Raw genomic sequence first — 142,679 nt, 5'->3', positions numbered from 1 at the left:
TGAATGCTCAATGGACCATGATGGGTGTATTTTTAATGTAGTTTTAAGTCCATGTAGTTTGTACACAGATCTTGAAGCATCTTGTGAACCTCTGGTCGCAATCTATGGAGAAGTGGTGTGTTTCGGATTGGAACATTACATTAAAATCTGTTAGCATACCAAGAACATAAGACATAAACTCCAAGTATAAGTAGATAAATTGGTTGTTCATAGCAGCTAACATGCTATCCACTGTGTTTGACGGGTCTTCGACAGAAGCGGTCAGCAGGTAGGCCTTCAAACGGTTGAAATTGTTCAATCACTCTGTCAACGCAAGATTTTAATGACAGCCAACTCTGTTACTGCTGGTGATAGTATATTTTGTGGATTTTCCTCTTGAAAAAACTCTTGGAACTGTACAAAGGCAGACTGTCTCCCAAAACTTCTGCTGAAGTGAGCCCCAAGATTTCGGAGCCAAATCCTCCACTGTCTTTGTAACTTCATTACATGCTTTACTTGCCGCCTGGTGGAATCATGTGGCAAGAACACTTGACACATGCAATGTGAGGGGATTTCTATTTTCAAAAGTGAAAAAAACCGAATGATGCTGCCCCACCATCACATTACATGTGTCAGAACTAAATCCCACTAAGTTTTCAATGGGTAATGGGTATTTTTTGATTTCAGCGGAGTTCATCATACCAGTGAATAATTCATCAGCAGTGCTAGATTTGACTTCAAACACATGTCAAATAAATTAGTTTTTGGCGTTCCAGTTACATCATCAATAGATAGACTGTGAGGGCACATTGATTAACCGATGCCTGATCCGTTTGTCTCATCCCTGATCAAGGAGAAAAACGATCCTGGTGCCCTTAGTTTTTGGTAAATCAATTCCATGAATGCGGGACCTAAGGCTTTTTTAATCACAGTTGTTGTTTTAGTGCGTTTCATACACAGTTTAGCAGCAATTTCTGAGTCCGGAAAGACCGATTTGCACAGGCGGAATCAATGTATCCATCAGCGAAAGGGCAGGTTGTTGGTTGCAATTAGGCCGGCTAATTTTAATTCTGCTCGTTTGACACTTTTATCTGTTGTAGTTCTTTGAACAATTTTTTTTTAAGTCTTTGTTAGTGGCTATCTCCTTGATTAATTTTAGGTGCTTGAGGGACTTTCCATGACGCACAATCTCTGTTTTATGCGCCCCCCATGACTGCATCACAGACACTACAATATGCCATGTCTTGTCCGGTTCTTTCTTTGACTTTTTTTTGTAGCCAGTTTTTGAACTGGGGGTCATTCAACCAGTTTGAATTGGAATTTTCTTTCTTTTTTACTAGGCCTAATGGTGGCAGTATGGGTAAAACCTAGACACAATTTTAGGCCTAGCAGCAGTTTTTGGTTTGGGTGGTATTTGAAGTTGAGTGTACGGCTAGGTCTGTATCAAAGCTCAGTTTCCTTGCTACTAGCAGCAATATTAACCTGGTCCTCCTCACTAGAAGCTTTGACCTAATGGTTCTGGATCATCTGGATCTATTCCTAAGTCTTCGTACTCCATTGGGATTGCAAGAGACATTGAACTAGGCCAAATAGATTTTTTGCTCGATTCACCATGTGAGCTTTCTACAAACGACTTGCTCTGTCTACTTTCATCATCTTTGTCTTTTTTCTCATCTTCATCTTTCTTAGGCTTAGGCCTACCCTTTAATAATAAACTTATCCATCTTAGTAAACTTAAGTTAGTCCAATTAGAGATTCATGTCAATAAAGCTAAGTTCAAAGTTAGATGGATTGTAAATGGAAAAATGTAAATTATTAGGCCAACACTAACTATAGTTAGGTGATGTTTAGTTAAGCTTAGGGAAAACAATTATGAAGCAGAGCAGATAGGCTAGTAGTAGGTATTACCAAAGCATAAATAGGACTAGGTCGTTACCTAGCTATAGGCCCCTAATCATATTTACAAAACAAATGATTTGTATGAACTTAAAGCAGCAAAGCTAGCTCTCAAAAGTGTCATCTACACTCTAAAAATAATAGTCCAAGAAGAAAAATAGCATTGCAAAAAAAAGAGATCTACGTTTCTTAAGTTATATGCACTATAAAATAATGGTCCAAGGGGAAAAGATTGGCCAAGCACTACTAACAGTTATGACATGAACACAATAAAAATAATGGGCTAGTCCGAGAGAAAAAATATTGCAACATTTTTTGTAGCCTATACCTTGGCCACAGTCTACACAATTTCACTACATACTTTACTATTTCTAGGTCCACGGATTAAAATGCCACGATAAAGAAAACTTGAAATCTTACGTATCTTGGAAAAACGTACTTAACTAAAGCCAACTCACACGGCTATGAAATCTTATCATCCATTAAACTGATCAACTTATCTCAACTGAATAACTTCACTAGAAGAAATAAGAAAATAGAAACCAAAATTCAAGAGAAGAAGAACACTAACACTATTACTAACAGCATAGACTAAATATCCCTGGTGTTGTTGTTATCATAGACTAACTATGCCAACCGTCAATTTCTATCTTAGCATAGAGTATTAAAAACAACAACAATCTGAATACATATTGTAATATTATATCGATTGAATGTGTTGAATGGGAAATCAATCAGGTTACCTGAAAAGCGGAATTCTCAGTGTTCGTTGTTTTCCCTAATTAATTTAAAGTTACCACCAATTTACCACCGGGGCAAAATTACCACCTGAAATACCACCGAGACCTTAAAATTACCACAAAATGTGGTAATTACCACCCGATTGGCAACGCAGCACAATAGTCTTTATTATTTATTTCACTTTCCACTGTTTTTATCGCACTTTGAATGTTTTGAAATATAACCCTTACTATTTATTTCACTTTTCACTGTATGTATTGCATTTAACTGATTTGTGGTGAGGGTGTTAATTTTTTTTTTTATTTCACTTTCACACTGTTTCTTTTCATGGGAAGGGGAAGTTAATTACAATTCCACATTAAATGTTAGTATTTGCCTATAACCTGACTTTGTTATCAATCAATTGTTCCTGTAGTGTTCAGTTATTTACACACAGAGGGGGACAAGCTATAGGAAAGGCTTTTAGGTACAGGGATCAATGAACTCAGAGACTACGTTACGTCATCTATTGTCAAAGACCAATGTAGACCAAACAACGATTAAGAGATACAACTAAAATTTAGGCGGTTTGAGTAAACTGTACTTTTGCAAAATAGGAGCTTTTTGCTCATGCACTCTTAAGTTGATTAGATTTTCTTGTGTGGAAAACTGGTCGTCCCATTCTGCGTGGTAAAGTTGAAAAGTAGGAAAAGAGTATATTTGAATCTTTACCATGTTGTGGCAAATGACAAACCCAAGTGGTCAAATAAAATTATTTGTAGAGCACCCAACGTGGGAGATGTTTAATTTGACGAACACTCAAGGCTATAACCTTTTGCAAGTTAGAGGCAATGTGTATATTTTGACAAATTGCCATTACAATGCAAAAGTGTTATTGATGATTAGTCATAATACAAAATTATTAAAACAATTTTAAAAAATTCTTCACATGCTAAGAATCCATCAAAATACGGTAGTTTAGTAGAATAATGGATAACATTATAATTTGTCTTGTGCAAAATTTTCAAAATTTCACAAATGCGAGTGTCGCACTAAAAAGTTTCTTGTTATTCGTTTAGATTACCATTAATATTTATATTCAACCAGATTTAAGTTAAGTTATTCATGTCGGCAAATGAATGGTCATAACATGTTAAATAATAGAAAACAGCCATTCTAACTGGAAAGCTAAACAAACGTCTACAAAATAAATATTTTACAGCTTAACTTTCAACTTGGAATATTTGTGCTGATACACAATTAATTTTAAATGAGTCATTTAAATTGCCCTGTCATTATGTCTACGTTAATAATATAGATAATTCCTTAACTGGCTGTGAAGTTCAAATTTGAGTAAAACTTATAATTTTGTGACATTTATTTTGCTACCCTAATTCCAATATTTTGGTATTAATTATTGGAAAGGGTTTATAAACGGATTTCACCATTTATACATTAATGACAACACGTAGCGATGTATAGTTAAATGACATACATTGTACTTAATAACATAGCATATGTTTTATTGGAAATAGTAGTACCATCTTATTTTATTAAATTAACTAATTATATAATAAATCATTTACACATATTTATCAGTATAACAACATTGTAAATAGGTACAGGAAATATAACAATGGTAACAGAAAATAATGTTCATAGCAATCATAAAAACAAACAAGCGGATGACTTCAGTGATGAGATTTTAACAAATAAATCAAAAGAAATCTGGACTAAAACGACAAACTCTTACACCTTGGGACCATCAGTTGATCACTACAAATGAACATTCTCTTATGAACTTACCAGCACAATCAGGAAACGAAGTCAGCCACTGCAGGTATGAAATTTCTCTATCCATAAAGTCTAACCAGAAAACTGTTTGGCATCGTAACTGGACGGTGGTGTAGTCTGGAGAGCAGTCTGTGGATCTGGTTCTTGAAGGAAGATGAAAGTTGATCCAAAACCGTAAGAGTGTAGCTCAAATTGTCAGTCAACTTATACATAATAATAAAATCTGTACTACGTCTTCTTTCTTCGAGAGATTTCAGATTGAGTAGTGCCATGAGGTCAGCGATCGGAACCTCCCGATAGGGTACCCTCTTTGCACACAAACAGTATGTAATGTACAGATACAAGAGGCTTATTCGTGAAATAGAGGGATCGATTAACTTTCTATGCAATTATCTACACTTGTAACTGCCTTTGTGAGGAAGTTCTCACATACACTTTAAAAATATAGGCCCTCCATCTTGCAATACTAGGGTGGCTACAGTACGCATTCTCAATTCCCTAAACTAATGGATAAGCTCACGGTTCTTACCCAAAATTTGGCGGATTAGATTCACGTGAGGTCACAAATTGCAAAACAGAGCATCTCGAAGTACAGCTTAAAGCTAAATAATAGAAAAATTGAAAATAAACAGATCATCTTGATAGTTAGAAGAGATATTTTTTTAGCTTCAGCAGCGTATTCATTATTATTTATTAATATACTTCTAATGCGGTCGTCAGATTTGTTATTTGCAAGATATTTCAATTAACATTATACGTTATTAATTTGTTCTTTCAAATGGAATTTCAAATAATTATATTATATGATAAATGACAAATAATTAACACACTAAGCGTAAAGTAAAATACAAAATAAAAACAAGGGGGAATATAATCAAGCGTAACAAAATGTATTGTCAAATACAATAATAACACATAATTCAGGCCTGCATTTTTGTTGACAGTCAACGCCTGTAAACATATGTGAGTTACATTGAAATTGTTAATATAAATGACTTTTTTATGAATTAGTCTTCATATAATATAATTAAAACCATGACTTTCACCTGCTAGTTTTAAGTAAGTATATTATTATAAAAATTTACTTTTCATATAGTACATATATGTGACAATTTTACTTCAAAGGCATGTGCATTTTCAGGCTTAGCATTTGGCAAACGTGGCCAAAACTCTGTGATAAGATTGATTCTGTCACTGTCATTTTCTTTGCTTTACATATAATAGTAATATTTAATTATAGTTAATTAGTGCTCTAAATTGTTACAAATGCTCTAAACGTTTCCATTTGGCAATATATTAAAAGAGTGTGTCAAGATGTCTTCTTCTGGGGATTTCGGAAATCCTCTCAGAAAATTCAAACTGGTGTTCTTAGGAGAACAAAGTGGTAAAATTTCTTATTTTCATTTCATTTTGTAGATTTTAATTTTCATTATGTTTTGTTTTATCTCAAATTACTATTAAATCATTTAGGATTAGGAAGGAAAACAGAATAATTATAGCAGAAATTCAATTTGATTTGGGATACCTTTAAAATCTATAACAAAGCCTATTTTGTTGAAACAGAGAAAGTTGGAGGACTAATTGGAAATTGTTATGGGACTATTTAATCACTATGTAATGGAAATAACATGTTAGCTGTAAAATATTTTATGTTGGAAAGGATATGTTACATTATTAATGTAAAAGCCAACATTATTGTAACTGCTATGATACAGAAATTCCACTTACAGACTGTGAGTGTAAGATAAACTTCAGATGGTTGAAGCTTGTATGGGCACCCAAAAAATCAGAATCTTGAATGTATTAAAATAAGTCTATTGGTATCCAACATAAAAACTAAAACATGAAACATCATTTTTATCATCTGTATACCAAAACTGGTAACTTAAAAAATAAAATTATTCAATGAGCTAGGCCTAGTATTTATGGCTGCGGTATAATAAGCGTCCAACATTTGAATGATCGATATTCATGATTATCAAATCATCAATATTCATGAGTAAAGAATCCTCGATAAAATTACGTTATAGGTATTTCAAATTAAAGTAGGTATAAAAATTAATGTTTTAGTGAATATACAAACTGTTTTACGTGTATTTATGAAATATAACAAACAAATTAGTACAATATAAACAGACTTTTAACTACTTTGAAAGACAAACATGTCTGATACCTTGTCACACAAATAAAGCATGTATTTAACTATTGTTCTTGCGATTATTACCTGTGGGCAGTATTAGTGTCAGTAACTGGTTTTTCTGTAGTAACCTATTACTGCGATACTGTTGTTTCAGAAACAGCTGGGTTGAATGATTTGATGTTCTCATAACAATTTTCTGGCTTTAGATTGCTAGGTAAACAGTAAAGGCCGAGGCCATTTCTTGCAAGCAATGGGGTTAGGAATGGAAATATTGAACTATGGAATATTATTATGCGATATAATTAGGTTAAGATTAGGTTATAGTAAATATTTTATTAGTAGTACCAAAGTTAAAGATTACCTGTACAAGTGATTACATGATCTGAGTTTGAATTTTGGTATTATCTCAAGGTATGTTTCTTTTTATGCCAGAAGTGGGGCGTGGCCCCAGGGGCTTTTCTGATCAGTACATTTTCGACCTCAGATCACGTTCTAGATTGTCCAATGTGATCTGAGGTCGGAAAAGTACTGATCGGAAATGCCCATGGCCATTAAAAACAGTTTTGGTGATGCCTTGCCAGCACTTCTGTCGTAAAAATAGATAGTACCCAAATTCAAGCTCAGATCATGTTACAAGCACTTGTATAGATTATCTTTAAATTTTTATATTTATAACATGTACATAATATATGTATAGCTTAATAACAAATAATAGATAAGGAGTGAGTAGTACCCAATAATTGGGTTGTATAATAAGAATTTTAATTAGCAAGTTTATTATTTTATTAGTTTATCAGTCTAAATGTTACATTTGTAGTGAGTTAGTTTAATTTTTGCAATCTCGTTAAATCGGACTTCTTAATGTCAGATCTCCACCTAACATGGATCAGTTCAGGAAAATTTTAAATTAGCTTTTTGTCATCCACCCTAGACTGCCTTAGTTTCATCGTTATAACTAATTTGTCAACATTTTATAATTATCAATTTCTCTTTTAATGGTTTATTATGGACTTATAATAAGGCTGTTTAATAAATCAATACTCATATTATATTTTTAATCAAATATTTAATTTTTTATGGTAAAAATTGTGGCTGGTATAAAAAGAAAGGTTAATTCATTAGGTTCTATCCCTATAAATTCTCGTTCATTGTGGGATAAATTCTCGTACAACACATTTCTTCAGTCGCCGTCGGACATCTGCCACTGAATCTTGCAGCATGTGTGCTGGAAGTATTGTTAACGCTTCTTGCACTCTGTTTTTTGAGATCTAGTAAAAAAGGTTTTTGACCTAGTTTTGTACAATTCTTCTTTGACTTAACCCCACAAAAAAATTCCATGGAGTCAGATCTGGGCTTTGGGCTGGCCATTCATAAGGTTCACCTCAGCGTAATGTAATTCAGTGAGACATTTTGGTTTCAGTAGTTTAGATAATTATAAGTATCAATGATTTGTTTGTGGTTGTGGCCTCTTATTATACTGCAGTCACTTCACTAGTGTGATCTTTGTGAAAATGACAACATCTATATTCCCATACATGGATCATCATCCTAAAAATGGTTTTGGCTCTTTTACCAGTTCAGATTTGGTGCATGATGGGTTGAGGGATATCTGCTAGTTTGGTGCAACAGATGTTGGTATCTCATGTCATTGTACGTTCGGGATTTTTTAATCATTGTGATTAATATAGATGTAAACTTAACAACATTAGCACAGAATTACTTTTTACAATGTCTACTAGTTTTGTATTTATTATTAGCCTACTTTATTATCTTTATTATTTTTATTATTATTATTCATTTATGTGCTGATGCTATTATATGGAATTGTTTATTGTTTATTAGCAATAAAGATTCATATGACTCCAGAATTTCTTATCACATCTCAACAATAAGACTGAAAAACATGTTGTCCGGACGCCATTATGAAATAGTTAGGATACAAGAAAACATTGAATGTAAAAAATATTGAATTGAATTGAATACAGAACTATCACAAGTGTAATAAATTTACAACAAACCATACATTAATTACACAAATCTCCTTTCAGATAGCACAATTTAAACTTTTCTCTGAATTTTTATTTAATTATAACTTTTTGTACTTATTTATCATTCTATTTTTTTACTTATTTATTGAAGCTAGATAGTAGTAATTAATTTTTAGTTTAAGCTTTTTTTAAGATTTTGGCTACCATTTTGAAATAGTTGGGGATACTGAAAACAAAAAATATTCTTGATTTTAAGTTAGCTTTAATTTGAGGTAAAACAGCTTATCATTGCATTTAAAATTTAGTAAATATAAATTTGGTTAGGGCTAACAATTTGGAACTTTGTTATTACTGTCTTATTGGGTATAATTTGAATGGTACTGTATGTAACATTATAGTGTGACATACTGCTCCTTCAATAGTTGTAACTCATCCTTAGTAGTCTACCAGTATTCAGCTGAGGGATGGGGCTGCATGGATGCAGGAGGGAAGTCCCATGATGCAACTATACAATGACTCACTGACTCATCACCGAGGCATCACACACTAACCTTCCCCTCTATTTCAGATGGCAGGAAATGAGCCCTTGTCGTCACAATAAATTAAACTGAAATGAACAATAGTCATAACAATGATTATTTGAGAGTAGAGTTGCGTACAATAATCTTTATTTTTGGTTATTTCCCATTAAAAAAACAAGTTTTAACATGGTGTATCACTTGAGAGATGTTACATCTGAACTTTTCTATATATTAACCTTGTTTTCAGGAATATAAATGTATTAAAATAGTTGAAAAAATATGTCATAGTCCTTTGGACAAATTTTAATATACGAAAACTGTTACAAAAAACTTTCTTCTATAGCAATTTGTCTGAAGCATTTGATTGCATGAACCGAAAAATCCTCTTACAAAAACTGGAAGTGTATAGCAATGGTGGGAAGGGTTGATTCTACAACAATGTGAAGTTCATCTCCAGTTCACCTTCCTCTTATTGCACTGTCTGAAGTCTAACACTGTGACAGATTTACCTCCTGGAATCTGGAATCAACATCCATCTGTTGAGATCCAAAATAATCGGCGATGAAGAAGCTAAAAAAGAAACTTTCTACATCATTTCGACATCAGAGACACCTGGATTACAAACAAATGTAATCAAGATGAAGTGGCATTCTCATTGTCTCATCAGGTACACTGATGTCGAAACGATGTAGATAGTTCGCAAAAATGACACAAAAAGTAATCCACACACTTAGCGACAATACACGTATAAAAAAAATAACAAACGCACTACTCAACTGAATTGAACGCCTGACAATCATAAAACAATAGCGAATAAACTCAAACCGGTTAAAGTGGCAGAAAGAGCAACACTGATCTATTTTTCATAATGCGTGAATCATCCGAGCAGTCAGTTGCTGTTGCCCACTGATCGTACTACTCAAAAATTCAATAAAGCACTAAACAACTCACAACCGACTCGTATACAGCATGCCATAAACAAATTTCAGGTGCTTCACCTCAGGATTGACATGGACTACTTTACTGATTAAATAAACAATCTACAATTTTTGTATACTCTAAGGTGCCTCGGATTACATGGAATCTTGGATTACCGGGGCTCGAATTATCAAGACTACTATATAATGTCCTATGGCTTCATTATTTTTCGTGGCTCAACATTGAATATTTTTAATAGGCTGACATTTCTGTACTTCAGAAAAGATCAATAAGAATTTAACATAATGAACTAGTTAATGAATACTACGTTAAGTCTGCAAATATTTTTATTTTGCCATGAAATTGTTTTAGAAATGTGCAAGTTTTATGTAAAGAGTAAGAATAGGTTTTCAACAAAGTTTGTTGACATACAAGAAGAAACGTGGTGGAAATTCTGTAAAATTATAAAATTTTTAATCAAATTTAAAAATATCAGAATTTTTTTAATAAACCAAGCATATTGTCTAGAATATTGAACCAGTATTAATGTACACAACCTATTGTTCTGTAAATGAATTTTTTGTAGATGATGTTTTAACTCTAATATCTGATTTTGGAATAGTTTAATTTACCTTTGTTTTACCCTACTTTTATTATTGTTGTATATGTATATTATAGTTTCCAATAAATGATGTAAGCTAAAATTAGCACTGATTGATCATTTATAACCCAGTTATTGTTAGAAAGTAATCTTAAGTATTACCACAGTGACAGTACTCAATGTACAGTTCTATATCAAATGAGATTAAAATTTGATTGATATAGGATAATCTATAAACATGTAGTAAGATAATAAATTTGATTTGCTGGTTATAGTTCATAAAATTCTTGTGATTAGTGGACAGTTCTCTCGGACAATGAAATATATATGAAAGCTGTAATCTCTATAGATAATTCTTGAATCATGGGATCTTCAGATTTTGCACATTTTATGTTAGACAAAAAAAGATCAAGTTTTTAATCAAATTTCTAACTTGACTAATATAATAAAAAAAAATGTAAATGTAATATAATACAGACTGTGTGTACAGTGTATAATACAGAATTAGTGAGAGTGGTTTAGAGCTCACTCTTTGTGGCAAGAGCCCACCAATTTGTGATAGGCATTTTTATTTATTTACTTATTTAATAAATTTCCATTATGGAAAACACTTTAGTTTTGGTTTTAGGAAGGTTGAAATTAAGTGTTTACAACGTAAATAATTATAAGTATGTTTAAAGAACAATTTTTAGTTTTTTTGATATGTTCAATTATATAAATGTAAGTTATCGTTTTAATCTTTTCAATCTAATAATAAAAAAGGCAAAAATTACATAAAAAACTTCACAGTAACAATATTACCTTTGTCATTTATCCCATAGTTTATGCTGGCAATAAAGAATTTTAATCCATGTATTTACCTTAAATGTTTTACTGAAGAAAATTAAAAAAAAACTAATTTGATTTTAAATTAATTATAAAGTTGAAAAATTTGGACTTACCAAAATGTCTTTAATTTGTTGAACATAATATTATATTACTTTGTAATTATTCGTAGTATTAGTCTAATTTAAAGAAAACAAAATGCTCAGTTAAATAGTTAAAAAAATTTGTTAATTCAAGCTATTATTGTAAATTTATTTGTAACATTTCATTAAAGTGTTTATTTGATTTTTCAGTGGGGAAAACTTCACTCATTACAAGGTTCATGTATGACAGTTTTGATAATACCTATCAGGTGAGTTGGCTTTACTTTTTACACTCTTTGACAGTGTAGGTTATATTATGTATATTTTTTATAATGTATAAGGGATACTTTGTAGGTATGACTATTGTAATAGCTAAAACCTTGTTGGTTGTGAATTAACTCTTTTGTATTATTTGTAGTTAAACAAGGTGACCATTCGTAGCCTACACTGTTTAGAGTATTCATCCATGATACTATTGTTGAAAATAGTTGTAGAAGGTTCTACCTTTGTTTGTATTGGTTACACAAGAGATAAATCATCCGTACGGACATGGTGTGTAAAATATAAGACATAGGTGAGCAGCTTCAGTACAGATGATGATGGGGTAGTCCCAGCTGTCTCTGGTAGCTGAGCAGTGGTTAATATTACAGCTTATTACCCCAGAGACCCGGGTTCGAACTCTAGCTGGGCACAGCATTGTTACTCACTGACTAATAGTCATCGGAGACAAGCCTGAAATGTGGCAAATGGACCAAAGCTACACTGTAGATAGATTATCCACAATAAAAAGAAAATTAAACTAAAGAACAACTTGTCAATGAACAACACCAAATGAAAGCTCATGTCTTATAATAGACGTAGGAGCCTGGTATATTATCAGAGTCTTCCATTTTGTGCAGTGTAAGAAAATTATGATTATTGTTTGTAGTTTTTTTTATTCTATCGTAATGGAACAAACACACATATAACATAATTTCAAAATTGAATTCTGCTCTAATAGCAGCTCTAATTGAATCGTGAATGTATATAGTGGATATATTTATAAAACTTCACTATTGAGTGAATCATTGAATCACTCATCAATATAATACAAAATATAATATAACATTGATGTAACCCAACATAATTTATTATTATTATGTAAAATACCAAAATATATGGGAGCATGATTTTATAATTTATTCCCAAATAGAAAAGTATTAAATGTTGAAAAATAAAAACTTAAAGATCATTTAATAAATTTATCATTGTATTCCTTCTCTGAATTTTATGAAAACAATTGGATTTAAAAATGAGTTTAAATTAGTTTTTCCCATCTATGAGTAAATGTTGAATTTTATACATAGACCGTCTCTCTGCAAGTCTAGGATCTATTGTATAGTTTAGTTTTCTTAAAAATAATAATAATAATAATATATAGTTCTGTTATTGTAATTTTATACCTAATGAACTTGTGTTTTGATGTCATGACACCAATTATGTTCACTGTGTAAAATAATAGAATAAAGATAATTCCAGTCCTGATAGATAGTACCTGTACACTCATAAGTAGTGTGTCAAGGATGTTGGAACCTATCTACTTCTGCTACGTGGTTTTCAGGCATGAGTACTAATCATCTAACAATGCTCTGTTTGTTTTCTTTGTGGTGCAAAACAAAAACGATTTAGCTGCATGAGAACTATATTTTGGTTGAATGGTCCAATGGGAGCACGTTAATAAATACTACAATTAATCGTCTTTAGTATTCTTAGTCTTACAGTCGGCAGTAACTTTTAGTAGCAGTCCCTTACTACATTTTTTAGTTTTTTAATGCCTTAGGGCTTTATTCACCTGAAGAAGGAGTTACATTTTAATCCTCAAAATGTAAGGTTATTCTCTTTTTGTATCATATAACGATGGCAATTATTCTAAATTTTTTATCCTTTCAAAAACCTTCTATTGTCAATAACAAACTTTAAACAACTTTTTATCTGATACCTATTCTTTTCGTGATGAAAAGGAGTAAATATTTTTAACTTTGTGAACCATACAGTGGCAATAATTATTATGGGTGGACTTGATTCATACCACAGAAAGCAAACTATAACGCACTGATTGGTTATACTGAACTAGATGCCAAATAGCTTTCCTCGCTTTGGCAAATCAGTGCCCTAAATATCCTTGAAGTGATATACCATTTTACGAAATAAATACAATTATTTCCTTATGAAATAAAAAGAATATCAGTAGATGTTACATCAGCAAAAAAATACATAGGAACACTTTTTACAGTGCTCTTTGTGTGGAATGAAAATGTACAATATTTATTTTTGAAGTTGATAAATTCATTTGTCGTTGTTGACAAGCATTCTCCTTCCTTTCTTCCTTATACTCTACACCACACTTTTTTTACCTCTCTTTTTAAACTTCACAACACTTTAAAATAAAATTAATAGTTTTAGATGAGGTAAAATAATATTATCCTGGTAATAAAACACAATTATTTATTTCTTGTGCAGTTACTCTGTCAATGGTTGAATCAATTTTTTTTATCTAATTTTGGAAAAAGTTTAACTACACAACATGATTTCGGCCTTTTAGATATAAGAAAAAGTGACGTTGTCCATTGCATTGTCAAGTGCTTAAAGACAATAAAGATTTCTTGATTTCTTTCTTGATTTGTTTTCTCACTACTTTTACTGCACGCCAGACATGGAATATGTATGCAATTGTTGAAGAGTTATAGTCTGTTTTAACTAGATTTCTAATCAGAATTTATGTGACAAGAGCTCAATATGGAACCCATAGTATGATTAAAAGGCTGTTTGACTTTTATATTTGCTGATAATCTAAAGAGATCTCAACCAATAATTTTACTACTAGTGTTATCGCAAGAAACTAATCTTCTTTATTCATGTAAAGTCCAACCAATATATCTCAGCCTTGAACGCATTAAGAAACAGTTTATTTGCCCCAGGCTTGCATTGATATATTTGTACTGTATAACTATTTTAGAGATTAAAATATTAGTAGAAAACTAGAAAAATAATTTGTTACAAAAATTAAACTAAGAGTTTATTTAAGAGATGTACAGAACTGTGAAAAATCCTATTTATGTTATGTTTCATTACAGCATTGCCTCTAACTTGACATCACTGTAAGTAAGGCACTACACCAGTGATCTAAATAATTCCTAATACTAACAAAAAATGTTTTTCGTTTTAGGCTACAATAGGAATAGATTTTCTGTCAAAAACCATGTATCTGGAAGATAGAACTGTAAGTAAATTATTCTCAACTTATTAAATAGTTAATTATTATCTTACTTATTTTAATTAGTTTATTATTATATCAAATTATGTTATTTAGTTCATTGTGTTTTACTGTGTACTGTTAGTTGAAATATTGTAACTGTTTATATTTGTTATATTAACCCATTGACTGCGGTGGATGCACATTACTATTATTCCGGCCCTCCTAAAGTAGGTACATGATTTATGTCACAGTGAAGGTTTTTATGTGAATTCTCCAAATAGTTTTGATTATTTATTATATGACTACTTGATTATGAAATGAGTTAAACAAACCCCATATCTGTCTCTATATGCGTACATGCTGTGAGACGGTATTGGGTAGGCCTACATGTGGTAATGAGAATCTTTTCCAATGACTACCACTGGCTCTACGTATAAGGCAAAACTATGTCTTTCTACAGAGTGAACCGGATTATGAGGGGTTATGAAATCGTAATTAAAAAAAAATTACAATTAAAAGTACCCTTTCGTAAACAATCTTATGATGTAAACACATATGCATACGCAAATACATGCATGCATGAAACAGGAATGTATTCAAATAATTGCTAAAAATAAACAGTAATACCCAAAACAAGTAGTTGCTCAACATTTCCTAGATCTCTATCCAACCACTGAGCGATTGCTTCATGAATCAATGTACTTTACCTCAAATTAAAAAACATTCTTAATCCTCCAATTGATGACCGACGGCACAGATGTTCATCAATACCGCTTGTGAACTGATAAAGACGGCACAGTCGTCGGTCAACTTTCCGCTATTATTACGTGAAAACCGTTTAAGTTATAAAGACATAACTTGCACCAGTTGAATCCTCTACTCATTAATATCAATTTATTTTATGTAATTTATATTCATAATATTACTCGTTATCAGCTGATATCGATAAAAATGCCTCACAGCATACAGCTGACGGACTATGCAGCTGGTGACGCGCTGCATGGCCTTGACGTTCTTTGTAGCTAAGTTATTATATAGACTAGTTTTTTATAATTGATTGTTATGTTGTGAAATGGGTGATCCTCGTTGTTCAAATGATATACATGAACTATTGGATGATGAAAATATTAGTTCTGATGACAAAAGTGACATATCGGCTAACAAAGTGCATGATGACATGTCGTGAGATGTGATGATTTGTTGTCAGGTAGTCTGGATGATTATAAACCAGTGGAATGTGAGTTGGTTTGCAAAAATTGATAGTAACTGTGAAAAAAATTCTTCATTATCTAATATTCTTCTTGCCTAAAGAATTCATCAAACACCAATATGGATACACACTGCCAAAAAAGTTGTAAATAAGTGTATATTTGCTATAAACTTTATGTTCACTTCAAAGCTGTGTACATGTTGTACATTTACAGTATCTTACTATCTCAGGTCATGTGAAAGTTACATGGAGTGAAACTTAGAAAACAAAAAATTTACAATACAAATTTCTCAATTTATGTACAAATAAAAAGTACATATTTTTATTATTTGCATTTTTCTCTAGTTTCTAACAAAAATTTTTTTATGTAATACTTATAACTTAGCATTTAGCATGTATTTTTAAAAAATATCTGAATAATGGTGCACAAAAACAAAAACCAGTGTATCATTCTGGGAGTTTCTTATTATCGTAAAGGAGGGTTGAACATAGTTGTTAAGTACAGTGCTTCGTAAGAGTTATTTACACACATCCTGTGACAGGTGAGACTGCAGTTGTGGGATACAGCCGGACAGGAGAGGTTCCGCAGTCTGATTCCCTCCTACATACGAGATTCCACGGTTGCTGTAGTTGTATACGATATTACCAGTAAGTATTACTTGTTGCTATTCAGGAAGTTCAGCAACAATATTCACTAAGTCGGTATAACTTTAGATCTTTTATTTTATAGAGTACAAGGTTTGTCCAGAAGGTAAATTAAGATTTGCAATTAAAAACACACCAATATGAGAAACTAAAAGGTTGTCAGAACATATACATCATGAAGGTGTACAAAATGTTATTTAATTCTACTGCACATGTTATAAATTTAAAATATAGTCCACTACTCTACCCCTTAGATGATATTGCAGCACCAGCTACCCTTCAGGATTGCAACAGTTACCGAAACTATTGATTGAGCAATCATTTAATAAAGTTAGTTTAAAAACTGTTTTAAGGGACTGAGGAAGCTTTTCGAAAAACTTTCAATCACCATTGGCTGTCTCCAGAAAAATAAGAAGATGGTTGCTAGTTTCAGATCTAAAACTTAAATCTGTTAATGAGTTTTAAGTTCTCCAAGAGCAAACTGTTAAGTGCAATCGAAGGCTTTAGTTAAGTAAGCAACATATCAAGCTGAATTTAGAACTTTATTTTCAAAGCTCAAAATTATTCTTTAACCATGTATTTACCACTATATTTTGCTATAACTAGGCATTAACCAAACTGTACTTTACATAATAGACTATGGTATTTAGTGAGGAATTATCATATAGTAAGTTTTTTTTAAATACAGTACTAAACATTGTATAATATTCAAGAAAAGTCAAAAGAAAGTTTTGTAATTTTGAAATGACGTATTTCACAGGTTTTCCCATTCGCTTTTCTCACCAGTCTGTCAAAATGCTCAGTCAGCCATTTTGGGTTTTATTATTTGAGAAAATCGTAAATGGTTTTTTGTAGGCTTTATAAATTTATTGTTTTACACTCTAAAATATAGTGGTTTCTCACAAGAAAAGTAAAAAAAAATTATGACCACAGTGTGACAAGTTTGAAAGGGTAGTAATTTGAAACTCCTTTCGTATCTTTACCCTAAATAAATAAACTTTCAGATTATCAACAAAAGAATTACCTATGTACTATTTTGGTAATATACAACAAAAATAATTAGTCTTTTGGAAAAACGTTGTATTACACTAAACCGTTTCCTGAAACAAACTCCAGGTCAATAAAAATTTGCAAGTGAGTTTGGACTGTTTTTCTGTAAAAACGTTTAGTTTAATAATTAAAAATGCCAATGACACAGAAGGGATCCCCTTAAAATATAAATAAAATGCCTTTTAACTTGTGTAAAGTGACTTAGGTTCCTATTTATGTTGCCTTTTGCAATACCTTCAGTTTTGGAGATCGGCAATAGTTTGTAGACAATAGACATGGACCAATTTGTTAATAACAAGGAGTTACACTTGTATTCAATGAAATTCGTTGATTCAGAATGTTTGTCCGGTCTCAGATGCAAATTCATTCCATCAAACCTCCAAGTGGATCGATGACGTGCGGACGGAGCGGGGCAGTGACGTGATAATCATGTTGGTCGGCAACAAGACTGATCTTTCTGACAAGAGACAGGTGTCCACTGAGGAGGGCGAGAGAAAGGCCAAGGAGCTTAATGTTATGTTTATAGAAACTAGTGCTAAGGCTGGATATAATGTTAAACAAGTAAGTGAAACTACTAAAAACATTTAGAACATTATTGCATGTAAAATAAGATAAGGCATTCTCTGTTATGTATTGTTGTTGAATGTGCTTATAATGCTGCATCCCTTATTACTTATTAAGCTTTGGTGACGATGTCAATACATTTTAATGATGTTATGATGACTAATAAAGATTCTTGATTCTCCCCACCATACCGAGTGGCCAGCTCGTACGGTAAAGTTTTTTTTTTTTTAGTAGTACAGCAAGGTTGAATAACACAGTTGTATTAAAAATCGCTGTTGGTGCACTTATGAAGTATTGTTTCTATTTTTCTATTCCGGTACCCTGTGGTTCCAAAATGCAGGAATATCAAGGTACGCCTGGATCAAATGTGAAACCTTTTTGTTAGACCACTCCTGCCTGGGTTCAGGACATGGCGGCACAAGCTGACTACGTGTCCATACTTGCACACCAGTAAAGCCGATCTATGCCGTTCGACATAGTGAGCATGCGGCTTTATAGTATATTTGTTTTTGAACTCAAATATTGATTGCTGATTCTATTTTCTCTAAGACTCTTGATATTGTAGTGTAAGGTTAACTTGTAGTGTAGTTTGATGTGTTTTTAATATGTTCTGTGCTTTTATCAAAGTTTGTAAAATGTATGTACTTTTTTGTTTTTATCAACAACTCATACACATCATGTGAATAAAAATAAATCGCTGTAATATTATTCCTCTTACAACAGGTTTGTTATGGTAAGGGTATATCATTTAAACAGCTCATTACAACTAAAGGTATAACCGGAGTGCCGATGGCCGAGTGGTCTAAGACGCTGGACTTTGAGTCTGAGTTAGAGATAGCACAGGTTCGAATCCTGTCTGTGACCGTTGCACTTTTTATCAGTACCATCGACCTTGTACGGTATCGACTCTCCCCCTTATTCTGTTTGATAAGATCCTCGCACAGGCCAGTGGCCCATGAGGACGGGCAGAATAAGGCAAAAAGGAGATCGGCTTCTCCTTTTTTTTTTAAAAAAAAAAAAAAACCATTTACAGGTTTTATATTCAATTTAATTGACAAATTTAAGTGAAAAAATATAATTAATTGTACAAGACTTCATGAACTAGTTTGGTAACAGTTTAATAGTCGGCTTATATTATATAATAGTCAGTCGGCTGACTCATGGGACTGCCCAATTCCAACCTTAGCTGAAGCCACACTACATAGTTTATAAAAAATAAAAATTATTTATTCAGGTCTTTTCCTAAACGTTCTTGCTGACACAATTGCTGGACCTAATGTTCATAAATTTTCTCATAGTACTTTCAATGTTTTGTAGTTTAGTAAGGTCTTGTTTATATATGTAAAAAACTAATTATTTTGATTAAACAATAAAGATTTTACTACCTAAAATCAGAAGTAATGAAGTAACGAGTATTTGTCGTTGCCAATTCAGATGGGCCTTTGGCTACGAAAGTTCTCTTCATACCAGCTGTAGAATAAAAATAAAAATCACTAAAATTTTTGCTGTATTAAAACTAAATCAGTTTTAACTTTGTGTTATGATTTCCAGTTATTTCGAAGAGTAGCAGCTGCTCTGCCTGGGATGGATTCAACAGAAAACAAACCTCCAGAAGACAGTATCCTTTTGATTAAAATAATTTTATTGTTAATATTTGTAGCTGAAAGTGGAAGATAGCCTTGTCTGCTTCATGTCTACTTGTTTTCTAGGCCTTAATTTCGGTTCCCAGAATGTATTTGTATATAGGTATAAACCTGGCACCATGTTTTCTTGTGGATCTTTTCTTGCTAACTGTGCTTGATTGTTTTCCCACCTTCACCCTTAGAAAATGTTTAATTCAAGCATGGCTATGCCACATATATTGGGCATGGAACAAATTTGAAGCTTATTCATATCCGGAAAGAGGCTTAATTTTGTTTCATACCTGTGTACATGTGTTTTATATTTAATTTGTCCAAAAGAGCATACATATATTTTGTGTGGTATGGACAATATATTTGGGCTTTTCTAAAAAAAAAAAAAACTTAAATTGTAATGATATTGATAAACATTATATGTTTAGTGTATTATCCTTTTTGAGTATGAATAGATAATGTATTTATCCGTTTAAAATTTCTCATCCAATTAAGTTTGGTTGTAAGTAATATTTTGAATTCTTTTTAACCCACACTTCTTAAAAAAATAATTTAAATTGTATACATCATTTGAATACGTTTTGAATTTATATCTTTAAAAAATTTATATTATTAAATATAAATTTCTCCTGTTTGGGCAGTAATTTAAAGGCGTATTCAAATTCAACAATTAATTTCTTTAAATTTAAACCCTAATTAACCATATTGGGCAAAATTCATTACACATTTTCTATTTTTTTATTTTGCATGTAATGTATCAAAATTATGAGTTGGGAAGTCCAAAATAAATTTCGAGGGTGACTTGGAAAGTAAGCTACTTTAATAAAAAATATGTAACTTTACAGCTTTATCATATACATTTGAAAGATTAGTTCTAAACTATTTTTCAACATATTTACTATTTACAGTTAAGCACTTGTCATATTTAGGTACAACCTTTTAATACTAATTAAGTAGAACTCTGCCGCATGTAAACGAAACAAATTGAGGTGGTTTCTGCAGGCAAGGTGTGAACCCACTTCAAAGATTGCCAAACCCATGTTTCTTCATCAGTGATTATTGGATAAAAACACTTGTCAACAGTCTTTATGACACCGGGTAAAAAACTTTAAAGTTGGTCCCACTGTCTGTTTTGAGTTCATCCAATCAAGAGTTTGGCTACCCATTGGGCACACAAACTCTACGATATCCAAAAGTTTCATCAACAATTTCTTACACTGTTGTTCTGGATATCTGCAGAAAATGATGTGAAAGATCTGCGATTGTGAACCTGCAATTTCTCTAAAATATTGATTGATTGGTACAACAAAGTAATCGGTGACCACAGACCACTTTGATTTTCGTTGTGAACATGTTCAACCTTCTTAAAACAATTGCACAATTTTTTAACTGTATTGTATGTAGCTCTCCATATACAGAAAAGATTCCATGGTAAATTTTCACCCGTTGCATTTTAATTGCCAAAAGAAATTTAATGGCACTGCTAACTTCATAGTCAGCCAGAGAGTTGATTAGGGCAGCCATTTTGAACAATAGTGCAGAGTGCCACTACTCCTACCAATGGGGGCATGGGGATGCCTCAACAATTTACTTTCCAAACAAACCTTTTGTGTAATGCTCATTTGTCACATTTTTCCTGCATGACAAATTTTTGGATGTAATTTTGAAGTAGGCAAGAAAATACTTGTCTCTTAAAAAAGAAATGGAAACAGTTTTGTTTAAAAACCTTTCTGAAGGAGGCTTCTCTCATGCATTGAAAGATCATTTCACTGTATTAAGCCCAAATAAATACAAGAAATATTAGATGAAAAAGAAATACTTAGATCTTTTCTTACTTTTTTTAACAGTGCTATCGGTATGGATTGTGATTTACCTGTAACAACTGATGTAGATTTGAGATTAATGTTATTTTTAGTTATTTGATTATTTTAAAATTTTCTTTTGTTTATTTTGTTTCCTTAACTTTGATTTCTTAGTGCAAGAAGTGGTATTGAAAGACACGCCCAATGAATCCGGCAACTCAGAAAGTAGCTGTGCATGTTGAAGCCTTGTGAAGCATTGCATCGTTCAAGAACGCTATATAACAAGCAATTTTTAATCACCATTACAAACTAAAAACATTCTACAAACCCATGCAGGAAGTGATTTTTTCTTATAATTTATTGATTACTATTATTTGTGAGGGTATTTATATACTACATTTAACATATTGAAATAAAATTATTTATTTTAATAAGTTTTCCTTTTTAATTTTCCTTTAATTTACATTTTTATACCTATACTTTCACATTCTGCCTGTATAATCTAATTACGACTATATGGTCTGGTGAGGAAAGTATCGTCGAAAGTAAAGTTCTGTAATTTCTTACACAAATCTTTGCCCTGGATAAAATCTTGTATTCATAACATAAAGCCGAGAACATTAATTTACCAGAATGGAAGGAAATTGTTTTCATCTTGGCAAAAGATTACAGTGGAGTGCCTCAGGGCTCAGTATTGTGACTGATGAAGATGACACCATTTCTATGGTAAAATTGGAGGCCAATTATTTGCTAACAAATGCAATAAAAATAACCTTGACCAATTATCATTATGGTTTTGGAATGAACAGTCCAAAAATATAAATTGTCAAGTTAAGTACTTTTCAAAATAAAAAAACTATTTAACTCTAAGATCATATCCTTGAACGAATAAACAGCAATAATAGAAACACAACTTTTTAGGTGTAATGTGGGATCAAAATCTATCTTGGAAACCTTATATTTCAAAATTATCTCAAATATTGAACATTTTTCGCTATCAAGTGTTGATTTTAAGAGGTAGTGTGTTGATCTTCAAACTCAAGAAATTGTTTATTATTCTTTATTTTATTCCGTAATCAACCATGATGTGGAGTTTTGGGGGAAATCAACTAATGTTAAGTGTATTTTTACAATCAAAGAAGTTTGTTAGGATTTCAACTTTCTCCAAGAAATTATCTTCATGCAAACTGATTTAAAAAAAAAACTAGATCTCAGTGCTATCTCCTCTGAATGTCAAAAATGCTTATTTAACGTAAAGTATAAGTATCATTTCTTGATAGATTAATAGAATCAGTAAAATTATAGTACTAAGGGGAAAAGTAACTTTTGTTTCCTGAGCATACATTGACTTTGGCTGAAACCTCTTTATATGGATATGAAGATTTTTAATAAGCTTCCCGAGAAACTAAAACTTATTGGAGACTTAAATAATTTTAAAATTAATTTTGAACAATTCTTGACCAACAAATTTTACTATGCAATAGATGAATATTTGGTGGACAATTTTAATATACATTGTAATTTATTTTTGCTGCAAAACAGAATAGTATAAGAACAATGTAACATTATTGTTACCTAGTATTGTAGCATATATTAATCCATGAGCTGAATTTAATTGTGTTGGGAATTCTTTGTTTCAAGTTTGTGTTTTTGTTGGAAATATTTTGACACAGTTTGAACTAGAAAACTCAGACGATTCTCTGAGCCTTAGCGAAGCCTGTCGCTCGAGGGACTAGCCATTGTAGCATATTATTATAAAATATGCTAATATATAATTCATTTTAAATCATATTATAATTTTATTTTTATTTAACCCTGAAATATAACAAAAAATATAACTTTCATTAATATTATAAACTAGCTTAAGTAATTATTGGAAAATTGCTGTAATAAAAACTGAAACAGTAACACACTTAGTATTAATCACATATTTCAAAGAAGGGACAAACAAATAGGTATATGGAACAAAAGCTATGTCCTGGATCTCTAGGCATTGTCTTCTGATGAAATTCTGATACCACGCAGTGATCTGTAACCATAATTAGCCATGGTATGCTAAGGCATTCCTTCTAACATCTAATCTAATCTAAAACTTCAGACCCCACAAGAGATATAGGGTATTGAAGACCTAATTTTATAATTTTTTGACAATAGAACAATATAAATTTAACTCTGATAAACAATTTTAAAAATTCTAATCGACCCACCCACTTAACCCTCTCTTTGGCGATCGCCATGGCAGGGAGCCTGGTGCTAACGTTCAATCACAACAGATCACCACCAACTGCTTTATCACTGCTTTCTGCTTTCTGCTATCGTGCGGCTACTTTTGGAACTGCTAATGGAAATATCTATTGACAGCACTGCTGTCCTCATTCATTGCATGTTGTCATGCCTAATGATGCTATCTGAGTAATATATGAAACATTTTATCATCCCTTCATTAACAGTGATTTAGCCATTTTTCATCAAAATTCCTTCCCACTTCTTTTGCTATTTTATAGAATTATTAAACCTATTGTAACTTCTACAGCTACTGTTTTACTGACGTATTGTTATGTTGTTTTTACAGTTATTTGTACAAGGCATGTAGTCTTATTCGAATGTAACAATACAAACAAAAATTTCTTTTACAACTGAATATTTAGATTTAGTGTACCTCATAGGCTTTATAATTTTTCAAGTGTCACTGTATTATACAGAATACAATGATGTTTAATATGTAACAGTTTTGTTTGAGCAGAGTTGTTTAAATAATAAAAACACGAGTGGGTTCTTCCACGATGGAGAGGCCCAATCAATTCAGCTCAGTAGCACCCGGAAATACGTTTCGGTAATTCGACTTGGAGAGGATTAAAGTTAACTATTTCAATCTTTTCCTAAAAAAAATAAATTCCTGGGAACGTCTGGGATATTTCCTCAAACTTTAACACTATCTAACTTTTGTTTTAGTCATTAAATTTAAAGTAAGAATGGATAGCTTTGGTTGTTCCTGAATCTACAGAATCACTAATTAAATTGATTAGAATTGTAATAATTTTATTGACAGATTAGTAAAGCTGAAAATCATTTGTTAGAAAAAGATTAGGCAGTTGAGAATTTGTACAAAAACAAAGTTACAGAAAATGTACCTGGAAGAGCTAGTCTACCCTTTCATACCAACATTCTTGGTAGTCAGTATAATAATCAAGGTGAGTACAACACATTGTACATTGTGTAACAGACCTCGTTGAAGCTGGATGCAAAACCAGCTATAGCTCATTTCATTCTTGAAATGTCCTACAGACAGACAGGTAGACAATCATACAGAAAAGACATTTTTACAACCCCTCAGCAGAAAAATGGGGAATTGTGTCAGCCTATTGAGTGATGAGCTTCAATGATGCTCAGCCAAATCCCTTTGATGAACATCTGCTATAATAGAACTTCTTCCTGTCTAAGTAGAAATGAAGTTTTGTACAAAATTTAAAGACTACCAAAGATGTATTTCTTGAGATATCTTGTTGACAATTAGGCTACACATGTTGCTATGGCACACGTCGTATCATTGTGCTCAGATTTTTCACAAATTTGTTTATTCTGTCATTTTTTGTTGCCATCAAGGCCATAAGACAACCACCACTGGGCACAGCAAAAACCGACGTGTCACCTAAATCTGGGCAACCTTATGGATGTCCAGGAGCGGCACATCACTGACCGCAAATGTCCAGATTCTGGGGTGCAAGGGCAATTCGATAGGTCTAGTCTACTGTGGTTTATAAGCTTCTTGTCCTCAGAGAACAAAAAAAGGGCCATAAGACCAATGTAAAGATGTCCACTAATGCTTGGTTACATCCCATGGAGTGACATGCACAATCATCAAACTCGATGTTGTGTATAGAGAAATGAATTAAGCTTCATGAAAAATTACAAGCCTATAATTCAGTTTACTCTCAAGGTACTGTGTGAATAGATAGACAGACAAAAATGAAATTTTTCAGTTCCTTGCTAATGCCCAGACAATCAAGACTATCATCTAAGTTTTCCAGTTCACACTGAGTCGGAACAGTTCCAAAAATTATCACAAACTTGAAACAAAGAATTTCCAACACAATTAAATTCTTGAAATCTTTTATCTTCACTGAAGAGAACTAACCATCTTTGGTGAAAAAAAAAAAAAAAAAAAAAAAAAAACAGTAACCAAGTGACGTGGCACTTCATTAATGAAACAGTGAGCTTGTTTGAGTTCTGTTGTTGATATACCTAAAAAGAAAACACAGCTTAATTTGCAGTATTTAAAGAATAATGCAATCTTTGGCTTAGGAAGTAGGTTGGGAGATACTTTTATAAAAGAGACCTGACTGATGCTGTATAAGTCACTTGTAAGATGTTTTCTTGAACATGCCTCCGTCATCTGCTGTTGAGAGTTCAGAGAAGGTTTCGTTCTTGGATAGCCTTCATGTTTTCTAGGGCCTATGCCAGCCTTGAGAAAGGTGTAAGGCAAGAACTTCAACTCTTGATCATGAAGATTGTCATCTGGTAGAGTTGTGTTTTCCACAAAGTACTCTATGGCAACTCAAATCTCAACGATGATGTCCTCAGGGTCCAGCACATCCTTTATGATCCAGGATAGTATTTTTTATCAGGCAGAGAGGGTTGACTTCTTTTATAATAAAAGTAAATTCTGTAAGGCAGTTAAAGTGGCATTGTGCAATTTATTTAGTTGGTGTACTTCGACTGAAAATCATTATTAATTTTTTTAGACTTCTTGTCCATTACCATTGACTACGTTCAATCTCAAAATTCCTCTGATCAACCAGGGTCAGTATATTAACCCTTTAAGTGCTGAGTTTTCAGCGTTGTTGCAGACTGCTGGGTTTATTTGGCACACACAGAGCTGCTCCCCAGTCAGTGCAATCAGTCTCGCCAACCTTGATCAACCTCAGCGATCAATCTTCATTTACCAAACTGCCTTCAGAACCTTCTGATTTATCATGTCAGATTGTGGTTGATAAATTGATTCCACAAAAAAAACGCCATTATTCTCAAAAAAAAAAAAAAAAAAAAAAAAAAAAAAAAAAAAAAAAAAAAAAAAAAAAAAAAAATACTGCTGAAGGCTTAACTTACAACGCATCCAAATAAATCTAAAATTGATAAAACATCCTTACTATTATTTGAACTAATTCCTGCCATACCAACTGAACCACATTCAAAATAGCAAACAACAAACTTGCAGTAGCAACTTCAAAAATGCAATGACAACAACGTTCTGTTTTTAACGTCCAGGTAAAACGTCACCACGTACTTTCATGACAGTTCCTTAGTTGACCGTTGATCTCTTAAATAAAGAGATCCTAGTTAAACACATATTATAAACAAACTACTGTTCGGTTATTCTTCTTTTACCCATTTATATTATTCTTTGACAGGTAAGCACTATTCCATTATGTCTTGCAAATTGATGAATATTGATGTTTTTACCCTTTTTCAGTTAATAGGAGTGTTTATTACGAGTAGAATGTAAGTATTTATATCAACAGAAGAACATTTTGAATTTTACATAAGAAAAGTCCTTAACCTGTGTTCAGCTGTTGACTTGCAGACTCAGCATTCTCCTCAGAACGATCAGCAAGATTCTGAGAGTGGTTGTATGTGCTAAGATAAACAATATGGTTTGTTATATTTTTGGATATTGCTACTGATGGATTGTGTCAACTTTGTAGTTTCGTACGGAGCAAGAAAGTGATGTTGTGGCAGCTATAATAACATCCCTTAAAGGTGCTTTAACGACAACAGCACATATTCTATTTGATAACAGTGTTATATTACTCCTTATTTTCTGCTTTTTGCTTTCAATGACGAATGCATTCATCTTTCAGCTTAGGTAATTGCATTGTCCACCTCTATAATAGAACTACAGCCTTTTTTACAGTATTACACTTAGTACTTGAACGTTTTTTTTTTATTTTAAAATGAATGAACTGTATTATTTGCAAATAAACTGTCTTTGTGTATGATTCAATTACTGACTATTTTTTACACCCTTAAAATCGTTACACTTTATTTGTTTAAATGTCTAGGAAGATTTTGTAGAAATCCATATTATTTCTTCTACAAGCACTTGTGCGAAATGCATTCATATGTCTTTTTAATTATCTTAGAAACCAAACGGTCTTGTATTCAAAAGTGTGACACGATAATACAGGGTGAGTTTTACATGTAAGTCAGTGTGTGGACAGGATATTATACTACTCTTAAGAGGTCGTAGACTACCATTTTGCTTAACTAAACAGGTAGTTATCCTCTCAGTTCGGCAGGCCATACCTAGTGGCTAGACAGGTTCTGACCAATGTCTTCACATGGCGATTGTGTAATCATGTACATTACTTCAACTCGTATTTAAATGGCAGTATTTGACCTTAAATCCTTTAAATTACTAGAATTTAAATACACTTACACAGTTTAGCTTTGAGCTTAAAACTTTGTTGTAAATATTCTAAACAGTTTTTAACTCAAGGTATAGATTTGACCTCATTCAAAAATAAAAATACAATTAAGAAAAAAGTCTCAAGCAGCTCTCTATTATGAACATAATATAAATTTATTTTCATATTTTGAAGTTTGGTACCAACAAATGTGCTAGTACTTTAATCAACCTATGGGATGTACTATTCAAAGTATTATTATATGAAGAAAATATGACAACAACGTATGTGATTAATTAATTTATTTTGAATCTGCTAACTAAATACAAACCATAACAAAATAGATACATTTTTAGTTTATAAAATATATAAATTAAAATATTTACAAATATACAGTGCATAAAATATATAACAATCAAAATTTGATTCCTTTAATCTTTTAAATACATTTTAAAATTACAAGTTTCAAGGCAACAATAAATTTGGCTTATGCAGGTAACAGCTATGACTATATACATTCAAAGATGGCTGTGAACAATGGCAGTCACCTGTAACTAATAATCACTGGTCGCTTAAATTGGGATCGATCAGTAACTGGGGAAATCTAACCTTTAAGGACATAATGTAGGTTAGATTGGATAGAAAAACTACGATCATAAACCCTGTAAATAGATTCTGCTTTAAAACCAGTAATGTAATAATTTCATTACTTTTACCACGCTATCAACTTGACATTATTTTTCTTTTAATGCAGCACCATCCACAAGAAAAACTGAATAAAACTTTAACGCTTATTATTGTAAATAGCACTAGTTGTTACATTTGGTAAAAAACATGAATAATGTAACTGCCGATATATTTTTCAAATGTAAACTAGTTGAAGCTTCATGCATGAAATTAGTGGATCAACCAATGAGTCAACCATAACCAAAGTTGAAACTTGAAAACATGTAACTTGAAAATAAAAATTATTAATTACATAGAAAACCTGGACAAACTGTTAACATTCAAAAAGACCTCGGCCAATAAAATTCAAACACACTATGACTTACAAGATCAAGAACATTAATTTAAGACTGAAGGCATTTGCTTTTTTATTTCAAATGATACCACATTTTTACAGGAAGCGCCCATATTGAATTTTCATCAGTCTCTCACATTTTCAGGTGTATGTGACGTGTTGTGCAGTGCAGTCTAACACATCTGTACCGCCACATACATTCTTTACTTTTTTTAAATACAAATTTTTCTGTTGTCAACTTTTTAAACTGACAAGTACATCATCATATACAGTTTAGTTTGTAGTTTTTTGTGTATACTTAATCTGGTTTTGGTTTTTTGATACCTGAAGAGAAGGCTAGATTCAAATCCTTGAAATGTAAAGTTCTATTTGTATAAGATATAGCGATGGTAATTGTCCAAAAACCCGGCATACTTTCATTTGGGGCAAGGACATCAAATATAGTAAAAAGTATTCTTCTAATATGAGGCGAGAATTTCTATTAGAAAAAGAAAAATTCTATAGAGATCACTCTTAATTTAACTGATGTGTTCTAAATCAGTATAATTATTCAGAGTTTACCACACACAGTGGAAATTAATTAAACACTAGCCTTAATTAACACGGTTTATCTATTAACCCTTTGAGTGCCAAGTATTTATTGAGTGGGTATACTGAAAAGTGCCAGGTATTTTTCTAGTGGGTGTACCTAAAAGTGCCAGCCCTTTTGCAGGCATTTTGCAAGGTTTTAGTAAAAAATTCACAGTTCGATTATTTAATAAGCTATCAACATGATTCTTTTTTTATTTTTCTCTGAAAACTCTGTTTAATTAACATAAAATAACAAAGTTACCATAACACTAAATTTAGGAATACCAAAAATGGACTTACCTAAAAAAAATTCAAAACTTTTTTAAATTTCATTTTTCAACCAAATTATTATGACCAAAAAAATTCATATCCTTTTCTTAGTCCATATCACTGGAAAGTGTATGCAATAAATTGTCTGTAAGTCTTGAAAAATTTATATTATTATCTTCAATAATGAGTAAGTTATACAACTTTTAAGAAACTATTGTCACATTGTTTCCGGTAGCTATGGCAACCAAAAATGTTTATATGTGAGTTTCATAATTTAAAGTTTGATCGGAAGTGTACTATAACAATTTATTTTGAAAAGAACTATTCTTCACAAACATTTCAATATGATATTATTTAAAAATATTAAAGATTACAATTTTTAGTGACTTTTTCCCGAACGTCCGGTAAAATCGGACGTTGGCACTCAAAGGGTTAATAGTTAATTCAAATGAGGATCATGCTAATGGCTTTTGAAAAATAATAATTTCACAAACTATATTTCCTCTTTAATTGAGATTGATAAATAAAGAATAAGGAGACCAGTGGTGAGTTTGCGAAGAGAAGCACTGCAGAGCAAAGTACTGTCTCTTCGTTCTTACTTCTAACAGGTTACTGCCATCAAACACAACCAGTATAACATATGAGTACATTAAAACAAAGGTGTAAATCTTCTCTTCAATGATAATGCTATTACTGTATAACAATATAACCAACCATATGAAAGAATAAATCAGCTGTGCAGATTCCCACACAAGTGCATAGAGGTAAAAAGCTTATGTGTAACAATCACAATATGCTTTTTTATTATTCTAAATTTAAGATAAAGATTGGCAAAGAATTCATGTAACCCAGGTTAAAAGTAACCTGGGCTGAAATTGATACAAACACAATTTTAAAAGGCTATTAAAACTATGTATAGACAATTTCACAAAACACTAGAAGTCTTTAAAGATATTTGATTATAATGTGTTATAAGGTAAATTGTTTCTCAAAAAGTTACATTTTACATTATCCTTTACAAAAAAATAAAGTCTTACATTTAAATTAATTGTAAGGTCCCAAAAACTAGATTTTTACCACTAAAAATTTTATTTGGAATACAAAATTTAGAGTTAATACTAAACATTTCCAAATACAATGTTCCAGTAAACTTAAATGATATAAAAAATTTATTTAATAACGGTTCAAAAATTTTAATTTGGTGCAAATCTTAAATTGCATACAAAAATAGAATAAGAATTTTATTTATCTTATCCAAAAGCGTTTGCATGATACAATTAACAGTTAATTGTCTAGCTTAATTGTAATATTTGGAATCGCAATTAAAATATTCCAATGTGATTATTAAGTTTTGAGCAAGTAATTTCGATTAATGACTAGTTACTAATAAACAACGGATTTTTAATACAACCTTTTATAAAAAAGCCCCTCTATGAGGTTGAATGTTACATAGATCACTATAAAAAATAAAATTGCATTTCATAATTTGAACAAAAATTTACAAACACCTATAGAATAATTTAACAATTTTTAAACACCCTGTTAATTTGGGAAGTACTATGATAAACTTCATTTCAATTCCAAAATTTTAACATAAATCTTATACAATTTAGGCTTATAAATTAAGGTTTGATGATAGAAAAGTCATTTATCATCATCATCATCATCATCATCATCATCATCATTTATAAACTTGTATATTAACTAATTACTTATTAACTATTGCAATAAAATTTATATATTAACTGATTGCGTATAAGACAACATAATAAATTATTGAGTAATAAAATACTTTCAATCAACAATAACACATAGCTCTGTTTAAATCTAAAATTTTAAAATATAATTTTTATGGTTCTAATTAGATATATATAAAATTCAACTACTTTTATATTCCAATTTTAAATTTATTGGACATAAATAATTAAAGCGTTTATTGATGAATATTTAAGTAAAATGTTTACTACCATGATACCATGCATTATACCACCAACATGGCTTTATTAAACACTAACACTGAGTTTGGTATCTTTGAGAAAGAGTTTTTAATCTATACATTATGTACATATTATTTATATACATGCATGAGTTTGGTTATGTACGAGGATGGATCAATTATAAATGACATCATTGTTTGAGTATTCTGAGTCGAAAAAGGGGGATGTAAAAGATGCAAGAAAGTGATCAGTTGATTTTGTTCTGCCTGACACATGAGAAACGGACATTGTCAAGAACACTTGTTTTGGTTTTGCATTTGGGATTGAATACGTAACGTTCTAGAGACTTGAAACTTGGTACAGATTTCTCTTTGTTTAAGAAAGAACTTTAATGATTGTAGCTATAAAAGAATGAAGGGGCAGTCTGACTGTCTGTCTTTATGCCTCTGCAATAACTCTTTCGTTGTGTTCTGCTGGGTCCTTTGTTGCCACTTTTTATTATTTGTTATTAAAAAATATTCCCAGCAATATCGAAAATTGGCTTTCCTGCAATTATTATTATAGAGCCTAACATTTTTTACAACACCACGGTCATCAGACAGCCAATTATTTATAAAACAAATAGGTTTCAAATAGCAACAGATACTATATAAAAAATTATAGTAAAAGAATTGGATGCTTTTATAATATATATGAATACAAGATTTTTTTATTTTCTCTCTATGAACATTATAATTTTAGAGCAAAGCCTTGTACATATCCACCCTTGTAATATATTGCCACAGTTACTTACATCTGTTTGTGACATGGACATATTTAACAAAATGCTATCAACAAAATCTAATCCCTTTGTTATAAATCTTCTTAACTGTTTGAAAACTTAATAATAGTTTACCTTGTCAAGCACATACTTTGATTTTTTTTTTACTTTTTAAAAGACACAAAAAAATACCAGTTAAATAAAAAATTCAGGATACATCACAATTAAGCCAAACTGTGAAAAAAATCTAAAACTGGCTTTGTACAGTAATTATGATAAAATCATTTAACATTAGGGTACAGGAAATATACATCAGATATAAAATCTGGAACAGGAGCAGTTTAAAATTTAATTTAATAATATAGTTTTTAAGGGTGCCAATTTATTTGAAAATTAGTTTAAAATCAATTAGGTAGAAGGGTACAATGCCAAGCTCAGATTGTCATATTTATTATTATTTGTGCGCCATAGTGAAGCTTGAGGGTCATTGTATATGAAATCAACACAATAAAATTTGAAAAAATTACTTGCCACCTCAGAATTTGATGAAACTTGGTAAGAAAGTAGTTTTCCAGACTATGAACCCATTAGCTTCCCAGTTTGAAATGTTGAGAACCAATTACCATTAAATTATAAGGTATATATAGGAATTTTTAATTTTCAAAAATGTACTTTTTTATCAAATAAAAATTTTTAATTTGATTTTTCAAAAAAACTGTTATGACAAAGTATGTTGTATTGCTCTTTGGTGATTTAAAAAATGTCGGTTGCTGTTTTTTGGTGGGTTTTAAGAAACTTTACATAGACGTAACTTTGAAACTGTTTAAAATAATTGGGGGGAAATTGGCAATTTTCCTAATTTACACGAGGACTACATTCATACTAAATTTCAACAAACTCTGAGGTGGTCAAAAACCATGTGTTGGTTTGATATGGAATGACCCTTGACTGAAATATAAGAACCTCTTTTCATGGGTGTTACAAATTTAAAAAAAAAAAAAACTGTTCTAAAAAAAGGATATTAAGTAATGGGGAACAGCCAACGTATTTAAGGCGGTTCATTATTTTAACAGCATGAATACAACTATTTACTTTGCACTTCAGCCCATTATTGTCTTATCCAATAATGTGTATCAAGTGATTACCAAGCACTATACAATATAGCGTAAACATATAAAGCATCCCGACTACTTGCTGCCTTCCCACACTGTACGAGGTATGAGATGTGAGTATGATAACAATTAATCCACTAGCAAAGATATGTATTTGTGTTGAACACGAGTTACAAGATAAAACTCACTGATAACATATCTACATTTTACAGACATAATTAACTATATTACACTTTACAATAATTTACAAACTAATTCAATGCCATTTCGAATTAACATTTTTACAAATCTAATCTAGGGTTAAGTAAGGTACTGATTACTAAGGCAAAGTTAAAACTTTCATTATCACAAGTACAATTTTTTATCACATTTTAAATTAGCTTGAGCCTTCCAAATTAAACACATAAACTTATGTAATGGTTGAGAAAATGTTAAATTTATAAAAAATAAAACCTTTTAAATTTACTAGAAATGTTCAGATCTGTTACTTAAACATTATGCAATTGAAAAATGTTATTACAATAATTAATTTCAGACAATGTTAATATTGTTACCTACAAAAAGTTTGTTTTAAATTGATTGTTTTTAGTTACACAGTATTCTTTATAACATTTAAACTTGGATTTGTATTTTCAATTCGTGTCCTGGCTTAAAAAATAATACTTCAATTAAAAAATTGGCATTAATTTCGGACTAAAACATGCTCTTATTTGACCAAATCGTTGTAGTTTAAATTTTGTTAATTTTACATAGCGAACATTCATTTAAAGTCATACTAGTTGTATGTAAATTTGTAATGCATCAACATAATACATAAATTAATTGAAAAATTTGAAATAATTCTATACTGTATTTTTTTAACAAGGCGGTTCGATAAATTTTTTGTTATGTTCTGTCGTATCTTTTGATATCTCATTGCATTGGTTTAATGTAATAACTGACAGAATCTCAACATTTTTTGCAAAGCAAACAATTTTTGTTAGCTACAAATAGTCTGATATTATTGACAAATTTTATTATTTAATAGTGGCTCAAGCACAATCTCTATGTGGATATGGTTTCCAGAAATAAACAGTGAAAGTATCTAATAAATACACATCAGCAACTGCAACTTGGTTGGATAAAACCAACATGATAAAATCAATCAATTACTATGGACTAGCACCATAATTATGTACTTCTAAAAAGTAAATTATGTTAGCAGAAATAAATGGCAAGGTCAAACTTTTAAGAGAATTAAACAAAGAAAGGTATATATAATTCAAAATCACATTCAAATCTAATAGTTTGTAAACTTAACACACCTATCTGACCTTTGAGTATCTGACATTCCGTTTCATCTGACATCGTACAGTGAAATGAACCTAGTTAAATAAATATTATAACAGACAAAAATTAATCAACTAGAGCTATATTACATATAATTTTATATACAGTGTCCAACGAAGAGGTTGAACGTTTGATTTTATATTACTTGCCCATTTATGCACCGAACATTTTCAAACTCAATTCATTAAAAATTCATTAAATAGGTCTTAAAAATATTCTGTGAAAACATCAGCTCCGTTACAATTGTGAAACAAAATGGTGGTATTTTGAAAAACTCTACTCTAAAAACAGTAAAAAAACAGAATTTTTTGTTTTGTAAAATTATTTATTGTCATATTCTGGATAAATAAAGACTTTCAATCAGAAAATTAGAACATAGCCTTTTAAAAAGTCTACAATTACAGTCCACAATTATTCGAACTGTAATCCATCCACAGCGACACACTGATAACAGCGCTTAACAAATGAATCGTAAGCTCTTACAAAGAAACTCTGCGGTATCCGAAGAAGTTCCTCTTCAATTGATTGTTTTAAATCCTCATCATTATTGAAGCTAAATGGGCAAGTAATATAAAATCAAACGTTTAAACCACTTTGTGGGACACCCGGTATATAATATACATGCAATTACAAGGGCTAACCAGAAAGTAAATTACGTTTCACTCTGTAGCCACTAGGGACGGGACTACTGCGGCCATTTTAATGATGGGGCTTTTCTCCGTTCAGTGGCTATCCAGCCATGCTAGTGGGAGGTTACTGTCGCTCCTTGTTGTTTTAAAGAGCAGTTCAAAACAAGTGACGCAATTGAAAATCCAGCGAGTTTTAAAGTGTGATTACTAATATAGTTTTTGTTGGCTAAGCACAGTAAACCAATTAAGATTTATTGCCTACTCTGTGAAGGTTATGGGAACGATGTGGTTACTGAAGGTGGAGTGCGCTAGTGCTGCATTAGTTTTAAAGATGGCCAAACTAATGTGCATGATGACGAACGAAGTAGACAGCCAAGTATTGTGACTGAGGAAATTGTCTTAACCTGTTGACGAGTGCAGCAAAACATACCCAAATGAGTGCGCATGGCATTTGCCGTTTGGTCCCATATGAGGGAGCACGGCATTTTCCGTTGCAGACTAATGACTCAGTTCGTTCTCACTGACTTACTGTGACGTCTAGCGGCGATTTTTGGAACTTTTCAGTTGTTCCTAATAGTGTCTCTGTACAGTGTTGCTAGTCCTGTATCGTGGTGGCACCTGGTGATAACTTTTAAAACTATTTTACGGAGGCGGGACACAAGACCCGCTACGCCTCCAAGGTCGCCATTTTATAAGGCCACTCCCCCAGAATGACACAAAGAAGCGTAAACTACTCAGGCAGTGCTATGTGTGCAAACACACCACTCGAACTGGACAAAGAAGAAAAGAAACCAGCTATGAATGTTCAACATGTGAGGTCGCCCTTTGTATATATCCTTGTTTTGAGCAGTATCACACACTAGCAGTTTTAAAACGAGATTATTGCTTTTAACAATCTAAAATGTATTTTTATATACATTTAAACTATAATAAACAAGTTTATTAACATTTAAAAGTTTTTTTTGTTTTACTCCCTAAAAGTCTGTCACTGGTCAATGAGGCACTCAGTATGGACCGTCATAGCGGCACGGCAAATGCCGTGCGCACTCGTCAACAGGTTAAAGTCAATGAGAAGATTAAAGATCGCCAATTAAAAAAAACAGAACTCTCACTAGTTTTCCTCAAATTTCAAGGAGTTGGTTACACAGAAATTACGTTACCATAACTTTTGTGCAAGATGGGTTACGAAAAGCTTAACAGAAACCCATAAAAATCAGTGTATGGCTGCTTCATTTAAATTTTTGGACACATACAAAGAAGATGGAGACTCGCTGCTCGATCAAATCGTTACAGGAGACGAGACTTGGGTAAAACACGTGAATTGTGAAACCAAATTACAGTCTAAATTTTTTTCTTGTATTTGTTTATATCAAAACGTAATCACTTTCTGGATAGCCCCCGTATAATATTATAATAAATGTGTACTGTTTATATTTTACAATAACAAGCATAACTTTAAACGAGCACACCTGTAACCATAATACAGTAGAAATCCAATTATCCAAGCTGGCCAGTGAACCAGACTGCTGTTTAAAAAAACTTAATAACATTTTACGAAGCGTGTAAAAGATTATGCTGAACATAAAAGACCTGTTACGTGAGGGTGCGCAACACTGAAGGGACAGCATGGTGTTTGCATGGCTCTACTGGCCATTTTTAGTTTGAGATATAACGGTACATAGTTTAGAACGTCCCTATTAGTTGCAGTTGGGCAGCAAGCCACATAAAATCACTTTTGTTAATCAATATTGAGTGTTTCTGTAAATTATGATGTTTTATTACAATCTTTAATCTCTGTATTATCCGAGTACTTCTGTAGCTGAGATAATCGCAGTTGTGTTTAGCTCGGTTAATCCGACTTCTACTGCAAAGAAAATTACTTTAAGAGAAGTAGGAAATGCTCAACATGATCGTCTGCGAAGGAGAGAAAGAGAGAGAGATAAGTTTGTACCCGACCTCAACTGCTTTTGGTTTCCCGAAGGACATTGCTCTCCCTACCTTGCTATCCTTACGAAGCTGTTTCCGTTACTGTAGTGGTCAGTTACGCAGTGAAACTCACATGATTACCAAAAAATTAATGTTAAATTTTTTGTGTTGTTTGTTCTTTACGATAAGGTAAATTTAATATTTTATTACATTTCTTTATTTTAATACCGTGTTCGGTTTTATAATGAGGTTTTCACTTGGCTGTACTTCTAAATCATAGCCAACTTAAACAGGGAATCAAATATGAATTTTTAGTGCATGAAATGTACGTTTACAAATGATCACTCTTAATCGTCCCTACTATCTGACATACAGTAATACCCCTGTGATACACGGCCCTGCTATATCCACGGATATTTGAAATCTGTCCTGGTGGCAAACAATAAAAGGTTTTAAATGTGAGCTTTGTGAAAAAGAAATGTCACATGGACGTGCTCGATCATATTCTCTTGTGTATTGGCTGAAGTGGGGTGAGGGGAGGGACGGCAGAGTGATGGAGTATTCATTTCCTCTCAGAATTATCTTATCTGCATTGTATTTTGGAAAAAATTACCTTAGTGAAAACTGTTATAACAGTGCTTTTGTGTCAGCTTTCTAATGTGCATTGGGAAATGTGAATGTTGTAATGGAGGGATTGTTACTTTTTCAATAAATTAAGGGCAAAACTTTTAATATTGTACATTTCTGAATGCTATTAGTAAAAAAAAAACAGGTTTGTACTTTACCCTTTTAAATTGTATTTAATCCAACATAAGCAACCACAAAAATGAAAAATGCCCAATGTATTAGTTTAGTTTTAAATAGAATAAACTTTTCTCGTATCACATGTTTATAAATTGAGAAACAGTTCCAGCACAGTATTCAATGTTTTCATAATTACATATTACCGTCAATTTGTAAACCGCAACATTGATTTGTATTGCTACAAACATATGAATTCCATATCCAACTTTAACTGTGTTTGGCCTATCCTGTCACCACATTTGGGTGAATACAAAAGATTTTACTGTAATCATTTATCCAACTTCATAGATGCCCGTTTAGGTCAAGGTAAACGGGACTGAACTATAATTTAAAAAGATTTTGATTTATTATTCATCATTAATTGTCAACTATTATTACTCTACTTGATTTGAAAAGTTTATAAGAAATAGTCTAAACATTGTTTTAATATTATGATATGTAGCAGTTTTCCTATTGGGGAACTTTGTAGTGATATTACAATATACAAAGGATACATATATGAAAGGGTAAACAATGATTCCATTCCATAATTCCCATAAACATTAACACATGAGAAACACAATTTTAATTGTGTTATAAATATTTCAATGCGGTGTAAAATGGAAAAATTACATAACAAATATCCAAGACCCTCTTCTACCACATTGAGATTGAGATTACTGATTTATAAATTAGTAATTCTGAAATTGAGATATACCTTGGTAGGAAATAGCCTGATTTCATAACATCATAGATCATAGATAAATAATTGTATACAGTTATCATCAAAATATCTAGGAGCCACTTGAAATATAAGTGTTTGATTTAAAACCACAGACTCATTAAATATGAAACAATTATGACATATACTGGAGTACCTTTTAATTTGATTTTGGTTACTTCTTGTGTTTAAGTCTACCGCTAAAAGCTTGAACCCTTAAATAGAAAATGTATTATTACAGCTCTTAAATTTCCATTAAGTGCACTAATTCAGTTATACTGATTTTTTTTTAGTAAATATCTATCTCTCGATGTGTAAAATTTATATAACAAATCTGTACTACCTAAATATAAGAAAGACTTTTACGATGAAATCTTAAAAATACTGTGCAAAGTGTAGAAAGGTCGCCTTAATTTACAGATGAACAATTATTACTTTTACTAAAACCACTCGTTGTACGTTGTTCATTACTTGATTTTCCTACACTGTCTTTGTTAAATGCATTCGTAACGTCAACACTTCTGCTGCTCGTTTTGTTGGCAACATCTCCATGACATGAAGATGGAACAATGGACAAACCGTTACTTAAAGGCACTGAACTTTTGCTTAAATGTCTTTGTAAAGGATCTAAACACTTACTAGGGGAAGTGACGGTGTTATTCTTTTTGTCATCGCTTCCAGAAATCGAAGAATTATGTCCTTCAGATTCTTTACTGACGATGTGCGACTTCATGTGCTTCTTCTGCAAGTGTTCTTGACTATTCGTAATCATGCCATTTGAATCTTCTAGACCACTTGCACTGTGGGAGCCTGGCGAAGGATGTTTCGATGCTGGACCAGACGGAGGAATCCTTTGTACTGATGGCGTGATAGGAGGAGGAGGAGGAGTGGTTTTGTGAAAGTCACTCGGAGTATATTTTAAGTTCAATTTGTCATTCTGAGTAGATCGGTGATGAGGGTGATGTGGATTCAAAAGCATGCTGATCGAAGGAGGTAGCGAAGGATGGAATGCTCCACTCGGTGAACAAAGCATGGACATTGCTCGAAAAATCTGGTTGTCAGTAGGTAATCTGCTGCCCGGCGAATCAAGGGGAGGGAAGGGTCGAGGGAAACCGCTGTACATCATGTGAGGTGAGTGTGGAGAGGGCAAAATAAATGGATTCGGAGTTAAACTCGACCGTATCTGGCCGGATGTCTTGGTTGTAAAGTGACCGCTTTTACTTACAGGGTTTCGGATGGAAGCTCTACAATTGAGTAAATAATTTTCAGCTGACTTTTGCTGATTGCAAACAAACGAGGAAGGAAGTTTATTTGCTGGAGACGATTTAGAAGACTTCCCTGAAGATGATACCGGTATCGGGTTGAGAGTTTTGGGATCAATTTTCATCACTGTTATCTCATTATTTTGTTTGGGGGTTTGTGCTGCACTAGTCTGGGGCGTTTGAGAACCCAATTCAGAGCCTGGCAAAACCTGATACATGGGCTTCACACCTGATGCAGGATTGCCTAAAAACCGAGGGACGTTGCGCATTTTAAAGAATTTAGGTGCCTTGTTCGATTGAGTTTTCCCTGATGGTTCACCCTTTTCTTGACTAGCCAATTGCGCTTGTTTCATCGCCATTATTGATGACCTTGATATTGTTGGACTCCAAGGCTTTACAGGAGATTTCAAATGCTTATATTTAAAGGTATTCGAGGACCGTATTTCCTGTTTTTCCGAGGACCGTTTCATAGTAGCTTCATACTCTTTCGTATCGGTTCTTAATTCTTTCACTTTGACCGGTTTAGAGACATTAGATATAGCTGTTGCCTCTTTGACAATGCCCGGGTATGCCTTCTGAATGCTAACAAAAGTGTTCGTATTCAGGTTCGGAACCTTGATGGGTGGAATGGCAGATTCCAGTGAATTATAATTCTTGTCATGACTGATACTGATTTTGTTTTTATCTTCAGTTATTTCTTCTTTAACCTCTTCCATCTTAGTGTTACAATCAACTGAGGGGCTGACATTTTCTGAAAGATTGCTTTTCTCAGTGTTATTGTTAACGTTACTACTGATAGGTAAAACAGTGCTACTTTCAGTAGTCCTGGTAGTAACTGAAGCATCAAAATCTAACGTTACAGCTTTTTCAAGAGACTTCATTAACTCCATAGTTTCTGGCTGGATGTCCTTCACCGGTAGAGAATTGTCGGAAACTACATTGTCTTTGTTCACCTCAGCAGTGACTAGAGCATCGTTCACTGAGCTCGTATTGAAGTCCAAACTTTGTACACTCATCACACCGTTCTCACTGATCTGCAGTTGCACTTCCCTGTCCGTCACTTTGTTCCTTACGTTCACTTCCTTGTCAACTACCTCATCTCTTACGCCCACTTCCGTGCCCTTCACCTTGTCTCTTGTGTCCACTTCCGTGCCCGTTCCCTTGTCTCTTGAGTTCATTTCCTTTGCAGGTTCAACAATGGTCTGTTCATTCCTTTGAGGAATTGACTTGCTTTCTTCATGGAAAAGTTTGATTTTCTTCTGTTGACACTCAAGCAACCGGTATTCCAGTTCCACAATACGTTTCTGAAACAGAAAACATTGATTTTGTGAGTAAAACTGTTCACACGAGAAGCTACAAACCACATAATATACAATAACTGAATGTATAAATTAAAAATAACATATATTTTATTAACTAAATTGTAGTTCAGGGTCATTCCATTTCAAATCAACCTATGAAAAAATAAGTTTGGACCTAGACCTTTCAGATTTTGGTGATTTTTTGTACAGAAATTGTACCTACTAAGACTACTTGAAATGCAAAATTTTACATTTTTCTGCCTTTGGGTTTTTGAGTTACAGGCTTTTAAAAACCCACAAAAGGCAGTTTTAAGTTATGTCTCAGTATTTTCTAAACACCGTAATTAAAAAAGTATTAAAGCTGAAGAGCTCGAATTTGTGGCATTCTTTTCCATTTTAAATGTCCTTTAATTTGACATATCACATAACTTATGTTTTTATAATTTGAATTTTTTCAATTCTACCAAAAACTATTTTTGAAAAACCAAAAATATGTCCCCTTTAATTTTTTTGAAAAAATATGTCCCTACTAAATAACTACCTACATATACGCCAAATTTCATAACTGGACATAAATGGATTCTTATTTTTTTAAATATTTTGTTACTGTAGTACATTCCGGTTTGGCTTTAATAGTTTTTTAGCTATGGTGACTAGAAAATACTCAGACATTACCAAAAACTGCATTTTTGTGGGTTTTAAAAAGCCTGTAACTCAAAAACCCAAAGGCAGAAAATGTAAAATTTAGCATTTTAACTGGTCTTGGTAGGTACAACTTCCGTACAAAAAAATTAACAAAATCTGAAATTGAAAATCCCATGAAGTGCGGTCGGTAATTTTGTTGGCTAAGCACAATAAACAAATTGAGATTTATCGCCAACTCTGTGAAGTTTATGGGAATGTTGTGATTACTGAAAATGGAGAACGTCAGTTTGCATTAGGCTTAAAAATGGCCGAACTAATGTGCATGATGACGAACGAAGTGAACGGCCAAGCATTGTGACCGATGAAATTGTCTCTAAACTTGAGAAGAAGATTAAAGAAGACCGCCACTTCACAATAACAGAACTCTCACTTAATTTTCCTCAAATTTCAAAGAGTCTGTTACATGACATTGATACGCAGAAGTTAGGTTACCATAAATTTTGTGCAAGATGGGTACCGACCACATACAGCAATTTGGACTCAGCAAGTCCTGGATGCTTTTAAGTGGAGTTGTTTCTATATCTGCCTTTTTCAGACCTGGCTTGTGATGCAGCGCTTTGATAACGACATGGAACTGTAGGAGGGTGTGACTACACGGTTGAACTCGCAGCAGAATTTTATAACGCTGGAATTTCAAACCTCCTGTATAGTAACTATGTTGAAAAGTAGTATTTTATTCTAACCTTTAAATGCATAAGATACAATTTTTTCTTGTACTTTGATTTTTGTTTATATCAAAACGTAAACTACTTTCTGGATAACCTTTGTACATTGCAACAAATCGCACACCACACAATAGACTGCTGGATACTCTGCGTCAACAACAGCTACTCAGTTTCCGGATGTAGTAAAACGAGAGACGTAAGTGTGGGGGAGGGGGTGTTGCTTTGGCAGAACCAAAGATCAATTCAGATAATAACCACAGTGATATTGTATATTCACTTCCCAAAAAAACTGTGCTTTGCAGCTGAATGAATATTGCATTGCTGCTGCCTACAGTAAATCAAGTTTTTGTTATTGCAATCACGATTAATGGAATTGGGGACGAGATGTCTTAATAAAAATTAGTCAAAATAAAACCTTTTATAATGTGAAACCCACCCAAACTGTTAACGTATTATTAGTTGGTCTTGAAAGGGTTAAACAACATTTTATTAGGCATTGTAAAGAACACAAGTGAAACAATAGTGAATGCAGTACTTGCATAGAAACATTTGTTAAAGTGCCTTACAGGTGTTTCTAAGCAGCCTAGTCCCACATTCATTTCAAAACGAGAAGCTACAAATGGCCGCACTCGGGTTGCAGCTCTGTCCACATTTCCACTGTGTGAAGGCATTAACCCATTGGGGAACTTGCCCGAGTGTCACTGGTTGCGGCCGAGCGGGACTGAATAATCTTGCCCGAGCAGCACTCGTGCTCTTTCTAGATGCTAACGATCACGTATTTGTTTGTTTTTCCGCTAGATCGCAGTTTTGTGCCCTCGTGCATCCTTATAAGCAATTATTCTGTTTCAATTCATTATGTTTGCACACTGGAACCACAACTAATAGCTTGTTTTGTTATTGTTTACATTTTGCAATATGCTCAATTTTCGTCACTTCTATGTTCTGCTTATTGTATTGTGTATTGTGTACTCTATGTATTGTGTTCTCAATGATTAGTGTTTATAGTTGTTGAATAAGTTTTTAGTTCCTCCGCTACCTCATGGAACAAGACATTTGCGTACTTCAGAAGTAGACAGATACTTGGACAGTGATACTGAAATATCAAAGATACTCAAAGACTGACACAAAAGTGAATTATACAAAGTCAATGGAAGTTCATTGTACGTAATGTAAATAGTTTATTTTAATTATCATTTTAATAATAACAATTGAATGTAACAAACAGTTTTATCTTGTAAGACTTATGTAATTATTAGTAATATAAAATTCATAGAATCAATGTACAGATAGTTGCTGGAAAGGAAGTCTTGTATTACAATTCGATACAAACATCCTCCGGATGTAACTGGATACGCACATCCGCCCAGACGCCGATGGTGAACAAACAGGAAATGCTTGCTTAAGCAGCGGAAATGCTTATTTGTAAAAACCGTGCGACAATGTAAGGGACAGCCTTGCTGATATGAAAAATTGTTACTCACCAATTATGATGGAGAGATTTGGCAGAGGCGTGGTCAATGAGCTGGCGGGAGAAGAACATCAAAACCGAAGAACAAGGAGGAGAGGTGGAAGTCGAGGCCGGGAATTCGAAAAGTGAAGTTCGGGAGTGTTTGTGTTCGTGTGCGGAAAAATATCTCTAGGCGTAATAAGTGTGAAGTGGAATAAAATGTAAGTAATTTTAAGAACTTAGTATATTTTAGGGTTCATTAATCATTTTCAATTCCATATCCATTTAGTTGTTCACAATTTCGAAAATGTAAATTCATGTAAATGTTTAGCTATTTAAAAGAAAGTTTCTCACGTTATTCCATGAACTCATAATTATTGCAACACTACAAAATTACTAGTAAATGTTATAATGAAATAATTTAAAATAAATTGTAATGAATAATTTAATATTAAATATGTCTTCAAAGTATTAAGACATTAAAATTTGTGCTTAATATATCAGTTGACCCAATCAATTGTTAATTAAAAATTTTAATCAATTTAAAGAGATGTTGTCAAAATAAAATATGTGTTGGCTCATTTGAGGGTATTTGTACTGCCAATCTAACCTATTATTAAATCCTCTCACAGCAACCCTTGCTCATAGTATGTCACAAGCTTAATCTTAAACTAAACCAAACTTAAAAACCTTACAATCTCATCTCCCAGACAACTAATTCAGGAGCTTGTAATAAAATCATAAAGTGAAAAAAATGTAAGTGAATTTTGATTGTGTTGTTATTATGCTTTATAATTAAGTAATCCAATAAAAGCTGGTTTTCCATGTAAAAAGCAATGTGCTGTTTTGAATTAAAAAATATTGAAACAAATAAACAAAAAAGTGATAAAATATTGACAGTTGCTTTTGATATTTTTTTTGTTTCTTTTAACTAAAAATATTTTTAAATATATACTAAAAAAATTTAATAAAATATTATTTGGAGAAAGCAACAAACACTATTGAATAGCAACTAAATAGACTAAAATGTCCTGAAACATTAACTAATGTATCTGTATCAAAACTCATTCTATTAATATTTTAGTACACACATACATTTTTGCCAAAATCAATTCAAACATTCAGTCCTAGACAGGCTAGGTTAATTGCTTCCTCAATGGGTTAAAATACACCACTCGCCAATGGCCTTTTTCCGGTTCAGAACTGATGTCATTCTCTTCCCATTTCTGCTGACACGCTTTGAAAAAGATCACCACCATTTAGCATATGGAATCCAGGACTCACACGACTACATACAAGCCACTTGCATGCATCTTGCTAACTACAGTCTACGGACCAAGGAATTCGTCAGATAGTTTTTCTGATGTCAACAACTATCACTATCCTCATTTTCTCCTTTTTTCATTCCACTTTCCTTGTAACTTTTCCTCTATTGAATAATAGAATAGTGTTATTTGTCACATTGAAATTAACTATAAATCTGGATTAGTTATAATCTAACATTATTTTAGAAAACTAAACTCATGAGTTAAGAGTTACATATAAGTATATATTTTATAACAATTTCTTATATGTACATACTCTTTTCCAATGGTACATGTAAGCCAAGTCCATGAGGGACAAGTAGTCTGGCAATAAGTCACCATCATGTAAGAATTCAACCTTCTGAGAGTCACTGAGGTTGAACTTTGCTCTCATCAGTTTCTGCAGGTGGTAAATTGTCAGTGCTGCAGGACATCTCAAGTAGCGTTTATTACGCACCTGCAACAACGGACACAACATACAATGGTACATGTAAGCCAAGTCCATAAGAGAATTCAACCTTCTGAGAGTCACTCAGGTTGAACTTTGCTCTCATCAGTTTCTGCAGGTGGTAAATTGTCAGTGCTGCAGGACATCTCAAGTAGCGTTTATTACGCACCTGCAACAACGGACACAACATACAATGGTACATGTAAGCCAAGTCCATAAGAGAATTCAACCTTCTGAGTGTCACTCAGGTTGAACTTTGCTCTCATCAGTTTCTGCAGGTGGTAAATTGTCAGTGCTGCAGGACATCTCAAGTAGCGTTTATTACGCACCTGCAACAACGGACACAACATACAATGGTACATGTAAGCCAAGTCCATAAGAGAATTCAACCTTCTGAGTGTCACTGAGGTTGAACAGAGAGCATTCATATGGCAAAAAAAGCGGTTAGGTCAATAAAAAATGTATCAGACAGAGAAACTTATGTTCCTCTATTTAGAGAGTATAAAATTATGACACTGCCAAATCTTTATATTTACTGTTGTTTAGTAAGTGTAAAAGAAATCCTCCGCAGCTTTACAATTAGGGAACAAGTACATGGGTATTATACGAGGAGGAAGTATTTTTTAGATCTTCCTCAAGTAAGATTAGAAAAAACTAGACGTAGCCATTTTTATGAAAATTAAACTAACAAATTACCACAAAATGCATGGATTGTACCTTTAAGCAATTTTAAGAGAGTATTAACTGGTTCAAGAATAATGTTTATTACTCAGTCTCAGATTTCTTAAGCAGAGTATTACATGTTTATGCTTTTAAAATTAATTTTCGTTGTGTGTCCTATTGATTTTTTATATTATAAACCGTAATTGTTACTTTGTTTTGTTTGTATTTGTTTTATTTATTCGTGATATAGTATGTGTTTTATTTATTAATTTATCTGTATGTACATAAATGAATAAGCTGACTTTGTCTATCGCTGTAATTAAGCTTAATGACAATAAAATATTTCTGATTTCTGAACTTTGCTCTCATCAGTTTCTGGAGATGGTAAATTGTCAGTGCTGCAGGACATCTCAAGAAGCGTTTATTACGCACCTGCAACAACGGACATAAGACACAATGCCAAACCAAATAAAATAAAAAGAATTTTTATGTGGTGAACAGTATCAGTAACGGACAGGTTCATCGAGACAAGTGGGTAGGCTAGAGACAGTTAAATGCAGAATACAAATTACTATATAAATTACCGTAATTGATATAACTCCTACCTACACAGGATTCTGGGTAAGAATTTTCTTTTCTGTCCTAGCGTAATACTAGTCATAGCTAAATTGCACACACATTAAGAGCATTTCAGAGTCTTTCAAAAGAAAATTATCCCAACCAGAGATTCGGGACGACAAACTACCCAATAAATTCAGATAGGGTAATCAGTCATATTGGGAGATGTATACAAATCTAAAAGATCAAAAGTCAATCAAAGATTTAGATTGTTGATTTAAGAAGATAATGAAAGTTCAAAATGTCAACTCATTTTCAGCATTTCCCAAGCCTTTATTAACAATAAACTCCTCAAACATTTAAATGACTTGCCCGTACGACATATCAAATTTATTTTGTCAAGGAATATAGGTTATTGTAACTATACAGAAAACAGCAAGAAAAGAATTTTATGAAATAAATAAATGCATAACATTTTGAACACATTTCTTACTTCCACACCCCTCCAGTTACAATATGTTAAATATATATTTTGATATCCCAATTACACAGAATGTTTAAAATCGCTTAAGAAACAAGAATAAGTATACTTAATTTTCTGATAATGGACACGATTCTGACTGGTCTACTGCTTAGAAAAAAAATTTCTATAATTGTTTAAAATTAAATTTCAGTAGAACAATGTTTAACACGAAAAAGAATGCCAACAATGTCTCTATAAACTTTAATCACTTTGAAACTGTCAGACAAAAACTAAGATGTTTTCGCTTCAAAGTAACTATTAACACTATTAAAGTATTATAAAAGAAATTCTGTACAAACCACAGACAATAATGTAGTACAGTATTAAATATTATCCAAATAGTAATCATTATTAACATTTTTACATCATCAACACAGCCAAGAACCAAATAAAAATATTGGACAGATGAGAACAGTCTCTTAAACTTATATTACATGAGCCTGGTTAACGAATTTATGTATGTGTAAGTACTATTTCCATGCCATCAAGTTTGGTTGAAGCTTTAAGTTAGAAATTACAGCAGTTTTTTCTTTCTTTTAAAACAAGAAGATTAGAAATTTCACCTAGTTCTAAAAGGGCCTTTGCTCTGCTTCCGGAGTGACAGGATATTCTGGTTGGGGATGGGGTCACTTCGTGTTGAGATCCATGAGGAAGAATTCAGGGCATTAATCTCAGTCATGTTCCCTCGGACGAAGGGGAAGCCAGCTCTGTACCAGCCTCTCCAGTCAGAGTAGGCAGGGGGTGACACGCCCTTTGTCTAGGCTAGCAAAAACCTTTTTGACTCTTAGGAAACCCCACCAACTCCAACAGCCATCTCCCGCAGTAGACTACACCTACTGAATTACTCTTGCGCCCCTGAATCTAGACATTTGCGGTTACTGATGTGCCGCTCCCGGACATCCATAAGGTGGCCCAGATTGAAGTGACACATCAGTTTTTGCTGTACCCAGTGTGGGTTCAACTGGAAGGTATAAACCAGCCAGAAGTGAAACATCCTGGGTAATCCATGCCCATACTAAATAGATTAATAATTTTAAGAATAACTTAGGTATTGTGAAATTCTTGAAAAATAAATGTTTATATAGACAAATGGAAATGAACATACCTTCATATCTGAGGTGTTAGGATTTAAATATTGAACCCCAATAAGAATTGATTCGTCCGCAGAATAAATGGGACTGTCATCTGAAGGCTGTCCTATCTCTCCTCCATCGTTGGGGTTTAAACCGGATTGCTTCTTGTAAAATTCTTTTCTGCAGTTCAGTTCCCCTGTAAAATATGTTAGTATATAAACCATAACTGACAATATGTACAAAAATAAATATTAGTACTTTTTATATGTAGCAACCACACAAACTGGAAATTAATACTTGGTTGTTTAAAAATTAATCACTTAGTGGTCCACTATACAACTAACTGCTTATGTTTCAGGAACTTTATAAAATTCACAGAATTTTTGTTTTTTTTTTTTAATTTCTGAGATACTATATTATAAAGAATGTATGATTATCGCAGAACATTTTATTAAGAATATTCCTTATTGTAAAAATATGATATTAAAATGACTTAACAATGTAAATTAAAATTTTTCACAAGGTAGAATATGACAAGTTTGTATTAAACAATTTTCATGCACTTTTATTTTAAAGTAAAAGTGGGACACTTTAGCAGTTAATCTTGTAGCAAACACTCTTAAAAAACTAAGTTAATAATTTTGTATTTACTTACAACTTTAAAATTTTTTAAATAAAACCTGTTAAACAATTGAATATTAGATTAAAAAACAACCTCTTTTGCTATTCACTCTTTTTTAAACATTTTTGAAAATGGTAACTTTACTGAATAAAATCCTTTTTTTACCTGCAATTTTGAAACAGAATACCAAAAATATATCTACAGCAATTATTGAAAATACAAATAAATTCCAAATTGTTTTGACACCTTATTGCTTAATAAAATGTTATAATATCATGCAGTAATTAGATGAACATGTGACTACACATCTTATCAATATTTAACTGTTTTATTCAAGAATAGTAGTTTCTTGCAGCTTCACACGATTTTCGTAAGCTTTGCCCGTGTATAAGCACTTCTGTTCAAGTGAATTATATTTCAAACGCTGATATAGAGCTTACCTTGTTGCCATGATCAAGAAAATCTGTCAAAGGTGTATGTTTGTAGCCATTGTACACGTAAATGTACTTTATTATAAAGTGGGACTTTATTATAAACACTCAAGCTTTAAGTTCAACCAGAAATTTATTTTGAAGACAAATATACATCAAAACTTAGCGCCTTCAAATAGCTATTTAAATACGTAACTGTCTCGTAATTGCAGTTTATAATGTGCAGGCGCTTTGATAACTTTTATATTTTGCAGCGCCACCTGGTGGTGAGTCCATCAATGGGCATAGCATAAAACCCTCGGTGGAAAAATACATATACATACAAATTTTCATGATGATCGGTCAAATAGTTTCTGAATCTATAAAGGACAGAGAGACAAACATACATTTTTATATTTATATACAGTATAGATGATAGATGATTGAAATAAAAGTCACTTACTTTGGAACAGACCAGGCACCAACTTGTACACAATTGCTTGAAGGGTTCGATCTGATCGAATATTCAGCAGTGGCTTTGTTTTGTGTACTTGAACATCACAAATTGGACAGTATTTGTTTGTTTCCAAGTACCTTACAATGCAACTTTTACAAACTGAAACGGAAGAAGATAACAGTATATATACAGTACTTTGAACATTCCCTGTACACAAAAGTATTATTCAAATGAATGTCATTTACTAACAAAATAGTATTTAAAAAAATTAATTTAAAATTGTAATGTATTGCTTTTTTATTTATGGCATAATTATGCATCTACTATATACCAACCAATGCTTGTCTCAGAACAGTTCTATGTATTTTTTAACAAAAGATGTAAAAAAAACCTGGAATGGCTTGGTATTTGGTATTAATGGTTTAAGTGTGAACAAATGAAACTGGCCATTAACCCTTTAAAGTCTTATTAAAAATCGCACCAACTGCCCCAGGTAGTATTTATGTTCTGCTATGTTACAGCTTTTTTACATTATATAAACCAAATGTTTTAAATACTTTTTTCTGTAAGTTTTTAAATTTTTTGTTTTCAAAAAGGAAACTTAATAATTCCAAAAGAGCCTATACTTCTTTCAAAATATTTTGTTAATGTTTATAGGTAATAATTTGTAAAATATACAAACACTTAATTGATAAAAAGTCATTTTTATTTCACACACATGAAACATAGACCAAAATTACACGGATAAAGGTACAGTAGCACTTAGTACTATAATACCATTAGGGACATGCTTTTTCCTCCGTTACAGGTTATTTGAAGTTTTTTTGGTGTGATCATTTTCCTTACATGAGATCCAACCTACATTGTAATTAGGTTTATTTGACCTGGATCCAAGTTTAAACCTGCTTTTTATTACCAAAAAGTTTAAAAAAATTATAAAAAAAACCCAGCGACATCTGGTTGACCTATAGTCGATGTGCGAGCATTCTGCGAAAATACCACGTTCAACAGTCGGTTACCACAAAGTTTTCAAAACAATATTTCATTCTGATTCAATTCAACATCACTATCCCAGACTTCTTCAATAATTTGTAATTAATTTTAAATACTAATATCACTGTAAACACTATCAAAATCGTTTAGTTCATTTGATATTTCAATCATCGACAAAACTTCTAGTAAGATCAGCCATGTTTACAAACAAAACGCGAATGCAGATAATATCTGAAATGGTGTATTTTTCATTTTCAGAGCCTCCTGTATCATAATTAAACATCAAAGTAGTATTCATTTAACACAAATAGTAGTCCAAAGTGTTGAATAACTCAAATGCCTAAATTTATGAATAAAATGATTTTGTAATTGTTGTTATTCCAAAGAATAAAAAAATAAAAAAATACATTGGCATTTTATTTATTTATTATTTGAATGATTTAGAATCGCTAATTAAGATAAGCAAAATCATTGCTCAGTGACAACTCATTGTAAAAATAAATTATTTATTTTCTTTTTAATAAAAAATTCACTTTTTTATTTCTTAATTTACAATGTGGTATGGTATTTATTAATTATAAACTATATCCTAGCTTGTAGATGCCACTGTTCATGATATAAGTGCTTGTGAGAAGGGGTTTTACTATCTCATCTCAGTTTACATTAGACTACCTCAGGACCAACAGGACCAAAATTTAAACTGTTTTCTATATCTAAATTTGTTTATTACTTCATTTCTGTTGTACCTATGTAAATTGGACAATCTGATATATTATCTAATATTTAATCAGCATAAAGTTAATAATTTGGGTACTTTGGGATTATACCGACCACACCCAGACATGAATCGTTATTTGACATTTTGCTTCTACTGATTACTAGATTAGCGTAGAACAATATTTCGTCAATATAAAACAGAAATTGTCTTATCGCAAACCCCTCCCCATCCTCAGACAGAGGTCAAAGTCGAGCGGTCTAGTAGATAACGTGATTGCAGAGTCTCGCCGCCCGTTCAGCTGGTTCGTCGCTTTGTTGTACTTCCGTGTTTTACCTCTACATTTGTCCAAACACAAAAATTCAACAAAAACAAACATTACCAAACTAAAACTAAACTCTTTATTGAAAAAACACTCAAAACTTGTTTTTATTCTTGATCACATTCCGCCACCCAAAATGCGAGTGCCTCCAGCCATCAGCGCGGGCCTCGGCAGCACCTTTGGTGCTGCCCCGCGCTGATGTCAAGGTAAGAAAAACAGCCCTCGAGATAGTACTTATCAGTAAAATATCAAATTCTAGAAGGGCTGATCAGAAATATAAATTGAATTGTAATAGAAAGGCAATTATGTACGGTGCAAATCATGTGATGCCGCGCGGCCTGCCGTAATCGGGATTCTCGAGAAAGATAAGATAACAGCGACAAAAAATACCGATCACAATACCTGGAAATGCTTGTAAGTTTGTAATTTTGCAATTAAAGAGTTGTTTTTTCGTTCTATCGTGTCTATTTCTATAAATTTATATTTTTGTGTTCTTCATACTGGTGTGGTCGGTATAATCCCAAAGTATCATAATTTGATTTATTAAGTATCGTTTACAAAATATATTATAATTATTATGTGTTTCACTGTAAATAGTATATAGAACAAACAGATTAACTCACATGAATGTAGACATTCAATGATTGTGGTAGCATCGACATAGTATCCTCCACATAGAACACATAATAAATGTGGGTTAACATCGGTTACTTTCACAGGTTTTGGTTGCGACGCCATCATTATTCATGGTATGGCCTGTCACAACGGAGAAAGTATACCTGAAACATTAATAACATAAGTTACTTTAACTAAAAGTTAGTACACATTCAATGATAGTGGTAGCATCGACACAGAGGCCTCCACAGTTTTTCAGTGCTTGAAAAACTACTAAGCTCCACTAATAAGGTTACTTGACAGTCTGGGATATTATTAATATGCATATAAAACTAGACTCATGCAAGGCATTAAAAATAATGATAGTAAATTGATAAGGGATCTAAAATCCATATAAAATTTTTGTACGACTTTTTCCTTAACATATCGAACCAAGAAGATATTACAAGTAATAGAAGCGTTTCCCAGGCCCCAATGCAATCAGTCTGTACACAAGTGACACAATAGCTGAGCCTGAACAGCATGTGATATTTCTGCGCATCACGATTGACAGTAACTTGAATACCACCGCCACATAGATAGCGTGGTTAAAAAATTGTGTTTGGGACTGATTTTTCTTCGTAGATTATCGTCACTTACATTTACAGATGTTTTGCTCACTGTTTGCAACACCCTATTTATTTATAGTTCTTATGCAGTGGCTATCTGAGGGTCTGAAAATACACAAACAAAACAAATTTTTATTTTACAGAAAAATGCAATCCGATTTTTAGTGCACATTAAAGCTATGGAATCATTCAAATTCTCTTTTTGTAAAAACAGAATTGCTTACTTTCCCATCTCTAAACAAATTTTTCACACTAATTTTTTTAAAGCAAAACATTGACCTATTTTTCTAAAGTCTTTAACGTTGCCCTGCATTTCCTTATTGCATTTTTATTGTTTGTTTGTCATAGTGGTTTATTAAATGTGATCCCGTGCTTAAAAAAATAAATACCTTAGACTATTGTAAACCCCCGGGACGTACTATTGCCTTATTTTGAAGGTAAATTAATTTTTTAGATACACCTTGGAGTACACAGAGAAACATTGAAATAATCTTTTCTTATGCTAAATTGCGAAGCCTACATATATTTTTTTATTATACTTAGACATTTAACGTAAAAAAGACAATTACGGTTTTTCCATTATTCGTGTAAAATTCAACGGTAAATATAAAAAGCCTGAAAATAAGTCATTGTCGTGAACATGTTAATAAAAACATTGCAAATTTTAGTTTTAAGCGTATTGATGCATGCTAATGTGGATTCACAAGTGACCACTATTTCATGTTCATTTAAAAACTTCTCTTCATCACATCACACTTGGAATGGTTGAACAGCAATACAAAATTATTTTATTTGACTCTGAGGATCATTTCACTGATAAGTATCCTAAGTTAAACCCATTTGTTTGGAGTGCAGTAAATCAGCAGCTATTTATTGTTAATTGCTGGCTATAACAAATTCTTAATTGCCAGATCTTTTTTTTATTCCGTTGTTTTTGTCTAAACAGCTAGGTTAGAAAGGATTTGTTTTGAATTAGAGATCAGTAGAATAAGTGGGTAAACTTAAATCAAGATCAGTTTTGACATATAAGTTATATCCTAGTAATAAGTTAAGCTGTATTAACCAATTAGTTTAGATGCAGCTAAATTAAATTTAAATGGGGTACATATATACTAGAATAATCAATGTTTTCTTACTATACTGCAACCTAATCAATCCTAGGCTGTAATAATGTAAAATACATAGCCTGTGTATGGAGACCATAATCCATAAACTTTTTTAGGCCTAGGTTTGACTGGAAGTGGGACTATCTAACCTTGTCATTAACCTAATTAGAGTTTAACAAGCATCAATAAGTTTGTCAACTTTAAATCCTTCTAAGAATAAAAAAGGACTTCCAAAATGATCCAAGGTCTTATTTACTTACCCTATGTAACACTTTAATTGTGTGTCAAACAGATAAAGGTGATTCAAAAGTTTATTTCACTGTTCTGATGTATTCTAAAAGTAAATAGTATTCCCTGTAAGCCCAATACACCATATTTACGAGATAAAGCTTGTATGTAATATTATGCTCTATGAACTACAATTATTTCAAAAATCAACTGAACACAAAATAACCCAGATATTTACTTGTGAAGGACACTTTTGACTATCTCAACAACAACATTTTGTAAATGAAAACGAAACTACTAATATGTTTTATGTTGGTAGCTTAGCTAAGTCATACGAGTTACGACGTAATGATTAAAAAAAGATTAGAGGAGATTATAAGAAATGATATTTTACATATAAATAACTCTCATTACTTCAACTAACAATATTATATGTTACAACATTATTCTTTTGTTGCTATAGGGCTTATTTCTCTTTTTTAAATATATAAAAGTATCACAATAATAATTCGTAGACTAAAAAAGTATTAAACTTAGTGTTAGTCTATATTTTAGCCTCTAAAGTGTCGAAGTAGTCTGGAGTTCGAATACTGCAGGAGCTCAAATATGCAATATCAGGAGCTCAAAATCTCCCGACAAATAGATAAATGTGAAAACTTCAAAATAAAAACAACAATTATAATATTTTAAAACTTCTAATTAGTTCTAAGTCCTACATTGACAATTCACATAATATATGACAATTTTAAAAGTTTACACTCCGTATAGGTTTATAGATACCTAGAGAACGTTCTTGCAGTGAAGTTTAAAACTAAAACAAAAATTACAGATGTTGCGAGTTCCATACAACAGTAAAGTCTACTGATTTTGAAATTTCAAATAAATAATGATTAACAAGTACTAAATGATGATATATCGATTATAATGTTGATTGAAAATTGTGAAGCGTTAGAGCCAATATTCTGTGGGATTAATGAATAAAAAATTACTTGTTTGTAATTTCTAATTTTAATTATATAATCAGTTTTCAAGAAGACTCCAGTTTGGAATGGTAGCGAACAGTCTTTAAAATTACTCAACACAAAAGAAAAATAACGAGTTTGGACAAAAGTAAATATTTCTCCCAAACAAGTGCACCCAGAAAAATATGATCCAAAGGACAACTTTTGACAGCAAGTAGGAGCACTGTGGGACCTGCAATAAGAAAAAAATGTAATCAAGGCAATATGTTATTAAATGTAAGAACTAGAAAGTGGTTTTGTGTCAACAACAAATTAACACGCGTTTGAGGATTACATAAAGTTTTGCTTTATCGATTTATGAACTAATAAATAAATAATAAAATAAAATAAACAAACAAATAAAAAAATGCCCTTTATTCAGTGAGCGTATTTCAACGATACATAATTGTATTGAAAATCTACTCTTGTCAAATCAAGATCTAGTTCTACAATAACAGTAAAATACACACACATGTATACACATTACAACAATACATGGATTAGTCTAGCCCTATCTAGAAAATGTTGTACATAAAAATGTCCTAAGCTTACTTTTAAAACTAGCACACGATTCAACAATCCTGGTGTGTTCAGGAAGGCAAATAAACAAATGGGGACCGAAATACGAGAAGCCCCTCCTCCCGACTTCCAGTCTCCCCTTAGTAAAATGAAGCTTTCCGTCCTGTCGGGTGCTTCGTTCAGATAACCTCTCGACTAGGTACTCTCCAATCATGCGTGCCTTGTGGATCATGTCAGCAATTTGCATACTTCTATAAGGAGCAATAGAAGCATTTGAAAAGCGTCACGAAAAGAAGAATCATGATCATGAATCTGGAGGTTGAAAATATACATGATTGCATAGTTCTGTAATTTCCGGATTCTATCCATGTCGCCTCCTGATATGCTGCTGTGCCTATGCAGGGTAAAAGTAGCCGAATAGTGACAAAACCTATGACTGCATGAGCTGCAGCTTTGCACATTCCGGTAGCAGTGTTCTGAACATGTGCAGGCCTCTCTGTCTACCAAGAGCACGCTGGTAGGTGTGAGAAACGTGGTCAGTGAAAGTGAGATTGCCGTCAGGCAAAACACCGAGTCTTAACCCTGCCTCGCGGTCAAACCCCCGCCGTCTAGCACGACCGCCATTATATTTCCACCAAAGACTTGCATCAGCTTATGTGGGGATGTATGAAGGACTGTACATTTGTCTGCGTTGAGCATAAGACCAATGTTAGCGCAAGGTTAAGTCGTGTTCTAGCTCCAGTATACCCCTATAATCTGACTCCACTGTTCAGATTCTATCGTACTCCCTTTTTCCAGTACATTTTTCTGGTATAGCAAAGATCTACATCTCCTAAACTTTGTGTTGTCTTAGGATGGCCTTCTTTTTAAGCCTTTACGAGTCTCGTCCTCAAATCATCGGCTTTTCCATCTCAGCCTATACCATACTCGACTAGCTCTCGCTGAACTTCAGATTCCGATAGGTTGTATATCTACAACACTCTGGAATGACAAATGTATCTTTCGCATTATTTGACGTATTCCTCCCAACTACAGCGCCTATATTGATTACTAGCTGTTACCCACGGCTTCGCACGCAAATCTTAAGAACCGAAGTCCTTATATTACTTAGTAAAAGCAATTATGCGCGATTGGCTGCAGGTAACAGCTAATTCGTCAATAAATTCGTAGTATTTTATAACGAAAACTCTTCATTTTCAATAAAATACCAATTACAACCAAATACCCACGGCTTCGCACACGATTTCCTACAGAAAAATTGGGACATAGGAGGCATATTTCTTTTGAACGTCGTTATTACCCTTCTGAGATAAATGATAGTCACTGAAAGATACTCCAAGCTCATGATCTATTTAAGATTAAAATTTTAAAAGTCTTAATATGTACCTGTGAAATAACTGGAATTTTTCTCCAATATTCCATGATTTTTGTATACAATTGAACTATATTAGACCATCGTGGACAGGAGTCAAAAAGTCGGAATTCATTAGCGCACATACAATGTAATAAATGAAGGCGCTCAATGTAATTTTGAAACGAAAATAGGCATATTTTAGGTACATATTATTACAGTCTAATGATTATGAGCTTCAGATGTTAAGCGAAATTGCGTATGGTTTTTATTTTAGGCTTTACGCGTGTATCACTTCTAGATCAAATTAGTTATATCTCCGATGCCATGATTGAGCTTGCTTTGTTGTCTCGATTGAGAGAATATGTACACACGGAGTTTTGAGAACCATACTTCTGTCAAAAAAAAAAAAAAAAAAAAAAAAAAAAAAAAAAAAAAAAAAAAAAAAAAAAAAAAAAAAAAAAAAACTAAGGTTGGTTTTATAACATTCTTTATATTTGTAGCCAACGTAAGATAGTAATTTTGATATCTGCATTGCTCTTCTGATCAAGCACGAGCATGGTTTATACTAGATAAATATTGCAGTTAAAGGTGAATTTTTACGTCAAATTTGAATTGTATTATCTGGATAGTAAAGGCTACGTTTAACAGTGATTGCAGAAACAGTTGAAACAAAATTTGCTGTTTCTCTTAAGCTTACTCTATGCTTTCAAACTATAAGTGTAAAGAAATTTAAAATAGTAATTAAATGATATAAACATATATTTCTTTTGTCGCATTATATATGTACACCAAAAAAATGGTGGAATGAGGAATGCTCTCTAGCTGTTGCCCTTAGACGGTTAGCTTTTAAAAAGTTTAAAAATAACATGACAGCAGTTAATTATCAATATTATCAAACCACACAATTGAAAGCCAGGGAAATTATCAGGAAAGCCAAAAAGGAAGGATGGGAAAAATTGTGTCAGGAAATAAGTAGTAAAAATAATTCCTCATTTGCTTGGAAAATATTTAAAAGACTAAAATCTTATACAAACGTAAGTACACCATCCATATTAGCAGACCAAAAACTTATGTGAAAAATTTATGTGTCACATAGTCCCAGATCATGTACCAATGGAACATGAAGTAAGAGGTAGCTCTAGCAATAACTCTTCCGAAAACTCTGAAAATTAGAAAATAGTTTTAGTATTAAGGAATTGAATGTAGCAATAGAATCTAAAAGGAAAGATACTGCACCAGGTTTGGACGAAATATCCTACAGTATGTTACGCCACCTACCAAATAATGCACGACTAATACTTACTGACAATATTCAACAATATTTGGAATGGAATCACTGATCTACCAAGTAAGTGGAAACAATTTAAAATTATAGCACTTCTCAAAAAAGATAAAGACAAACAATTGGAAACTTCATATAGGCCCTATAGCATTAATACCATGTGTTTTAAAACTGCTCAATACTATGATTAAAAATAGATTGGAATGGTACATTGAAAAGTCAAACATCTTACCTAGTACTCAATATGGGTTCAGAAAAAAAATAGGATGCAATGATTACTTAATAAATTTTGTAGCAGATATTCAAACTTCACTAACCTTCAATGAAACAACTATTGCAACCTCACTAGACTTATCCAATGCATATGATACAGTTTGTTATACCAGAGTTGATAAACAAGTTGAAGTACTACAACATTCCATCAAAGTTTGTGACTTATATTAACTCATGGCTCATAAACAGACAAATGACTCTCATTAGTCCTAAGTTTATCATAACTAGGGTATACTAATAGAGGATTGCCCCAAGGCAGTGTGCTCAGTCCTTTATTGTTTGCACTATATATAGCGCACATAAATGTTCATATACCAAACCTTGTAAAATCACTTCAATTTGCAGATGATATAATGATTTATTCATCTGGAAAAACTTGTAGAAACAGTACGATCAAATGTTTCAAAACGCACTAAGCAGAAATCCAAAGGAACTTCAACCAACTTCACTTGGAGTTTAAACGCTACTAAAAAGTAAGGTAATAATATTCTCACGCAAGCAAAACACTAACGTCGAAAGACAGTTAATAATTAATGACCAAGTGATTCCTACTGTAAAATTGCATTAAGCTCTTAGGTATACTTATAGATAATAAGTTAAAACTTTAAGAATCACATCAACAATACTTCCTTAAAATGCCCAGAAAGATATAGGAATTATAAAATCCATTGTATGTGGTTCAAAGTGCGCAACACCAGAGTTTGCAGTGAATATTTATAAAAGTTTGATAAGAAGTAAGTTAGACTATGGATCATTTTTTGTTTGGTCATGTCTGTAACAAAGAATTGAAGAAACTAGATGCAATACAAAACCAAGCTTTAAGAATATCATTAGGGGCATTTAAGACCACTCCAATCATTGCTCTACAAACTGAAGCTAACATACTACCATTAAATATCAGAAGATCAATACTTACAGATAAGTTAGTTTATAAAATATTATCAGAACAATGTCATCCTGCATACAGAAGTCTCATGTTTCTCAACATGCTAACTGAATGTAGACCATATTGGAGAAGGAAGACTAAACCATTGTATTTACACTCCCTTACAAAAATCAATTCTTTTGACCCAAACTTACCACTAAAAGAAAGCTGTAAAACCTTCTGGGACTTTAAACAACCTATATTAAACAATGGACAATGAAATAAAATTTGTCTTCACACTCGAATATCCAAAAAAAGGTAAGCAACAACACTATTGTAAAACAACGTTTTCTCGAAGTAACCTCAGAGAAAATATACAAACAATCGCTAAAAATATATACAGATTGGATCAAAAACCGAGAATGGTGCTGGTGCAGCGTTCTACATTCCAGAATTTGGATATCAGAGGTAAATTCTCCCTGCAAGAAGCAATATCCAGCTACTCAGCTGAGCTTATAGCCATATTGCAAGCAACCTTCACACTCGCCACCATCAGACAAAAAGACATCATAATATTCTCCGATTCACAAGCAGCCATAACAGCACTGAGTAACGTATACAACTACTCCAAAGGGGAAGGTATTCCGGTGAGTATCATCCATAATGTAATAGACAGTGGCAAGAACATCACTTTTCACTGGGTTTCCAGCACACGTAGGTATTTATCATAACGAATATATAGATAACCTAGCAAAACAAGCCATAGCAGACGGGACAAAATTGTTCAATATTTACATCCCAACATCTGACTTCAAAGCCTATCAACAAAGGCAGTATGCAGTAGCATATAAGCAGGTATGCCAACGTACACCAAAAGCGGCATGGTACAAAGAAATAGAAAGTACGACAGGCCATTAGCCCTTGGTTCATCATGACAAACTTCAAAAGGTGGGAGATAGTCAATGTAATTAGAATGAGATTTGGACATGCTCGGGTCAATACAAAGTTGTTTGACATCAAACAATATTTCACACCACTTTGTTTAAGTTGTACCCTCGCTGAACGAGAATCCCTTGACCACGTTATTCTACGATGCCCAGCCTACGATTTTGCGAGAGACCTGCGCTTTAAGATATTAAATAATCTACTTAGATCACATAATATGAATTTTGATTGATATATTAAAACTTCATAACATAGAAAATATACAAGGAACTCAACCAATTCTTAAAACAAATAAAAAAAACACATATAGCTTCAAAGACAGTACACCAACATATATGTCTTCCTGGATATATGTCTCCCTGGAAAAATAAATATTCAATGAAAATCCATAGTAAACACAAAATAAAATATGTATGGCAGAAGTTTAACCCCCAGAGAAACCACGAGGCGTCATGGGAATTCACCCCGAGCCTGTTTAATTAAACGAAGAGAAAAAAAAAACAAAAAAAAAAAAAAATATATATGTTTACAAAGAACAGCTGATTAAATTTGAAAAGGCTCTTTCACTTAATAACATATGTTTGCTGCAATGCATTTCTTACGGGTATTTCTGTAACTTTTAGAGACCAGTGGGGCGGAATCCTGAATCGGGAACGGGATAAAAAGTACCATATGTCCTTCTCCCAGTTCTTAGCTACCTCCCTACCAATTTTCAGCCAAATCGGATCAGCCGTTCTTGACTTATAAATAGTGTAACTAACACGACTTTCTTTTATATATATAGATGTGTTTATGGAGGATATATTTACTGTTTATAAAATTACGCAAATTATGATCACTGAAATTAGTAATAGTATTTTCTTTTATAGCCAAGTTGACGCCTACGCATAAACCCGTCAGACGCGTGCCGTTGTACAACCGTATACATATAAAAGACGAACTTTAAAGTTAAATGTTACTAAGTACGTACTTAAGTACGGTGAACCTGCAAAAAAATAAAACTTATATAGTTTTTAAGAAGAAACCTCAATAAATCTTTCCGAAAATATTGCAAACAAATAACTGAAATATTGCTTAGAATTAAATAAGATATGCTGAACATCATAATCAATAAAACACTATGATTTTTTTGATATTCAGAATTTTAATATATGTTTAAGTGAATCATAGAATGGAATTGCTGTTTCAGTGTTGTGTCCTTTATTTTAATTTTAAAATGTAGTTTTTTTTACCCAATTAGTGGTTAAAACTATATAAAACAGTTCTTAAAACATTTTTGTTCATAATTTACATAAAAATGTTTAGATTTTTTTTCGTAATCTTTTTTTTCCAGTACTTTTCCTACAACTAACCTTACCCGTTAACTTTAATTGTTTTCAGTGTTTGTTTACTATTAGTAGTTTTTCAAGTGAGAAGGTAATGGACAACTTAAATTTGCCCCTTCAAACAACTCAAACTGTTTGGATTTTGATACCATAACTAATGATCACAATTATTGTTCTAATAAGCAAAACAATGAACATCATTTCAGGAAAAAACCTATTTCTAATGACGATGTCAATAATCAAAAACGAGTGGCAAATCGAAACAACTAGAAACAAAAGACATTTGTCAACAGCCAACGTTTCAGATGTTAAGAAACCTTGTAGACCTACAGAGTACGTTGCAAAAACTGCTAGACCTATTGAATTGCCCAACAGATTTGAAATGCTGAGTAACGCCAACCTAGGCTCTGAAGAAGAAACGATGAATGACGACAAATGTAGGACGAAGGTGAGGCCTCCACCTATATTTGTCCCCAACATTGTCAAACATAAAGTAAAATGATGGTAAACATTGAACAAGTAATTAAAAAAGAGTCATATTCATTTAAATGCATAGCTAGAGATAAAGTAAAAATTAAACACTGATACTATTGAAGCCTACCGCGCATTAGTCAAAACATTTAACTAACATGAAAGTAAACTTCCATACATACCAAATAAAGGGTGACAGAGCTTATAGGAGTAGTGCTTAAGAATATGCACTTCTCTACGGAACCCCAGGAAATTAAAACAGCTATAGAAGCTTATAACCACAAAGTTAGGAATGTGTCGAACCTTAGAAGTAGCAAATCTAAAGATCCACTGTCAATTTTTTTTGTAGACTTAGAGCCAGCATCAAACAACAAAGACATTTTTAAAAATTGAATTCCTACTAAATGCCAAAATTGTGTTTGAGCCCCTTACAAACGTAATGATGTGGTTGCAGTGCAAAAAGTGTCAAAGATATGGGCACACAAAGGCTTACTGCTGGTACCAAAACCGCTGTGTAAAATGCGGCTCGATCATGATACTAGCAGCTGTAATAAATCTGTAAATGTTCCTCCCAAATGTGTATTATGTGGTGGTGAGCACCCAGCCAAACTATAAAGGTTGCTCTATTTACAAAGATATTAAGAAAAAGGCTTTTCCACCTCTAAGACCAGCGTTTAAAAAAAGACACTCCTCCTCCAGTGCAAGATCGAGAAGTAGATAGAACCTATATCTGTTCGTACTCTCAAAATTCAACAGGTAATCAGTCTCAACCAGTATCACCAACCTTATCTTATGCTAGAGTGGGCATCAGGTCAATCAAATGTAGAAGCAAATCACAATCTGAATCAAATAATTGATGGATTTTTAAATAAGTTCGAAATGATGATGTCTCAACAAGCCCAGCAAATTAGGTACATTGATTAACCTATTGACAACTACTGTCATATCAAAACTAAAATGAATAGATTTTATAGGATTGGACTCTGGAATGCCAATGGCTTCAAAATCCCAAATTTTACTTTTTATTCTACAAACCACCCTGACAATACGGCGCATGGAGGTAGCGCTGTGCTAATCAGAAAACAAATAAAACATTATGAATTACCTAGATTTCAAGAAGATCATATTCAAGCTACAAGCATAGTGGTTGAGGAATGGATGGGCCCACTTACATTTTCTGGTGTTTACTGTCCCCCGAGGCACAATATTACCAAACTTCAATTCAACGAATTTTTCGAAACTTTAGGGCCTCGTTTTGTAGCAGGTGGTGACTTTAATGCCAAACATGTCATGTGGGGTTCAAGGTTGATTAACCCTAGAGGTAGAAATTTGTTAAATTGCATGAATGACAATCACTTGAGTTACGTATCTACAGGGGGAACCAACCTATTGGCCTTCAGATCCCAACAAAATTCCAGATCTCTTGATTTCTTTGTTACGGGAGGTTATTTCTCCTAACTATATGGAGGCTGTTTCATCTCTTGATTTGTCGTCCGATCACTCTCCGGTCATCCTATCAATAAGTTCATCATTTGTATTGAAAGAAAAGGCACCGTCCTTATCGAATAAAGGCACAAACTGGGTGAAGTTTCGTGAAACGTTAAATGACAGTTTAAGTCCTAATATATCACTTAAAACAAGAGAGGAAATAGACAACGCTGTGGAAATTTTTTAATTATACTGTTTTAAAAGCACAAAGAAACCGCAAGTGCCCATTCCTCCAATATCTAAACCAGATGGTTCTTGGGCGAAAAGTAAACAGAGAGGAAAACTGATTTGTTTGCTGCATATTTTAGTAATGTTTTCAAACCATACCCTGTAGATAACAACTTTGATAATAGACATGTTGTAAGGGAGTTTCTTGATTCACCTAACCAACTCTCACTACCTATTGGCTCCTTTAAACCATCTGAAATATATGATGAGATTAAAAATCTTAATCCCAAAAAGGCCCCTGGTTATGAGTTCAATAACAGGTAAGATACTACAAGAGCTTCCTAGGAAAGCCATACTCTTTCTTACCTTCGTATTTAATGCTATTTTGAGGCTTGAATACTTCCCATCACAATGGAAGGTGGCTCAAGTTATTGTTGTGTTCCTAAGCCAGGAAAATCCTCAAAACGAAGTAATGTCGTACAGGCCAATCAGTCTACTACCTATACCTTCTAAATTATTCGAAAAGTTATTTTTTAAAACGACTTCAGGTTTTTATAACTGAATGCAATTTAATTCCCAATCATCAGTTTGGTTTCAGAGTGCACCACTCCACTATCGAACAAGTCCATAGAGTAGCTAATATTAATAAGGCAAGATTTGGAATCAAGAAAATTTTGTTCTGCAGCATTTCTCGATGTGAGTCAAGCCTTTGACAAAGTGTGGCATGAAGGGCTTCTATTTAAAATAAAAAAGTCATCTACCTCACACTGTTTACAACATTATAAAATCTTATTTAGAACGAAGGTATTTTCAAATCAAGTTTGATGATTGTCTTTCAGATCTGAAAGAAATAAACTACCTCAGGGAAGTGTACTAGGACCAGTGCTGTACTTAATTTTCACTGCAGACATTCCAATAATCAAAATTCTTTGACAGCAACATTCGCCGATGACACTGCCGTACTGGCATCCCACTCCAACCATGTTGTAGCGTCACAAATTCTACAAACTAACTTAAATTCTATCACAGTTTGGCTTAAAACTTGGAGAATTTAAAGTGAATGAAACTAAATCTGTTCACGTCACATTTACGTTGAAACATGACACCTGTCCACCAGTGTTTTTAAACAACATTCAAATTCCTCAAAGAAATGAAGCTAAGTATTCTGGGTGTACATCTCGATAGGAAGCTGAATTGGAAAAACCACACATATGGAACAAAAGGCTCCAATTAAATTCAAAATTCTCAAAAACTAAATTGGCTTTTTGGGAACAAATCCCATTTATCAATAGAAAGCAAACTGTTGTTGTACAAGACTGTTCTAAAGCCCCATCTGGGACGTACGGAATTCAACTGTGGGGAGTTGCTTCTACATCAAATATTGAAATTATACAGCGTTTCCAATCTAAAGTTCTCCGAAAGATATTACAGGCCCCATGGTATGTTCGTAATGAAGTCATTCACAGAGACACGAATATCCTTTTGTTACTGAAGAAATTCCAAAGTTTCTGCATCAAGTATCAAAACAAATTAAAACTCTCATTCCTAACTACTTGGCTATTAATCTGCTGGACAACAGTGACCATCAATTTCGGCTAAAAAGACATTGATTTCTTAAACTTAGCTGAATCGATTTTAAAGATGAACAATCTCTTAAATGTTTATGTTAATTAAGGTTAATGAACTTTGATTAACCATGTCCTTAAGATTTATCATCAAATTTACTTATTGTTTGTTGTGTATAAACAGATTGTAAATAAATTAAAGTAAAAAAAAAAGAAAAAAAAAAAAGAATTTTAATAGACGGTGCGGATCGTCGGGGTCTTGAAACGCAAGAGAATTGCAGAGAATACTTTTGATCAGATATCGTTTCTCCTCCTGATTTAGTTTTTAATAACCACATGTTCTATTAAATTACTGGCTATAGTTACAGCACTAAAAAAGGAAACCAGGTAAAATAGGGAAATTTAATTTTAAACCTTTAACCTATAACAATTACATTTTCTAATTTGCTATTAAATTATTCAACTCTACCTCTTGAAATACAAAACTTCGAATTCAAGCTTATTGTTATTTAGAACTACATTTAGACGTTATCTTGTCGGAAGGTGGACTTACGAATATGGACTTAAAACTTACTTGCATTTATGTGTAATTGACGTACACAAAAACTGTGTGACAGAGACAGAGCGATCTCACCACAATACGTAATGACTCCTACACTTAGACCAATATTGCTAATATGTTCAGGGAGTCAACGCCCTATGTGATACAAAAGTTAATACATAGTATACTATACAATGATCTGTCTAGCTACGAGTACAATTATACATGTCATCAAATAAACGACAATAATATATTATAAATTAATCTGTTTACGTTGAATTTGTACAAGATATTCATTGAACATTTAAAATTCACATATGTTACCTTATGAATTGAAAAAAAAAAACAAATACTTTTACATTAAGTAGCATTTTAACCTATAACTTACTTTAAAAAATTTAAATGAATTTGTTTGTTGCTTAGGAAACATTTATGTCGAAAAATTATCGAAAAGTTTGAACATTTAAATGAAAGGAATTAAATTGTAGAAAATATGAACATTCATTCATCCAAACTAAGTTTCAGTGCAGCAAGAGGCATATCATTATTGTTTAGAAACTTTTCTGTGGACAGTATAAATCTTGCATCGAAAACTTCGGACAAACCCGTTCAAAAAGGTTTGCTACTCGGAGCCTACAATGGATGTGAGAAAGTTGATATCACCTTGTCTCCAATCGCTCAGAGATTCAGTACAGAAAGTAACATTGACATAAAAGGTGTGCTGACAAGCCAACTAGGTTTAGTGGAAGGCGAAGTTCGTGTATTCGATAACATGACTGAAGATTTCCGTGCAGTAGCAATTGTTGGAATGGGGCCTGAACCACCTGAAGATGAAGACAAAGATAAGGAAAATTTGTTTCTTAAACGAGAATATATTAGAAATGCTGCAGGAGCAGGAGCCCGAGCTTTACAGGAAAGAGGAATTGATGAGATCTATGTCGATCACATGTTGGATGGCGAGGCTGCAGCAGAAGGTGCAACTCTGGGCGTTTGGCTTGAACAACAATTTAAAAATTACGAAGATCAGTTAACTGAGTCTAAAGTTTTCTTATATGAAAAGGGTGATGAAGGGAAACACAAGGAAATGTGGGAAATAGGTTTCGAAAAAGCCAAAGCTCAAAATTTATCAAGATATTTAACTGCTCTTCTTCCTGCTAACATCATGACACCTACGATATTTGGTCACCATTGTGCTGAAGAATTATGTCCTTGTGGTGTAACAGTTGAAGTACACGATCACAACTGGATAAAATCCAAAGGTATGGAAGCATTTTTAACTGTAGCTCAAGGATCATGTGAGCCACCCGTACTTGTAGAATTAAAATACACTGGAGGAGGGAGTGATGATCCAGTAGTCATGGTTGGCAAAGGTTGTACATTTGATACAGGCGGTATATGTTTGTCTCCATGTAAAACCATGATGTATCAGCATGCCGATATGGCTGGTGCTGCTGTTATTGCAGGTGTTTTCAAAGCTCTCTGCAAATTGAAAACCAGAATTAACGTCACGGCCTTGTTACCAATGTATGAAAACATGCCTAGTGAAAATGCAATGAAGACTGGTTCTGTTCTTAAAGCATTGAATGAGCGTACAATCCGAATATTACATCCAGCTCATGATGGTAGAGTCGTTTTATCTGACGTTTTGAGCTATGCCGCTTGCTTGAAACCTGGACAAGTTATAAGTGTAGCCACTTTGTCGAAAAGCATGATGACTTCAATGGGAACTGGAGCATCAGGAACATTTTCTACAAATAAAAAGTTGTACAAACTCCTACACAAAAGCGGTGAAGAGTCTGGAGACAGGGTTTGGCCTTTTCCATTTTATGATGATATAGTATTATCTAACGCAAAAGCTGCGGATTTTGGAAATTTCAATACTGTAAAATCAGGCTGTACACTTTTTGGTGCATCATTCTTAAAAGAATTCGTACCTCCTGCTCCAATAGACTTTACTCATATTGATATTTATGGCACTACTATCAGTAATCCTTTATTTCCGAGCTTATATCTTCGAAATGGACTAGCAACTGGCCGCCCCGTTAGAGCTTTGGTGGAATATTTCAAGAAACTGAGCAGTAAAGAAGATCAAGATTAATCTAACCATTTTGCGCTAAGTGTGAGTTTAATTTTTAAATTTGCCTTAAATATAAATATTTCATCTCACAAGTATCATAATTTTATTATTAGATTTTTATTAAATATTAATGTGTATCGAAAGCGTTTATAATATTATTAGTTACGTTTTACGTGTAGGTACCTTGGTTTACACTTTTAATGATTTGTAATTTCTATATATTTATAATTTATTAATTCCTAACGATGATTACTTTTAAATCATGATTTAAGTAAAAAGATAGTCCCACTATCTTCCAAAAACGACCAGTTTCAAAATTGTGAAATATGACTCGAAACAGTCGTATTCCTTTCTGCAGTGGTTTAAACTTGCTGTTCAGAACATGGATATGCTACGTAATTCATACATTGACTTTAAAATATTTAGGTTTGCCATCCTATCCTTCTTCCTAAATACATTTGTCTCAGTAGGTTATTAATAAACGTTATTGCAAGCCTTTCTCTAGTATCCATTTTGGACATAGTTATAAGATTTAAATGTTATCATCAGACAATACATAAACATAATAAGTACATGTAGTTAATACATATTAATTATAATTCCCTGTAATTAATGTTTAATAAAATTTTAAGTTATAATTTACATGGGCAAACAGTGTAATGCTCCTTTTATAAAAATGTCCAAGAGTTCATATCCTAATAATAAAATATAGTTCAAAATATAGGATCTCAGTTTTGTAATAATGTTACTTGCTTTTTATAAATAAAATTTGTAATGTAAATTTTGAATTTTAAACCTTTTGGCTTGTTTCCTACCCACTATTTCCTTGAAAAGAGAATTGGCAAATGAACTAAATCTATTAATTATATTCAAATGAATTGGACTAAATTATCGGGTTTTGTTTTCAATTTTACGACATTGTTAGTTCCACATAAGTACACTCATTATGTACATGACAATATATGTTAAAACATTGCATTAGTGTAGAGAGCTAGAGTTTGTATCAATTATTGAATAAGGTGAAATTGAGTGTAAACATGGCTTTTTCCAATAATTATATTATCTAACTACATATAATTCAATGGGAAAATGGACCACTTAATTGGTTAGAATTTATTAAATTTAAGATAACCGCATTTGTTTGTTATATATCGTGGAAAATTATAGAATAAATATTATTTGTTGACTAGTGATTTAAAATTCCAGTATGTATTTACGATCAATTCTCCTTTAGAGAATTAGTAAGATCAGATATTTGCTAACAGAGGACAGTTATAAAACAATACTGACTTTCTAACTTCGACATTAGCCGTGTATGATGAAACATTCATGTTACCGGATTTGCATAAATAACATAGATCGATAATGTCTTAACCTCAAAAAGAGATTTCCTGTTTTGTATTCTTCAGCTATCTGTACAAAGGGGAAAAAGTTTAATGCTAAAACTATAATTCTTTAAGGAAAGTATTAAAATACTGTAGTTTAAATACTCTTTGTTAATAGATTACACTTAATAGACACAAAAGATTAAACTGGAGATGTGGTTCAATAGCTAATGGCTTGATATTTACAGAAGTATTAATAAGATAAAAAACTAGATAAGGAACAGTGAACTATACGGAAAAATCATGCTTTTATGATAATAACACTTTCTAACTGAATTATGCGAATGAAAAAAAAAACATTAGGTATTAGAGTTACAAACTTGTTGATGACTATTTGAATTGGATACATGAAAAGAACTTTTGAGCAGAGATGTTTGGAGACTCATTTGTTAGTCCAAGTGCATTAAATGGAATTTGAATGGAAACATAAAATTTATTATATAAGTATATAAATCTGAAATCAGAGATTTGAAATTCAATCGGAGAAATGAGCAGAGCGAGAAGAAATACGAAGAAAACTTAGCTATTTATAATTATAATAGAACATCCTCGGATTGTCGTAGAAAACGTGGCAGACTGGCTAATAAGAATTCTCAGACTGATTGATCTAATGAAGGGTTACCATACCGTTTCACCAGACTTATTGCCAAATCTATCATAATAATTGGAAAATGTTTGTGGAGATTATGAAAAAAAACTGTAATTTTCAAGATACCATACAGTTGAAATATATTTCAACCTCAGAAATGACATTAGTGAGATAATATATCAATCAATTCCCAGAAAAACGTTTGAAAATGTCAAAAGGGTATAATTTATTATTGCTGGGAAAAAATTCCTTTTGGAAACATTATGTAAATCTTAGAAAACTGTAAGAACGGTGTTTAGTGTTGCACTACCTATTAATGTTAACTATCAACCATAACAATGTTTATCTATCAAGTAAACCTAGTTAACATTATTCACAATGTTAATAGCCTGTAGTATGTAATCTTATTTAAACGGCGTTCATGAGAAACCCTCTCTTCCCCTATCCGATGAAGACATTTCTACAGTGTTAAAATCCAGCAATTACCCAATGCTTAATATTACTCATTTATAGAACATAACATACAATAGACAAACTTATGTCTCTGTGCCCTAGAACTCAAGATTCAGATGCCAAGATTGTCAAGCGGCAGAGTTCTTTGATGATGGGATCGTAAAAATGGTGCTACAACTTTAAAAATGTTTAAGTGATCATGGTGGCTATGTAGAGAAATAAATAAATATTCATAATTTAGCTTGTGATACAATATAGGTTCATGCATAAAGTTTCGCATGATCCATTACAAAACGGCTCTTACTTAAAAGCATAAATAACCTCTCCTACGTTGAATACATATTTCGTGATGATATTTCAACTATTCTATATTGATGAAAGAAAACTGTATAGCTGTTACGGATCATCATATAACAAGTAGTTTCTGGTCCACATACTATTCATTTATTCCTAAAATTACACTACACATTTTATATACTGTATTGATACTTTTAAATTGTGTCTTACCCATTACGTATGACTTTCATAGTTGGCATTTATTTTATTTTTATTCCAACAGCATAACTATTTCAAATTATAATAATAAATTTACAACAATTAACAAATTAAATTGTAATTTAAGCTCACATCTGCTTTAAAATCGGAGAACTGGTGCTGGAAAAAGTTCAGTATAGGAATCCGAGAAACACAAACTGGATATCATACAAGGAAACCCTCAGGGTACAATTAGAATCTGATCCCACTAATGGGAAATCTGGACAAATCTGCCGACAGTCTGACCTCTGCGATTATGGGCTCTTTTGACCTCAGCTGTCCGGATATTAATAGGAGCAGATCCAAAGTAGCCTGGTGGAGCTCTGAACTGGCCTCGTTGAGGAAGAGGGTCAGGGCTTTATTCAGGAGAGCCAAAATTTGGGGTACTTGAGACCTACCACGAGGCTGTTGCATTGTACAACCGCAAGGTCCGTACGGCTAAGAGGCTAGCCTGGAAGAAACTCTGCACCGATATCGATAGTGTGCAGGGTTGTGCAAGGCTCCAGAAGCTACTAGCAAAAAATCCCATCTCACCGCTTGGTAGTCTCAAGGACGATCAAGGTGTTTACATTACTGAACCGGAAAGAGTTCTAAAAGTTATGATGGGGACACACTTTCCGGACTGTATTGTTTATGATAGTGATCAACCATTCGACAGTGAGGGGAGACCTACGGGGCGCGCCACTCATTTGCAGTGGAGTCTGGCGCACCGTGTCGTAACCTTCAGAAGAATCGAGTGGGTGATCAACTCTTTCAGTCCCTACAAAGCTCCTGGGGCAGACGGGGTGAGACCGGTTTGCTTGCAGCGGGGCTGGATATTCTGCTTCACCAGCTGTGCAGACTGTTCAGAGCCTCCGTGGCCGTCAGGTACATTCCACTATCCTGGAGAGTGTCCAGAGTAGTGTTTATACCGAAGCAGGGGAGGGCTGGCATGGATCGGCCGAAGTCTTTCAGGCAGATATGCCTGTCCTCCATTCTTCTTAAAACCATGGAGAAGATGGTTGCTAGGTTTGTTTGAGAGGGATCTCTTTTGGAGCGACCTCTACATCCTAATCAGCATGCATACACTCCAGGAAGGTCATGGAACTCGGCCCTGCATCAATTGGTATACATGATTGAGAAGACGCTGGCAGCAAAAGAGGTAGCAATAGTTGTCTTTCTGGACATCGAAGGAGCCTTTGACAACACAGCCACTCAGGCGATTATCAATGCGGTCTCAAGACGTCGTATTGATGGTCAAATATTTGACTGGATAAGGGCCTTGCTCACAGACAGGGTGGTTGTTACAACCCTCATGGGAGCAAGTGTTAGTGCGAGGACTATGAGGGGCTGTCCGCAGGGTGGCGTCCTTTCTCCTCTCTTGTGGAACCTAGTTGAGGACGACCTGCTAATTTCTTTGAATAGTAGCGGTGTCTTTGCACAAGGGTACGCAGATGATATTGTGATTCTTGTGATTGGCAAGTTCAACACAACAGTCACGAAACTGACCAATGCTGCTCTGAACATGGTGGGAAATTGGTGCGATGAGGTGGGCCTCACTGACAACCCCACCAAGGCTGCTGTGGTTGCCTTTACCAGGAGGCGACAGATGGATGCCTTTGTCCATTTCTATTCAGAGGCTCTTCCAATGAGTTGAAGTCTGAGGTCAAGTACCTAAGCGTGATCATAGATAGGGTTCTAACCTGGGGTCCTCATCTAGAAAGGGTCATCGCCAGGGGGAAATGGTCTTTAATGCAATGCAGACGCGTGATATGTGGGTCCTGGGGACTAAAGCTGAGGCTCTTGTACTGGCTTTATATTTTCGTAGTCAGACCTGCACTAATGTATAGAGCTGTTGTCTGGTGGCCACAAACGGAGGCCAAGATGGTGGTAGCTCGTCTGGCGGGTATCCAAAGGATGGCCTGCCTTGCTATCACTGGGGCTTTTCCTAGTGCGCCAGGTGCAGCTCTAGACCGTTGTCTCTACCTCGCCCCCCTGGACATTGTTATTCGGGCTATGGCCAGGAGGAGTGCTAACTGTCCAGCAGATGGGACTCTGGTCGGGCTGCAGTGGTAGGCACTGTAGAATTAGCATCCTGATTCAGGAGGATGCTCTGCATATGATCTCTGACCAGATGCCACAAAAGGATCCGTTGACAAACCCTTTAGGATTGCTATACCCTCTAGGGATGATTGGTCGGAGGGAAGGAAACCTCTTCCACCAGCGGAGCTTGAGTGGTTCAAAGACGGCTCTAAAACAAAAAGCGGCACAGGCGCTGGAATTGTGGGAGTGAGGCCATGTAGGGAGCTGGTGGTCCCTATCCGACAGTTTTTCAGGCGGAGGCCGCAGCCATTATGGAATGTGTTCGTGAGAATTTTCGTCTGCGATATAGGAGCAAGACGATTAATAGTTTCACGGACAGTCAGGCAGCACTGATGGCGCTGGACTCTTGTGTGATCAAATCCAAACTAGTTTGGGATTGCTATCAAGCCGTTTCCTCCCTTGTCACAATCAACAGTATGACCGTTTGTTGAGTTCCTGGTCATGGGGGATCCCTATGAACGAAAGAGCTGATGCGCTGGCCAACCGGGGCTCAGCGTCTATTATTACGGGCCCTCAACCGTTCTGGGGTGTTCCAAGGTGTGAACCCTTTAGGGCTGTCTCGAATGGGTTCGCGCGGAGCATGAGAGAAGGTGGAGGTTGCATCCGGGCTTGAGAATGAGCAGAATGGTACTACAGTCACCTTCCTACAGAGTGGCGTCGGACCTTCTCTCATTAAATAGATCAATGTCTTCTCTGGTTATTGGTCTTATCACGGGACATGGTCACCTGAGGAAGCATCTTCACAGAGTTGGCATCCTTCGGGAGAATCCGCTTTGTAGAATGTGTGATGAGCATGATGAAACTGCTGAGCACCTGCTCTTTGATTGCCCTTCAATAGCAAGGGAGCGGTATGCCATCTTTGGTAGTTTGGACAAGGGTGGTGAATTTCACCAGGAGGACCTGATATGTTGCTTTCTGCGGTTTGTGGAACTGCTGAAATCATAGACTGGTAGGTCTCGTGGCGTTTCCGGGGTGCACAAGAATCCCTTGAGGCTTAAGTGCATGGCAGTAGGCCGCCCCAAGGGAAGAAAAAAAATGTAATTGGATAAAATATTAATGAAAACATGGTAATAAGCTATGTAGAAGGTAACAATAATAAATATGTGAATACAAATCTTATAATAATGCGATGTAATAAGCTGATTAAAATGTAATAAAGAAATTGATAATACAATAAATAATACGGCGTGACAAAAATATTTGTAACATGAGAGTCATAATTCCACTTAAAGAAAAGAAACCCCCAAAAATAACGAACAAATCCTAAGGAAGCACCAGAAAAGCATTGTGTGTCCTTCTAAAGACACCAGACTGAACACCAGGCACTACAAGTGAAGATATGAGCCAAGTGAATGAAAATGAAGGCTACAGTGATGTGAGTCCACTCTTGAAATCAGTTACAGATGAATTAAAAATATTAAGAGTGACCTGAATGTTTTCCGTGTCGCTGAACCCTAAGCATGGGCCTTTTTGTCGCAAAAGTAGAGGAAGCTTGGTGAAAGTAGCCTGATATCAATCTGATCTGGTAGATAAAAGTAAAGATGTCTTATTTCACCAGGCGAAGTTAGGGCTAAAAAGCCCTCTCTAACACTTAACCTGGGGACTAACGGCTTAAAGGTGACATCCGAACCACCAGCAACGGCCGGGCAGGCGGGCTACTTGCATAGACAGGATCGCTCAGCGGTCACCCATCCAAGCAGCAGCCACGCTCGACGTTGCTTGATCCGGTGATATTGACTCTTTTAACAAGACACACGTAGTAAAGCTCAAACAAGTAAATTTAATAAAAGGAATCGTTGATCGGAAAAAAATTCTATAATAATTTCCACGAACACAGTAAACCCTTACTCATTCTTTGAAATAAATTTCATATTGATCAGGTAATTAATAAGTTTTTGAGATTCGTAGAAAAGAAGAAACTACTTTACGTCAATTTTCATTGAAAACGTCCCTTCGCACGACCCCACAGTAGATTTGTTCACGTATTAAAGAGAAGGACGAACAGAGAAGACCGTGGCAACGGAACAGGCCCCTAGATTTTGCAGAAGGTATATCCAATCAATAGGAGTTTTAAATAGGAATTAGTTAATCTTTCATTCGAATCATACGAGGTACAATAAATACTAAACAACATTATCACCGAACGATAACATCGTAACATTTGTAGCTGGTAACGAAGAGGATTCTTAGAAAAATGCTCGATTCTCTGTTTAACAAATAACGGACTTGTTTTGACGACAACAGAAAAAAAACGCGAATTAGCTGATTTCTCTCTATCTACTTTTCGTTCTAATGAGGAAATTAAAGACATGGAATTTTCATCTCACGTTTCATCAGTAATTTCTTCTTTGTGGCACACCGCTGCAAAATTAGTGAAGTTCATTTCTCAATCTGAAATATTATTCTTATATCGCATTAAATAATTAAAACAATATCTTGGTCACTACGGTATACATAACACTGTCTCTTAACTAACTATTGTATAAGTATCCCATTCATACTTTCCAATAAATTAGAAACATTTTCAAATTATTGTGGTCGTCCAACCAGCCTTTTGATGGTTTGATTATTATTAATTATAGTGATCAGCCCGACACTTTGGATTTGTTCAGAACATAAAAAAACATCTAGATATACAGGTGTTCACAAAATGGTATAAAAAATTTCTGTGGCTGATAGTACTTACGATTCCAAACAAAGAAAGTTTCTATAAATATAGGTAAAGAAATTTGTCGTTTACCCACCAGCTGCCATTTTGTATTTTTATAAAAATCTATTCTCTCTAGAACTAGTGCAGCTACAGATACCAAACTTTGAATATAGTTAATTACAAATAAAGAAAAACCAAATAAAATATTGTATGATTTGGTGTAATATTAACAAAATGGTGCCTGTTGAAAATATGAAGTTAAATAACAAAAAAGTCCGTATAGTTATAAAAGCTTTACAAAATACAGGATACCAACTATTTTGTAATTTTCAATTCCAACAGTAGGCTACATTTTTTAAACTAAGTTCGTAACGCATACGCGAGTACGTCACTCTACTCTACTGGTATGCTTGTGCACAATCTGGGAGCAAAATTGTGTCCATCTGACATCAAAGGGATCCTTCTCAAACCGAGATTACCTAACAATATGTTTTAATTACAAACTGTATTACAAATAATGTATGTTTATTAAACCTAAAATGTAGTTCCACTATTGTATTCGTGAAATGATCTCAAACTCTCAACTATTTAGATGTCTTTATTAAATCTATTTAATATATTTATGTAGTTTAATATGGGCGTCCACGTTATTATCGTAGTCTGTAAGCGACATTGCCGTGATGAATGGGCGTTATTGTAAATTATTTCTTGGTAGTTGCAGTCTAAATATAATACACACGCTGATCTTAATATACATGTACTTTCATGTGCTTATCTCTTTAAACATTATTCTGTATATCAATTTGTAAACATGGGGAACGGTCAATACACATTTTTGTTAAATAAGCATTGTTTCGTAATTTTACACAACTTATAAATTGTCAAAGCCGTATTCTTCGTCCGTAATGCTCGAAAATAGGATGAGTAGTAATAGAAGAAAAAGAATATATATTTCCATCGTCTTTGTTAATTGTCAATCTTCAATCCCCTCCCCCACCCAGTCTGTAGTGAATTGAATTCTATCGTACTTTGTTTGTTGTTTGGAGAGGTTATCACTACGTTTATGTGCCGGTTTTAAGTAAAACTTCTGTTTATTCTATAATGAAGCGTAAAGGAGACGAAATTGTTCTTGCAGAAAATCGAAGTATAAAGAAGTTCCATGAAGATGTAAGTACTATGTAGATTTAGGAACAATTAAAATTACGATTTTAACCCAAATCAATGACGCAGTAACTTTGAAGAGAAGCATTAAATTTGATTATTGCGTCGGAATTAATTTAATACTGTACACAGGTATTAATTTTCTATAACCATAATTTGACGTCCCAGTGAACTTTCAAAACGTTCTTCTAGTTTGCTAGCCTCTTTTTAATAGCCAAAGTTAAATCACGAAAATTACACGCCTTCACCAAATATGTTAACCTATTATTAAATTTGGTGCTTGTTATGACATGAAGATATTTTTGTCATGACACGTAAGATTGCAACTTTAATAATGTGTAATGCAATATACTTTATTGTACAAATTTATTTTCATGAAATCAAAATAGGGGTAGTCTAAATAATTTTTGTAAGTAGCCCATTGAATTTCTAATATCAATCCATCCTCTAGAATTAGCAACTTTTACAGTTTTGAAAATCCAATTTATACTAAATTAATATAATTAATCATGATAAAAAAAGGTTCTTGCCCTAATAAAATCAAATTAAAAATCCCCAGTAGGCTAGCTATAAACATTTGTATTTGTATAGGTGAAATTCATGAGCTTGTTTCAAATACTTCATAAGTAAAAGTGATACAATTTACTAAGAAAGTAAAATTTTATGATTTTTTACTTTGGCCATTTCACACACTTTATAAAACTTTGAATTTAAAATAAAAATATAGGAGAGCAGTACAATAGATATTAACAGGGAGGAAAGCATAAATAATAACAACAATTAGGACTTCGTAATAGTACTGATCCAAAATGCAAATGGCCATCAGTGTGGACTTTGGTGGTACCCCACACTTCTGGCAAATAAAAGAAAAACATGAAAAAACAGAAAAATCCTCGAGATGGTACCCAAATTTGAACCAGATCACATGAGCGCTCAGTTAATCCAATGTGATTTGACGTCGGAAAAGTGGCCTACTCTGGGGCCAACTGGCCTACACAAGAAACAATAACGTGTTTAAAATATAATTAAACTAAAAATTAACAAATATAACTGAAGAAAAGAAAGAAAAAGCTTATTTAAATAAAAAGAATAAGGAATTTAAAATAATGGCCAACTTAACAGATGTAATGAGGAGTTTAAAAGACAATGGACACCACTTTTGTAACACAAAGAAAAAATTGTAAATTCCGTGTCAACTGAAAATGAAACAACATCTGAAATTTTCATTCTAACACAACCAAACAGCAATCAATACATTGCTCAGGTAAAATGAATACACTTGTAAAAAGTAATTCCATTATTGTAACCAAACTCAAGGAAACTCGAATGCAAAATGGGTAATGGTAACGATAAAACTTAAGAACGTCTTTGTTTTGAAATTACTATGCAGCAAAATCTGACCAATCTAGAAGCAAGGAAAAATAATTTAATAACCAGATATGCTAATACGATGCCTAATGGCAAACAAGATTGAGAGCACAGAGGCAAAACTGGCAAACTACACTAATTATAATAATAGAATTCCAATTTAGCTTACCATCAAAATGACAAAAATGTGCAGTAACTAATATACACGGTTGTATAAGCTTCAAGTTTTTATAATGAAAAAAAAATATATATATATATATATATATATTATAAGGTAAACAGTTTTAGTGACGTTTGAGACTGATACAAGTGTTGGAAAGGCAATGTAAAATAAAAATAGTAATTCAAAAATATTGAATGGAGGAAACCAAGTAATCCACTATTTCTGTCCATTACAAGGTATTAAATGCTTAAATTCTTTTTCTCTGAGAAGTGCGGGATGGCATTTCTTCCTCATTTCTTTCCTCATTGAGATGGGGTCTGAGGACATGTAAGTACGCGATCACAAATGCTGCTTTCCATGAGTACAGGCTATGTTGGCACCATGTCTGCCAAAGAGCTAAAAACATCTCTTGAGGTAATATCGGAAAATCAAACTCAGATTATGTGAGTATCTCATCCCCTCTTCAGGTTTGATAAGAGAAAAAGTGAAGAGATGCATGGGCGGTGATCATTTTATCACTGTCTTCATCTAAATTTATCCTTCAGTCAAGTTTGCCTTTTGCTTTTATATCAGAAACAACTTGTTGAAGTTAGAGATGTAGCCTCGAAAAGTGTTTGATATAAATATACAATAATAAACCTTTCAAATTTTGATAGATTTTGTGTTGTACAATGTACATTTCGAATTCAACAAAATATACATTGTACAAAATAAAAAGTTTTAAAAGGTTTATTATTGTATATTTTGTGTTAAAGTTTATATTACAATCTAAACATGGTATAGTTTATGATCATTTACCGTAGTTGAAATATTAGACAATATTTGCTTATATTAAAACAATTTATTTTGTCTTTGCGGTACTTAAAATCACCTGAAATTTAGCCTTTATGTAATTTAGAAACCCTTCTTTTTGACAGAGGTGTTTTACATTACTGTAATAAATTTAATTTAACTACCACATCTTGATCAATTACCACATGTGAGGCACAGCTTGTAAAATGTAACGTGGACCAGTTATTTAATGAGCTTTTTTTTACTCTAACTTAGTTAAAAAGATGTATAAAAATAATAATTTGTCTAGAGAGGAGGCCAGGCGTCTGGCCTTTTGGCCCCAATCATGGTGTTGGAGGGGCATCAAGGAGAAATCTACTCTGTCAAGTTTCATCCCGAAGGACAGTACTTGGCATCTTCGGGATTTGACAGGCAGATATGTAAGTGGTCTTAACCAGATACACTATCAGTAAGTTGGTATAAGCATACTTTATTTCTGTGAAATGTCAGGTCAATAAAATAATGTGGGTATGTAAACCAAAACAAAATCAAACGGGCCCTTTTCAAATCTTATTTCCCTAGTGGTTTTGAATTGTTCAGCTGTATTATTTATTTAATTGTTACAATTATTTATTTTGTTGATTGTTACTCTTGTTGAGATTTTTATATTATTGAGACTTTAACAGCTTCACCTGATTATTTAATGTGTTTAACACTTTGCATGACACTAATGATTTTAATAATTTTGCTTAAATATCAAAATAACTAGAAAAAATATTTTTTTAAATAAATTTCAAAGCATAATTTTTTATAAGCTATGATTTAAAAGGTAATCATCCTAAAAAAGAAACAAGAAATACAAATTAAAATTAGCTTTTTTATTGACAAATTTAAATAACTATGAATACTGATCATTTGATCTAAATTCAAATGAATGTTACAATGTAATAAAACTGATAAAATTGTGTAAACTAAATGTTATCCTTTTGGTCATGCCATTATTATTTCTTACAATTAAAAATGAAATAGTATAATTTAATGTGATATTTTAGCTGGTACTAGTTTACAGCAATTGGTGTAATAGTTCAATTTCAATTCAACACAACTATAACACAAGATAAAACATTTAATACAAACAAAACACTATTGCACGAAGAACCGCAACAAAAAGATGCACTTGTGACAACAGATTTAGCAATGACATATGTCACAGGCTGATGACAGATATGTTTGGTTATGGCTCTGTAGAACACGCATGAAAGACAAGCAGGTGGGTACAGCTAGAAAAAAGGCCCCTATCCCACTACCGTGGAATGTAGGTCATCTATAAAAATATTTCCTAGCCAACCATGGTAAGCACAGAGCATGCCCCTGCCGTTATACAGGGTGTAAGTTAAGTCCTGATACGCCTGGATATATTCCAAATGGATTGCGATATCGATGTAAAAACTTCACCATAGCTTTTATGAAATTTTTCAAGGATAAAAATATTCTCCCCCCTTTTTCAAAGGGGAGTAGAGGGGGGTCACTTGAAATTTTCAAATTGCAACCCCTATCTTGTGACATATCATTTGAAAGGTAAATTCAAAAGAAACACAATGACATGAAAATAAATCTCTACGACGATCCTAGCAAAATCTATAGGCAAATAACCCCTTACATCTAAAGGTATAAATTAAGTCCTGATATGCCTGGATATATTCCAAACAGTTTGAGATAACAATGTACAATCTTCACCAGACTTTTAAAATAACTTTTTGGGATTTTTTGAGGGTAACAAAAATTGCAATCCCTATCTTGTGACATATCATATTAAAGGTCTATTCAATAGAAACACAATGACACTAAGAAAAACACCTGTAAGCCGTTTATAGCAAAAGTTATGGGCAAATAATGAAAAAAATCTAGGGAAAAATGATATGCCACAAGATAAGTGTTGCAATTTGAAAATTTCAAGAGACCCCTTCTACCCCACTTTGAAAAATGGGGGAAATTATTTTTTATAATTCAAAAAGTTCATAAATGCATTTTAGTAGGTATGGTGTAGTTTTTACATCAATATCGCAATTCATTTGGAATATATCAAGGCATATCAGGACTTAATTTTCACCCTGTATGGTTTTTAGTGAACTGCAAAACTCTTGAAGAACAATGTGTTATTATTACTAATGTGCTAAGATACAAGTGTACCTGGTGTTGATTGCGAGCCATGGCCTAAAACATGGATATTAATAAGTTGAATGTTTATAAATGTCCCAGCGATATTCATTCATTTGACCTGGTGTGGTGGTATTCAACTACACATAGACAATCATTGTCATGGAGCAAGTCCGTTCCACAATTCACCATAGCCAACCTTCAGTATGAGTTGCTTAATGTAAGTTTTTAACAACTCTGATCACTCATTGCTTTATCATCAATTTTTTCGTAAGAGTTTAAAATTAGTGTCACCTAGTTTCTTACGCTCTGAAATCTGATAACTGATTTTACTGTGGGAAGATGAATGGACTTGAACATTTTAAATGACAAAAACGAACAGTAAATCTTCTAATGCTATCATGAAACAATCAGAAGCGATGAATGCAGTGTTCATACAAAAAGTGGTGGTTGTCATGATATTGTGGCAGAAGAGCAAATTGCTACTAATTTATTTTTGAACAAGCCTCTTATTCAATGAAGATGACGTCCTTTGGCATACAAGATAGCCAGCCCTAAGCTATATGTGGCTGACACCTATATTTGGGACAGTGTCATACCCTGCCATTTTACAATATTAGTTATCACTCATTTAACAGTAATGTCTGTTTTGATTATCATACGAGTTGTACTTCCGTTCAGACCAGATCATAATCAGTTCCCATGAGTTTTAAGAACCGAAAATGAGTTTCAGCTTCTTCTTCTATATTGCCATGCATTCAAGCCTCAAGGGCCTTTTGCACATCCCGGAAGCACACCATGAGGCCTACCAGTCAATGATTTCAGCAGTTTCCACAAACCGCCGAAAGCAACCTATCAGGTCCTCCTGGTGAAATTCACCACCCTTGTCCAAACTACCAAAGATGGCACATCGCTCCCTTGCTATTGTAGGGCAATCAAAGAGCAAGAGTTCGGCAGTTTCATCCTGCTCATCACACATTCTACAGAGCGGATCCTCCTGAAGGATGCCGACTCTGTTAAGATGCTTCCTCAGGTGACCATGTCCCGTGATCAGACCTATAGCCCGAGAGGACATTGATCTATTTAGTGAGAGAAGGTCAGATGCCACTCTGGAGGAAGGCGACTGTAGTACCATTCGGCTCATTCTCATACCCGAATGCAACCTCCACCTTCTCTCATGTTCAACACGAACCCATTTCGAGACAGCCCAAAAGATTCACTTCTTGGAATACTGCAGAACGGTTGAGGGCGTGTCATAATTGATGCTGAGCCCCGGTTGGCCAGAGCATCAGCTCCTTCATTCCCAGGGACCCCCTCATGACCAGGAACCCACAAAACAGTCACATTGTTGATTCTTGACGATAGCAATCCCAGACAAGTTTGGCTTAGTATATAACTTTACATTTCTGAGTAGCATTGCAACATGTTATACAACAGCAACATAAACAGTATCATTAAATGTATGTCATAAACGATTGTTTATCGTTGTTGTAATGTTGCAGTCTTGTGGAACGTGTACGGTGAGTGTGAGAATATTGCGGTAATGACCGGCCACACAGGTGCTGTCATGGACCTTCACTTCTCCACGGACGGTGCCACCCTCTTCACCTGCAGCACAGACACCACTGTGGCACTCTGGGACCTACAGACCTGCCAGAGGATCAAGAAACTTAAAGGTTAACTCCTTGTGAAATTAATAAATCATTTTTGTTCAATGTCATATTATATTTCTAATTTAAATCATAACTTCAACATAAACTTTAAAAGCCTAAGTATGATTTTGGGCAGAATCAGCAGCAGGGTCTACTTAGTATAGAGTGTAGCAAGGTTAAATGCTGTCAATTAAATATTATATTTTATTATCATACCTTAAGATTCGTAGAAAATTAGTAAGCGTAGGACTATGTGATGTACAAAAATGAATATAGGTTTTTGACTTCTAAGATTCAAGATTTTTATTTGTTTTACTTTTTGAAGTTTGATAGAAAATAAATTAATTGGAAGTTTATTCCTTGTACTATAATTATTATGTATATCTTTCCTAGAAGTGTAACTTTGCAGCTCATCTTTCACATTTACTAAAAAAACACACAGGTAGGTACAACAAGGAAACATCATTATTTCAAGTCTTTTTAATAGTGGCGAACAGGTTTGTCTTTGAGTTATGTTTTCCATTATATGTAAATACTTTTTCTGTTTCACGAATATTTTGCTAGGGTTTCCATTATAAACGCACAGATAATACCATTTACAGTGTTTCAACCGTCATAATATTTATGCTACAATTTTACTGATTCATTTTTTGATTGTATTATTTTATGCTAGGAGAAAATAATACTTTTTGTTTTATTACTATTAACAACTAAAAAATTATTGGAAAACCATTCAGTAGATGGTTGCCTGTGATGGTAGATGGAAGGCAATCATATCAATGTTTGAATTTAATAAGCATTGTGCTATCAGCATCTACAATACTTTATAGCAATTGTAAATAAAAAAGGTTCCGGAACTGACCCTTGTGGGACACCTATTTTTGTAGCTTTTATTTCAGATTGGCCCTGTCCTTGAACAACGAATTGTCTTAACAACATAATCATGTGAAGTGCCCAATGGTAGCTTGAATGTTTATTCCATGTAAATTGGCTTCTAGATTATAAAACTTAATTGCTATGTTAAACTTTTACTATCTCGGAGGAACTGTACTGATCTTGTACAGGTCACTCGAGTTTTGTGAACTCGTGCCACCCGACGAGGCGCGGGCCACTGATGGTTGTGAGTGGCGCAGATGACTGCACCATCAAGATCTGGGACCCTCGCAAGAAGGGGCAGGCGGTCACGCTCAACAACACCTACCAAGTGACAGCTGTGTCCTTCAACGACACGTCAGAACAAGTCATCACTGGCGGTATCGACAACGATATCAAGGTGAGCTCGATTTTGTGCCGTTCATATTAATATTATTTTAATGTATCAGAATTATAATAATACAAATTTGTGAACTCTCTGAAATATCTTTTGATAGAGTTTTGTAAGAAAAAGAAATTCTTGTTTTTCGAGGCATATCCAGAAAGTATGTGTACTAAAGTTTTCACGGCTGGAAGGTTTTTTTTGACATGTTAGCTACACTGTTGTGTAGCCTGATTCCCCCCCTCTGCATTGAGATTGGTTCGAGGTCAGTACATTGAGAACTGTCGATGTGACAATACATTGTGTGAAAAATGTCAATCCAATATCCCACCAAGTGGAAAAACACGGCATCATTCATTATTTTGTGTGGAAGGTAAAAAGCTCTAGTTGAGGTTTATAATGAGGTAAAAACTGCATATAGTGATAAAGCTATGAATCATAAAAGTGTGTTCAAGTGGTGTCATGAGTTAAAAAATGGTCGTACATCTTTGCATAATGATAAGATGAGCAGAAGACCATCAGTTGTGACTGAAATTCTGGAAAAAAATTGAAAATGTGTTCAGTAACGATTACAGATTGACTGTAGATAAACTTTCTGCGATACTTCCACAAATCTCTAGATCTCTGCTTACACGAAAACATCACAGAAACTGTAGGATGTAGAAAAGTCTCCGCAAGGTGGGTTCCAAAATGGTTGACAGACCAACACAAATTGAATTGATAGTAGGCATGGCAAGAGTTTTTGAGGCGCAGTAGGCCTCCCCATAGAAGAAGAAGCTGAAACTCCATTGAGATGAATTTCTATGCTTGTTTGGAATTATGCAGTTTTTACCTCATTATAAACCTCAACCAGAGTTTTTCTCTTCCAAGCGAGATAACGGATGACGCTGAGTATTTCGTACTTGGCAGGAGATTGGATTGATATTTTTCACTAAACATATTGTCGCATCGACAGTTCTCAACGTACTAACCTCGACTCTGTCTTATTGCGGAAGGGAGGAATGAGGCTACACAACAGGGTAGCCCACATGTCAGAAAAAATTCCTTTAGCCATAACAGCCTCAGTACACTTACTTTCTAGATATGATGCCTCATAGTTCTTGATTTGATACTGGAGATACAAAGAATAGAAAATATTTATTTGTGAACTGTTGAGAACAAAAACAATTTACTGTTTCTTAGCTGCTAAGCTATAGTCTGGTCTGAATTAATATCGTAAACATTCAAGGAGTAAACTCAAGTCTTCCAGAACAAAATATATTTATATTTTAATTCTATTTTACATGATTTTATTCGAATACTGATCTTATCTAGTTGGTCTTCATAGTTCTTGAGTGATAGTATTTGAAGATAATTAAAAACTGTTTTTTATCAACTGTAAACATTACATATTTGCAGTGTTTCTAATTCTTTATTGTGAGTCCTATTGAAAATACTGATCTGACATGCAGAATTTATAATTTGACAAAGCTATAGTTATTTCTACATGTTACCTTTGTTAATTTGGTAAGCTCATGGATTCCATTTTGTCGGGTTATGAAAAGTCTGGTCTATCAAAGTTTTGTTAACCGATTTAAGGCTGAGTATAAATATTTGCAAGTATGTTCCCAGGTTTAGTTTTTTTTAAATCCAGCACCGATATACTCATATGTATGTATACTATTTATCTAAACTATTTCTTGGTGCTCATCGAAAGTACACTCTAATACGGTTGAAAGTTTGATGTCACCAGATCTGGGATGTGAGGAAGAACGGGCTGGTACAGAGGTTGCGCGGGCACACAGACACGGTGACAGGGCTCAGTCTGTCTCCTGATGGCTCGTACCTGCTCAGCAACGCCATGGACAACACGCTGCGCATCTGGGACATCAGGCCGTTTGCTCCCCAGGAACGCTGTGTGAAGATCCTCTCCGGCCACCAACACAATTTTGAAAAGGTGGGTAATTTCGCTATTAGAAGCTTGCTTTACTAAAATGATCTTGAGTTTTGGCCCATAAGAACAATGTTAAACTTCAAACACTTTACACCCTTACTTTTCACTGTAGAATTATGAGGTATGTCTCATTTAAAAGAAATGATTAATATGTATATTATCGCTTTTTAATTACTTTTTCTATATTTAAACAATTACTTTTCACCGTAGAATTATGAGGTATGTCTCATTTAAAAGAAATGATTAATATGTATATTATCGCTTTTTAATTACTTTTTCTATATTTAAACAATGAAGTGACGACCCACTGTTTGTGCACTAGTACACGCCCTGCACCCGTTTCATTTGTATAAACGATAAAAATTAAGAAAATCTTCCAAAACATTAGCAAGTTTCTCTGTTAGTTCATTATCTTTAAAACATACAAGTTTTAGATGGAAATAATTAAAAAAATTATATATTGTCTTCAACACTACAAGTGTAAAAGTTTCAAGTTGTACTGGGGCTATATACAACGTTAGCAATTTGTCGTTGACTTAAGTAATTAAACATGTTGACGGACAAACAGAATTGTAAGTAAAAACAATAAACATGCACCTGTTAGCAAATTGCTCACATCAGTCAAAAACAACATCGCGTGCAGTCCACCATCACATGCTTGTTAGCAAAATGTGTAAAGATTAACTTAAAGACCAATCAGTACCAGATCGAAGACTGCTGAAAACTGGTTTTGTCCAAAATTAGGTAGTGGAGGTAGAGGATGAGAATAACAAGATGCTTCATCCCTACTTTCCCCAAACGTAGAACATATTAATGAAAATCTATCATTGCGGCATTTTGCCACGGGGGATTTAATGATGTATTAAAGTAAGCAATACAAATACTGAAGAAATTAAAAGTGTTTAATTGCTGCCTATTAAACATATTTTTCAAATTAAACACCTCCCATAATCCTTCAACTACATTCAATTAAGGTCATAAAAGAGTTATAGAGTTTAACATTGTTCTTTTGGGGCTAAAGTAAAGTTGGTTGCTAGTTCAGCTGGCTTAGGGGGCAATTTAATTAACATAATAGTGTGGTATATTATGAAAATCGGTCAAATATGAAAGCGGAACTCAACAAAGTACCAAGAACTAATTATAAGTGTTAGAATTGTTTTCCTCATGAAAAATAATTGATAATACAAAGAATTTGTAACACAATGGCAGTGTCAATAATGTCCATCTTCTTCTTAAAGATAACAGTCGTTATTTTATGTGAATCTGTAACAGAACCTGCTGAGGTGTGCGTGGTCTCCTGATGGTTCCAAGGTCTCGGCTGGCTCAGCAGACCGCTTTGTCTACATCTGGGACACCACTTCACGCCGGATACTGTACAAGCTACCTGGCCACAATGGCAGTGTCAACGATGTCCATCTTCATCCCAAAGAACCCATCAGTGAGTACTACTGTTTATATTTCTGGTACTTTCCTATTTTGATGGCCAGGTCTTGATAATATAATTTTGAAATTATGGAATGAATTAACTCTTACTAACTTTATTAAATCTTTCTCCTATTTTATAGGCATTTCTTTCCATACCAAAAGTACTATATTATGTGATACATAATATAGTACTCATACATTATCAACAGTTACACACTGATATGCATCTAAAAAAAAGTGTAGAAGTTAATTGGTATCCCTGTTTCCTGCAAAGACTTATACACTTAGTTTTTTTTTTGCATAAGCCGTAATTTCATTAACATATTTTAGATCCCTCTAAAATAAAATTCATAGTAAACTAACAATTAGATTGTTTTTTTTACATGTGTGTGTTATTCTTTGTTCAGATTAAGAGGCATAACTAAAAGAGGGGTATGTGGGGGATACAATTCCCCAAGTTCTTACAAATAAAATTTAAAAAATATAACAGTCATCCAAATTGTATGATGTACAATACTTTAAAAGGCATAAATTTGAATTCAACTCCCCTGGCAAAATGTGCTTTTCAATCATTCATGCGCCCCAAAGCCAAATCATATTTTTGCCAGTGTTCAGCTTACAAGGTCAAACGGATTGATCAATTTAATCTTCGTTATTGATTTTATTTTGTAAAGACATATTCTCAGATTAAAAAAATTGGGCCGATAAGGAAATGAACATTGAGGAAAATCAAAACAATTTCATTTTATATAAATACTAGCTGTTACCAAAGGTCATTCAAATGTATTTCTATCTGTGGCTCCACTCTCTAATAATTGGATATTTAAATGTAAAGAACAATGTGTCCGAGCCTGACATCTCAGTTCCACAGTTTTTAGAACACTTTCACCAATGAGAGGACTCGAATTCCAAAATTTCGTGGTATTTTTTTTGCTAAATATCTTTTAAGATTTTAGTATTTGTTATTGAATTATAGAAGGCAAGTGAAGCAAAGCTCTGAAATGATTTGCTTCCATGATTTTTCTTTGTAAGCAGTGCACTTCAATGGTTCGGACACAATCTCTAAGCACGGTGGAGCAACCTAGTTTTCTACACATAATGCAGCTATGGTGGGAAGGGTTGATTCAATTGGTGCATCTGATAAGAAGTGAGACTACCACTTCATCTATTTATATATGTCTCTGTTGTTGAAGCGATAAAAAGGTTTGTTTCGAGCATCTTTGTCACCGATTGATTTTCTTTGGATCTCTTCAGATGAACATTGGAGTCCAGATTCCAGGAGTCAAATCTGACACAGCATCAGATACCAGACGCTGCAATAAAAGGAAGGTGAACTGGAGCTTAATTCAACATTCAAATTGAATCAACCCTTCCTATCATAGCTACGTTGTGTGTAGAAAGTCATGGTTTATTGTGTCAAATGCCTCTTTTATATCCAGAAACAAGCCTGCTGCTTTATTACATTGCAAATTATTTAAATTTAAATAAATTTCGAAAAGAAAATGTAGTGTCATTTCGGTTTTAAAATCGTCCCTAAAACTAATTTTAGGCAGGAAAGAAACATTTTATTCTACCAAAACATCTAATGAGTCTAGTCGTGGTAATATTTTTCAATTGCTTTGAAAAACTGACAGCAATGATATAGGTCTACAGTTTTCAATTGAACTAATAAAGTTTTCTTTGAACATGTCTTAGTTTTGAAGTTAAAATTATGATAACACACTTTGTTGCACACTGATTTTAATTTCAATACAAAGCGATTTGGTGTCTTCTGTTATAGTGTTAGAAAATCTCCAAAATATGTAACTGATATACTCTTAGGTATTTTTTAATTTGACAAAGTTAAGATAGAAAAGGAGCAGATGCTAATGAATTTCAATCATATTAACATAAAATTTAATTCTACTCTTTTAAATTTAAACATTATACACCAGATCTGGGACTTGACATTATCCGTATGTTTAAGTTTTTTCTGCTGTTATTTTATAAGAGTTTCTGTTCCAGTTATGTCCGGATCCAGTGACAAAGTGATCTACTTGGGCGAGCTGGAGTAACCCTGCCGCCGGATCTTCACACTACTAGGTTATTCAAGATTTGTTTATGGCAGATTTAGGGTTCAGTTATCAGCACATCCAAAGGCGTAAAATATAATCACTCAGCATTTAATTTAAACTCGTGATGTGACTTTGTTTACATTGGATTCTTCTTCAGAGGTGTACATTTTATTTTTATTTAAGGGGTTATTATTTTAGAATTAATAACTAAGTTAAAGGTTGTGCCAATCTTGTAAATCTAGAAATGTTCTAAAAAAATAATTTTCTTGAATGTATTCTTGAAGAATATGGACATTGTGTGAAAGGAAATTACAATAGTGTTTAATGTTTATCTTTAGTTCCTAGGCTTACACAGCTGGTATCGAGTCTCTCCTTTAAGTTTTCCAGTTCACATCACATCAAATCATTGCTGTAATTATGTTAGCATTGTTTTCACGTGGTATGGACAGAAAACCTAGAAGATAGACGTAGTTTCGTCAAATTCTTTTGGAGAACATAAAATGCGCACTGTGGAAACAGGTCATGCAGCTTGGCAGCTAGTGGCTGTGAATCATTCAACTGCAATGACTTCAAGCTGGATACTTTCCTCTTGTCTTTCGTTCATTCTGGATACTTGCCTCTTAGAGGCATCACATTTATGAACTGTGGCTGTATGATTCCGCAAAGAGTCAGACGTACATTTTGAAAACAAAATGCTGAATCTAGAGCTCTGTTTGGGCTTGGTATGAACAGGCTGATGATTTGAGGAACAGCATTGTATTCACAAATTGAGTGAGCTATAACAAGCAGGAAAAAGTACTCTTCTTTTATAATTCCCTGTTCCTTTTGCCAGAGATTGTTGTTGTCTTAACAGAATCAGTTCAAAGCAGAAAAACCTCTGGGTATTTTTTCTGTTCCTCCTTTTTGCTGGAATCAGTCTAATTTCAAGGTAGTATTGAAATTTCTCTCGCACTCCTTGTAGTTTTTAAATCCTGCTGCCACTTTTTCTTATGACCCATAGTAATCTTTGAATGACAGCACCTGTTCTTCTTGGGATTTATAAAATCCAATTCCATTTTTTTCTGGCACCGCCTAGTTTTATATTGAGGCTGTTGAGTTGGGCTTTGATGTCATCAAACTGTTCCAAAGCAGTCTTGTCGATGTCATTGGATTCTGGCACTTGCAACTTGCCCTCTGCAGCAACAACATCACCTCATGGAATTTCAGGGTGGTGTTGAGGGGTTACTGAATTGTCTTTGCTCTTCAGATCCTTCAGTTCGGACAATTCTCCAGGCTTAGCCGTCAGCCTGGCCCTCAGCATTTTACCTTATTCATGAATTCCCAGTGCCAGTATCATCCCCAGGACTGTCCTTAAGCCCTCAGAGTTGAATAGAAACTGACATGCAGACTTGATGTTTTTGGGTTGGCCTTTGATGACAGAAATGTCCATGAAGCAGGCGATGAGTTGGGTGCAGTGAGAGATGTCACCAAGCTCCAGAAGAAGTTGTTCCGGTTTGGCTACTGGTTTGCCCGAGCAGGAGACACACGTTTCCCCAGGAGTGCCACCTCCTTCTCATAAATTTGTTGCAACGCTTGTGCCTCTTTAGTCGGTTGTGTTCGTCTTTAACTTTTAGAGTTACGCAACCGTTGCCATAACTAACATCAAAGTCACCAGTTCACATCACGGCTTGCACAGTTAACTTCTTGAGATTCTTTGGCCTCACTGCAGTGAGCCGTCCTCTATCAACTAAAATGTTAAACTGAAACTCATCGTTGATAGAAGATGGCTTACCACAGTATGGCCGAAGTATCTCAAGAAGTAAATTGTGCAAGCCATGTATAGAAGCGGTGTGAACCGGAAGAGTTTGATGTTGGTTTTTTTTTTATATTTACTGTTTGCAGTTTACTGAAACAATTAATTGGAACAATTCATATTTACTTGCGGTTACCGTGAAATGTGGTTGACTTATCTTTTCCGGTTCTTTTCACAGACACCAGGGGTGGTAATCCATTTTACAATTTAAATGAATTCTACAGCCAAGTCATTAAGTACAAAAATTAAAATAGATACAATACAATAGATACAAATACATATTTGAAGGTATACGTATTTCGGAAGATGTGATACTTGAGTGGGACTGTTTTCATTAAAGTTTTCAACAATGGTAAATTTTGTTTGAATCCTGATTGCTTGTACTTAAAAATAGATACGATTTTTGTTTATCAATAAATCGTTAATAATTAAAAATCCAAAAAGAATTCATTTAAATTGGAAAATGGATTCTCCAATAACCAGGAATAGAACTTATTTAAAAAAAATATCAACGGAATATGATCATATATTTCTCTCCAAAAAGTTATAAACTCTTAAAGGCACAACGATATGACTTTTTAAAGTTTTACTTAAACGAAAGAGTCCAATTTCAGCATGTTTCTATTACGACTGTTGTGTTCATGAATTTTGTGTTTAAAATTTAGGAAATTTGGATTTTTATGTATATAAATTATCAAGTCGTTTATATTAATAAATTAATAACAGTTTGAAAACGAAAATCTTTGAAGTGAGGTTTACAATGGTCTCTGGTGTCAAACTTTTTAAGAGCCCCGATTATCTTCTTTTGTAATACTAATATTTCTGAAATTCTGGTACAGTCACCATATAAAATTTACCCATATCAAAGAACTGTTTGAAAAAAGGTAAAATATACGGCTCTTATGTAATTTAACGGTACAATATAGTTTAGTCTGTGGCTACTAAGGACGCAGTGTTCGGACAGGTTGTATGAAGGCGTTTGGTACTCATTATTTAATGTAACTTTAGTCACTATATCAGAGAAGATTCTTCTTGTTACCAAAGAAAAGTAAGTAGATTTGAAAACTTGGAAAATATACAATGTATTTATTATAAAAATTTGAAGAAGAGTTTTATGCCCAGAACTCATTGATCAATGTGGACATAGCCTATATGGATAATGAGTGATTATATTTTATGTTCTCTAGTTACTGTAGATTGGTTATTTTTTATCTGGTACTAACTGATGACGGTGATGAAAAATGTTTGTCAGACTTAAGTTGATTTTAAAAAGAGTGACAATATAAATTCCACAAATTATGCATTAGTAATGTACAATTTACACATAACTCATGTTTTGTTATCTTCATTTTGGACTAATGTAAATACTATAGTGGTTACTATCAACTTCCTAATTTCAGGTTTTACTTTAGTTATTTATTAAAAACTAAAAACACAATCACAAATTTTAATGTTAAAGTAAATAATTAGTGTTGTAGAAAAAGATTGTTTCTCTTTTGTGTATTTATCATTATAGTTTCTTAATTATATGCTATAAATTAAACTCTCATATAAACAATTATTTAGCAGTGTTTCTAATGGGACAAAAATCCAAAATATCTAATTTTGTTCATTATTCGTCTAAACCCTGGATCTGTCAAACGACTCACTAGTCGCTTTTGCAGTCATCCTTTTAAACAAGCTTTTGCCATCGAAAATCAGATTTAAGTACGACAAATTGTATATCAAATTAATTGGGATATTTCCACACTTAAATTTGATGTATTGTTTATTGAATAATACGCATAGTAAGTACACACTGAAATTGTAAAGTTCTAATATGAATTTTCGGTTTGTCGTTTCTGCTCGCCCTCTTCAACAGAGTGAAAAAAAAATGGGATTTTTCTTCTACTTTTGACACTGGAACTTTTGTTTGGAGAAAAGGTTGGCTACATCATTGCGTTCAGAATTTCTTCCTCAACAAAAACATCTGCTTCAAACGTCTCTTTATTATGCTCTGGTCCCGATAAAAGTCATCCATTGTAAACACAATTATTATCAGAATTTATATAATGTTTAATGACTAGTTTCTAGTATTTTTAAAATTATTATACAGTTGTGATTGTATCAAGTGACATCAAACTATCATCTTGAAATTTGCCATTAAGTGGTATAAATGTCTTGAAGAACTTTATGCATTGATGTATTTATTTAGTGAACAGTTCTAATAACATTTTGCCAGGACCACACTGCGATGCACTGGCAGTGAAAAACCACTTTCGGATTTTGCAACAAAAATCTTTACATGTATAATTATGAAAAAATATATTTCTTATGGAAATTTTACTCTCCACAACATAGTGAAGATTTTAAAATGTAATAAGCGTATTGAAAATGTCTAAAAATGTTAAAATGTAAATATGTGGTTTTATTTGATTTATACAAGAATTTTACTCATTGTTACAAAAATTTAAAAAAATCGTTTTAACCCTCTCCCGCTCGCAAGGCATGAATCGGCACGGCCACGACATAGCCACTGCAGCCTAAACGGCACAGATCGGCACGCACTGCTTTATCTACTAGAGCCGATAAGTGCTGCTCTCGAGTAGCAATAGTTTGTACTACTACGGGTTGTTTGCTATCAGGAGACCATTTACTTTACTTTTACAGTAGATTTATTCCATTATTTTGCTATTTATATTAGCTGTGCGGAAACAATGGCGGGTTGTAGTCGTACACTTCGTGACAGTGAAATCGATCTCGTTATTAGTAGTGATTGTGACGATTCAAGTGAGTGTAGTGATGTACCAGAGCCTTGTGAAGTGGTTGGTGGCATTGAGGATGTAGTTCGGAGTGATCACAGTGGCAGTGGCAGTGACGGCGAGCCAGACAATGACCTTCACCAAGTAACTGCGCAACAAACAACCCGGCGCCCAGCTGTCCGTGTGCCCCCTCCCTGGTCTCGTTCAATCAACTTCATTGAACCAATATATAGTAAAATAATTAATATATATAATTATAGTTAATTACAATGACAGAACGTATGTAAGTTGAGGCGCCGCGTATTTTGACAGAGCGCGACCGGCAGAGCGAATTAATTGAGGTTACAAACACCGTGAGCGCCTGGAAACAATGCGAGCGGGAGAGGGTTAAGTGACTTTTTGAAATAAAATAAAACTTTTTTAGGGACGTTTTGTATAAAAAAATTGTTTCTATTCTTATAAAGTTGTAGGCCTACTTTGGGTATATGTTTACTTTTCTTTTTCTCATTTTTAATGCCAAATAATCCTAGATGGAAATATAAAAGTAGATCCAACTGCGTGCGTAGTGAAAAAGAAAATGTATAATAATACTTTACTTCAAATGTTGTACATAGGTTTGAATGATGATGTTCACAACTAAAAAACTAGTGCCTGTCATTACAGGAATTTCAACTGCCAGATCCAGGGTTAAATTAAGATGTATGTAATATTAACTGAGTAGAGAATAGAACTGGGTGGGTCTCAACATTTCAGACAGCTGATCCGGATCAAAGTGAGAAGTGACTTCAGCTTGTGTGGATAATCCCAGTAGTGGAAGTCTATTTTTGGGTTTCACATAGGGATTTTTACTAAATCATAAAATAAAAATATACAATGGAAATTATGATGTGTTGTACAAAGTTTTTCAGCACAGCATAGGAAATAATACAGCAAAATTATTTTCATGTACATTATATAATATATTTATTTTATAATGGTGTAAATAATTCAATTATATGAACACTTTTTGAAATATGTACTAACAGAAAATGAGTGAGACAACGATTTGGAAAGGTTAGATATTGTCGTTTTTGAACAATATTAAAGGTTTATAGCAACGTAGGAAAATGAACTGAGCTTGTGGTTGAAAACTCATTCACAAAATATCAAGGCTGCCCATATTCAAGCACTATACCTACCATTAACTATTATAATTAGAAATTAGCTAGGACTAGTTATTTACTGTTTATAATAACAATTTTTACTACATATTTAGTAGCGTAGAACAATTATTATCCTTATGGCTTTCTCAGCTTAACAGAGTATACTACACTATGACACTTACAACATCAATTAATTATTGGTTGACACATAAGTAGGCATCTAGCAGACGTGGCAATTGTGTCGGACTAAAACGGCGAAGTTAAAAATAAATGTGAATTTATAAACAGCTGATTGAGTCATTGTTACATTTTGCGTATCGCACGAATAACGTCAGTACACAGTTCAGAAATTGATGTTTCCAATGGTGCCTTAATGATTGGATGATGTTTCGTACTGCAACAAATTAAATAGTTGAGTCTCAAAGTCAATAAAATGACTTTGCCAGATATAATCGATCCATTAGTTGCCGCAACGAGGATTAAATTGTTATAGAAAGACTATAATCACGTTCTGTTTGGACTGTCACAGATGGCATCATTGAGTTGTATGTGAGTGTTGAGTTAAGATGGGATCTGATCTCAGACGCTGCACTAAGAGGAAGGTGAATTGGAGCTAAACTCAACATTCACATGGAATCGACCCTTCCCACCACAGCTACTTTATATGTGCAGTAAACTTCCGTTAATCCGGCACAATCAGGACTTGAGGCATGCCAAATTGTCAAATATGCCGGATTTTTGGATATATATCAGAGAAATAATGTACAGTAGACATTATGAATAAAAAACGATCACAGTAAAACGGGTTTTTATTATTCAAATATAACCTTCAGATAGTCCTCGTTATATGTGGATCTATAAGAACTATTTTTTTAAATGGTCCATTTAAAGTGTGTAGTCTACGCATCCCAACAATTGGGCAGATCATGGTTAAGGTCGAGGACGCGTTCATCATATCCGCGTACCGTACTGCCACTGCCAGCCTCTCTAGTCACTGCTTGCCTATCTCAGATGGCACTGGTGAGAAGTCAGTCGTTTAAGAGTCGTCCTTCCATCACAAACCTGTGCTGAGCACATTAACTGTGAAATTGACCTACCTTTTCATTACTAGACTCAATTAAATTGATACCAAAATACAAAAGTGCAACTGGTCACAGCTGAAGGCCAAGGTCAGTCACGTGACTCGAGTCTTATCGATATCACCTGAAGTCGGCCGAATATGACACCTAGCCTCCTCGCCACACCCGCCTAAAAGGTATATCTACCACGAATGGAACGGAAAAAACATATTTGCGTATTAAATGATTGATGTTTTGAGTTGTTCAAAAAAATGTGAAAGACATGCTGGACTACCAAGCGTGCCGAACAATAGAATGCTGGATTAATGGAATTTTACTATATCGTTGAGTTATCAAAGTATTAATATTTAAATGCTAGTACAGTATGCTCACGTAATGGTGGAAGAACAATGAATAGCCTCTGTGACCAATCCAAGCCAATTCAAAATCCAATCTATGAAACTAGCAACCAATAGTATTGTGGTTTAATCTAAATCTGTTACCACCATGAAAATTGCACCATAGACATCGTTTCTGTCACAGTAACTTTTATGATTAAATGCACCTTTTGCCAGTGCAGATTTTTATATTCACTACTTGGATGGCCAAATCAGGATGTAGTTTTTCTACACTCCTAGGAAGATCCCCAGGCATCACCAATCAAGGATGTAACTCTTATCACTCTCTGAGTTAACTGTTAGTTAACATTGTCCTAGGCATACAAAGCATTGTACATTTGATTTAACCATTTACTTTATACACGACCCATTTCTGTATGTGTGTTACCCTCTTTGTTATGAAACAAAAAGTCCTGTAGATCTAACGAGCGTGCAGGTTAGTGGAGATCACCAAAACCTGAAATTATGTGAACAGGAAACATTTCTCTAACGACTTCCATAGATGCATTACTCATGTGGGCTGTGGCTCCATCCTGTTGAAACCATATTTGTGCGTGTTGATCCCAAAAGCATCAAGTTGTGGCTGTAAAAATGTGCGTAGTTACTAAAACTGGAACCTCTAACCTAAAAAATGGCGTTGCAGTTTCCGATCCCTCCCCTACACTGATATTACGCTACTCAAATGCCACTCTATAGTTAGTATAATTTGAACTCAACAAAACTATAATTTACCATAGCACAAGATAAAACACAGCGTGAACAAAACACTTCACTCAAAAAAGACCGAGAACACAGTAGACATAGTTATGGCTCTGTGGAACACACAAGGAAGATTAGTATGTGTGTGAGACATGATAAAAATCCACTTCCTTCTCCTTCTGTGTTCTGCATCTAAATATTCTTCCTGGCCAATCACAATAAAACACAGAGCGTGCCCCTGCCATTTAGTAGGACTTTGTGAACTGCAATCTCTCAAAAAACAATGCATTATTTCAGATAAAACCGTTTTTATGTTTACAAAGTTTGAATCACTATTGTTGTAAATAACATTTATTTTTACCATAATCCGAGTGGCTGAAGAATTTCTAGTAGCACTAAATTGAAGGTTATAAACTGCTAAAGCTCCTGTATTTGTTGTTTTGGAGTAGTGGATCATACTGATCAAGATTCAGCTAAGTACTCGAAACCAATTTGAAATTTAAAATACGCCAGGCCTTGTATCACCATAAATACTTCATGTATATTTATCACCATCATGTTGGCTGTCCTGCACATCCCAGTGCCAAACTGTCATAATCGACAAGCCTTATATTAATATCAATCAACTTTATTAAAACAGTACAAAAGTACAGAGTGGCGTCAACATTGCTAATACACATAACTAAATTATAACAAGAATAATTACAATGTATATATAATATGTAATGTGGTCAAATATAGTAACACACATTTTGAATACAAATCTATTTACTTATTAATTACATAACTTATGAAAAATTCATAAAAAGCTTTAATTTTCATACAAATGTTTAATTTTCGTTATTTAGTAAGCATTATAACTGATAGTTACTTTTCAAAAATTATTTTGATTACCATTGATTTACTGAAAAGAACACAACATTTTTACAATTTTCCATTCCAACGAATTGACATAAATCTTGTACCACTAAATTTGATTGCGCTGTACATATTTTATACTTTTTGAATATTTTTGGGTTGTATTTTCGAGTATTTTGGAAGCTAAACATAGTATGGCAATATGAGAGGCCTTCCAGTCTGTGTTTTAACTTCGTTGTAATAAATATTACGGCTATTTCATGTACATAAGGTTTTTGTATTTTAGTATAAATGATGTAGTTTTAAAATGGGCCTTTATCTATATAATTGCTTTTTTTACATGAAAACTGTTGTGTTCATGTAGTTTTGCAAATATTACTTTAAGAGTTTGGTTGGCTTTATTTAGCGCCATAACAAATTTTGATTGAATAATCCGACTAGGTAATATAAATTATTGTTATGTAGGTTAGTTAGTACGCATGACATTCATAATTTGTTAAATAAATTATTTATGAAAACGTGCAGATAGTACTTTATTACTCCTTTATCTACTTCTGTTAATAGTTGGTTATCTTAAGTTTTAACCCCAGGCGACGATACATGGTATTCTTTCTTGCCCAGGGAACGGTATGTCATCATGTGGTATATGTTTCCTAATCCAAATTAACCTACCCTAACTTTTTAAACACTAATTTTATTTAAATAGCGGTTTGTATACTTTAAATAATATACTGATCCCTTGTTTCCACTAAAGCTTAGTAAAATAACGACCATGTTCAAAAGAACAATATATTACTACTATTTGGTTCTACGTAGTTGCTGCTATTTGTACTTTATAATTTGTGTGTACTTTCTACTTGAATCCATAGATATTAGTCTTTTTTGTGTCATACGCATACAGGTTTTTTCAAGTCTCATACCTCTGGCCTTGACCACATTTAATTTATTTTTTCAATATTTGGGTTGTCGAATTCAGACAGTTCTGTAGAACCGTTTAATAGAATGTAGAAAGTCTTGAGACACGCAACGCTGAAGAGATTCTAGTAATTCTTTGTTTAAAGTTTGTTATCGATGATGGAGGGTTTGAAACGATGTAGAAATGTACATTGTCAGGTGAGTGACGAGTTGGGGGGAGCGCAATACAGAGATTGGTTGAACTTCACCAATTAGTGAATTATGTTACTTTTTTAAAAGGTGCTTTGTTATTTATTTATAATCAAAGGAGTTTTCATTAACAGAATAATGAACACAAACTTAACAAAAAAACAACAAAAAACGAGACATAGACCATGCTAAGAACCTTGTTCTGTAGACAGATATTAAAACAAACTGACAAGATTACAGTTTGAGTTGAGAGAAAAATACACATTTAGGAGAGCCCTCTAGAAATATGTTAAACTAAACTGACAGGACTATACTTGACTTAAACGGCATTATTACAAATTGTAATTATTGACATTATTACAAACAAACATAATGACGAATATTCATGTGAAATAATTCAGCCACATCTCTCCGATCATTTAGGATTAAAACTTAATATTAAATTGAAAATCAATACCGGAAATTATAAAAAATAATTGCAAGGACCAAACAACAGTAAGTACTTTTAGACCTTTGAATAATTATTCTGTAAATAGTTTTTATAAGTAGGTTAAGCAGATTAGATTGGCTTGTGAACTGTCAAAGTTTTGTTCTGTTGAACAGGCTTTTCAATTTTTCTTGGAGCTGTCTCTGATCTTTATAACCAATTCTGTCCTATAAAAAAAATAAAAAACAATCAAAACCTAGAGATTTTCGGTCTGTTAAAAACTGGTACACTCCAAAATTAAAACATATAAAAAATCTACTTTTACTTTATTTTGACAAATCTAAAACCAACACAGTGTACAAAGGAGCTTATGCTAGATTAAAAAAAATGTATAGGTATGAAATTAGAATAGCAAAGTTGAGAGCCAATGATAATTTTATAACTACTTCTGACAACAAGTGTAAGGCAGCTTGGAAGGTCATAAATTCAGAATGGGGAGGGAGAGCAGCAACAAAAATCATAGTTTTCCTTTCTCCGCTGAAAATTTTAACGATTACTTTGTAAATATTTGTAATGATATTATACCAAATTCAAACCCAGCCAATATTGTAAATGTAGACAAAATGCTAGAAACAACACATGTTAACATTGTAAATAATTTTAAATGGAATGAATGTAACTATACTTGATGTAGAAAGATGTATTAAAAAACTCAGTAGTTTCAAAGTCCGAAGATTTTTTATGGTTTATCAAACTATGTATTAAAGCAATGTTACAGTGTTTTGCTATGTCCTCTGGCCTATTTGATAAACTGGATGTTTTTTGAGGGTATCTATCCCTAAGTGTCTGAAAATTACCATTACAATACCTGTTTTTAAGAAAGGAGATATTTACTCTCAAAGTAATTATCGTCCAATATCACTAGTCCCAGTTATGTCAAAAGTTGTAGAAGCTATAATTAAGGAACAACTCAATAAGTACTTTGAAATAAATAGATTTCTATCATCAAGTCAATATGGTTTTAGGAAAGGTCTTTCTACCATCAATGCTATAGAAAATATAGTGTCGTATGTATTTCAAGGATTCGAAGAAAAAAATTATACTCATGCAACCTTGTTGGACCTAAGTAAAGCGTTTGACATTGTGTCTCACGATATTCTTATGACAAAACTTGAATTTTACGGTATTGTGCAAAATGAGCTAAATCTATTAAGGTCGTACTTGATGGATAGATATCAAATGGTTAAAACTGGTGAACAACAATCAAGCCTGCAAAAAGTATTAAACGGGGTTCCCCCAGGGCTCAGTACTTGGGCCATTTCTTTTTATTATTTTTACTAATGACCTCCCAAGTTTCTTATCCAGTAATTGTGCTTTATATGCTGATGACACAACATTGTTAAATGCAGGAAAAGATCTTAATATATTACTCGAAGACAGTGAAACCACATTTTAAAAAAGTCTTGCATATGGCTTGAAAAATAATAAATTATTACTTAATAAAAATAAGACTGAAAGAATTGTTTTTGGGCTTAAAAACACTGAAAATAGATCTGTTAAACTCCTAGGAATAAATCTAGACTGCAAGCTTAGTTGGAATGAACATACAAATCAATTGTGTAAAAAATTGGCTAAAGTTCTCTTCTTATTAAGGAAACTAAAAAACATGTACCAGTAGGGAACTTATTTTAAATGCTTACTACTCTTTTTTTCACTGTCACCTATTATAACGGTACAACTCTTTGGGGAAACTCCTCTGGGGCCCTCAACAGGTTTTTATATGGCAAAAGAAGGCGATTAGATGTATAGTGGGAATTGGGGACACTGAATCATGTAGACCGCATTTTTATTGATCTGAGTATTCTAACGTTACCCTGTGTGTTCATGTTTCAATCAATTATGTATGTTAAAGACCATTATGCAGAATTTAATTTACGAAGCAGTAAACATGTATATAACACCAGAAATAAAAACCTTATTGATGAAGAATTTGTACGTCTAAGTAAGACAAAAAGTAATTACATACATATTGGCATAAAGCTTTTTAACAAATTACCTCTAAATGTAAAGTCTTTGTCTGTAAATAGTTTTAAATTAGTTCTTAAGAAATGGTTTTTAAAAAAAAGCTTTTTATAGTTTAGACGAATTCTATAATGTTTCATTAGATGACATAATATTTTAGGTGTAATATTTATATATCATAATTTATTCTCATATTTTGTAATTTTGTATTATTTGTTGTATTTTATTGATTGTTAATTTTATTAATTGTTATGTTTGTTAATTGTTATAATTTGTTCATTGTTATATATTGTTAATTGTTATATATATTGTTAATTGTTTATATTTAGATTAAGACTTAAGACACATTGACAAACAACAAGCTATCTTACATCAAATTTTCACTGAAGTCAAATGTCTGCTATTTTATTTGTATCATTGTGCTACCATTTAATTGACTAATGTGACAAAGCCTATTGTAACATATGTTATTTAAACGGCAATAAACGAATTGAATTGAATTGAATTGAAACATCCACAGGTGAGTTAAGAGGGATGAGGAGTACTTTGATTGGGTAAAATTATGTGGAGGAGCACTATTGTGAGTGAGTGGAGTTTTGTGGAGGAGCAGTACTGTGATTGGGTGGAGTTTCATGGAGAAGCAGTACTATGATTGGGTGGAGTTTCAGGGGGAGCAGTACTGATTGGGTGGAGTTTCAGGAGGAGCAGTACTATGATTGGATGGAGTTTCAGGAGGAGCAGTACTGTGATTGGGTGGAGTTTCAGGAGGAGCAGTACTATGGTTAGGTGGAGTTTCAGGAGGAGCAGTACTATGGTTAGGTGGAGTTTCAGGAGGAGCAGTATTATGGTTAGGTGGAGTTTCAGGAGGAGCAGTACTATGGTTAGGTGGAGTTTCAGGAGGAGCAGTATTATGGTTAGGTGGAGTTTCAGGAGGAGCAGTACTATGGTTAGGTGGAGTTTCAGGAGGAGCAGTACTATGATTGGGTGGAGTTTCAGGAGGAGCAGTACTATGGTTAGGTGGAGTAGCAGTACTATAATTGGGTGGAGTTTCAGGAGGAGCAGTACTATGGTTAGGTGGAGTTTCATGCAACAGATACTGTAACGTGTGAAACTAATGCAATTGTAAAAACAGCTGATGAAAACAATAGATCAGTAGCGGTACATGAGGGAGAGTAAGTTCAACCGGTTTCAATTTTTTACATACAATGGCGACCTATAGAATATTTAAAAACGCATTTGTGAAAACTTAAGGTAAGGCAGTTTTTAAAAACACTCAATAGACTACAAATGATGCTCACACAGTCTACAAGACATTATCAAAACTATTAGGAGTAAAAAAGGCAAATCACTTTTGTAACCTGAGGTTGGCACTAGTGCTGCTACGCCCAGCTAAAGCGACGTACTTTGTTCAAATTTATAGCTACGAGGATATGCAATATATACAGTGAAAGACACAATAACAACAAAACAACTTTATTAAATACAATATGTGCTTAAGGAAAATTAAAAAGATTGCTTCTTATTTACATCCACTTAAAGTACAGTACTGTTGGGTCATGACCCAATACAACCCTTGAAGTAAGAACAAACTTAAAATTTAAATGTACAAAACAAAGACTTAAGAATACATATAGTATATATAAACAGTGGAAAGTAATTGTGTGGAAGCGAGTTGGTAAATTATTGTTCTTAATCTATGCTTCAAATGTATAAAAATACAGAGAAAGTATATAACAAATGCAATGAGAATAATACATTATAACACACGCACAACGCACAATTTGAAGGGCTCAAGTCTATATTATGACTCCAAGTCGTAAACAAATAGAACCTCCCCTTTCCGAAGTCCCCATTCACTTAAAGTTTGAGATTTCAAAGCACCTTTGCAGTCTAACGTTCGCTTTGGAAAGTTTGTTGTGATTTCAAATTCATCTGGTGATTCAGGATGGCAAAACACAAAATGGAATACATCCTGAAAACAAAGTAATAGCATATTAAATATATTTCTATACACATAAATTTTGAGACTACTTTTTATATTTAGCACTGTGGCAATATTGTGATAGCTTAACTGATAAAAATATTTTAAATTCCTTTAGAAATGGCCGATTCTGATTTACCAATTTTGTAATTTTCAATTTATAATGGAATTTATGATTTTAGCTTGATTTCGTGGCTCTTTCACTTGATTTTGATGATTCAATTTTTATCAAATGTATTAATAAAAATTGTTAATTTTTTTGGTCAGGTGTTTCTAACCAGTAATTATTGAGGACCGCAGACACTATAATTGTTTTCCAATAGAACAAAAAATCACTTTGCAGGATAGAATGAGTGAAAAGGGAACCAAACGATCAGTAACAGTAATTTTGTTAAAACCACGATTCAGGCCATAACTTGCATTTATTTAAATTGAAAAAGATGATAAATTTCTTCAGATTGCTTGCAAACTTAACAATTTAGTTAACTTATCAAATTTCAAACATCACAAGTTACAATTGGGACAAACTGTATTTATATTAAAATTTAAACCTCTGTAATTAAAAAATTGCAAAGTATACATACATTCTTTTTTTATAATTTGTCTACTTCTTTTTTCCTTTTAGTGCTAACAGTGTCACAATGAGCAATTGCATTATTTACTCTAACTACGCAGAGATCACTGAGAGGACATTGCATTTCTTATTAGTACGCTGTAGTTAAACAATGCGAGTTTAAAATATCCTGCCTTACTTTTTACCACATTTTTTCAGATACTGACTCCTGACTACAGCTGATCATTGTTGAGTAGTCAGTACTTCATTTTGTATAAGATTAAATTTTCTGCATCCACCTAGGATCTGCCATATAGGAATTGGATAAAAAAATTTGTAATGTAAAGGTGGTGTTGGGAAAAATGATTTTAATATATTTTCTCTTCACTGAATGCTATGCTGTAGTCAGATTGTTTCTTCATTTGTTCTTGATATATTTAGATATCTATTATAATTTGGTTCTACAACAGATTTTTACCAAGTCATGATATTATTCTGACAATGTATGTACTAAGCGTTTACAAATGTACTTTAAAGTTAACAAATGATAAATATTTAATAAATGTATTAAATATTTATTAAATATTAATAAATTTGTCAAATATTTATTAAATATTATAAATTTGTCAAATATTTATTAAATATTATATTCTTAAATATTTATTAAATATTATAAATCGGTTAGATATTGATTAAGTATTATAAATTTGTTAGATCTTTATTAAATATTAAAAATTTGTTAAATATTTAATATCTATGATTTCTGAGTTGAATTGAAAGTTAGATTACCTCCAATGTGTGAGTCTGAAGGAATCTGCGCTCAAGCCGACTACCGTTGGGCATCTTAAAGACGACACAAACCGCCTCTGGATCAGTGGGTGAGGGCTCAGTAGGCACTAAATTGACCAACTCTATCTTCTGACGTCTTAGATCCTGTTGACAAAGGAACAGTTTGTTTTAATTAAGACTCTCTTCAACTAACTTCCTTTAAGAAAAAAGGTTGCATAACATTACATAACCTGTTCAATCCACAAAAATGGCCAGTAAAAAACAACGATGTAAAGTAAAGGGTAAGGAAACAATCACCTTACTAGAAAGTAAGTTCAAGAGAGGAAATAAAAGGATAAGATATAACAGAGAGGACTGTAAAGAAAGCATGTCTGGCAAAATGCTTGAATATGAGCCAGTACACTTCAGTTATGAAATGCTATAATTGTAAGCCGGTTCACACAGCAGCATATGGACAAAAAAATCCCTTCCCGGCTTATCCAGCAAACCAACACAGTCATCCGACCACTCTATATGTGTCTCAAATCACATGTTTTGAAATCAGTGCAAATACAATTTCTAGAACGTCTGCAAGCAATTGCTTTGTCTTGTGCATGCACTAAACTCAATTTCTAAAACAGTTTACATAGTCTTTAATCAAAGGGTTATCTAATAAATTAATTTTGGTTCATATTACCAACTTTCTTTTTGTAATTCAATGTAAAAGGCTCATTATTATTTTCGGCATAATTCGATCTGACTTTTATACAGATTTTTGTAATTTTCAATTTTACATATTTACAGCAGCTTTCATTAATTATTACAGTTAAGTACACTAAGTTAGCAATTTCAAACAATTATCCTAGTGTTTCTGACGTTCTTGCATTTCTGTTTAATTCCATGGACGATGAGGTTTTACCTCTTTCCTCTGGCGCTCTGCCTCTTCAACTTGGCGCTGCTGCCGGGCCTCTGACTCCCTCCTCTCCATCTCCTGGGACTTCACTCGCTCCTTCTCCTGATCAGCCAGCAGAGACAACATGTAGGCCTCGTCCTGCTGCCTCCGTAGTGTCTGGTTGAAGCTGCGTTCCACCCTGTACAGGCACATACATACTCAATCATACTTCCAATATACCAGGAGTCCTAAAAGTTCCACCCCTCCTCCCATGAATGATTTATCTCTTGTGTAACAATGCAATCGAAGGCAACATTTACAACGTGAAAGGGGTTTAATTATTGTTTTCTTCCAAATGCACTGCAGGGTTTTAAAAGAAAGATAAACAGATATGTTTTACTGCTACTATATAACGAAGACTTCAGGGTATTTTGAGTAACTCACCGCTCAGCACGCGCCGCCACCAAGGAGGCTTCATTGGCAGAGATTATCATCTGCAGTCGTCTCACCAGCTCCTCTGCGTCCACATGGCCCTCTTGTCTGTTACACACACAACTTCAGTTACAACTGAACTTTTGAATTGAATTTCATTGCATTTATAGCAACAGAAATGAAGTAGACATAAAAAAGACAAATTGAAGTTTCTTGGATTAATATTCGACAATTCATTAAGTTGGAACAGGCACGTCATTTCCGTTTTAAATAAAATAAGCTCTGGGTTATATGCACTAAATAAAAAGTCAAACTTTGTAGTATTCCTGTGTTAAAACAAATCTATTTTGCTCATATACACTCCCATATTGCATATGGTATATCAGTTTATGAAGCAACTAAAAAAGAAAATTTTGATCAGATTTTTTAAGTTCTGAAAAAAGCAATTAGGTGTATTTTTAATCTAAAGCCAGGTGATTTTGCTAGAAATTATTCTAAAGAATTAAGAATTTTAACGGTCTATGATGCCATTTTAATTGTTAAAAATAATTCACTAGCTGATATGAATTGCACATGTTTAACACATAATTATAATAATAGGGAGAGAAAAAAAAACAATATTTTTTCTACACAGCTAGAATTTTAAAAAAAAGTTTATTATAATAGTCACATTTTTTTAATGTGTTCCCAATCATATTAAAAATTGTGCATCTCAGCATACATTTTCACAATTATTCAAAGATATTGTAAAGTTTGGAGAGGAATTACTTTTTGTCCGTCTATGATTTTGCACTCAGCAGTCTGCTAATTTAAATTTAAATAGTGACCACACAGTTAAGTAGGCTTTTTTTGTAAAAGGAAAAATGCCCATGAAAAAACTTTAATTTTCCGCTAACACTTTAACCTTTGCACACATCTAATGAATTCCATAATTTTCCTTTAAGGTCACAACATTTATAAAATATATTTTTATTCAAGTTCAAAGCTAATTTTGATTATAAATATACTATAAGAGGTAAATTCAAAAAATTATAATACTATATCGTTAATTTGATCTAAATTCAAATCCATGGTACAATCTAATAAAACTGGAAAATTATAAACTACTAATTATTAGAACATTTTCTTATCTAAGGTTTTGTAGATAAGGTCTACCATATTATCTTATCATCTGGACAGACACTGATATATTTGGTTATGGCTTTGTAGGGCGCAAGGTAGACAAACCTTTGGAAGGAGCTAGACAAAGGGTACCTCCTCTCCCACTGCCGTGGAATGTGGGTAATCATACTTCCTAGTCCACCACGATAAGTGTGCACCTGCCATTACAAAGGCTTATTGTAAACTAAAAACTCTTGTTTAATTTTGGATACAATCGTGTTTGGTGTTTAGGTCAATATCTATCATTCGAATATATCTGTCTACGGTTGGGACGGGATAATAGCCCAGAGTACCACAATATTTAAACATACTGTATGTACAACTGTGACCACACTAGGGTGTTACGGATTAATTATGTCTTTAATGAAAGTTGAAGTATGTTTTAGCATAAACACGTTTGTACAAATGGTTGGTTGAATGAATCACGTATAAGAATGTATAATACACACACGTCGTATCCTGTGTGGATTTAGCTTTATGTATTTGTAAGATTTACACCAAATCCATCACAGTAAATGAGATTAAACACTTTTTCTGGTAGTTTAATAGGCAAGGGCCAGAGAACCAATTTGTACTATATAAGTATATAAATTCTTGAAATCGATAGAAGATTTTTTCCTAACAAAGAAATCGATCTTCGGTTGCACTGATTTTGGTGGGTGTCGGAATGGAAAGGTATTAAAAGGGTAAAAAAATCAAACGATAATTCTCTTTCCCCTTCTTCCAGATTATATTTTCCCTAGCTAGCTTGATACACTTAAAAATGAGTGTTAGACACATAAAATAATAGTGATATCACTGTCAGACAACTAGATAAAGAAACGAAGACGCCACTTTAAGGGTCTGTATTTTGTTTGCTGATGCTGATTTAACCCTTCGCACGCCATTAATAAATCCATTAACTTATCTGTAATGCCAAGACAAGTAAACAAATTTTGTTTCTTCAAGTTCAAAGCTAACTTTTATTATAGCTAAATAATAAAAGGTAAAAGCAAAAAGTATAAAACAGGGCATTTCACTTAAAATTAGCGTATTTATTGATAAAAATAAATGAAGAACTATTTACAAAACAATTTATTTCAAATAAATTTCAATTTCATTGTAAAATGTAAATAAATTGAAAAATTAATTACATTTTACTATAAAACAAGATAAATATTTTAAACTAATCACAACAATACCACACGATGAAGAATAATAACGAGATACGTAGTAGAAGTGCACTTGTGACAACCGAGAAAGCAGTTTCACACACCACAGATATGTTTGGTTACGGCTCTGTAGGTGACACAGAACTGACAAGCAGGTCGTTGGAGTTCGACAAAGGGCGCTACCTTCCCCATACTGCAGAGTGAAGGTCGTTTATAAATACTTCCTTGGCAACCGCGATAAGCACAGAGCATGCACCGCGCATTTCGTAGGCTTTTTGTGAACTAAAAAACTCTCCAAGAGACATAATCTATAATATCGGATATAACTGTATTTAGCATTTTGGTCAAAGTCTACAATTCTAATATGTCCGTCTACGGCGTGGGAAGGGTTAACATTTATTCATGTGTCTGACATTTGGCGATTTAAAATGGTAAAAATATGATCTGAGAACTCGTACTTTTTAACCCTTTCGATATCTTCCCATTTTGACCTCCACAAAAAGTAGCGTGGCTAATGATCAATTTATTTCTTAAGGAAAATATCTCTATCGATTTCAAGAAGAAAACAAAAAGAACTTTGTATGCTTATACAGTGCAAGTTGTGCCCGGGGCCTGGACTGTGAACACTAACTGAGACGATTAGTGCATTACCTTCCCACTACGGTCATCCTGTTGTCCTTGAGCACTATGACAGCCATGAAGGGGTGGGAATGTTCCTGCAGAGACTGTGACACTCTGTAACCCTCCCCGGAGTTCACACTGCAGGCCCAGAACAGCATGTTGGTACTGTTTATGTACTGTACCAGGGTCTCGTTGCATAGAGTCAATCTGTACAAGTGTCAATTGTGCGTCTTTAGACACAAAAGTAATTTGATTAAGGCTCGATTTATAATTATTTTAAGTTAAATTTCAGATTTAAATGTAGAATTGATATACAGTTCTAATTCAAGGCAATCACAATTAAATGCACTTAGAAAAACGCCAACATCTAAGGTATGTTATTAATGAAGAATTATAGACACTTAATTTAAAGTACACTTTTTATTTCTACTTTGTCATTTAGTTATCATTGAAAATAAAAAAAATATAAAAATATAAATAGTAAATAATAAAAAAACCCAGAACTGTAATTTTTTTTTTTTTTTTTTTTTTTTTTTTGTTACACGTTACTGAACAACACCTCATTGTATTTTGTGATTTAACCAATGTAAGAAAACATCATTTTGATTTTCAATTAAATCTCAAGAAGAATAATTCCAGCACAAAAACTAAAGAATTCTTAAAAAAGTAAATAAAAAAATATCAAACATCTAACACTTGAATCTAAATGCTACAAATTATTTTTAAAACTAGATGCACCTAAAATGTACATCTGAACTTGCTTAGATGTTGTCACTGTACCTGCAGAAGTTGTTGCAATTTTTGTTATTGTCCTGGTGCAGATACACGATGAGAAAGCGCAGTTCCTGCTTGGCGTCAGTCAGAGCCTGGCCATAAGAGCCCTGGTAGAACACCGGGTGTACCAAACCGTAGCTCTCCTCAAATTGGTGCATGAACCGCAAAACGTCACCTACCGGGTCTGTCACCTCTGTGGAAAATGAAAAATAATCAAGTATAGGACATAAACCTTATTGTACCAACCATGGTAGAACACCGGGTGTACCAAACCGTAGCTCTCCTCAAATTGGTGCATGAACCGCAAAACGTCACCTACTGGATCTGTCACCTCTGTGGAAAATAAAAGAAATCATGTATAGAACATAAACCTTATTGTGCCAACCATGGTAGAACACCGGGTGTACCAAAACCATAGCTCTCCTCAAATTGGTGCATGAACCGCAAAACGTCACCTACTGGATCTGTCACCTCTGTGGAAAATGAAAATAATCAAGTATAGAACATAAACCTCCTTGTACCAACTATGGTAGAACACTGGGTGTACCAAACTGTAACTCTGAGCTGCATCATCAGTAAATCCTTCTCATCTACAAATTCTCTTTATATATCCCATATTCTGTATAGAAATATCTGTAACTACTTTCCTGACAACCAAATATTCAACTCACCGTCCAATATATACCTGTAAGAAACGCTCGAATGAATGGCTGTATCTTATCAGTGCAGGGAGGAGGCCGAGGCAATTATCACGGCTGACTACAGAAGGACCTGACTTTTGACCCTGCCACCCCCCTCTTAATGCCACTTCAACAGCACCGATGCCTCTGTAGTTTTTTCCTATTTTATACATTTATTTTTTATTTCATAACATTTCGGCAAGAAATCTGCTAGTAATAGGTTAGGTTGTTCTGCGTGTTGACCTTTTGATCTTTAAAATACACCATTCCCTTAACTTTTTTTCATCTCTTTAAATCTTTCCTTGAAACTACTGGTAGTATGTACGCTAATAAATTTCAATACCGTATTATGTAAATCCGGTTTTTTGGCGCACGCGTTTTGTGTGGTGTTGATGTTATATGATAATTAATCACCCGATTCAATTCGTACACAATCTCCAGGGAAGCAACTCGAACCTACGCACAGGCTTTCTGCCCATGTAGGCTCATTTCCTAGGCCACTTTAATTTGATGAGTGTAATATTTTCATGTGTAATGTTTTTAAGTACACATTTAACTATTATAGTAACAAGATAATATAGATTTGAAAGTAAATGTGCTCGCATGTAAATATTTTTGGGAAATAAATAAAAAAAAATCTGAGCTGCATCATATTACTTGCTGTCTGTTACCTCTGTGTAACAAAACGTGTTGTTAAGTGTAGGTCAGAACCTTGTCGTAGGAGCTCTGGTGGAACATAACATCTGTAAAAGTATCGATCCTCAAGTATAAGTCAACAAATGTGGGTCAAGAGCTCAGCAATAGGAGCTATGCCAGAAAACATAGAGAAACAAACCTTAGACTCAAACTGGTGTAAAAACCACATTACACCACTCATTGTATCAGATATCCCTTTGGGCATGTCATTACGGGTAGATTAGAAACTGGTCATATGAGGCAATCTCTAATGATCCTATTTTATGTGTATATTAAGTTTACTACAAAGTATTAGTTAATTTTAAACTAGTTACTTCTAAAACTAAAAGTTTGTCGATGGTTTACTTACGTCTCCTAGGATCTCTAAACAACAGTCGGTATGTCAGTCCCAGGATGCTGGAGAGGGTGTCGTAGCAGAAGTGAAAAAACACAGTCACGATGTATCTCAGCAAGCGCCAACTGCTGTAACCAAATATGAGCAAGATAACGGTGGTGCAGGAAAATTATTTATTGGATTTTTGTAACCATATTCTTTTAAAGATAGAAAAGGGTTTGTTACATAGATGAAGTTTTTATAACATTATTATTTTAAAAAAAATTAAAGTTGTAATAGTCTAGTTTGGAGAAATGAGGAAAATAATAGTGAAAATAGGATTGTGAAGTGAGGAAACATCTATAATAGATTAGTTATAACATAATATAATGAGTCCAAGGACCTGAGGGTGACAAATTTATTAACCCTTTTAGTGCAATACATTTTTCTAGGTTACTTTGCAAAAAGTGCAAAGGTATATATATATGCCCTATGCTGTATCAGGAAGAGGTTTTTAACAGCCGCCCACATTAAATGTTATAACTTATAAAAAAACCTTGATTCTTTCATAAAAATATACTTTAAGCTAATTATGAACCTATTTAATGTGCATTATTAAAAAAACTATATATTAGTAATAAACAATGACATGTTGAATTATTTTCTATTTTTCATTTTGCTTCAATAAATACACAGTTAAAATACTCCTCATACAAGTAGATGTTTTATCTAAACTGTGTATTATAACAAGTAATTCCAGTCAAATACATCGGTTTTTGTCAGCAAAATAACCATACCAACTTTATTTTGTACCATTGTTTCAAAGACACGACCTGGAGAAAAAACATTTCATTAACAAAGAAATTGCAATTTTAAACGGTTAAACTGGAGGAAATGGAGAGCTTCAATGTTATTGATGGGACTGAACTGAAGAGGACAGCATTTTACTCGCCATGGAATGGCATCTGAACAAGATGGGAAAAAAAAATAAAAAAAAAAAAAAAAATAAATAAATAACATAAATAAATTGCTTGGCAGCGAAGATAGTTCAGGCTATGGGTTAGTAGGTAGAACTTCAGCGACATCAAAGTCTGATCCTGACCTCTGCGGAGAAATACCTAACTCAAGATCAAACCACCAGCCCATCCTGTGATAGAGGTCAGCCAAGGGATAAGCTTGGAGTCAACTCTGGAGGAGCAGTCTCATCTCAGCAGTATGTCATCAGACATCCCCAGTGAAAGCTGACTACTGACCCCCCCCACTACCGTTGCTGAGTCCCTACAGACCACACCACCTGGACACTCCACCAGCCCTCACCTGTCGGGAGACAATGGGACTTGTCTACAGTCTCCAACTCTAGTGAAGCATAGCTCGTTTTTCTATTTCTTCACCTTTTCAGTGGTTTTGAAACGCCCAAAACGAGACAAAAGAGTGGTGTGTCTCAACAATTAGTGGATGAATGTAAAAGAAATATTACAGTAGAACCCAAGTAGTAAACAGAAACAGTTATTTTTTATAAGAAAAAAAGTACTAAATGTAAAAAAACCTTAGTTGAAAATAATGGGAAAAACCCCTTGTCTGTTTCAAAATTTAACAATCCTTTAACAATGAATCTAGTTCACTCATTGAATACACAACTATGCACATCGGGTCGTCTTAACATTTTACAAATTAATATCCAATGTCTCCGTAATAAATTGTTAGAATTATAACAACTTGTCTAAACTTAAGCATATAGATATTATAAGCATTTGTGAGCACTGGTTACTAGAAGAGCAGATATCTTTTGTTTACACCACAGGGCTACAAAGCTGCAAGTATGGTGTGTCGCAAAGCCTCAAAAAAATGGGGGGTGCTGGTATTTTTATAAGAGAATACGCTTGAATATAGTGAAACTAGACCTAAGCAAAAATTTAATTAGAGCAAAAAATTTAGAAATTTCAGGAATACAATTGAGCCAATTTAGAAGTAGCAATAGTTTTCTCTGTATAGATCACCTTGTGGGTAATATGGAATTATTTTTTTTTTTTGATTAACTTTGAAACAAGCTAATTAAAAAGGTTTTGCAACATACCTCTAAGTTAGTCATTGGAGGTGACTTCAACATACCATTCCATAAAACCCACTGACACAGTGACAACCACCTTTGTAAACATCTTACGCTCTCTTAATACTTGGTAGCTATTAAATAAGGCTCCTACAAGAAATGAATCGTGTCTCGATAACATCCTCGTAAATTTTTCAAGGGGATTGTTATGAATTAAAAGTTTTGAATGACTGCATTTCCGATCATAATCCTGCTTCTATTAAATCTAAAAACTTGATAGAACATGTACAGACCAAATGAGGACAGTCACATCCTCAAAAAAAAATGTATGCGTAAGCAAAATGAGACACAAATTAAATTGTTTGCAGAAAGTTTGTGAGAGTGAAAGTGTGGAAATAATTGATACCTATTAAAAGAAAAGAGATTGACATTGAAACTTTATTTAAACAGTTTTCTAAAAACATATAACAATATTTGGTATCTATCATCTCCATTAGTTAAAATTGGTGTTAAAAGCAAGCAGACAAAGAAACTTTTGTGGTACTATATGAAGATTTAAAAAGAGGCTTAGAGAAAATAATGCTAGGTCTGATTATGAATGTTTTTTAAGAATCTTAGAAAAAAAAACTGGTGTCTCAGCATATGGAAAGCCGCATATAACCTTTAATAAATTCTTCAAAAAAGAGTATAGAAAAAAAGCTCAACCTGCCCCCCCCTAGCAAAAAAGGGCTTGTTTTGAAAATCATATAGAGGGAGCTAGTAAAGCTAGTAAATAAATGTAAGGCTGCCCTGGGAGGTAATTTCCTCAGAAACACAAAACAACACAGGTGTGATCACCAACAAACACTTGATACCACACCTAACTAACCAGTATTTCATACAGTCGGTGGCAGACATTCAAAAAACTAACATTGATAACACTGAACATATTGGCTAACCAAACCTACTGGCTAAACACTTTTAACTAACTGTGTACCTCAATTTAACTTTGGTCATTAATCACCCCCAACTGATGTAAACTTAGGTAGCTGCTAAATTGTCAAAGTCTCTAAACTTCCGAGCTTTTATGGTATATCTAATTATATTGTCACAGAACACACTAAAACACATCAGTTCACCATTAGCTTTCATCTTCAATCAATGCTTATTACATGGAGATTTTCCTGATCTTCTAAAAATTTCCAAGGTATTGCCAGTCTACAAAAAAGGGGACAGATCTCTGCCCAAAGCTATCCGCCTCGCCCCAATTTCTATAGTCCCACCCATCTTATCAAAAAAGTTTTTGAATCTATAATGTTTTCATGTTTCAACTTAATCAACATTTTGAGTCAATAATATAATCAGTAATAACCAACATGGCTTTCGTAACGCTAATAAATCTACAAAAAAACTTTTTGCCGTTACAGAAACATAGTCGTTTAAAGCACTTCATGCTTTTGAACAAATAAGGAGTCAGTTGGCTTTAACACTCATTGATTTAAGTAAGGCGTTCGATTGCGTGAATCATGGCATCCTCCTCGACAAACTTAAGATCTATGGTATATCAGAAAATTCCATTAATATATTGCAGTCATATCTATCGAATAGAGTAACAATATGTTTCTGACGGTTCAAGGCTCAGCAGTCTACCACTCTTTCTGTGGCCACAGGTGTACCACAGGGTTCAGTTTTTGTAGGACCATTTCTTATTCATCACTTTTTATCAAATGATCTGCCTCTAATGTGTTGTCTAACATTGTTTATTTATGCTTGATGACACCACTCTTTTTTCATCTAATAAGCAGTTGAATACTCTGAAAGAAAAACATGGATGCATCTCACAGCTTGGCTTTAAATTGGTTCACTTCTAATAGACATGATATGTAATCAGAGAAAACGCAAAATCTGCTTCTCTCAGCTTTATCTGAAAATTATGAAGATCAATCTGTAAAATGTTGGGTTTTCATCATGACAGCAAGCTTATTGGAAATCACACATTGACCATGTATGTAGAAAAATACTCTAGGAGTCTTGTATCTTAATGTGGAAACTGAGGGATTTTGTTAGCTGTGTGAATATTTGAGAGTGGCATATTTTGCCTTTTTTCAATCACACATTTCCTATGGCATTGTTTTGTGGGGTCACTCCAATGCTGTGAATGATAATTCTTCTCGATTCAAAAAAAGTAGTTAGATAACCATCAGTAGAAGCATCTCTCTAGAACATCTGCAAACACACTTTTTATCAATCTCAAATTCGATGACAGTTATTAACCTTTACATTTTTCATATACTAGTCTATACAAAATTACAAATAACAGATTTCAATACCAGACAAGATTTTTCCATCAACACAATACAGGGTAAAAACAAATTAGATCTCCCTCAGCACAGGCTAGTCAAAACCCGGCAACTATTTTAAATTCAATTGCATCAACTTTTTATAATAAGCTGCCTGCATCTGCTACAATGACTCCTTTCCAATATTTTTAAACTAAAGATAACAGTAAACTGGGCTCATATGCAATCCATTCTACTCTTTAAAAAAAGAATTTTTAGATTCTGGACATAAATATCATTTTTATGATTAGTCTGATTTGTAGATTTCCTGATTTTTACTATACTGTATTAGCTATAACGTAATTAACAAAAACCATGTGCACACTCTTCATAGATTATATTAAACCTGTTTACTTGGTCATAAAATTAGTATAATTATAGTACAATATTGTAATAACTAATTTTGTTGTTGTAAATATCAGTGCTGTATATTTTGACGATGCCTATTTCATTTGTTGTGACCAATGGCTAATAAACTTCTTGATTCTTGATTCTTGATGGTTTTATAGTACACATCCATAGGTATTTTATTATATAGGTTTTATTATTTTATTATAGGTATATATTATAAATGAGTAAATTAGTCAGTTTTATAATATTAAATGAATAAGGCAGTAGGTAATCAGTATTATCGCCTTATCACTTAACAATCTCCATGGCAACACTACATTAATATTTTATTTACGTTAAGCTAAGATAACAAACCACAACGCATATTAAATGTGTGGTTTAATTATTCTTTTTTAGCACAATCTACAATTCAATTTGAATGCTTTTAAATGTGCTGCAGACTAATTATTGTTTCATAATGAAGGGAAACACAAAAATTACGGAAAGTCTCAGAAGAGCTAATTAATGTTAATAATAAATCTAGTGATCGTATCATAAAATATATACAAAAAAATGTTTAAATATACGATTTACAATACAATTTTCTTCAAGAAAACCAAATATATATATATATATATATTTAATTATGGTTTTATAAGCAAAAATCAAGAAACTCGTTTCAATGAAGGATGTACTAGAGCACTTGGTTCACCATCTGTTTATTCGTATGAATTTTATCAAACATAAATTCATATAATTATAAAACCATTTTGACAATTCAACACTAGCATATGTAAAATTGACATGTTCCACTGATATTTTATTTTCTCCCCACTATCCCTGACTCTATAGGCCCACACCCCTGCGTGGTGTGGTGGAGTGTGTGCTTCACTTATTGCACAGTTATTTAGTCTGTTCTCTATACTTTACGTAGCCCTAATAGTGGCTGTAAATATCATACATACAATACATCATACAACACATCAGCGTATTGTTAGTAGTGGTGATTTTGTATATAATTGAAGTATTAATTTTTGGTCGAAAACTGAAAATAAACGAGAAAAGAAAATTGTTGACGAAGATATAATAGGCGCACTTGATGATGTCAGTGATGAAGATGTCTTAGAATGGGATGATGTAAGTTTTGATAAATAAGTGCTGAAGTGTTACCATCCCAGAAGTTTCAGGAACAGATCAGAATTTCAATGAAAATGATGATATATCCGTTTTAATTAGAAACATTGAGCAAGATGCTGAAACTAACGAAGTAAGACCAGTAAGAGTAGTGAAGCAAGTATCTAAAAAAATACAAAGGCTAATGATAAAGCTACAATAAATAAATAAAATAAGGATCTTAAATCTCAGGACATAGTAATTGTACCAGATGTTGACACCATTGGTGGTAAGGATGTATTTGTGTGGCACACTAAATCTGAATTGTGCACGGGTAAAATGCTTGTGAAAAACATAGTCCAGACACATTAGGCCCTGTTTGTATAATATTATACAAACAGTGCCTAATGTGTCTGCTCAAAATGCTTCTAGACTAAACAAATGTTTTTAGCTTTTCTTTTCTGAGAATGTCCTAAGTATCATAATAAACCATACAAATATAGAAACTGCATAAAACCGCTAAATCACCATCAATCCACCAGGAACTGAATGCACTTTTTGATTTATTGATATTATCTGGCATTTTGAACCATTTGTCAACGAAATTGTTGTATTATTTAGTACATTCAGGTGAACAATACCATGCAACTATGTCAGAGTGTCTATGTACCTTTCTGATAAATAGCCTAGAGGTACTGATAAATAGCTCTAGTACTTCGATGACAAAGTACTAGAGATCAACGAAGAAAAGATATTAAGTTCACCTGCTACAGAAGTGTGGGATATTTTACTAGAAACAGCAAGAAATAGTACGCAACTTGGATTGAGGTACACTTCTCTTGCTGCTCTATTTCATTCCCTATTCGTTGATCTTGTTGTCGAAAGTAAAGTCTACCATATGCTTAAGAGACCTCAACATTGATCTACCATCCAAGATTTGTTGCTAAAGTAATTATTTACGCCGTCTGTTGAAGGAATCAATGCAACGCAATGTAAATGAGCCAAAAAGAATATCAGCTGGCTCGGTTACACTGATAGATTACATCATAATAGACAGGTCGGCCGAAGTAGAGGAGATTAGTATAATTGACACTCCCAGTCTGAGAGACCACAGAGAAAGACATAACAGATCACAAGCTTATACTGAAACTGTAGATGACATAGAACAATGTATAACACTAAATATTAGCAAGGTGTTTGATAAGTAGGCTCTTCATATAGTATGTAAGAGTGACTAAGGAGAGGAAGTGCAAGCACCATGGAGAAATGAAGAAATCATGCATCTAATAAAATAAAAAAAGTTTAGAAACAAATATAGAAAGTCTGGGAAGAATGATGACTGGAATGATTATATAAGCGTGCTAGAAACAGATTTAATTGATAGATTTAGAGAGCAAAGAATTTCTCTGATAAGCTATCTGGGTGTGGTAATCCAAGAGTTTTGGGCTTGTATAACGCAGTGTGATGTTGAAGAAGAACATTTTAATGATAAAATCCCACCTGATGTAAAATTAAATAAATTACATTAACAAGATATTTGTTGAAATGGGACATGGTAGTGATGTTGATGATAATACATAAGATTTCTTTCTGACCCACAATAGAGATGGGGAAACTAAACGCCATGGCAGCCTTCTCCACACTGCATACACACCGTTCGGGATCTCCGATTAACATGTAGTCCAATGTGTAGTATTTATATTTTTTTTGTTTTTGCAAAACAAAATGTACACTATATACAGGCATACAAAGTCACGGAGTTTGTTTACAAACGTGTTTGGGAAAGGACACACCATGACAGACTTCTCCACACTGTGTACACACCACTCTGGATCTTTTCCTTCCCTTGTTTTTGTATTCTGTTCCACTTTTTTTACATACCCAACACGTTTTTTTCTTCTTTTTAATCTGGTTGTTTCCCAAGACCCCTTGATCTGCGGTTATTTCCACCACACCCTATACCTGCATTTGGTAGCATGCCAAGCCACTTATAACTTGAAATTGGTTTTTTTCCATTTTGAATTTTATTTTTCTCATAAATAATGTAAGAGTTGAGGGCCCAGGTTGACCTAACAAATTGTGGTTACATCATGGATCGATGATTGGGAAGTTGTGAATCACAAACTTGGCCGCGGTCATATGTCCTGCTCCGGTGTATACGTTGGGTCTTCATCAGTATCGTCAAATATATCAGAGAATGAAAAGGTAGAATTATTGTCAGTATCACTGCACAACAAATCACTTAGCAATTGTTTATCAACTTCATTTACAGTTAGATGGTCACGATTCATTTTTCCACTTCAATAACTTTACAACAAAGAAAAATTACAAAAACACCTAAAATAATAAAAATATCAATTTCAAGTGAGCACTTAAAAGATCCTAACCTCAAAACATGAGGTTAACTCAACAATGTGACAGACTGCTATACGCAGCGTGTTTGTTTACATGCCAAATCACCAGTCACTGACTGACCATTGCCAGTTGTTGTTGCAACTCTGCTTTTGTGTTTTGTTTGTACCGTAATTAATATATTTTTTACAAAATAATACACGAATTACGTGTTGTATTTGTACTGTAAAATAAAAATTGTTTTTAAACAATATGGGATGTAAAACCGATTAATTAAATTTACGATAACATTCATCGCCTGGAAACAGTTTATGGAAAAAAACGCGGACAGGTAGATTAAAAAAGGAGATGAAACCGTCGAAAACATTTGAAACAGTTTTGTAAGAAGTCTGTATGGAAACATGGTGGTGAGTTGAATATTCTTAAGTCTACAGTTCACAAAGGTATGAAGAAAAGACTTATATTTAATGGTTATAAACCTCAAATATCACATGCTTTAAAGACTGATGATAAATTAAAAGCGGTATTAATTAAATAAACAAAAGTCTTTGCTGTTGTTATTCTGTATGAAAACAGACTAGACCATAATTCCACTACTAGTATTGTTTTTAGAGATGAGACTCGCTTCACTTTTCTGGAAATGTGCATCGTCATAACGTTCATATATTGAAGACTTAAAGCAACAAACCAGAGCTGCGATTGGATCGGTCGGCCCAGAAGTACTTATCAAAGTACGGGAGGAGATCAAAGTTTGCTTCGACGTTTACATTGCTGACTTAAGCTGTTTAAATTACTCTTTTATCCTATTTTTATCTCATTCTTGTGCTGTATATACTTTTTTAAATAAAGTTATTAAAAGTGTGATGTGACATGACTTTGTGGACACACTGTATTTACTAAATGTTCTCTCTAACTCAAAAAATAATACAACAGTTAATTACAGATTTATTCTACTCTATTCTAAAAATCTGTAAATTAAATCATTACTTTAAAGGAAAACCTATCTACTAATAAAGCATTTAAAATTTGAAATTTGTTTGAACATCCAAACTGTAACTTACCTGTTGTTACCAGGTATATATCTTGCAGGCGGAGAAAAGAATACATGTTGCGGAATAGGATCACTGACAACTGGTGGTGGGGAGTGGTCACTAGAGAACATGGTGGGCCTTCCCTCTCTGATGTTGAGCTGGTCTTGGACCGCCACCTCCAGGTCCCAGTTGTGTCGCTGTAGCACATCTCTGCACAACGTCACATTGTCTATTCCTGTTAGATCCTGTAATAAAGCATTGTGTAAAAAGCAGTAGAATTCAATTCAGTATTATTTCTTGTAATGATTTCATCGTTTTAGAACAAAAATTGGAAACAATCTAGAAACGTTTAAACCACATTGATATTATGATCAGCCAGTTCTTGCTTGTTTGCTTCACACAAACTGTTACATTTCTCAATTTGTCAAATTAAATAATGTGTATTCCAAATTGCGCTTATACAGGGTGGGCGTGGTAATTTGCTGATTTGGAAATGAAATAAAAAAATTATTTTTTATTTTAATTATATTGAACAGTAAGGGAATTTTTAAATTACATGGTTTTAAATAATGTATCTGGCAAATGTCGACCTTCGGCATCCACATACTGGCTGAATACGTTTTCTGAAGTTTTCATTAACTCTAACAAGCATGTCGACTGGTATTCTGCCAATTTCAGCCTCAATATTGTTCCTTAGGTCTTCCAAAGTGTTGGGATGGTTGATACACACCTTCGACTTCAGGTAACCCCAAAGGATAAAATCGCATGGGGCTAAGTCTGGTTGAGCGTGCCGGCCAGTTCACATCACTCCTCAAAGAGCTAAGCCGTCCGGGAAACATTTGCCTCAAACAATTCATGGTAACCCTCGCTGTGTGTGCAGTGGCACCATCCTGTTGGAACCATGTATCCTCTAATTGCATTGCCTTAAGAGCCGGCTGAAAAAAATCCTGTATCATAGTCAAGTACCGTTCGGAGTTCACAGTTATGGCACGACGGTTATCCTGAAAAAAGTAAGGGCCAATGATGCCTACTCGTGATATGGCACACCACCCAGTGACGCGGTCCGAATGCAGAGGTCTCTGGTGGACTTCTCTGGGGTTTGTTTCACTCCAGTAGCGCAGGGTTTTGCTTGTTGACACACCCACTGAGGTGAAAATGTGCCTCATCAGAAAAGAACACAATGCGTCACGCGGTATAGTTGCAAGCATGTCTTCACAAGAAGTACGCCGTGTCAAATAGTCCCGTGCTGACAATTGATGGATCACGCACATTTTATACTTGAGAAATCTCAGTTCATCATGAAGAATCCGGTGGAGAGAACGTCTTGAAATGCCAAGAGCAAGTGATTGCTTCCGAGCAGAGCGTTTTGGAGGTTGCAGTACTGCTGCTCTAACTCTATCGATGTTTTCCGGTGTTGTAATCCTTCTCTGAGGTCCCCTTCGTACACATGACACATTCCCTGCTGTTCTGAATGCAGTTACCCAATTTACAATTGATTGCCGACCAGGAACACGTCCGCGTGGGGGAACAGCGAATCGGTAAACGAAAAGCACGCTGCACTGCAATGATTTTTGAAAAATACGCATTTGAAAAATACGCTTCAACACAAAACGACCTCTCCTCTCGTGTCCACTGCATGATAGCAACTGGAACACAGAGGAATACAAATCTCCCGTCAGCCACTATAAGCCACGCCCACTCTCCCCTCTCTTCGACCAACAGTGCCGCCACAGCCTGCAGTGCAAAAAAGCAAATTACCGCGCTCCACCCTGTAGAATATAGATTTATCGACATTTGCTGATATTATTATACAGAACAGTGTTGATGATCTAGATTACATAATTATATGGATTTTGTAATAAGCTCAGGAAAGGGTATGTAGTCATCTTCAATACAAAAAATCATTAAGATCACTATCATAGCTATGTTATATCATTAAGATCACCAGTATAGCTACGTTATGTCATTAAAGATCAGTTGAAATTTTCACTTTTATGGCTACTGAGTTAAGATGCATTACAAAAGTGTTGTGCTTTAATTTTAATGTAATAAAGAACACTGCATGAAATCAATGATCAAACATAAGTGACAAGAGCATTCCCTCTTTACTGTCTCATATTCCCCTACACAACACACAATTCCTAAACAACTCTTATTACAGCAGTAGTTGTCCAATAATATTAACACTTTGATCTGAAATCGATTTCAAACAATATTTTTTACTGGAATAGAATACAAATTTTTGAAGAGTTTGAATAGTTTCAACATAAAATAATAATGTAGCAAAATTAAGTAGGTAAATACAACAATACATAACAAAACACTCTTTTAACGATGGTGACCTTAACCATGCATCTAACGGCTATATTCAACCAATCAGAGAATCGTCAATGAAGGAATGGCTAAGATCATAAAGTCTTTTTGATTAACAGAAAATTTAATTCAACCTGAGAAAAGCCCTTGGTTAATGAACTGAAACTGGTCTGTTGTACTTCCCTCACCTATGTGTAAACAGCTCTAAAACTCAGCCAAAACTTGCACTCGGAAGTGTGAGGTGACACCACTGAAACCCGCACTGATGGCCAGGGGCATTTCTGATCGATACTTTTTCGATTTTAGATCATGTTGGATGATCTGGTAAAGCAAAGTACCTATCAGAGATGGCCCTTGGCCATCCAGTTCGGGCTTCGGTGATGCCTTCTCGTACTTCTGGTGGAAAAAGAAAACATCCTTCAAGATAACCACAGTATCCTAAGGAAGTAACCACAGTTATCAAATAATTTGATCACTTCATTTAAGTGGAAGCATTCTGCTCGTAGAAAAAGTAAGCAGACTTGCAATGTACTTGCATGTTTGAGTAACATGCCAAAAATAAAACTGGACCGATTCTAGAAAGGCAGGATTCTAGAAGTTCTAGAGAACTTTCTTGAGAGGCGCTTCTCGGAGGAGGCCTTGGGAGCTGCAAGGGCGCATCCTTGACAAAGTTTTCTCAGCAGAGGGTGTGTGTGTGTGAGTGTACGCAGTTCAAGAGGTGCTTTCCTAGAAAGAGCAGCTCTTGTCATGTTATGTGGCAATGACGAGATTAGGGACTGACTGCCACAGGAGGTTCCAGGACGATGGTAATATTGGTAGATAAGCAGCAGTCTGTAGCGATTTGTAAAGTGAGTAACTAGAGGGTGTTCATTGCTGTAGATTATGGGGGTGGTTGATTACGTGGATCAAGGTCCTTCAGTTCAATCTGCAGCACTATAAAGATGCTTCAGCTGTGATCTGAAGACGCTTTTTGGAGGAAGGTTTTCACGTAGCCTTGTTACAGGAACCCTAGGCCAGAAAACACCCTAGGTAAGGGTAAAATATCAGGGCTTTCCATGACAGTGGTTACAATTGTTAACATCGATGTTGATAATGCCAGAGCTTATATTGTTGCAAGCAACAAGGTGAACAGCATTCCTGTTCTCAAATTTTGTTTCAGGGATCGCTCCACAGTCAGGCTGATTGTGGCTGGTACTGAACGAACCCTGTTGATTACATCATCAAATGTTTCATATGATGATGATGATGATGATGTACATTCCACATCCTCCAGAGGGATGGCTGCCTTGGCAGATGTTGGGAGGTGTGGTATGGAGCTTAATATATTAATTTTTTTAATAGTCCTACTGAAAATATTAAAAAAGTATGTGTGGTCGGTTTTAATTGTTCCAAATTAATTCAAACAAAGTAAAATCGTTTGTACCAGTATGGTATTTGAGTAATGGGCATAAATACAATGTTGATATATTTGTGTTACCAGCTGCCAGAGATGTTCATCCTTAAAATAGCAAAAAATAACTAAATGTTACACTGGTTTGTTACACTTAATAAATACACATAGACTAGTTTTTTTTATTAAATTATTAATTTTTAGATGTAATTATTTTATATTTGACCTTTTCTGTCATATATTTGTTTAAATAACCAAACTAACATATGATCGGAAGACCAAATACCTTTTAAACGATTTTTTTTGTATTCATTAAATTTGTATAAACGGTTACTAATAGCCTGTTTCATTTCAATAAAGATAGAACAAAAAAAAGTACTTGCTCTGCCGGGACTGTGCTTCCACTACACCACAAAGTAAGGGTGTAACACACACACACACACACACACACACACACACACACACACACACACACATACCATTGCATCTACCTGCATACTTACTTATTTACATACAAGTAGTAAGTTGCAAAGCCACCTTTGTTATATACACTTATGTATAAATGTAATACATGTTGTATTACATTTATAAAATACTGTATAAAGGATAATTCAGAATTTTAACAGAAAGATTAATTCGGCTGCAGTATAATAAGCAGCCAGCAACAAGATTGAATCATCGATATTCATGATTATCTAAATTACTGAAACCAAAATGTCGAACTAAATTACGCTTAAGTATTTTATATTACAGTATAGTTCAGCTGTTTTATATATGTGTATGTGTGTGTGTGTGTATTAGAATAATTAATTGTGAACTAAAACCATTTTTTGAAGATTAATTTTATTTCATACGTGTTTCAGTATAAACCATCTTCAGTGTGTACATTAACCTCTAACTATATAATAAATAAATAAACAACTAAATATACACATGTGGACCATTTAAACAGATGTTAAATTATATGACACAGTTGTAATTTTGATTAGTATTCTGTGTTTAATATTTTCTCAAAGATAAGATTTGTCTTATTTTTTTAGATTGCTATTTAATATGTTGTGAGGATCTTTGTTATAATTTAAATAAATATGTAATTCTTCTTTCGTGTTTAACTTTTCTCCTTTCCTTTTGATATCCAAAATTTCCATGTTCTTTTCAATATTTTTGTAGTTATGTCCAGTTTCTAATAAATGTTCAGCGAAATTTGATTTTATTGTAGACATTTTATTTGTTTTCAAAGCTTGTATACGTTCTTTAAACCTTTTATTAAACTTTTTGTCAGTTTGTCCAATATAATAGCTTTCACAGTCACTACAGTGAATTTTGTATTATCCCCATTGTTGAGTTTGTATAATCTATATATATAAAAATGAATGTTTGTATGTTTGTCCTTTATGGAATCGTGAACTATTGGACCGATCATGATGAAAATTTGTACGTATATGTATTTTTCCACGGAGAAGGTTTATAAGCTATGCCCATCCCTTTCCCGATTCAGGATTCCGCCCCACTGGTTACAGAAATACCCATAAGAAATGCATTGCAGCAAACATATGTTAACGTCTTTTCAAATTTTTAATCAGCTGTTCTTTGTAAACATATATTACACTTATAGTTTTAAAGCATAGAGTAAGCTTAAGAGAAACGACAAATTTTGTTTAAACTGTTTCTGCAATCACTGTTAAACATAGACTTTACTATCCAGATAATACAATTCAAATTTTGACGTAAAAATTCACCTTTAACTGCAATATTTATTTAATATAAACCATGCTCATGCTTGATCAGAAGAGCAATGCAGATATCATAATTACTATCTTACGTTGGCTACAAATATAAAGAATGTTATAAAATCAACCTTAGTTGTTTTTTTTGACAGAAGTATGGTTCTCAAAACTCCGTGTGTACATATTCTCTCGATCGAGACAACAAAGCAAGCTCAATCGTGGCATCGGAGATATAACTAATTTAATCTAAAATTTATTATAGTAAAAAAAAAAATTTACTAAGTAATATAAGGACTTCGTTTCTTAAGATTTGCGTGCGAAGCCGTGGGTAACAGCTAGATAGAGGCAGGAATATGGTACATACCTTCATAATACGCCCAAGAGGCTCACGATGGAACGACTATCAATTATCTCAGCAATGTTTAGAATGTGATAGAAAAAGAATAAGTGAATATAGTGTACTGTTTTCAACGGGAAATTGCGTGCGAAGCCGCGGGCAACTTTTGCAAAAAATTATTGAAATGCGCAGCAAAGCGCGCCGGGCCCGCTATTATATATATATATGCAGCCATTACTAAAATACCATACACATTATTTTACTTCGTTTGAACTGATTTGGAACAATATTGTTATTCAATAAATTGAAATAGTTGACAATAATTAATTGTAAATTTCACTATGCATCCCATACACTTGAACAGGAATTTCTGCTACCTCTACTGGCATCTAAATCAGGCATTACTAGAAGCAGAGCAATCTTACAATAGCTGTAAATGTGATGACCCAAAATAGTGTTCTCATGACTCCAAACAGGATCTTGAGGACACACAGCAGGTGGAGGCACAAGAATGTGAGCTAACCATAAATGACATTCAAACTAAAATACAGAATAGTAACGACTCAGATCTAGAAACATCCCTTTCTCTTGCCGCTGAAGCTGGCAACATACTTCTTTCAGAAAACTATAAATTAAAGCAAGACCTACATGAATTGACTCTAAAAAACTCCATCTGGCTAAACAAATAATGGACTCCGACCAACTGGGCCACATGAAATACGAAACACAAATTGAGGAACTGGAAAATGAGAATAAAAAACTACTGAGTAGATTCAGCATCCCTTACAGATACCATACAACAACTGGAAAAAAAGTTGTCAAAAGAGATTGACTTGCGGATACAATTACAAACAGTCTTTGAAGAACAGGGACCAGGAAAAAGAAAAAGCTATCTGCAAACATACAAATGAAATACTACAACTAAAGAAAACAATAGTACACCTTGGCACAAAAATTCAAAATAACGGCTATAAAAAAAAGCAAAGACGATATATACTAGTAAAGATACGGAAAACCCAAACTGATCACTTTCCCTCTGCCCCACCAAACAGCTCTCCATCTCTCCTCATACAAGTTGGACAGTTTAAGCACCCGACAAGACAAAGTGGAACAACAGATGAAGCTACTACTAGACCAGTTACAGAATAAAGATCACCTTTATCCACTATCTCTGCTGCCTACATCTGACCTTCACAGCTACCGAAGTACTGGGGAAATAATATCACACTTCCCAGTACAACACTGTACCAAGGATCCCAACGAGAACTTAACCGGGAGAGGCCAGACAAACTCCTACAGAAAAACTGAGCTCATCACAAATAAGCGGGAGAGCCAGACAAACTCCGACTAAAAAACTGAACGAAAGTTTAACATGGAGAGCCAGACAAACTCCTTCCAAAAAACTGAAAAACTCTGTAAGCTTGTTGACAAACACTGCCGCTTTGACCAAGAATAACAATCCTACTATAAAGAGAAGGGATAACATGTTTAGCGTGTCACTGCAAGTTGCAAGAAGCAAAGCACAGATTTACACAGCGGAAGTGTCACACCTCCAACACTGGAACTCAATAGAACACAACCTGTGAATCCTCAGTCAGACGGCAAAAAGGCTCATTCCCAACATGCAAAAATAAAAAGACATCAATGAGGACTATGAAACCTTCTTTAAGAAAAACATTGACTTCTATAGAGAGCTGATAAATAATTACTGGCCCAATAACAGCTCAGAATATGCTAAATTGACAAATTTAATATCCACAAGTCGCAATACATCTACAGAAACCTCCGCTGTCCTCTGATTGCTCACTGAATACCCCCCAACGCCAGAAAATGGAGGAATTTTTTTTAGGCCACAAACAACGAAACGAAACGAACATCTGACAATCCTTCATCAAAACATCAGGGGGCTACCAAACAAAGTTGACAGACTAAACCCATTTGCTCAATGAAACATCCCTAGCCTTTTAATACTGACAGAACACGGCTTGAGTCAAAGTGAAATTTTAAACACCAAAATACAAGGCTACAATCTGGTAACTGAATTTAGCAGAACAGATCACAAGCTAGGAGGTGCGCTATATACTGTTAAGGACAACCTGACAACCAGTGTAGAGGCCATTGAAATTACACACTTTGTGAAGAGCTCCTCTTTGAGGCAGCAATGGCACAGATCAAAATTAAAGAAAAGCAAATATATCTCCTTGGTGTATATCGCCCTCCTGGTGGAAACACAAGAAGTGGCCTAAACTTCTTATCACACATCCTAGACCACAGCCAAGCACACAATAAGTTATTTTTTATTACTAGGGGATATAAACATTGATAGCCTAAAAGAAAACAACCCTGACAATTTGATGCTACAAAAGACGAAACTAACCACACACAACATAAGAAGGCTTCCCCTTCCTGCGACACGGGTAACAGCCGAAACGAAGATCCTCGATAGACTGCGTATGCACCAACATCCCAGAAGCAGAGGTCACTGTAACTATTTTACAAACTGGCCTCTCCGACCATACAGCCCAATTGAGCAGCCTTAAACCTAAATCAAGAGACCAACTCAACATTCAAAACTAAAGCGACAAATGGGGAAAAAAGAACCTTGAAAATCTCAAATCCATCTTCTACAACAAAAAACTGGAATGTTGTTGAAACTGCTGAAGACACAGAAACTGCATATAATATATTCCATGACACCCTTTGTACTGCCCTAGATATCTGCTGCCCACAAAGGAAAACACAAGAACAGAGGCCCTACCAAACCATCTCATTACTATGACCTGGAATCTGCCGATATGAAAAGCCTCTACCTACGAGCCCTCAACACCTATGAAACAACAGGAGACATTCGAGACAAAGAAATAATGAGAAACAGTAAGAGGATATAAGACCAAAAACTAAGAACACTGCATCGGCAAGCAAACTCAAAGCACATAGAAGAATCTGACAACAAGACCAAGGCTCTATGGAGTTTGATTAATAATGAGAGGCGTGGGAAACAGTGCAACCAGGAGTGCCCTAAACTTAACATCAACAACACCACCCTACATAATCCACCAGAAGTAGCCGAAAGCCTTAACACTTACTTTACTCAGATGGCTGGCATGACAATTCAAAACCAAATACATACCCTAGCACTGGGTGGACAGGAAAAAAACCCGACCTTATTGCACATTTCCCTTGCCACAGTCATTTTGCATGACACCAACAACTTGGACCGAGGTGAATCAAAACAATTTGCAGCCTGAAAAACAAATCGTCCAGTGGCATAGATGAGTTTTATCTTCAAAGAGTGTGAAGTTCTGTGCAAATGAATTAACCCAACCCCTTGTAGCAATCATTAACAAATCTTTTGCCGACGGTCACTTCCCTCAAGGCTTAAAGTGTCAAAGGTCTATGCAAAACACAAGAAAGGGAAGAAATCAGACCCTCAGAACTATAGACCCATCTCGCTAATATCTACATTCGCAAAAATCATAGAGAAACTTGTTCTGAAGCGATTGATGGCCTACTACCTTAAACAACATGACCTAATCACAGTCAACCAACATGGATTTCAAAAGGAAAATCAACCATATCAGCAATTATTAGCCTAGTAGAATCAATCATTGACAGCATAGATGACGAAAAGTACGTAACAGCCCTATTTCTTGACTACAGCAAGGCTTTTGACTGTCTGGGACATGACCTAATCTTAAAAAAGCTGGGAAAATCTGGGAGTAAGAGGCATAGAGAACAAATGGTTCTCCAGCTTACCTCCGAGGAAGAACACAACTTGTGGAGGTACAGCATACTGAATCTTCCATCACCAGATCGTACACATCAACTCCAAAACCACTGGCACGAGGTGTGCCTCAAGGATCGGTACTTGGCCCAGTTCTTTTTATTCTTTCTAACTAATGACTTCCCTACTTTCATCGCCAGCTCCAGTACTGACTGCATAATGTATGCAGACGACACTACCCTTCTTATAAAAAATGACACAGCAGATGAAACTATCCCTTAACTCCTTGACTTCTCTCCAACAAGCCATCAAATTACAGTGCACTGAATGATCTGGCAATAAATCCTAATAAACAACGCAAGTGCATTTCAGTAGGAAAAAGGAAATACCAACAAATACTCCAGGCATATCAGTAGTTGATAAAACACAATTTTCTGGGCCTGACTATCGATAGTACACTTTCATGGAGTCATCATGTGAGCACCATTTCCAATAAAAATATGCGCAGGCATATACGTTATGAGGCGACTCAAATCAGTGGGTACTCAGGGATCCGTCAAAGCTGCTTATTACGCACTGGTAGAGTCCCACATTAGATATGGTCTTATCATCTGGGGCAGCTCTACTGAAAACCTGAAAAGGATACTCACCCTTCAAAAAAAGGCAATTAGATCCCTCGCCAATCTTGAATCTCGACAAAGCTGCAGGGAAGCATATCCAAATTTAGGCATTTCTAACTGTACCAGCCTTGTATGTATACGAAACAATTCTACATGTTGACAGACTCAATTTTGACACTTACAACGATTTCCATGGACTGACAACACACGACATGCCTCCAGATATGTTCTACCCCGCCATCGAACAGCCCTCCTTTGAAAGAAAACCGTCCTACATAGGACGAAAACTCAGAAATCAACTGCCAGAAGACTTCCAATTGCTAACTGGAAACGCACTGAAGAAAGCACTTCAAGAATTTCCTTGTCAAGACTCCACTCTACACCCTGGAGGAGTTCTGGATGCAACAAACACCTAAGCGACTTTTCCTATTACATTATACTATGTTTGACTATATTACTGTACTTAATGTTCATGTAATAAAGAAATATTGATTGATTGATTGATTGATCCAGAAGATAAAAAGAGTTAGAAGATAAAAGAGATGTATTCCCCTGTATAAACTTATTAATGGAATAATAAGTTCTTCAGAGTTCCTACGGACCATATCCTTCTTGGTACCTGCAAGAACTAGATCGAGAAGTCTTTTTGTGATTGGTGATCACTTGAACAACTACAGCTACCAATGGTCTTATCACCTGTCTTCACAGATTTGGCAATTGTGTTCCTGAAGATGTGGACTTCTTTTGTAATAATATAAACTAGTTGAAGAGTAAATTGTGCCATTGATGCATGTTTAGCTTTAGTATAATAATCCACATTCATTTGTTATTAATTAATTCATTGTTTGTTATTTATTGATGTTATTCTAGTGTTGCGTTTATTATTATTTTCTGTTGTTCTTCATACATTGATTATCATTGTTACATGTGTATACTGGTGGATACTGTTAATAGAAAATAAAATATAATAAAAAAACTACAGTTAGAATGTTTTATAGAATGCAGTACAACAAGTGGTAACCACCACAATCGAATCAACTTGGTATCTAAACTATCTAATTTAAACACATTTGACCTAATAGATATTCCTAATTATTAATTGCCAGTGTTGTTTCTACTTTACAGAATAACAATATTGTTTAGAACAATCTTAGAAGCCTATAATGTAATTTGGATGGACATTATTGTTCCAAATTAATTCAAACTAAGTTAAATCATGTGTATGGTATTTGAGTAACGGTCACTAGAGATGGGAAGTACTGTTATTTGTCAATAACCTATTATCAAAATAATATAGTCAGGTGTTACGTTCCAATAACCTGCCACATAGGCCTACCTGATCATGTCATTTTGATAAAAGGTTATTAACAAACAACAATATTTCCCATCTTTAGCAGCCATTTCTCAAATGCTATACACATGATTTAAATTTGAATTAATTTGGAACATTATTGTCGAACTGAATTATGGTATAAACTTTTAAGATTGTAATATAGTAAAGCAACATTTTTATATGCAAAAGAAATGTATGAATTTTGGATTACAGAAAATAACACAACTTTATTTATACTAGGCTAAGTTTGAGCAGCAATTTACAGAGTAAACATGACTGACAGCATTTAAATCGTTCTAATTGATAGTTTGGTCATTCGAGTGTTGATAGTTGATTCATTTGTGTTATTTTACAGCAACCTGGGAGAATATTAGGTTTGGGCCTTAAACTACTTTAAATTAATTAATATTAGGCTAACTATAACTATCCATATCTTAAGTTCTTTCCAATTAAACATCAATAAGAAATGCAAAGTGGATTTTATAAACTAGTAACCAGTGCCAGAAGTCATTAAAGTGTAGGATCAAAGAAAAATAGGCTAACAGGGTAGTGTAGGCCTGTAAAATGTTGAGTTGCTAGGTGCATTGGGATTTTAATATCTCGATTTTATAAAGGGGTGGTTTTACTTACTTGGAATTGTAGCACCTTTTCGGTTTGTTCTTCTGTTAAATTCATATCAAGGTTATCCATTTCTGATGTTTTCTTGATTACAGGTTAAATGCATTCAGAATGAAAACAATAAATTTACTATTTAGAGTTGCTATGTACAGAATAATGTGACATTAACAAATTTACAGTATAGCCTTAGGGAAGAAAATTAAAATTCATTGACCATTCATATGACAGCTATAAAATTCCGAAAAGTTATTTATTTTGGCCACAATATGCGGAAACATTTAACAGATGCTCCGCTCCACTACAGAGTACAAAGAGTTTAGCAGTCAGCCAACGACAATGACAAAGACTCTAGAGAAAAGGAAAAAGGCAGAGCAACAACAGTCATTTGGAAAATGGGAAGAGAGGAAGATAGATTAAGTCTATAGACAGACTAGAAAAATTAATAATTAATAATAGTACAACTGTACAATGAGCATCGTACCGCCATTCGTACTCTTCGCTTGTTTCTCAAGTCTAACACATGAGTATTATTGAACATTTGGTACAATCAATTGCATACTCAGTATTCTATAATCTGAGGTAATAAACTACTAACCACAATTTTTTACAGTATATATTTATATTTATTTGTTTGTTTATTTATTTCCTGTAGTAAACATTATTGCAAACGCTTCACAATATTAATATGAAAAGACAGCAGATTAGCAAATCATATAATAAAAAAATAATAAGTACAGAAACTACAAAGCAAAGGAGAAAATTACGATAAGAAGAGTATAAATTAATTTAGAAACCATTAACTAAACAACCAGAGAGGAACAAAAAAGTGAACACGAGAATATTAGAATTTAACCCACTATGCTGAAAAGTTTCCTCCTCTGTAGACTAATGGTTATAGTCTCGGCTCTCTAACTGAGAGATCACGGGTTCAAATCTCGGGGAGGGCCAATCTTGTATAGACACGAAACAGTGTGTGTGTACTTTGAAAAATAGACCAGTGAACATCGAAGTCGACATAGCTAAGCTAAGGCTTCAAAGAGAAGAAAAAAGTTTCTCTGCTTTGTTAAAAACTTTAAGCATCGTCTCCTGAAATGAATGGCATTGGTAATCCTGAAGAAGTTAACCTTGTTCTCCAACCTCTTAGTTGGTACAATATTGCGTTTTAAAATAAATACATAGATCCTATCTCTAGATGAATCTGTAAAACTTGATCTGATTAAGAAGGAAAGTGCAATTAAGAAGACAAAATTGAGTAGATGTAATAAGAGAACAAGATCCGCGATTCAACTACGCTTAGCCAGTAACTGAAGCACCTACGTTGCGATTAAATCTTCACTTCAACTGGGGCCTCCTTGTAAGGGAAATCCATCTTTGTGCAAGCTTGATAAACGAATCTGGTTATACCAAGGACGAAAAAAGGTAATCACTTCGGAGGAGGCTGACACACTAGAGGCTTAGGGAATATAATATCTCCCAAAAATAGGAGTTAGGGCATCTTTCCCTGAGAAATAGTTGGCGTTTAAACATTATTTTTATGTTATTTTCCAACAACATTCACAAGTACACAAATGTAAAAACAATGATAATCAATATATGACAAACAACAAATAATAATAAACATAACACTATTATAACAGCAATCATTAACAATAAATAACAAACAATGAAATAATTAACAACGAACAAATAACAAATGTGGATAATAATATAAACTAAAACTAAACATGCATAACGGCGCAAATTTATTCTCATATGGTTTATATTATCACAAAAGAAGTCCCCCATCTTCAGGAACACCGTTGCCAAATTTGTGAAAATGGGTGATATGACCATAGAGGCTGAAGTTGTTAGAGTGACGACCATTCGCAAAAAGATATGAGAATATTGAGTTTAGCTCCAGTTCACCTTCCTTTCAGTACAGCATCTGGAACCTGGCGCTGTCACAGACTAGCACTGATTCGTTATGTGTAGACTTGCAAGACATTATGTGTAGAAAAATCGGTTGTTCCGCAGTACTTAGATATCATTTAAAAAACATCTTAGTGGACTCAAAATTGTGCACCTGATGAGATAATGAGAGTACCTCGACCCCTTCATTACACTATATTTTGTAATCTATGTGTCTCTGATGCCGAAACTACGTATCGAGTTGATTTTGAGTTTCTTCGTCGGTGACTTTTTTTGGATCTTTTCAGACGTACATGATTGCAGATCCTATGAATCATGTCTATGGAAGCGTCGGAATCCAGTCTTCAAACTTTAGTGTGTGATTTAATTGACATATCCAGTGTTGTTTCATCACATGTAGTATCGTCAACACTGTGCTCATGTGAAATTAAAGTAATTGACAGCTAGCAGTGCACCAACTCGATATCAGGCGCCAAATCAGAAAAGAGTTCGTTATAGTTAATTATGAGCTGTACTATGCAAGGTACACGGATTTCTGAACTAGGTTTACAGAACAAAAGTTCTCCCACACTATCTTCAGATGGATGCATGGTCTGTTCTATTTTAAAGTCTAAGGTTAAAGTAAGTTCAGCTGAATGTTACTACAAAATAAACAAGTATACGGTACACATTTGATACATCTTAATTTATTTGTACACATTTTTCATTCAAAGTTTTAGAATAACTTTTCGTCTATTAACTAATACAGGCCTACGATTTTAAATTTTTTAGCTAGCGCCCGCGCTCCCCATCTCGCTTAGAGCTATGTAAACAATTAGAGGTAATAATTATTCCCCTTTGCATCTCTTGTTACCCACATGCTAGGCTCCAATGTATGCGTACCATTTTTACACAGTGGAAAGCATTTTTTTGAAATGGTACCATCTAGGTTATAACTGGGGCGTGTATAGAAAATGATTTCAGATGGGCTAACACACGGTGTGGTTTAAAATGTATAAAATACCTTCCAAAAACAAGAGATTTGGAATCTTTCCCGTGAGATTGTTGAGATTTATGACCTAAATGTATTCTAGCTTAAACCCAGCGCACATCCTGGATCCAACGCTTCGAACCCTTGATTAAAGCGCCATTCATACTGTGCAAAACTGTTCATGTGCCACAATACAGGGTGATTCAAAAAGAACACCACAACTTTAAAATGTTGTATTCAATGGAAGAAACATAATAGAACCTTCTGATATACATCATTACAAAGAGTATTAAAAAGAAGTTTTTCACTCAAAACCAAGTTTAGAGATGTTCAATATGACCCCCTTCAGACACTCGAGGATACTCTTAGTATCAGGCATAACAGTTTGGATAGCTGTTGCTATTTCTTGTTTCAAATCATCGATGGTGGCTAGGAGAGGTGGCCGAAACACCATATCCTTAACATACCCCCCAAACAAATCGCAGAGGGTCAGGTCAGGGCTTCTTGGAGGCCAGTGATGAAGTGCTCTGTCGCGGGCTGTCTGGCGGCCGATCCATCACCTCGGGTAGTTGACGTTCATGTAGTCACGGACAGATGAGTGCCAATGTGGTGATGCTCCATCCTGCTGAAATATGAATTGTTGTGCTTCTTGTTCGAGCTGAGGGAACAGCCAATTCTTCAACATCTCCAAATACTGTAGTCCAGTTACAGTAGCACCTTCGAAGAATAAAAGCGTGTTAAAAAGGGGCCAAAAACTTTATTGACTAAAATTGCACAAAAACGTTCACCTTAGGCGAGTCACGTTCATGCTCAATTATTTCCCGCGGATTATCAGTGCCCCATATGCGGACATTGTGCCGGTTGACTTTCCTGTTAGTGTAGAAAGTAGATTCATCACTAAACACAATCTTTGAAACGAAAGATTCATCTGTTTCCATTTGAGCAAGGATAAACTGGCAGAAATCAATTATTTTAATCTTATTAGAGCTGCAGAAAGGGCTTGAACCAATTTCAGACGATAAAGTATCATTACTAAACATTTTTGTAGGACTCTTAATACAGTTGTTTGTGGAAGTTGCAGCTCTCTGCTAGCTCTTCAAGTCAATTGACCTGGGCTGCGAACAAATGCTTGCTGTATGCGAGCTACATTTTCATCACTCGTGCGCAGCCATGTAGAACTTTTCCCTTAGCACAAACAACCATTCTCTATTAACTGTTTATACCAACGTCTCATACACCACATATCAGGAGGTTGAACACCATATTTCGTTCGAAATCCACGCTGAACAACTGTCGTCGATTCACTTCTGATGTACTCAATAACACAAAAATCTCTCTGTTTAGCAGTCGCCATCTTAGCATCAACTGACGCTGACGCCTTCTCAACAGCACCTGAAGTGAACAAATGAGCAACTAAATTAAACCAACGAATTATAATAATGGAACGCGCTCTGGGCCGGAGAAACCGAGCCGAAATCCTGGGCTGCGTTCCGAGTCTGCAGGCGCTGGAAATGGGCAAGAACTAACTCCGCCCATATGGCAGGCATTATAGTAATGATCTAATATCACTTTAAAACGCCTTGTAGACTTAATACAATTGTTAGATACTACAATTTATTTATTATTACAAATGTTAGTAGCTGCTTTTTACCGTGGATTTTTATTTTCTGTTAAAAAAAACTGATTTTTGTGCAATATCAAAATAACTGAGATTTTGACTTTTATTTTTCTTACAAAGTCGGAAACAAATATTACAGGCATTAAAATATTACCCAGATGAAAAAAAAACAACTTTTTATCGACAGTATTTTATTTCAAAATAAACTAAAAAAAATTTACAAACATGACACACTTAATCTACGTGTTAGAAAATAAAATTATTTTGACCAATATTTTTGCCTTATTTCTAAGTTGGTTTCTTTTTTAATGTCAAAAGTTTTTGTTTTTTCGATGTGATGAGATATTATTAAAAAAAAAATAGTTTAGTCACAGTTTTTAATTCAAAGTAACTCGTGGCTTCCTGTCAATTTAGAAGTGGTCGCATTTGTTTGAGATAACTAGAGTAAATAATAATATTTTACAATTTTCAATACCGTACATCATCACTTGATCTACTTAATTTACCCTTAGATTTAAAATCAATAAAAAGTTAATGTGTTCTAAGATCAGCATCATTGGCATGGAGTACAGAACTTGATGAGTTCTTGCCCACTTTAAGCGCCTGCAAATCCATGGATTACACAGTAACGCACAGCTGTGTGCGACCGGAAAACACACAACATGCTGCTTATGGGCAGTGCGCGTTCCAGTAGTATAGTTCGTTGAATTAAACTTTAGAGCTTCCTTAATTCGCCGACAGATAGTGCTTAGCTATCCTTTTATTCTATGCAGAGTTATTAATTTCTAAAGTTGTGGTATTCTTTTTGAATCACCCTGTATAACCAACCTGTGTCGTATAGCAATGTAGCATTGTTCGATTACACCATAAATATAGCGGAAACTTGCGCCAAGGGAATGGCAGGCAGTCTATGCAAGAAGACGATCGACTCAGAACTGGATAATGTTACCAACCTCTTGTCATGTGTATACTTTTACTAAAACTAACCTAACCTAAAAAATGAGTTGATATAAACATGAACAATTATAAATAATTTAATCCCAACATAGTCTAATTCCAAGTGTAGCAAAGTCCTCAAATGCAGTTGAGACAGTGACATTTAGACTCAGCATTCAAAATAATCTGTTGAACCATGAAAATTAGTTAGACAACACTCTTCCATTGGTACTTATACATTGCTGTTCTTCGTCATTATAAAGGCATTCTGAGTGCCAAAAATTCATTCAGATATAGGGAATTAATGTAATAACTGAAGACAAATGAATTATACTAGCTTTGCAGCTTATAAAACATTACAATAGATAGTGAAAGCAGTGTTGTCTCGCAAGTTTAACTGTTTTACGATTAATCAATATTATTTTATTTATGCCCAGAAAAGTCTACACAACCGTATATTGCTTTTTTCAATATTCTACTTTAGTGCTTATTGTAAAAAATGGACGCTGGAATGGCGCTATGAAGAATATTATTGGAAGCTTTTTATAGGTTAGAGCTGTTTTGAGCTCAAATAGCTACTTCTTTACTTACTTTACTAGATCATTTTAGCCATGTTGTAATACCTGATTTTAGCCTTTAACATTTCAAAGTTGTCTGTTACGTTAACTCTGACACCTAGCTTGATGCTAAGTCAAACTGAAAACTCTTGCAAATTTAGGCAGACAAGCATCGTTTATTGATTTCAAACATTTATAGTATGAATTGAAATGCAAATAGTATAATAGGCAGTCAATAAAATGTCCCACACAAATCTAAATTTTTTTCTGTAATATTAAATTTTGCCAGGACTTGGAGATAATGGTAAAATTTTGTTTATGCAAATCGCTTCCAGAAATATCTAGTAATTAATTAAGTATCTTTGTCAGGAGAATGGTCAAAGTCAAAACTGAGTGCAATGTTCTATACGATTAGGCAATCAAATGTTAGTAAAGAATGGTAGTGGAGAGTGGCATAGCCAAAATTATCAGAAGGAGGTTTTAACGTACTGGTGGAGCGGAGGGAGTGTATACGTATAAAAAAATAAAACGATACCGGTAAACCAAATATTTTGAGTAATATAAATAATAAATTGTTTATCATATTACGAGACATATCAATGCAAGCGTTAGTTGTGGAGCGGTGTTGCCAACTGTAGCAGAAGAATAACTAGTGAAGCGAAACGTTGCAGACGCGTCGCCTCGTACTGACAATCAGATGATACGACAATATGGCAACGCCGCAAGGTGAGGGGGGAAGTGGGGTGTGGTAACTGCCCATACAGCCAGGCTTGCAATGATTGAGTCTTATACTATAGCAACTGTTTTATTACTATAGCATGGATTATCCTTCCCGGTACTATTTTCTGTTCTGTTATATTTTGGGCTTCCTGTATTAGACCTTATGTGAGGAGATTTAAAACACTATACTATTCTAACCCTGAATGTCTAGCAAATAGATTGAATCGTTGTTGAAATTTGCTTATTATTGGAGTTATAAATGTGTAACAAAATCATGTATAAAGATTTAAAAACTGGTATAGGTCTATCACATAAGTGGCTGCTAATACAGGAGACGTAATGGTCATCTTTGTATAAGGTTTGATCTTATTCAACTTTTGACTTCTGAGATGATAACTTCACAGAATTGCAAGTTGGTTTAATGTCCTAGCTGTCTTCTGGGTCCTTGGCAGTGCGCACTTAAATTTTGGGACTGTTTAGTGTCTCATTTCCCACCTAAATATACTTTTTCTTGATAGTTGACTGATGGTAGTACTTTTCACAATCATGAGGATTACTATCAGATAAGCTTTCTACAGAGCACATCTTTCTTGCATTACTAACATCTTTGCCTTGTCTTGTTCTTGCAGTTTTAATTTCTGTATTAGAGTCATATCGAGTCTGTTTAGTAAATGCTCTTAGTTTGGTCATTCCTTTGACATTGACTCCACTGAAGAATTGTTTTGTCTATTTTCGGCCTTGAAGTATTTTGGTATGAAACTTGATACCAAATTTACATTGGAAGAGCAGATGTACCAGAGAAGGTGATGCGTCATTGTCAACAGTGGCTGCTCTCATTTGTTACCTTTCATGCTCCAGTCCAAGAGATAAACAGATAAAATACTGCAAAAACAAGTCAAAGCATAGGATGTAGTAATGGAAAAAGAGATGTGCTCTCCAGAAAACTAGTGCTTACCTAATAGTTATCCTCATGATTGTGGAAATTACTTCCATCAGTCAACTATCAAGAAAAAGTTGATTTCATGCAAAATGAGATACTAATCAGTGCCTAAATCCAAAGTATGCACTACCCAAGACCAGAGGCAAGATAGAAGAGGTGGGTGTTTAGTTAGGTCAAGCAGAGGCCTTGCAAGAATGGCTGGAGTGGGAACACAGGAAGGTTAATTTTAACATGACCCAGTTTCTTGTGTGCAATAAATTTGTTCTGAACTTACCTGTTCAAAATGGGTAAGTTTGGATAATTGTGCAAAACGAGACCTACTACATGTTCCGCTGTAAAATGTCGACATAATAAAAGTATAATTTGAGACAGTCATTACCCAGTTATAGAGTTTTAATAATCCAAAAGGACTCAAACCAAAAGGCATACATCATCCTGTGGAGTAATATGCACAATCATCAAAATTCAGTTTTGCATACATATAAATAAAGCTTCATGTAAAATTTCAAGTCTGAAAGTCAGTTTGTCTTTAAGATATCATATAAGCACGTATTTCAAACTGATATGCACCTATTTCAAACCGATATGAACCATTTTTAAAACTGATATGCACCTCTTTTATACCGATTAGAACCTTTTTAAAAGCGATATTCACCTATTTCAAACCGATATGCACTTCTTTTATACTGATATGAACCTTTTATAAACCGATATGCACGTATTTCAAACCGATATGAACCATTTTCAAACCGATATGCACCTACTTCAAACCGATATGCACCTATTTCAAACAGATATGTACCTATTACAGACATAGGGACAGAAATTATATTTTTACAGCATCTTGGGTGATAGGCTTCGCTAATGCTCAGCCAACAATTACTGTACTATTATTTTTATCCGTGAGGAAAATACA

At 33.9% G+C, this 142,679-nt stretch overlaps 6 protein-coding genes across 8 annotated transcripts; 3 read left to right on the top strand and 3 right to left on the bottom strand.

Moving 5' to 3' along the window:
* Window positions 1-5,542: 5,542 nt before the first annotated feature.
* On the top strand, window positions 5,543-27,606 carry LOC124363300 (ras-related protein Rab6). 2 transcript variants are annotated; one of them, XM_046818527.1, is made up of 7 exons: window positions 5,543-5,773; window positions 11,676-11,734; window positions 14,671-14,724; window positions 16,453-16,558; window positions 17,961-18,166; window positions 19,721-19,787; window positions 27,173-27,606. In XM_046818527.1, exons 1-7 carry the CDS (start codon window positions 5,704-5,706, stop codon window positions 27,241-27,243), a joined length of 633 nt encoding a protein of 210 aa, XP_046674483.1. In that variant the 5' UTR covers window positions 5,543-5,703; the 3' UTR covers window positions 27,244-27,606. The 2 variants fall into 2 exon arrangements, with proteins under 2 accessions (XP_046674483.1, XP_046674484.1); XM_046818528.1 differs by lacking the exon at window positions 27,173-27,606 and adding an exon at window positions 21,780-22,039.
* An 11,223-nt stretch (window positions 27,607-38,829) lies between these two features.
* Window positions 38,830-55,399, bottom strand: LOC124363770 (polycomb group protein Psc-like). Its single transcript, XM_046819032.1, has 7 exons — window positions 55,125-55,399; window positions 53,159-53,314; window positions 50,512-50,664; window positions 49,049-49,212; window positions 46,392-46,528; window positions 46,029-46,269; window positions 38,830-41,633 (listed from the first exon to the last, which is right to left on the bottom strand). The coding sequence occupies exons 2-7, from the start codon at window positions 53,274-53,276 to the stop codon at window positions 39,477-39,479; spliced, it is 2,970 nt and encodes a 989-aa protein (XP_046674988.1). The 5' UTR covers window positions 53,277-53,314; window positions 55,125-55,399; the 3' UTR covers window positions 38,830-39,476.
* A 12,262-nt stretch (window positions 55,400-67,661) lies between these two features.
* On the top strand, window positions 67,662-72,254 carry LOC124363769 (cytosol aminopeptidase-like). Its single transcript, XM_046819031.1, has 2 exons — window positions 67,662-68,249; window positions 72,222-72,254. The coding sequence occupies exons 1-2, from the start codon at window positions 67,662-67,664 to the stop codon at window positions 72,252-72,254; spliced, it is 621 nt and encodes a 206-aa protein (XP_046674987.1).
* A 5,405-nt stretch (window positions 72,255-77,659) lies between these two features.
* On the top strand, window positions 77,660-93,951 carry LOC124363299 (U5 small nuclear ribonucleoprotein 40 kDa protein). Of its 2 annotated transcripts, none has more exons than XM_046818525.1 (7): window positions 77,660-77,826; window positions 80,433-80,562; window positions 83,782-83,955; window positions 84,996-85,204; window positions 86,919-87,122; window positions 88,392-88,557; window positions 90,549-93,951. In XM_046818525.1, exons 1-7 carry the CDS (start codon window positions 77,761-77,763, stop codon window positions 90,596-90,598), a joined length of 999 nt encoding a protein of 332 aa, XP_046674481.1. In that variant the 5' UTR covers window positions 77,660-77,760; the 3' UTR covers window positions 90,599-93,951. The 2 variants fall into 2 exon arrangements, with proteins under 2 accessions (XP_046674481.1, XP_046674482.1); XM_046818526.1 differs by lacking the exon at window positions 77,660-77,826 and adding an exon at window positions 78,120-78,229.
* A 9,552-nt stretch (window positions 93,952-103,503) lies between these two features.
* Window positions 103,504-104,397, bottom strand: LOC124363768 (early nodulin-75-like). The gene is made up of 2 exons (XM_046819030.1): window positions 104,387-104,397; window positions 103,504-103,903 (listed from the first exon to the last, which is right to left on the bottom strand). Exons 1-2 carry the CDS (start codon window positions 104,395-104,397, stop codon window positions 103,504-103,506), a joined length of 411 nt encoding a protein of 136 aa, XP_046674986.1.
* LOC124363298 (FAS-associated factor 2) lies at window positions 104,297-134,461 on the bottom strand. Its single transcript, XM_046818524.1, has 9 exons — window positions 134,127-134,461; window positions 122,083-122,297; window positions 112,898-113,010; window positions 111,179-111,365; window positions 110,429-110,605; window positions 107,478-107,573; window positions 107,061-107,232; window positions 106,163-106,306; window positions 104,297-104,811 (listed from the first exon to the last, which is right to left on the bottom strand). Exons 1-9 carry the CDS (start codon window positions 134,184-134,186, stop codon window positions 104,641-104,643), a joined length of 1,335 nt encoding a protein of 444 aa, XP_046674480.1. The 5' UTR covers window positions 134,187-134,461; the 3' UTR covers window positions 104,297-104,640.
* Window positions 134,462-142,679: the final 8,218 nt, after the last annotated feature.

The sequence above is a fragment of the Homalodisca vitripennis genome, chromosome 5, assembly GCF_021130785.1.
Source record: "Homalodisca vitripennis isolate AUS2020 chromosome 5, UT_GWSS_2.1, whole genome shotgun sequence".
Classification (NCBI taxonomy): Eukaryota; Metazoa; Arthropoda; class Insecta; order Hemiptera; family Cicadellidae; genus Homalodisca; species Homalodisca vitripennis.
This window is presented reverse-complemented; position numbering and strand designations above follow the sequence as displayed.

What these genes read in the sequence shown, in the direction of transcription:
- LOC124363770 (XM_046819032.1), bottom strand. Translation starts at nt 53,276, where the DNA reads ATGATGGCGTCGCAACCAAAACCTGTGAAAGTAACCGATGTTAACCCA. An exon ending in GGTGCCTGGTCTGTTCCAAA is followed by an intron (nt 49,213 to 50,511) that starts GTAAGTGACTTT and finishes CATATTTTACAG; the next exon opens with GGGAACTGAACTGCAGAAAA. An exon ending in CTTGGCTTACATGTACCATT is followed by an intron (nt 46,270 to 46,391) that starts GTATGTTGTGTC and finishes GACTCTCAGAAG; the next exon opens with GTTGAATTCTCTTATGGACT.
- LOC124363300 (XM_046818527.1), top strand. Translation starts at nt 5,704, where the DNA reads ATGTCTTCTTCTGGGGATTTCGGAAATCCTCTCAGAAAATTCAAACTG. An exon ending in TGTATCTGGAAGATAGAACT is followed by an intron (nt 14,725 to 16,452) that starts GTAAGTAAATTA and finishes ATCCTGTGACAG; the next exon opens with GTGAGACTGCAGTTGTGGGA. An exon ending in CTGGATATAATGTTAAACAA is followed by an intron (nt 18,167 to 19,720) that starts GTAAGTGAAACT and finishes TATGATTTCCAG; the next exon opens with TTATTTCGAAGAGTAGCAGC.
- LOC124363299 (XM_046818525.1), top strand. Translation starts at nt 77,761, where the DNA reads ATGAAGCGTAAAGGAGACGAAATTGTTCTTGCAGAAAATCGAAGTATA. An exon ending in GGGATTTGACAGGCAGATAT is followed by an intron (nt 80,563 to 83,781) that starts GTAAGTGGTCTT and finishes GTAATGTTGCAG; the next exon opens with TCTTGTGGAACGTGTACGGT. An exon ending in TCATCCCAAAGAACCCATCA is followed by an intron (nt 88,558 to 90,548) that starts GTGAGTACTACT and finishes TTTCTGTTCCAG; the next exon opens with TTATGTCCGGATCCAGTGAC.
- LOC124363298 (XM_046818524.1), bottom strand. Translation starts at nt 134,186, where the DNA reads ATGGATAACCTTGATATGAATTTAACAGAAGAACAAACCGAAAAGGTG. An exon ending in AATTGCAACAACTTCTGCAG is followed by an intron (nt 110,606 to 111,178) that starts GTACAGTGACAA and finishes ACACTTGTACAG; the next exon opens with ATTGACTCTATGCAACGAGA. An exon ending in GTGGCGGCGCGTGCTGAGCG is followed by an intron (nt 107,233 to 107,477) that starts GTGAGTTACTCA and finishes GTGCCTGTACAG; the next exon opens with GGTGGAACGCAGCTTCAACC.
- LOC124363769 (XM_046819031.1), top strand. Translation starts at nt 67,662, where the DNA reads ATGACTGAAGATTTCCGTGCAGTAGCAATTGTTGGAATGGGGCCTGAA. An exon ending in GTGATGATCCAGTAGTCATG is followed by an intron (nt 68,250 to 72,221) that starts GTTGGCAAAGGT and finishes GGATATTAATAG; the next exon opens with GAGCAGATCCAAAGTAGCCT.